Below are 144179 nucleotides of genomic sequence, written 5' to 3' on the forward strand. Positions count from 1 at the left end.
ATGCGTCGTTTCGGGTCTTTCCACGCAAGATTAAAACCCAGAAGACGCGGGAAGATTCATTTGGAGCTTCCCAAAATCAGCCCAAAATGGGCTTCCCGTGTCTTTTCGGTGCCCCATCTTTTGGCAATGAGATCTTTCGCGTACCAAACGGGAATAGACCGATTTTCGGTCTTACCGGCTTGTAAGAAGACAAAAGACCGCACGGAAAGATGCACCAAACGGGACCTTAATTATATATATACATGCATATATATGGACATAGATTTGCATGCATGGATGCATATACACATACATTTATGTCAAACTTTGCCGTGGGGTTAATTAATAAACCCAAGTCTAAACCTAATTTGAGTGCATCAAATTTTAGTGTTGGTTGGGCCTAGGGTAGGCATATTAGGCTTGACTTTGGGCTCTAGCTTTAGGCCCAATGCATAGGGTGGGCCTAGGTTGAGCTTAAACTTGACCCAACTTACCTAATTTGCACAATACAATCCACACATTTAAGTAAAATGAATCAACCAATATATCATAATTAAATAATAAAAATAAAAAATATATAGAATACAAAAATTACATACATAAAAGTTATACAAAATTTATACATATCTAAAATATTGTAATTTTATTGTATTAAACAAAGATAAATGATATAAACAAGAATTACTTTTAAAATTAATTTGGAAATAGAATATAGAATTTAAAATTTCCCAAAAATGAGATTATTATTTTTTCTTTCAAGTCAAATAGTTCAATACACGATTTCATAATTATATAATAAAACACAAAATATAAAGAGAAATACAAATTACAGAAAAGGCAACTTTGTTAAAAAATATGCATACCTTTAATATTATATTTTTATCATTATTAAACAAAAATGAATAAAAAATAATAAGTATTTTTATTAACAATGAAAATATGCAAAATTAATTTAAATCCACCCGAACACCATACTTTGATTACTTATCTTTTTTAGTGGGTTTTGATAAGAATACCGAAATTATTATTGTTATTTGAAATTATCACAATACATATGTATATTTACTAGTTTTTTAAAAAGAAAATGCTTTACTAGTTCACTAGCTTATTTTCCAAAATTCTCTATGATTAAGCACAACTAATATTAATCACTGTTACAATGTGCATTTATGTATTTATGAAAGGATATATAACTATTACTAAATCAAGTGAAACCAAGTTGGTAAGGGGTAATTTAAACACTGCCTTATGAGAAAACATGAGAGTATTTTGATCAAATATTAAGACCTCCCCTCAACTTTACCTATTAACTTGTTATTTGCTCCAAGGGCTACACAATGGGGTAGCCCATCTGGCACCTTGCACTTGTTATCCTTTGTTATTCGACCCTCCACTAAGTATCAGTTTTAGTTAGTTCATTTTACCCTTTTATTATGGTGCTGAAGAGGAAAGCTTTCTACCATAATAATATCATAGTGGGAATGAAAAGTTGAAGATAAATTAAAATGTTAAAACTACATTTGATGCGTATAGATGAGGCTATTTTTATTAGTTTCCAAAATATACCTTAGAACCTATAATCTACAAAATAACCTTGGGAGGTGTTCTTTTTTTGGATTTTGAGAGGGGGAAAAGTTGGTTAATGGGATTTTGGTTCCCATTGACTAAGAATCCCATATTCATTTTTCAGATTTATGTGAGGATTAGGGAAAGTTTATTTTCCTGGGTATCACCTATACCCATCTCCTAGGTGAGTAAATAACTTTCCCACCTAGAGGGAAAGTTGCTAATACTTGAATGGGACAAAAATGCCCCTTTTAATAATGGATTTTTATGGCTAAAATGGTCATTATCTTATTTACCTAGGAAATAAAAGAACATGGGTAAATGTACTTACTTGGATAAGTGTTTCTCAGGAAAAACTTGCCCAGATAATTACATCTAAACAGATAAATAACTTACCAAAAAATAAACGGGACCTTAGAGGAAAAACTGATATTTTATCACTAAAGGCTTCTTCATAAAATATTTATTTCTGTCTTAATTCTATCCCTTCCATTAACAAACCTCTGGTATAAGTTAATATCTGAACCTGAGGGAGGTCTTATATATTACTTTGACCAAGACCCCAAGGGAAGGAAAGTAGAAGCAATTTATCCAAACAGTAAAGAAAAATATTAACATGGTGAGGTGCTTTTCTAACAAATTAAAATATAAATGAAAAGGAAGACACTTCATATATAATATAATATAGAAAAGTCTTGCTTACATTCAAGAAAGCTAGCACAATCAAAACAAATAAAACAAGAGATGTCAAATCCATACGGAGTACCAGAGAGATTGCCATCTGTGTGAGCTTGTAAAACCAAGTTGCATTATTCCACTAGGTGATAAAGAAAGGTAAAGTTTTGGTTTTCGACCACATGAACAATGTGATAAAAGCAGTATTCCACTAGGTCTAATCTATTGGATTCTCTGGATCTTTGAATACATTTTCAAAGTCTGGAATTAAACCAATCCAGAATTCCAGATTCATTGAATAAAATCGTGTTATTTGGGGAATCTGAAAGATTTGAAAGGTGTTGCATGATGTGATTCAACGCACAATGGGAAAATCTATGATAAGGAAAAGATATGATGCGGGAAAGCCTTTGATCAGTCCCAGTCCCTCATGAATTTGATGAAAATTCAGCTGATTAGTTACTACTTTTATGATGCCAGTTGATTGATTATAAGTTTTTTCAATATCATATCTTTCCGGTATTATAGTCCAATTTGAAGAATAAGAATGCAAATGTGATCTCAAACTTCTTGAAGGAAGATCGTATGTGCATAGGCTATACTTGGAATTGGCTAATGGTGATATCTTTAAATGATTTTAGGTTGGCGTGCATTTTAACAAGAGTTTGTGGGTCAATCATCCAGTATCATGAAAGGTGAATCGTCGAATACTCATAAGAAGAAGTGATCTGTTACAAATTGAAGGGATTGACCAAAAAGAATGCAATATTGTAGTAAAAATTGATTTTTGAGTAGAGTACATCATTGCTCAACATGCTATTTCTATTGATACATGGTCTGTTGCACCCTCTTTTATTGTTGATGCTCTACAACAGGATTGTATTTTGAACAATTAATGAAGGTTTTACATGATTGTATTTTAAACAGAAAGGATTAGCCAAAACATGATTCATGTGAATGACTCCACATTTTTGAGGACTTTAGTTTGCTCCTACCATGTTCAGACGAAAGCGTCCAAATCCTAAATATTTAAATGCTAATTCTAAACCTTAAACCCTAAAACTCCTAAACTCTAAAATATGTGTAAAATGCATTTGATCGAATGCATGTTCTCCAACCAAGTAATAACCAATACTTTTTCTAGTTTTTGATAGCCAATTGAATCTATATTGTTGGGACAAGGCTTGGATGAGGATGATGAAACACAGGCTTGACCATCCAAAATAATGCAGATTGCAAAGAGTAAAATCTTAGGCTATGTTTGATTTGAAGGAAAAGGTAGAAAAACCTATACAAGGTCTGTAAAGGTTTCTTTACCTTTTCCTTCTTTTCCCTATTTTTTCCTTCAAACCAAATACAGCCTACGGTTAGCAGTTTCTCAACCTTGTGCTAATTTCTCTCTTATTTTCTATGAAACCAACATAGGCTAAAGATGCCCAATGCGGATGAGGAGGACACCTGGACCAAACTGGAAAATAAAAATGTAGATTCCATTATCAACGGGGGGTCCAAAATATCCACTGATTTGTCACATCCAAACAAACCCTCTGAATGTACCTTTTCAACTTTTATAATTCCCCTTATTTCTCTCTCTCTTTCTCATTGAGAAGCACTGACAAATCAGTGGAGCCTTCGATTGAGAAGCGTGTTAAGTGCTTAGTTTATTTAATTTCATAATGAAACCATAAGCTGTGTGGAGCCTTCGATTGCCACTCATTGATGGAAACAGTATGACTTGTCACAGCACTTAAAAAATCCAAAAATCTACCAACTCTCTATCAGCTCCCAATTATAAGATAGGACATTCCTCCACCTTCCTTACAGTCTTTTCACCTAATTTTCTTTCTTTCTTTTCTGGTCAATTGATCCAAGAGATTAATTTCTTAATCAATCTTTCTGTATGGATAATGACACTCTAAACTTCAGCTTTGAAACTTCATTAAAATAGATTTATTTGTGGAGGAAAGGAATTCAAAGTTGGTGGGTATAAAGTGCACTTCCAACTCATTCTACAGGGAAGAGAAAGACAAGAAGAGTTCTCATGTCAAAACTACTCAGTCTAAGACACCTTAGGATAAGTTTGAGCTGAACTGTTTTGTTCACGATGATGTAATAACACATGGCAGGAGTGGTAGGACTCGGTTGTTATTAAACAATAGTACAAAAGTGCTTTTTTAATGCTAAAAAGGTATATTTTTGTAATTTTTAGATTTTCTTTATTTTAATATATTTTTTCTATTTTTTATATAATTTTTTGATATTTCATTCGTTTGGATGGATTCCAGTCCAGTCCATTTATATTTTAATGAATTAAATTAGATTTAGTTTGTATTAGATTGGATCCAGTCTATTTGTAAGTGGATTCACATTAAAATAAATCGGGTTGGACCTAAATCCAGTTCAATTGACACCTCTAAAGATGATGACCCACTAGGCCACTAAGCAGAGGAAACACTAATTGATATCCCTTGTTGGCATATTTGCGTTTATGGTATCAATCTCCGCTCAATGTTGTTTGATCTGGAAATGGAATATTGTCCGATCAATCCAAATGGATTTGATCTTATATATGCAACAAAATTGTTAGTTTCAAGTGGTTGAATGCATGATGAGGTAGGCTGATTTTGGACAATATATTAGTTATATTAAACAAAAATGTGTGATAAACACTAATTATTTTTATTAACGATGTAAATGAAATAGAAATTTAAAATTGATATAAAAATAAAACCATTTTCTTGTCTACATGGAGAGTAGACTTGTTCATGGGGCGGGCTTTGTATATGTATCAACAAAATACACTCAGGCCCGAGCTCGAGCCTGACCCAACCATTGGGCCTAAGTTTTGAGCCTAAGTCTGGCCCTCATATAAAGCCCGAAGCCCTGACCTGAGCCCAAGCCCAGTTAGAAATTTGAAAACAGATTTTTTTTCTTTTTTATTCAATAAAAAAGTGTTTTATTTATATTAAAAACCTTCAAAACTAAAAAATAATAAACATCTCACCATTACTTGGAAAAAATGAGAAGAAGAACAAAGAAAAAATATTGTATATATATTTTATTAAATAAAATATATTTTATTATTTAATATATAGTATCAAGTCGGCTCGGGCTCGGGCCGGGTTTTTTTGAGAAGGTCTGAGCCCAGCCCGAAAAATGTTGTGCCTAGTGCTTTAGGATCGAACCCAAGCCTGCGGGCCTAAAATTATGACCAAGCCCGATTTAATAACGGATTGGGCTGGGCCAGCCTGTTAGGATACCCGGCCCATGAACAGGTCTAATGGCGAGCCATGAATCCAATGTTTTGGACCAAATATCTCCCCCTACTCTATCCAAACTGAGGTTATCCAAGGAATTGCCATCAAATTTGAGAATGATGCCATCTGTGTCAAGTGAGGGTGGTCTACTAAGAGTGTAGAGGGAGAAAGGAGATAAGTACAAGCATATGACAACTAGATTCTTTTTCATATCTTCCACACTAATTCCCATGAATTTCTCACTAGAAGCCAAAAAATTACCACAGCCCACTATGCTTAGATTACTTATCTTTCTTACATGGGTTTTGGTAAGAACACTAATTTAGTATTACTGCTACTGTTTTTTTTTCTTTTTTTTTTGGTTGTGATATTTTTATTGTTGTCATTTTCCAACAATAAAACCAATGGATTGAAATTGTAAGAAGGTTTGTAGGTTGGGTCATGGATTAAATTAATTATACTATTGAATGTGGGTCAGTTTGATCAATTGATGGATCCTCTCTTGTGATAGATTGCTTCATAAGATACATCAATTTGATTAATGAGAACATTGGCTGTTGTGGGTAGGCTTTATTACAAAAGCACTTTTATCATTTAGTCATGGCACTAAGAGAAATTACTCATCATATATATATTTTTATTATAACACCAAGAGTTCTGGTAGAGCATCCAAAGTGGCAAATCTCTCTCTCTACTGAATGATAAATAGATAGATAGCAATACCCCGTAAGGGGGCAAGGCTTAGTTTGGAAGGAGTACAAACACAAATATGTAAAGTGCAAAACTTTGTATTTTATAGGGATTATAATTAATAAGGACAACTTTTGGGCTTTAATATCAATAAAAATAATAATTTTAATATAATTTCTAAAATAGGTTAACTTTTTAAAAATATATTAGATAAGGGCAAAAGTACTGTTCATCTTCTTCCTCTTCCAAATTGCTTCCACCCCAGCCCAGTCCTGCAAACCTCAATGACCACCATCCTCCAATGCCACCTCCCCTGGCAATACCGCTAGCCACCTCATGTTGTCTGATTGGCATTGCTGGAAGTGGGCAAAGGCGGAGGCGGCAGCGACGACGCTGGTGGATGGTAGTCATTGAGGTTTGCATAGCTGGGGCGGAGGTGAGCGGAGGCAGAGGTAGCGGCAGCGACGCTGGTGGATGGTAGTCATTAAGATTTGCAGGGTTGTAGTAGAGGTGGCAGAGGCGGCGGCGGCAACGGTGACGCTAGTAGGTGGTAGTCATTGAGATTCGCAAGGCTGGAGCGAAGGTGGGTGGAGGTGGTGTTGTTGGAGGTGGGCAGAGGTGGAGGCGTTGCCGGCGGCGGCGTTGATTGACAGTTTGTAGGAGAAATAAGATGAACAATGTTTTTGCCCTAACTTAATATATTTTTTGAAAAGTTAACCTATTTTAAAAATTATATTAAAAATATTGTTTTTATTGATATTAGGGCCCAAAAGTTGTTCTTATCAACTATAATCCATTTTTTGTATTATTTTGTATGTATTTGTATTGTATATACTCTTTCCAAACTGAGTTTAAAGGCTAACTACCCATGGTGATGGGACATAAATTTCTGTGTTTGAAGTGAGCATAAGGGGCATGGGTATCTTAGGTATGCCAATAACTTCCCTTCACACGTAGCTTTCCAAGAACAGACTCAAGGAACAAGATGATGCCATAAGCTGTCTGTCCTTATTTTACTTTTTTTGTTGCTTTGACTCGTTATATTCCCACTATATGTCTGTCGCCTACAGTTCTCCCACGCGACTTATCCTATTTGCTTAACACACATGGAGTGATAATGCAACAGATAAAAAGATCATCTATCTAATCCATCTAATAAGTGATGCTTTGTTAATGAATGATAATTATTTGGTCCTCTCTTTAAGCAGTCATCCATCTAATATGTGATGCTTTGGAAACCATTGATGATTTGGCTCTCTCATTGAGCAGTCATCCATCTAATAAGTTATGCTTTGGAAATGAATGATCATTTGGTCTTGATTTCTTCTGCTAGGGACATTAACCAATCAAATTTGGTTATGATGATCAGGAAGGTTCAAAATATATTCAATGTATATCTTTACAAATTGATTTTCAGGGTCACCAATACATTGTTTACTTGGAGCTTGGTAAATTCAGTGGTTTTAAACAATAAAATGAAGTTTCAACGATCAAGATTATTCATATATAATTTTTTCATGATATAGGAAAGATATGATATCCTGAAAAGTTTTTTACCAGTTAACTGGAATCATATTTGTCATTACCGGATTGATCAAAACTCTTCTGATATCATATTTTTTTCGCATCATAAATTTTCCCCTTTTTCATATCTAGAGCATGGATACTTTGAATCTGATTCTGATCGGTCAAAGTTCTTGGATCATATCTATCCAATATCACCCACTATCACAATTGAGAGTTGGACCAATCAAACCCTCCCCAAATGAATTTTCATTGGGTGGTCTCTACGCTTTAGCATGGCAAATGACAATTAAGACTGGTCGTTAAGGGGGTATTCATCAATACATACCATTTTGTTTTCTAAAACAAAAACAGTTACAATATGGAACTCAATGTTGAGGCATATATATATATATATGGAGAATAGCGAATTTAGAAAGGTGAAAGGCAAGGGCAATGCCTCACATATTTGGAAAAGCATCCTCTACCATAGGATATCAGATTGGTGCCCCACATGCACATCTCAGCATGCATTGGAAACATCTCTATATTCCTTATGGGGAGATGTTTCTAATTAGGGGTGGATTCAAGCCAAGCCGAGCTGAATAGTATAAGGCTTGAGCTCGATTTTGGGAAAAAATATTTTATAAAAATAAAAAAATTATATATAAAAATATTTTTTATTTGATATTTAAAAATTAAGAATTATAATAATTAATAATTATAATATTTTTATTATATATATTATTTTCTATAATTTTATTATATATTAAATATATATATATATTCGAGCCGGCTCGCAAGCCTCATGAGTTGAGCTCTAATAGGCTCGAGCTTAGCTCATTTCGTAATCAAGCTAGTGAATTGGGCTCGAGCTTGGTTGAAACTAAGCCGAGTTGAGCTTTTCACGAGCCAAGCTCGAGTAGCTCGTGAAAAGCTCTACTCGTTGCCACCCCTATTCCTAATACATGGGTGGGAGGTGCCGTGGGGTGCCTTCTTTTTTTTTTCTTGATATCTTTTTGAAGGGCTACACAACCAATTTACACTTGCGCCCCACAACATATCCCAACCATGTATTGGGAACATCTCCCGAATTTACACTTCGGGAGATGTTCCCAATTAGACCTGTTCATGGGCCGGCCCGACCCTCGGACGGGCTTGAGTATGCGTTTTAGCCCGTGGGCTTGACCTCGTGCCTAAAAGCCCGAGCTCGACTATTTTACGGGCCATGCTCAGGATTTGTTAAAAAAGCCTAGCCCAAGCCCGGCTTGGCCCAACTTTTATATAAGAAACCCTAAATTCCTAAACTACTTAACCCTATCCCTAAATTCTTAAAACTTTTCTTTTCATTCTCCTTTCTCACTCTCACTCTCAGAAGCGGCTCTCATTTCTCCCTCTCAACTCTTAGAACCGGCAAACTCAACTGCACCTGCGAACTCAGGCACCGGCAGCCGGTGCCACCAGAACTAGTCATCTCCCTCTTTGGCGGTGATCTCTCTCTCTCTCTCTCTCCAGTCGGCACCGTTTTCATCTTCTTTCTTCTCATTCTCAGTTCTCTCTCTTCTTAGAACTAGGTCTTCTATCTTCTCAGTTCTCTCTCCAACCGACGCCACCAGAACCCAAGCACACCATTTTCATTCTGCAAACTCAGGCACCTGCAGCTGGCGCCACCAAATCTAGATCATCTCTCTCTAGCAATGAGCTCTCTTTCTCTCTCTCTCTCTCTCTGGCTGGTACTATTGTCATCTTCTATCTTCTCACTTTCTTGGTTTCTATTCTCACTCTCAGACTCCCAAGAATTGGCGAACTCAGAAGGCACCGTTCTCTCAATCTCAGAGGGCACCGACGCTCAGACTCTCAGGTCGGGCTTCGGGCTTTTTATGAAGGCCGGGCTCGGGCCCAAGTTTTACACCCATTGGTTGGGCTGGTTTCGGGCTCGGGCATGAAAAATTTATGTTAATGAAGACCCATGAACAAGTCTATTCTCAATGCATGTTGAGATATTTATGTGGGGCGTTTATGGGGCGTAGATGTAATCTCTTACACAACAGGGGTAGCCTATCCCCCAACCCATACCCCCCAACCTAGGTTTAGGCAGAATTCGATTCCAAGTCGCCGCTGTGACTAACAAGAAACCTTATTAACCAACTGATTGGCACCTTGCATGGGTGCCGTCCCTGGGGCGCCAATCTGATCTCCTATTGTAGAGTATTCCCAAGCAAAGGATCTATTGGGTTGTGGGTGATGGGTCTAAAATTCAGGCAACTGTAAACCCGTGGATTCTTCTTTTAAAAGACTCTGCCCAGTTGAATGCAAAGAGAGTTGAAAAAGGGTTGAAAGTTGAAGCCTTGTTGGTTGATAACCTGAAATGGAAAGAGTCATGGATGCATTTGAGAGAGATAGATGAGTGCGATCCAAGTGTATGAGATACATAGAGTGGTAGTCTCTAAATGGTCATTTATGCATAAATTAGAATTTAATTAGGTGGGACCTTAATTTACTAATATTTTAAGAATTATAGGAAGAGGATGCTTGGTGCACTCAAGGCTGGGGCACACCAATCACCACAGGACAATTACTCATCCGTACTCAGGCAATTGCAGAGTGCAAAAAGGCTTTGGTGTTCTAATTATGTTGGTTGAAATAATCTTTCAAGCTTCAAAGTAGTTTGCCACGTGGAAGATTCCCAGTTGTTTGAACTTTGAAGAGAAGCTCACTTATTGTAGGTAATGGACATAAAAGCATCTTTATTCAAAATTTGCCAAAAACCACAAAACAAATTTATAAGTCATTGAGGTCAATGGGCTTGTCCGCGCTATAGTTTGTGACTCATTCCTTTGTCATTTCAGGAAATTGGCCCAAGCCCCATCCGCCATTGAACATATGAAGACAAAAGGAAATTCAAAAAATAGGGTAAATCACTTGGATCTTTCATGGGTTTTGTAAAAAGGCCTTACTTTTTCTCAACTTTGACCTGACCTTAAACCTCCTTTATCTTATAGGCTTCATTTACTTTTTTTGGTAATTTATTTATTTAGATAAATATAATTATTTGGGTAAGCTTTTTTAGAAAATACTTACCCAGGTAAGTATATTTATTCATATTATTTTATTTTTTATGTAAAAAGGAAATGATCATTTTATCTATATAAATCCATTATTAAAAGGGGCATTTTTATCCCATTCAAGTGTTGGAAACTTTATCCCCAGGTGGGAAAGTTATTTAGCTGCCTAGAAGATGGGTAAGTGATACCTAGGAAAATAAAATTTCCCTGGTCCCCACATTAATATGAAAAAAAAAAAACATGGGGTTCTTGGTTAATGGGAACCAAAATGCCATTGACCTATTTTCCTCCCCTCTCAAAATCCAAAAAAGCTTAGGGATAGAGGGATTTATAGATTCCTTTCATTACAAAATGGATGGGAAATCTTCCAATTAAGTTTGTAAATCTTTTCTAATTCCAACTTTACCCTTGAAATGTTATGACAAGTAAATATGTTTTAGTATTTCATTTTTTTACTGCATAAACAAACATGTTTGCAAACATGTTTTGTGGTAAAGAGAGGTATAAGGTTTTTTTCTTAAAGATTTAAGGTATTTTTTTGGTTAAAGATTCAAAGGTATTTCATTCATCAAACATTTGATGATTTTACATAAAGGCAAAATTGGCATTATGATATTTTTAAATCCATGATATTAGTGATTATTGTTGGATTTCTAACACTAAAGTAACAAAAAGGATTTATAAGTCTTTTTATCCCCAAAAGTCAGGGGAGGTTTAAGGGCATGTCAAAGACTCAAAGTTGAGGGCAGTTAAAGGCCTTTCCAAAAACCCGGGGGAGATTTAAGAGATTTACCCAAAAAAATATATTATATGTGTATTAATTAAGTAAAATTAACAAATAGGTACCTGTATTTTGGGAGCGGTGACACTTAATGGCCTCAACTTTTAAGTGTGTCAACTAAATATCCTGAACTATCAAAAATCAATAAGAATTCATCAGATTTTCAAGATTATGATTTGAATTCGAATTCAAATGTCTTATTGAATATCTGATTTCATTTGGATTGTAGTAAAAAAAAACTTGACTACATAATATAAATAATATATTATAATATACAATGATATAAATATCATATAATATATATATTTCATAACTAATAAATAGGATTGGGGTATATTCAAATTCGATCTATTAACTAAATAGATCGAATTCATATTCGAATCAGATCTCACCCAACCTATTTGCAGCCATATCAATACCCAAGTCCAGTCTTTAGCATTTCATCAGTTATCGGTACCATGTGATGTTATGTATCCCTTGAAATATTTTAAAATACCAAAACTACCCATCGAAACTGTTCCATAAGCCGTTCTTTCGTATTCGACCAAACTGATATTATGTCAAATTGTCAACCACTTAACAAATTGATTATCAGAATTGCATAAAAGGAGTTTAAAATGGGGAGTTTGATAATTTTACCACTCACCGTGGCATTCTTTACCAGTACTGGACTTGAGTTTTGAAAGTTTAGGTTATGTTTGGTTCGAAGGAAAAGGTAGTGAAAGGAAGTTTCTCTATCTTTTCCTTCCTTTCCCTATGTTTTCTTACAAACCAAACACCTTAAGGTATTTCCTTGGTGCACCTGAAATTTTGGAAGCACTTAAGTGTCACTAACCCCACAATACAGGTACTTATATGTAATTTTTTCCAAGGCTACGTTTGGAAACGATACAAGTGTGAATGAAAATATGTAGAGTGTAAAACGGTTCATATAAATTGTAAAATTGAGTTAGTAGTTTTGCACTGACAAATTTACCTTCTTACCAAGTAAACTTTTATCTGTAATGGAAGCAAACATGAATTTCAATAAAACATATATATATATATATTTTTTTTTTATCAAAGGCCCACTCGAATGCAAATTTACTTTTTTTTTAATCGAATTACTCATACATCTTATTATCAATATAAATATGCATTGGTCTGTCATTTGTCAATACATAAATGCAATGTTACCAAACACAGACAAAAGTGAATCAGGGTACAAATTTACCCTGAACCAGGATTTACACTCCATTTGCATCATTTCCAAACGCAGAGTAATTTTATGCATGGTCACTAATCACTATTGGATTTGGGTTTGGGCCATTTGCATCTTCAACAGTTCGAGCTGAGGACCCCATCTATAAGAGTGCCACGTGGAGGCTGCTAATGGAACAATAAGTATGACGTTTGATGACGGCCCATGGGCCATGGCCCACATTCTCAACATAAATAATGAAGACATATGAAAGCAAAATTAAAAAAAAAAAACGAAGGCCCCAACTCGTCCAACTCGTCTCCCTCCAAGCCCAAGGCTCCAACACGAACAGAACCCCGTTATTTGAAGTATCCAACAATTTCCATTGCCCGCCATCTTCGACCAACCAACTCAGACTCCATTCCCTCTCTCCAATTGTGATCAAACCACCTTCTCTTTCACGTCTACCTCTCTCTCCTCTGCACTATAAATATTGAGTAAACCTACAATAGCAGCAGCAACCAAACTTATCAATCCTTTCTCCCTCTCTCTCTCTCTCTTTGTCTCTCCCTAGATCTCTGTTGTTGTTGTTATCATCTTAGTTTGATAGAAAGCGGATGGGAGATGACAACATCAACCTTCCTCCTGGCTTTCGATTTCGCCCGACTGATGAAGAACTGGTTCATTTTCTCTATAGGAAGGCAGCACTCTCACCATGTCAACCAGATTTTATTCCAGATCTCGAGCTTTATCCTTATGATCCATGGGAACTCAGTGGTTCGAAATCTAATCTTCTTTTTTTCTCTTTTGTAGTTTGTGAAGAAGTGACTTCCGTAGCTTTATCCACATACGTTTCTTTTACTCATTTTTCTTCCTTTTGCATTTGGACTGTGCAGGCAAGGCACTGGAGGGGGATAACCAGTGGTATTTCTTCAGCCGAAGAACTTCAAATCGGATTTCTGAAAATGGGTATTGGAATCCTTTGGGTGTTGATGAGCCTATCTTCACCGGTGCCAGAAATATAGCGGGTATGAAGAAGCTTCTCGTCTTCTACCTCGGCGAAGCACCGGAGGGAGACAAGACCAATTGGATGATGCAGGAGTACCGTCTCTCAGACTCTGGTTCTAGTAGTAGTCGGTCCTCAAGAAAAAAAGGAAGCTCAAAAAGGGTAAGTTGCTGATCATGCATCCAAAGGTGAATTTTCATTAGTTCTCTGTAAGTGAATTTCATCATTCAATGTACAGAAATTGGAAAATTAGTAAGTGGGTACTGGTTTACTTCATTCAGGATTTGACTGCATGGGTCATTTGCCGAGTCTACCAGAGGAATGATGATGATGATGATGATACTGGTATAGAGCTTTCATGCTTAGATGAAGTTTTCCTGTCATTTGATGATCTTGACGAAATAAGCTTACCAAATTAGACCAAAAGAATTGATCTAAATTGGCAATTGTAAGGCTTCAATTGATTGTGATATCCACAGATATTATATTCTTAGTAAAAACAGTATGTAGGAAAATTTGAAATCAGTTATAGTTATTTTCTTCCTTTTATATGTTGATGATGGGAGGTTTTCACGTGCTTGGCTTATTGGAGAGAAGAAGGATAAACGTGGGAAAGAGTGGAGCCCAAGCAGCACTGTTACAGGGCTTGCTGTGCTTTGAGCAATCGTTCTTGGCTTTTGGCTTTTCTTTTTGGGTTTATGCTTTGATGGTCCTTGGTGGCTGTCTAGTGTCACCAAGCTAAGGAACAATTTTTTTATGGGTGCCTGCTTAGGCTAGCATTTCGTCATGCATGTTGTAAGCTTTCACACTTGAAGTAGGATCACCCATGTCTATAATGGACATATATGATTACCAAAGTGTCCCTGTTCTATTGTTAAAGGTCCTCAATTCTTAGGGTCCGTTTGGTTCGCATGCAGTTGGAATTAGAATCAGAATTGGAATTGAAATCTTTCGGAATTTGAATTAATATGGTCTATTCCCATAGTCTGTATGGTTCAGACAGGAATCGGAATGGGAATTTAAATCAATTGGAATGGGATTTTATGTTCAAGAGAGGGAGAGGGAATAGCCATTCCCTCAAATGAGAGAATGTCATTCCACTAAGAATGAGAATGGGATTCCGACTCCGCCCAACCACACAGTTAAAACTGGGTCAAATTCCAAACTCTTATTCCCAAAAAGCCAAACAGAACGTAAGTGTAACAACAATTTCCTCAGATCATCAAATGGCTAACTTGCTTAGAGGCATTCTTTCCTAGGTCTTGTTGCTCTTGTATTGGAAAATGGCTCACAAATCCTACCAGTCAAATGTTCAATTAAGAAATTAGGCTATGTTTGGTTTGAAGGAAAATGTAGGAAAAAATATCAAAACCTATACAAAGTTTATAAAGGTTTCTTGCCTTTCCTTTCTTTTTCCTATTTTTCCTTCAAACCAATTAAACAGAACCTTAAGGAAAAAACAGTGGAAAGTGAAGTTCTGAGGCCAATATGAGAATCCAACTGTGATGATAACCAAGTGAACAGTAGTGACATCAAACTTCATCTGGGGGGCACAGTTGTCATTTTGGGCATCATCAACACTTCTTCATAAACAATGAATAGAATAATATTATTCATTGCTTAATAAGCTCGTAACCACCAGGCTTTCTAATCATCTCACCCATACAAACTGGAAAACAAGGGCTTCGGGAGGGTCAAATCAAATACATGCATGAAATGGGCTGGGCAGAGCTGAATTCTTTAATCAGACCAATTGTGACAGAAGCCAACCCCAATACTGAAGTGTGGTGAGTTTGAGTACTTTGCTTAAAATGGCGAAATTGCAAGGCTGGTATGATTCCCCCCCCCCCCCCCGAAAAAAAAATAAAATAAATTAAGGCCTCACAACTTGTTCATAAAGCTTGGTGTTTGATATAGAACACGAAGAGAAGCTATCAGATGAGCCCATGCCCAGTTGCCCAAGGTGATTTTTAATATTGACTTGTTTGAGTGAGAAATTAATTTAGGGTCTGTTTGGTTTACAGGAATAAGGGTCTGAAATCGGAATCTTATTCCTATTTCTGTTAGAATGGTATTCACCCATTTGAGGGAATAGCTATTCTTTGCCCCTCCCTTGGGAATGAAATTCCATTCCTGCTGATTTTAATTTCTATTTTCATTCCTGTCTGAACCAAACAGACTATGGAAAATGACCATTTCAATTTGGATCCCAGAGAATTTTGATTCCGATTACAATTACAAACCAAATGCATCCTTAAATTGTTGTGCCAACATGTCGCTTTTGAGAAAAGCCAATTATGTTAGCCCATGGAATCACACCTAGGTCAAGTAAATCCCAAAGGAGTCAACACCCAAATAGATAAGAGGTGAAAAAATCAGTAAGCAATACAGGCCTTTCATGGCAGATAAGTGGTTCTAATAAAAATTACCACTTGCAGCAGAAGTGACAGATGCAAGAACTGAAGCACTGATCATGGCCGGCCCCCGCTGCCCCGCACCCACTCTTGAGTCCTAAACTTGTCAGAGTTCTTCCTACCAGACTTATCCTTTTGGATCGGATCAGCCACTTGACCATAGCTGGTAAATGCATTATACGTGTATGGCATAAATATGATATGGACAATGTTTGTGTAAAGGGAAAACTTATGATCAATCAATCGATATCATAAAAGTGGTAATCAATCATATGGTTTTTCATCAAAATTCATGATATTTTTTTATTGCTTAAGGCCTTTCCGTCCCATGTTTTTCCAGCATCATAGGTTTTTCTTAAAAAAAAGTGTTTTAAGACTTGGTCTAGACCAGATGGTTGGACTGTGAAAATCAGGAATTGGCGACCTTTCCAAAGCTCAGTTATATGACAGTTTGGGCGGGTTGAATGGGCAAACTATCTGGTTAACCAGTAAAACCAAGGATCAAAATTTCGATATGGTTTTGGCGGCCTGTATATTATACATATTGGCGGATATGTATAATATCGGAGCCTTCCCAATACACCCCTACGTACAGGGGGTGTTTCGAGTCGATAAATGATTCAGGGGGTAGACCGGCCTTAAACCAGCCCCTCGAGCCAATTTCAAAAAGAATTAAAAAAAGAACACATAAAAAACGATACCAATACAGGCCAATACACTCTATCGGCATATTGCCCTATATCTATATTTTGAACCTTGAATAAACCAGGACCCATAGGGCATTCTAGTTTTTACTCCGGTCTAAATCTTAAACTTAAAATACTAGCTAGGGTTACACTATTGGGCCTGGCTTCCAGTCTGGACCCATATATCCCAACCCAAACCCGGTCATGTTGCACCCCTATATGGTGAAACATAGGAACATATTAATACATTCCGATTTAAAAAGCTCGAAGTAAAAAATTTGACATATTTTATATGTAAATATACATATGAGGTCAGCTACATGAATCCGTTCACCATTTGAATGTTCATTGTTAAGTTATGAACATTCAAATTATTTTCTGTAATTCAATTCATGTCTTTTTTGGTCTACACCTATCTCTTCTTCTAACTCTAGTTCATTCAATTTATGATGTAAAAATATGTAAATAATAATATATTAAATATATGTATATATATGTACTTTATAAAGATAAATGAAATTGAAATTCTAAATTATTTACATATGCATGTATATAAAAAATATAATACACAAATTATAGGTTAATTTGACAACCATGCTTGAGATAAATCTAGATGGGTTAATGAGGGCCAACCCAATGTTATGGCATGAATCTACAAGTGACTGACAAATGGACCCTAATCCAGAGAAAAGTGAGCGGGCTAGTTGAATGAATTGGGATCTTCTACCATAAAATACATTCCAACACTCTATCAATATGATCTGGCACCGCACATTTCACCTTGAGATTGGGCTACCATAAAAGTGAGACCTCCCATGTATGAGATGTGTGGTGTCAGATCATGTTGATAGGGTATTGTAACAGATTTTGTTGGTAGGTGATGCAGACTCTAGTTGAATACTTTTGTTAGAAAACAGGCTGGCAGCCTAGGTTGGGTTTGTGTCTGTCTCATGAAATGGGCATCCCAACTTGACAGTGATTATAAAGGTGGAATGTTACCTGGAGCAATATGGCCTTAATAAATATTTCTGCAGGAACAGGATTTTCAAGTAGGGTCGTTTAGAGTAGGGGTACAACTTGGGTGGGTTAGGGTTGGGATTCTGTTAAATTTTGAATTGGCCTGACCCAAAGCCCAAGCCCGAAGCAGTGTAAAATGTTTATTCAGGTCAATCCGAGTTGCACCCCTAGTTTAGAGAATCAGAGTAACACGATATGCCCCAAATCAGGCATATAATAATTACCTTGGCTTTTTTCAAAACTTTTGGTCTTAACATTAATGCTGTATTTGGAAAAGATGCAAATAAGTGTGAATGCAAATATGTAGAGTGTAAAACAGTTCATATGAATTGCAAAGTTGGGTTAGTTTTGCACTGACAAATTTATCTTCTTACCAAACAGACATTTAGTTGTAATGGATGCAAATATGAATTTCAATAAAGCATATGCTTTTTTATCAAAAGCTCACTTCAATGCAAGTTTACTTCTTTTTACTAATGTACTTTTACATCTTATTATGAATGTAAATATGCACTGGTTTGTCATTTGCCAATGCATAAATGTAATGTTGCCAAACACAGGCAAAAGTGAAACAGAGTGCAAATTTACCCTGAACCGGGATTTACACTCCATTTGCATCATTTCCAAACGCAGCCTAAACAACATTTAAACCAATGGCCCTAACACATTTTTTCGGAAAAAAAAAAACTAAAGGGAAATACTTTCACAAGGTTCAAAGTGTTGTCTTACAAAAAAAAGTGTTGATACACCCCTTCCACCAATCGGGGTATATTAATACTTTATTTGAACCACCAATCAGGGTATATTAACCTTGATTGCTGTATAGCTTGGGTTGAGACTGTGTAACCAATAATAACTAGCGGAAGAGCCTCTACTTCGCAAGGGCTGGAATGGAATTGTAACATTGTTATTTGCTACATTAAAAAAGACAATAGTTTTTAATAAGAAGCTTGCAATTATAAGTACTCAAGTCTTGAAACTCATATATATATATATATATATATATATATAACTAAAGAAAGTTGGAATAAAAAAATTAAGAATTATTTCAATATTCTAACAAAATTATATAATAACTTTAAAAGATTTATTAAAAACACAAAAAATACTTTAATATTTTTACAAAATATATCATGAAATTATGAACTAACAATTTAAATTATGTTTTTCCGGATAATCAATTTAAATGTTTTCTAATATTTAATAATATCTAATAACTTTAAATAAATAAAATTCAAATAATAAAAAAAATTAAATATAGATTATATAAATATTTAAATAACTAAATATTTATCATAACTAGATTTTAAATAGTTAAAATAAATAAATTATGTAATAAATTTACAAACTTTCTTCAAAGTATAAAAATAATTATAACATAATATTGAAATTAATAATAATTTAATATATTACAAAATTAATAATGTAATTATGTAATAATGGTATAAATTATGATTTTATGGATAATTAAATTCAATAAATAATTAATATTTTAAAATTTAAATATTTTACATATTATTTAAGTATTTAAATAACAAATTATTTAACATAAATAGATTTTAAATAGTTAAAATAAAGAAATTATATAATAAATTTAAAAAAATCTGAAAAGTAGAAAAATAATTATAACATAATATTGAAACTACTAATAATTTAATATTTTTACATAATCTCGTAAATAACTAATTTCACTTATATCAAGTAACAATTCGAGAAAATAATTTTAAACTCTTAATCTGTATTTATTATATAATTATATATACTAAAATTAATATTTATTGTATTTCAATAATTATGTATTGTTTTATGTGATAAATGTATTTTCAATGATTATGTATAAATTTATTTTGTTTTGTTATTTAACAGAAAACTTTCAATAATTATTGGACATTAAACTACTATTATTGAAATTTTTAAATTTAATTTATTGTACTTATTGTATTTTTGTTATAGCTTATTGATTAATATTTAATAGAGATTAAACTATTATTTGAGATTATACTATTTATTGACTAAGTTAATATATTTTTAGTACATATTGTATTTTGTACTTATTGTATTTTTTCATTATCAATATATTTTCAATAATTGTGTATTTTCACTATAAATTTTCAATAATTATTGGATATTAAACTATTGTTATTTATCAGAGAAGAGACTATTGATTTAGCTCAAATTATGTGAAATTATGAGTGTTCATGAGTTGGTTCAGTTCGGTCGTAAGCTATTTGGCCAACCAAATTGACCTGGTCATGTTGGGGAGTTGGTCAACTGAAACTGACTGACCTTTTGTGAAAACTGACCCACTCATGTTGTATCGGTTTGGTCAGTTGGTTCAAAAGTTTTAAAGTTAAAAATTTAATTTAATTTTAAAAATTGCAGTGCAATTATTAAAAATAAATTTAAAAATTAGATTTATTATATAAAACATTTTACACTAAGAAATATGGGAAATTTCCCACTCTTTCATATTAAATATTATATTTAAAATATAAAATATTAATATATATATATATCCATGCTTAGGTCATTCGATTTTTGTTGATTTACAAATGGCCAAAGTGAAACTGATCCAACTTGGTCGAATTGGGAAATTTTTGAACCAAAGCCGACTTAAAATACTAGAAAACCAACCAACTCGGGTCAAGTTGATCAGGTTGGTCAGTTTCATCAGTTTGATGAATAAACCTAACTGAAATTAATTATTGTTATTTTTGTACTATAAAAAAATTTATTAAAAGTAGTATATAAAATATGAATAATTATTAATTATTGAAAAGTTGAAAATATAAAACAATTTTATACACTTATGTGTCTCTATTAGGGCCATTTTTGGGTCGTATGAGTCACACGCTCGACGTGATACTGCTTAATGGACCTCATACACTCAATTTTTTGCTTGTAATTTTTGTTGTCAAAAAGGGCCATCCATTTTTTTATTTTTTTAATTGGGAATCGTCTAGGCAACCGGTTCCGTTTCACCCCAATCCTAGTCCTTGGACAAAAACCGTTGAATCGGTTAACAACCCATTGACCCGAATGATCGAACCATCAACCCGTTGACCCATTCAATGGTTTTTTGCCATTTTTTATTTTTTTAATTTTTGCTGTCAGAATGGGATGCCCATTTGAATCGGACGCTTGAACCATCGACTAAAAAACCGGTGGCCAAAACGGTTCCATTTTCAGGTCCTATGAGTCACACACTCGAATGACATAACACATATGATACTGCTTAATGGATCTTACACACTCAATTTTTTGCTTGTAATTTTTGTTGTCAGAACGGGCCATCCGTTTGAATTGGACGGTCAAACCGTCGACCCAAAAACTGATGGCCAGAATAGTTTTGTTTTTGGGTCGTATGAGTCACACGCTCGAATGACATAACACAAATGATACTGCTTAATGGACCTCACACTAAATTTTTTGCCTGCAATTTTTGTTATCAGAACGGGCCATCCATTTGGACTGGACAATCGAACCGTTAACCTAAAAACTAGTGGCCAGAACCGTTTCGTAATTTTTGTTGTCAGAATAGGCCATTCGTTCGAACCGGACGGTCGAACCTTATGTTTCAATGAAGAATGTCATATATATATATATATATATATATTGTAGGTTGGGTAAGGATCGGGTGGGAGACGGTCTCTTTGAAAGACAGAGAAAGACCAGGGATAAGGCGGAGATCGGATTTTGGGCTAAAGTGCTAGGGTAAGGAGTCTGAGGCAAAGGGTGCTTGAGCGCTGGGTGCTGAATGAATTTCAATACAAAGAGGATCTCTATTTATGGGGGAGATCCTGAGATCCTAAAATGTATGAGATAAAGATGCTTGTTTCCAATTAGGAAAGGGTATATTGTGCTTGTTGTCAATCATTAAGTGCACCACTGGGGTTTCGCCATGAGTCTCGTGGGGATTTTCCTGAGGATCGGCTTTCCTTTTACTCAGGAGTCCTCATTACTCATGTGTGCTACCACCTCTTGCGTTCCTTATTTAATTGACGTGGCACTAGTGACGTCACTGCTTGGTGGGCGGTGTCTTGTTAACCACACATGGCACCATGCCATGTTTGTTCTTTTGGAGTTACAAGCATAGGTGTCGTTTGGGCTTGGTTCCTTAATGCGTCGTAGGTTTATCGCATGTCCGAGCATATGTGGGGTCCTATCGCGGGTTTGGCCATGGTATCCCTTGGCTCAGGTTGTGAATGGGCTCGTCGAGGGTGTGCGATGAACCGCGGGTTTTTACGGTTCCACGATGTATGTTGTGGGTTCATCGCAAGACCTGTGGTGCATCGCGGGTTCATCGCAGTAGGGAAGTTGACTGTAGGTTGTTCACATGCAACCTCGTGGTGTTAATTTAGTGTTTGATGTTCTTTGAGGGTCTGACCAAACACTATATACCTACACTAGCCCCCCTGCTTATCGGTAAGGGGGAGCTTATCAATAAGCATTTTCCTTATCATTTCCGGTTCTTGTAGTGGTTTCATTTGCATGCGTTGGGTCTGGGGATTTTACCCTATTATGTAGTTTTGTGTAGACAATGTATGCCTTGTATCTACGGTGGTAACTTCTTACTTTCTACAATTTAGCCCCCCTGTCTTTTGATGATTTCCTTCCTATCAATGGTCAATGCTATGCTTTCTCTGTGTGTTTCAGCCCCATGACCGTTGATGGGAAGGAAATTGGCAAAAGACACTAAGAGTCACCCCTGTCGACTAATTCCTTTCCGCTGGCGGAGTTTTGGGGGTGGCCACGTGATGGCCATTATGAGCAACTTCTTACTTGTCATTCCATAATAAATGCAGCTTGTTTGCTGATGTGGGACTATTCTAGTATCCGATATATATGCAGTGGCAGTTGCTGATGTGGCATCTCTTTTGAATTAATGTGTCATTTAGTCCCGCCCTTTTAAGGGTGTTTATATAGATTACTGTGGGTTGCTTTTTTGCTAAGTATTATTTTGGGTCCTGTACTGGCATCCATTCACCTTCTGGCGTCGTTTGGTATTCCGCATGCGTGGGGAAGTGTATTTAAGGGAGATGTGTGTATCAGTTGGTTTCTAGTTTGCATTCTTCTTTTCAGTTGCTTTTTGTGCTGGTTTAGTTCCCGTGCCCGACTAGCAACTGTTTCTCCGTTCCTGTTCCACTATTCATCCATGGCTCTGCGTCGACAATGGGCAGAGAAGAAGACTGACGGGAAGATGGGGAAGAAGGTAGAGAAGAGGACTGAATGTCCCTTCCCTGATTTTTTTAGGGAAGTGGATATGGCATAAATGTTGTCTGAGAGGGAGTTGGCCAATGCTGCCAATGGTGGGAGGGGGTTTTGGCATCCAATGCCTGTGTCCCCGGTGAGGGAGGGGCTTTCGATGTCATTTCTACTATAGAGTTGATGTGCTTGTGCGATCTCCGCGAGGTATCTATATCGTATAAGTGTCAAAGTCTCCTAATAATTATACGGCACGGATGCAATACATTTTAGAGAACCCTATGTATTACCATATGTTACAGGATGTGGGGCTCCTAAGGTTCCTGGACTGTTACATGAATCTTGCTGGGAGGGAGGGAGTTAAGTACGTCAGGCACCTTCTAGATCATTGGTGCTGCCGCACTCACACTTTTGTTGGGTCATTCGGTTAGTTCACCATTACTGTCGAGGATGTAGCCGTGTTATTGTCGCTGCCCGTCGGTGAAGCCCTCTTTGTGCAACATTTGCAGCATGTTGAGTCCGTCCCAACAGACCTAAGGGAGCTCTGCGATTAGCTTCTCGGAGAGGTTGCCGCATACAAAGTGCAGGTAGATCGGTCAACTGCTCGAGGGAAGACACCACTGGAGAGTTGGCTTGAGTACTAGTTTGAGTCCCGTGGTGGGAGGGGACATAATGGTTCGTGGTGCGGACAGCTAGTGTCGTTTGGCTACTTATATACTTTATGTGGTCTCTCAACTCCTCTTCTCTGCCCCCGTGATTACGGTCTATGCTCGACTTTAATTCCTATCACCATCCTTGCTGCTCGTAGTCACCAGTTGCCCACCTCTATGTTCTTGGGCTATTTGTATGAGCAGATGGACGACATTGCTTAGCATATAATGGACCCCTCTTGCAAGAGGCACATAAGCTACATATGTGCGTCGTTCTTATGGATGTTCCTTTGTGAATGCTTCCAACTCAACATCACACCCCACCGTCTGTCTCCCCTTCGTGTTGAGGTCGCCACTATGGAGGAGAATGGTTTTGAAGAAAAGAGTTTTGATATTTGTAGGGGGAAGCTCTGGCTCCATGCCACTAGGGAGAAACAATTCAAAATGAGAGATTGATATCAGGCTTTCCTCTCTTGATGGATTTATCTGGAGGCCATATGTACAACATGTTCGGCACGCGATGAATCTCTGCGTGGGTGTGCCGATCCCGGAAGGTGGTGATCAGCAATGTGCGCCATCGAGGCATATAGTCCTACCGCAAGTATAGCATGGTTGATTACTTATTGCGTATTTGGATCGCACGAGGGAGGCTCAGTTCAATGCTTACCGGCCAGATTGGGTCCTTCGTCAATTTGGATACAATGATCTAGGTGCACAGTTTCTCAGGTCAATTGGGGAGGATGTTTTCTGGACTCATCACCATGAGCTTGCATTCCCAAGATGTGTCCGCTTCGTGATTGCAGGTTATGCGAGGGAACAAGGGTGTACTTCTTTGCGGCTCTCCTATCTGTGCGCGCTATTTGGGGGTTTTCAGGAGTTGTTGTGGACAAGCTCCCAAATTCGTCATGTCTACGCCCCACCGGAGGGTCATGCTGCCAATTGAGGAGGCAACGTAGTTGTTCCTCATCCAGATTTCTCGAGGAGGGGGAAATGGAAACGACGAGTTATGGATGATGGAGAGGGTAGCCGTCCTCCTCCTGCGAAGAAGCCAAGGTTTGCTAGGGTGCTTCATTTTCAGCCTGCATCTGTCCCGGGTTCCGTTGCCTCGGTGGCAACTTCATCGCATTCTTAGGTGGGTGGTCATGGTTTTGTAGTGTTGCCTACTATGGAGAAGACTACACTGTTTTGGGTGCCGTCCATGGAGCTGGTGGATCTGACAGATGTGGCGCTCTCTTCCAGAGGTGCTATTGTTCGCTTCTCGAGTGGGCGGATGAAGAGGAAAGCTCCCCCTCATCCAAAACGAGGTCCTATGGATAGTCCTTCAGTATGTGACTCTTTCTGTTTTTGTTGTCTTTCTTTTGGGTCACTTTATCGCAGCTAAACTAAATGAGGTCAGGTTTTGTCGTTCTTGTAGTCGAAGCACGTGGAAGTCGATGAGGCTCATCCAGGATTGGAGGCATCAAAGGCCTTTGTTGCGGCTGAAGAGGTATGTATAGGTTTATTAGTTAAGTATGTGTTAGGATATTGTCGCGTTTTGTTTTACTAACTATTTGGTGGTTACTTGATCGTAGGCTTTATTTGGTGTGGTCCCTGCTGATGTGCCTATTACGCCTATCATTAGGCGGCTAGTGGAGGAACTGAAAGTGGTATAGCCTAGCCCCCTGCCACCAGTGAAATGAGACGGGAGGAGGATGTTCATGTGAGCTCTGAGACTGTGGATCCTGTATAGATCCAGGGTTGTCATGAAGGCAAGAAGTACTCTATTTCTAGCTCGATGGCCAATTTTGTCTCGACACACGAGTGGTTGCCGTCTGCGAACTTTCATCCGTTGGTTGCAGGGCTTGCACTAAATACCATTGCAATTATGATGGAGCGCATAATGAACTTGCTTGTTGAAGAGCTTTCATGGTCGAACTTCGCCTATTGGCTGGAAGCGTGCAAGACTTTTACTATGATGGGTTTTGATATGTCCCATATCGAGCGTCGGGTTGTGATGCTGGCTCATGCATTTTGGAGGGCTGGCTTGTAGGTTTCACAATCTTTTCTATTCCACTCTATGAAGGATGTGCGCCTTCATCGAAAGGTTGTTGAAGCCAGTATCGCCAGGGTTGCAAGCAAGTTAGAGGAGCTCAAGGCTAAACAATCTAGGCAACAAAAGATACTTGTTGAATATGAAGCAGAGCTGGAAGATCTTAGGACCTTTGAAGGGTGCAGCCAGGCTTTGGAGTCCATCGTCGAGATCAGGCGGAATTGGGCTAGCTCATCAATGTACATTATGTAAATGAAAAAAAAATTAAATGTAAACAATTATCCTTGCTACATTTCTTTTTTGTTATATGTGTCTCAATTGTAAACGGTATTTGAACAAATCGTAATTCATGAATGCTAAGTTTATCGCATGTTGGTGTGTGGAATGTGATTTGGCAAATAACGTGCTTTGTGATTGTTTTTCAAACATGCTTCGACGTAGGTGTCGATTGTCATTGGGAAAGATGGTTGCAAACAGTCACTAAAATTGAATAGTATTATTCTGTTAGAGAAGTTAGATTGTCATTGTCGATTGTAACATGGTTCAACTTTTTTGAGTTGAGTGCTCGTTTGGCTCTATCACAATTAAGTACAGGAGTAGTAAACTTTATCACAGACCGTTAGAGAAGTTGAACAGTATTATTCCGTCGTACTAAGATACTATCAGATGTGAGTAAGCTAACTTAAATAATTTTATGTAAATGAGTAAGTGACTAACATGTTCATAGAAGGGAGTTGTCCAATACCTACATATTATCGATTATGAAAGAGTGACATGGGCTGTGAAATTAGCGTTAAGGTTTGTTTTCTGTACAAAATGGAGGTCCGACCATGATGAGGAACATTTTGGCACCCTACACAGTTACAGACACGTGGACGCTATCAGTGACACAGCATCCAACTCAGCAAAATAGCTCGATAAATCAACACATGGCAATCGACATCAGGTGCATGGCCAAGCTAGGGTGAGCTCGGCCCGCCGACAACAACAACTTGCCTTGAAACCGTCCTGTGCGCCATGCCCGCTTGAACACCGTTACCGTGATTACAGGAACAACTCGTCGAACTGTACGCCACAGGATTCAGAGATGTTGCTTGATGGCACCTGAGCCTTAAATAGCTATAAAAAGAACCCAGGATCACTCTAAAAGGTATGCGCACAAAAGCTCTTGAACTCTCTCTTGAATTCTCATAAAAATTCCCTTTACTGACTTAAGCATTGGAGTGTTTCCTGGGTAAAACCTACCCATGCACTCTAACCCTTCTTTCTTTACAGCCCTTCTCAACTCAAACCTACATTCTACAGCTCGGCAGTACAGCCTGGCATTGCTAGATCAGAACCCAGTTCGCGGCCTAGTCACTAACACGAGGGAGTGAGCAGAACGTGCATCATCATACCACTTTGTAGGGAGATGCTATTTCACCGCCCATATAAGGTCGAGGGTTGCCGTGCCTTAAGATGGCCAGGTCCTTTATGTGTGGTGGTTTGAATTTAGTTCTTACTTAGGCAATAGTATTTGTAGATAATAATGCATCTGTAATCATGGATTGGAAAGGGATCATAGCTGATGTTATTAGAACCCTCCTGGGGTTGCCCGGGTATGTGAGTGCAAGCCTAGGGTTTCTAGGTGATGAATGCGCCTGGGGTTGCTAGGGCCTTCCCAGGGTTGTCGGGGAATGAATGTGCCTGGGGTTGCTAGGGCCTTTCTGGGGTTTCCAAGGAATGAAAGCACGCTTGGGGTCGCTAGGACCTTCCCGGGGTTGTTGGGTAATGAATGCGCCTAGGGTTGCCAGGGAATGAGAGTGGGCCTGGGGTTGCCAAGGCCTTCCCGGGGTTGCTGGGGAATAAGTGCAATCCTAGGGTTGCTAGGAGATGAATGCGCCTAGGGTTGCCAGGGCCTTCCTGAGGTTGTTGGGAATGAATGCGCCTAGGGTTGCCAGGGCCTTCCTCGGGTTGCCGAGGAATGAATGCCCCTGTGGTTGCCAAGGCCTTCCTAGGGTTGACAGGGAATGATAGTGTGCCTGGGGTTGCTAAGGCCTTCCTGGGGTTACCGAGAAATGAGTATAATCCTGGGGTTGCTAGGAGATGTGAGCAAATATGGAAAGCATATCTGAAAGTTAGCATGTAGATTATATCAATCAAATCATTGAGCTATAGATTTATTATCAAAGTATATGGATAAATACAGACTTTATCACAGTCAAAGCTATAAAAGAGACTTTATCGCAGAATGCGAGCTGCTGATGCATGTATTAATATTTGATCACAATTATTCAGAAGTAATGTACAATAAAGAAGCAAAAATATTGAAAAACTTTTCATTTACTCATGAAGTGAGTACATGTAGTAACGGAGTTACATAGTACAAAATTACTCAAAATAGGGTTTCAACCAATAGCCATTGATTGTTTCATCATCTTTTTTCGTATCTACAGTCTTCAATATGTAATAGCCTGATGCAAGGGCTTCTTTTATCACATACGGCCCCTCCCATGTTGGGGCAAATTTTCCTGTAGACTTGCCCTGCCTAACATTTATTACCATTTTGAGCACCTTGTCTCCTTCTTTGAAGTTTCTAGATCTCAAAAGTCTATTGAAGTTTGTGGCTAGGGCTTGTTTATACTTGGTTTGCTTTTGCAAGGCTGAGTCTCTGGCTTTATCTATGACTAAAATATTGTTTGCGAGTAAGTGGTCCATGTCTTCTAGTTTGACCTTCTTACCCATCGCAAAGGCTACTCGGAAGGATACAACCCGTATTTCTGCACAGCGGTTCCGTAAAACAGGCTCTGACCTGCACCATCTTCATGAGGTCAGAGCGGTTCCGAAACCAGGATGGTGTCCTCCATGGGGCAAGCTTTTTCATCGTCGTTCCATGATTCGAGTTGATCTCCTCGCACCACTCCCACTCCATAATCCGTTGGGAATCTCATCGATAGGTGATAAGTTGACACCACAACTTCGAGGGCGTATAGGATCGGTAAGCCCAAAAGTGCATTGTAGGGCGAGGAAGTCGTAACCACTACGAAGTTATGGTCGAGTGCTCCTAGTTTGGAGGCAAGCTCGCCATCAATGGCACTCTTATGCGGCCTAGAGATTGCACCACTTCTCCACTAAAGTCGATTAAGGGGACATCAGCCGGTAATAGGTCCTTCTTCACAATCTCCTTTTGCTCAAATGCATCTAGGAAGATGATGTCCACCGAGCTTTCGGAGTCGACCAAAATCTACTTTACCTTAAAGTCATTTATCACTAACTTAACCACGAAGGCATCATTATGCAGATACTGGATCCCGTATGCATCATCTTCATTGAAGTAGATTACTTTTTCCCCGTGATGGCACTTAGGCGAGTTCTTTTCCAAATGCACAAGCTCCCAGACTGAGTTCTTTCTCGTTGAGGTGATGCATCCTACCACAATGGACCCACCTGTGATTAGACCTGTTCATGAGCCAGGTCGGGCTGGGCTTTTACTCTTCATAAACAGGATTTTGTTAGGCTTGAGCCTGAGCCCAGCCCGACCAAGGGGCCTACAACTTGGGCCCGAGCCCAGCCCTAACAAAAAGCCCAACGCCCGAGCTCGAGTCCGAAGCCCGACCTAATAGAAAGATGGTTTTTTTACTTTTATTAAAGATTGAATTGTGCTTTCTTTTACGTTTTAAAGCACCGTTTTAAAATCTTAAATCATAAAATCCATTCAATTGGACATAATCCATTTTAATTCCTACAAAGAATCCATTTTAATTTCATTTTTTTCTTACAATCAAGTGAATCAACAACCTTCTTTAAGGTTGTTTAATATGTTCCCTATTGTTTGGTTGTTTCTATACAACCAAGGCAAATCTGAAATAAAACACATGATAATCCATTTTGACTCTTACAAAGAATCCATTTTAATTCCATTTTTTTTACAATCAAGTGAATCAACAACCTTCTTTAAGGTTGTTTAATATGTTCCCTATTGTTTGCTTGTTTCTATACAACCAAGGCAAACCTAAAAATAAAACACATGAGACAAGGAAAACCTAAAAATAAAAACACATGAGACAAATTCATATAGCTTCATGTTCCTACAAATAGCATAACACACTAAAACTAAATTCATATAACTTCATGTTCCTCCAAAATCATAAAAAAAATATGAATAAGACAAACAAAATCCATAAAACATGTTCTCCATCCATTCTTTAATTCACAAACAAGATGAAATATTCCAACTCTCAAATTCCAAACCATCCTAAAAAAGAAAATAAAAGACCACTTCATTGCCCATATCAAACAAAACATGTTTTACCCATCTCCATTCATTCTTGAATTCACTAACAAGATTGAACATTTTTTAATTTATTACCCATATCACATATGTAATTTGTTATCACGTCAAATGGCAAATAAATAACAGAAAGATATGTTATTATAATACCTCAAACATATCAACAAGTTGAGCATTTTCATTATCATCATCACTACTATTTGATCCTTCATCATCTTTTAACAAACTTGAAGATCCTGAAGAAGCCCCTAATAAGCTTAATCCCCCTGCATACAATTGAAAAACCTATTAGAAAAAATTCAATGAAGTGTTGAATCATATTATTTTAATAAACAATAAATAAAAAAATACCTAATACAAAGCCTTGTGCATTGAGTCAATCTCCAATGCTAAATGCATATTCAAATGCAACTATGGAAATAAGAATAGACAAAATATCTCGAACCATTGATGCCAACTCAAAATACCTGAGTAAATTCTTATTCCAATACTCCAAAACATCAACATTTGCCTTGATATCAAGGTTTTGTTCCTCCAAATAAAGGTCCAGCTGTGTTTTTTCACTTTAAATCTTTCTTTTTGAATTCAAAAATTGCTCATAATCCTCAAATCCATCACCATCATTATTTCTCTAACTCATGTTAAACTGACTAGAAGATCCAATAAAGGAGGTTAAGGAAAAATTTTCTTTATATTCATCAAACAAATCATAAAGAGTTCTAATTATAGCATTAACATGTTCTTCGAGTTCATTATCATAAAGTTTATTAAAACAATACTCCACTAACCTAATCTTACAATGAGGATCCAACACAGCAGCACAACACAAAATCATACTATATTCAGCCCAATATTTATCTAATTTCTCTTTCATATTTCTAACCATGTCAGTCATAAAATTCTGAGATTCCTTACTCATTGCCATTAAATGTTTGTGAATCATCCACACTCCCTTGAAATAAATATTTGAAATAGGGTACTTAGTGGTAGAAAACATGCAAGTAACATCATAAAAAAACCTTTAAAAATTTGTGAAGCTTATCCACCTTTCACCATTCTTCTTCCGAAAGCATAAACATTTTGAAAGTAATATCACTTTGCCCCCAATGTTGTAAGACTTGCTTATAATAGATGATAGGTTCAAGTATCAAATAAGTTGAATTCCATCTCACACACATATCTAACCACAATCTTCTACTTGTGTTTAAGTGAAAACTTTTTTTAGCAAGCTCATAAAACCCATGCATCCGAGTTGCTGATTTCTTTATATTTTTCACACCATCACGAATCTTAGAAACAACATCGTCAATAATGTTCAAACCAACTTGCACAATAAGATTCAAAATATGGCTACAACAACAAAATTTGAAAAAATCACTACCACACACCAAAGATTTATGTATTGAAGATCTCAATTTCAAAGAGTTAGCCATCACATCATTGTAACAAACATTATCTAATTTAATGCTGGAAATTTTCTTATCAATACTCCATTCACTTAAGCATATGGCCACCTCATCTGCTAAAGATAGTCCCTCAAAAGGAGATGTCAAAGCTTTAAAGCAAATAATTCTTTTTTGTAACTTCCAATTTTTGTCAATCCAATGAGTAGTTATACACATGAATTTATCATCAGTGTGCTCAAATCTCCAATTATCAGAAGTTAAACAAATTCGACCAAGTATATTAGACAAATTACTTTTTCACACCCTCTTTCTCTTTCACATAGCTAGACATGATATCTCTTTTAGTAGTATGCCTACTCACATTTTTAAATTCAAGATTTATAGATTGAATAAAGAATCTAAAACCAAGTTCTTCAACAGTAATAAAAGGGTGTTTTCCACATACAAGAAAAACTGATAATGTCCTATGAGACTCCTGTTGATCAAACTTGTAGTTTTTAAAAAAAGTACTCCCATCAGTGTTTAATTGAGTAGTTACTTTGTACTGTCTAATATCCTGAATTATATGTCTAAGGCAATACTGTAAATGATGATTTGAGTGAGTAGTTCCCTTACTTGACTTACCTTGTAAGATCTTCTTGCAGTGCTTACATTGTGCCTTCTCCAAATTAATCTTTTTCATTTCTTCCGACACCTTAGATGTCAATCTTTTCTTACTAGAAGTTTGGTCAAACTCTTGATAGTTATCATCTACAATATCTACTTTTGCAGCCGCACTTTCACTTGCCATTGACATGCTAGTAATTATTAAATATGAAATAATCTGCATAATGTATTCCAATTTTATCAATAAGACAACTATATATTAAATAAAAAACTAAAATAAAAATAGAGTCAATTTTATCTACTAAGAAATAGATGACACCAAGTCAACAGCATATCTATGAGAAAAAGTGAAAAAAAAAGGTAAAATGAAAAAGCAAAAAAAATATATCAATTTTTATGTATTAGATCAATCATGGAACAGTTAACTAACTCAAATGGTATATAAACCAATTTTCTATAAAGAGATATTAGATAAATTAATTATTTTATTTACATTAAAAAAATATATAAATTCTAAATTCAATATAAACCTGGACCCCCTATACTTGGCATTCGGATCCAACTCCAATTTTATAGTTGTATTATTTATATTTACCCTTATCCAGATTTTGGATCCCAACCATTTGCAAAAAATAAATAAAAAGGAAAACCAATTGTAGCATTACCAAAGCCAAATATAGTGTTTTTTTCTTTTAGAATTAGGATAATCAAATCTAGAGATTGAGCAAGTTGTTCTTATGACCAAAGTCAAATAAAAAGGAAACCAAATACAGCATTACCAAAGCCAATAATCAGCAGTTTCAGCACTGTTGAAGGACAAACTAAGCCAATAAATATGTGCAGTGAATCCCTAATGCATCAGGTTGTTTTTATGATTCCCTAACAAATTCCAAATAGTATAATATTACCACAATGCATCAGGATGTCAGAACTTGCCTGGAACCAGTATTTCAATAATTTACAAGATAAACAAAAGGGCAAACAATAGCATACGGGCAGAGCTAGTTTTAATAGTATACGGGCACAACGAGACGAGACACGAGAATCAAGTAGAGAGAATAGTAAAGTAACAAAAAGAGTAGTAGAGGGAGAGCTAGTTTTAATAGGGATTCAAATGAAATTGACGAGAGTATATTCTGCAACAATGGTTGTTCTGGCTTTCTTCCTGGTCCCGTTGCTCCCTGCCATCAATGCTCAGGGTCCTGCTCCTACTCCTACGAACGACGGAATTGCCATAGACCAAGGAATAGCATATGTGTTGATGTTGGCTACTCTGGTGCTCACCTATCTCATGCACTGAGACTGAGCTCAAGAAAGACAAAAAAAGGGATGTAAACAAAATGATCTGGGTTTATTTCTTCTAATGGGTGTATGACACATTGCTAATTTCTTGTTTTTATGGATTCTAGTTCTCAGTTCTTTTTTTCCTTCTTCCCTTTCTTTCCACCCATTTCCCTTTTTTTTCTTGTTTCATTTCTTTGTTTTCACCACCTCCACTGTCAATTTGTAACCTTGTTTGAGAATTAATTGGAATTGATTTCTGGCTTGGTTGACGGATCTAAAAAAACAATAGCATATGGGCAAACAAAATCACATAGGCTAATATCATATATGTAAACAATAATTTCGTAATACAACAAAATGGCAAAGAGAAAGGACTCACCGCTGGTGACTGTGTTTGCCGGTGCTGAGTTTGCATCTGATAAAGCTGAGTTGAGATTTTAACAATGAAAAGGAGAAGTGAGTTTGCATCTGTAAGAGAGAGAGAGAGGACTCACCGCCGCCGTTGGTGCCTGAGTTCGCGTCTGAGATTTTGAGAGAGAAGGAGAAGTGAGAAGAGGAATGAGAGAGAGAAAGAGAGGACTCACCGCCGGTCAACCAGAGTTCACTAGTTGCATCGGTGAGTGTTCAACTACTGAGAAGAGAGAATTGAGGTTTGGCTAGAAAGAGATGAAAGAGAAGAGAGGGGTTAGGATATTTAGGGTTTTTAGTTTAACCTAAAGGTCGGGCCGAGCTAATTTAACAAATCCCGAGCCTGGACTGAAATAAATTCGAGCCAGGCTTTCAGGCTAGAGGTCAAGTCCACGAGATCAAATCTGTGTTCAAGCCCGTCCGAGGCGGGCCGACTCGTCGGGCTACCTAGCCCATGAACAAGTCTACCTGTGATCATGTTGATTACACTACAGATGGGCCACTTTACTGGTGGTGGGTCTCGGGGAGGCCCGTCCCTGTTTTGATCCCTACTTAACTGTGGCTCTTCTCTGGGCTGGTCAACAAGTCGGTAGTGATGTTCCTGTTTGATCAACTACTTCAAGTAACCTCGATAGATCAGCTCCTTGATCTCGTCCTTGAAATTGCGGTAGTTTTCTTGTATCATGGCCGATGTCCCAGTGGGAGTGGCAGTATTTGTTTGGGCTCCTATTGGCAAGGTCTCCTCTCTTCCTAGGTGGCCATCTGACGTACTCGGTCACTTTATCTGCATCAAGATTTCCCCCCTCTTTGTGTTCAATGCTATGTAGTTATGGTTCTAGACAGGCAGGGTGCAAGAACACCTACCTGAAGATCTACTACCTCTGTAAGGGGAACTGCTACTTCTTCGTGGCAACCTGCTATGTCGGCTACAAGGGGACCTATTGCGTCCTGGCGACTTGCTCTTACGCCGCTGGTTACTGCTTCTAGGTTCATCTTCCGATCTCTTTTTCTTACTGCTCAGCTCTAACCAAGGCCCGAACGCTTCTTCGGCCTTCATGAACTTAGCAGCCTGGTTAAGGAACTCGTCCATAGAGGCCAGAGGGTTCAACTCAACTTCCCAGCACAAGTCAGGATTCCAAACATCGTTGACTATCACGGTGAGTTGTACGGCCTAGTCGAGGTTGGGTATCTGAAGCCGCTCTAAGTTGAACCGCTTGATGTAGTCTTGAAGCTTCTCATCGGGTCGCTGGACAACATTCAATAAATAGGTCACCGACTTTAGGCACCGCTTCCTCATCACGAAGTGGGTGGTAAAGAGGTTGGAAAACTGGCTCCAACTCTTAATGGAGTCTGGGGCCAATCCCGAGTACCACATCTAAGCTATGCCCTAGAAGGTGGTCAGGAAGGCTATGTAGAGGCTCGCATCGTTGGCCTCATGTAGCTACATTAGGGCATTGAAACTGTAAAGGTGGTCGATTGGGTCAGCTGTTCTATCGTATGATTCTAGACTAGGGTCTTAATGTCCTTAGGTCATGGGACCATGAGGATTTCTTCGGCCAGTGGTAAGGTGCGGGTCACCGGATGCGCTGACAAGGTGGCGACCTGGCTCGCCTCCTTTTCTTCTTCTTTCTTTTCTGCCTCCTCATTGTCATTCGGGGCGAGGTGACTCCTCCCAACATTGTGGAGTGCACGTCTGTGATGCCTTCTTCGAGACCCCTCAGTAGAGATGGTGGCCTCAAACGTCACAACTCGTGTTGATTATGTGGTGGGAACCTGGTTCTAGTTGTCGTGACAACAAGGTGGGTCCGATATTTGATTTTGGTTTTATTCGTCAAGCTATTGATTCTGGTTGACATTCTACCTGGCGGCCTGTTGTTGTTGACATTGTTGTTGCATTCTTGCTAATGCGGCGAAATGGCCTTTCCGCATTCTCATCTGCAGGTCAATCTCATGGACGAACTGAACCAACTCGTTGAACTAGCGACCATCAATTCCGACGGGAACCATGAAGGGCTCGACCAGTGGAAGAGGCACATTTACGGTGGGTAGAGGATGGTTAGGGTTCTATATGATAGGGATGCCAAGTAAGGTTAGGGGCATAGTGAACTGCCCGATAGTGACACAGAGGACATCAGTGTGCATGGCGTGCTGGTCTTGCCCCCTTGTGACATTGTTGATAGAGATGTTTCTAGAAGATGCCATTGAACTTTTGATTAGAAAGAGAGTGTGAGAATATGGCTTTTGTGTAGCATTCCGACAGATGGCACCAATTGATGGTGTGCGACCTGGTGCTCCCTGTTGGCAAACAACTCCTATGTCGGACTAGGTTGGTTGCGTGGCCGAACTGCAAGAAAGTGATTGTCAAAGTGTCCAAGTAGCTTGACCTAGGGTGGGTGCTCCGATGCTTAAGTCAGCGAACTAGTAATTGTTTGTGAAAAAGAAAGAAAGCTAGAGTGCTTAGAGAGCTAAATTGTGCATACCTTGTGAGTTGTAAACCTCACAAAACACGTTCAGGATCTTCAACCCATTTAATTCGGTGGTGGTTTCACGCCTGGAGGTGGACTCACATAAGCAGGTAACGTTTATCCAATTCCACCCAAAGCGGGCTCTTCCGACGTGGCATCATGATCTCAGGGAATTTGGAGGCAATAACCTGCTTAAGGGGGAGGTCGCTTAGCACGTCAGATTGATGGAAGCAAGTCACCTCTTACGCTGACCTAAGGTCTTGCTTGACCGTTCGCAATTCAACCTACTGGAGTAGTGTCAAGGTCATCAAGGTGGTTGTGAAGTGTCCAAAGTGCTCCTAGGGTCTATTTACATGGTGTCGAGATGTCACTCTACTATAATGTCATGTGTCGTGATATCATTGGATGACCAAATTACCCCTCATCGTTTTCCATCAACACCCCTTTTGATTTTATAGACCCATTTGCTCTCAACCACCTTTCACCCCTAGCCAATTCCACCAACTCCCAACTTTGGTTCTTATGAAGAGCATTAATTTCCTCATTCATGGCTTGCTTCTAACAAGAAGAATTACTATCATCCATAGCTTCATAAAAAACAAGTAGGCTATTCATTCTCTATTAACAACATTTCCATGGTGGTAGGATCTACACAATCTCCAAGGTGTACTGGTAAATGCCTTGCTCTCCTTGGATAGTCTAGTAAAAGAAGCACTTGTTGATGATATCAATGTTTTCTTCCACTCACCATCATACCCATTCACTTCATGTTCAAATTGAGTGTCCCTTTCAGGAATTATACCACTAGGTACAAATTCAAAATACTCCACCTCATCTCTTAGCATTCTTTCCATAACCAACAAATACACATTTTTTAGACTTGTGATCCAACTTATACCTTTAACAACTAGGAATCAAGGCATAAACATCATAACCAAATATTTCTAGATTTGAATAATCACAAGAAACATTGTGTCATTAGGCCTGTAAACTAATTGAATTTGAATCGAATCAGGCTAGATTCGAATTCGATTTGATATCCAACAGATATTAAATTTGATTTCGATTATCAAATCGAATATTCAATTTAATTCGAATTCGACCGATTGACTTTTCGAATATGAATTCAAATCCAATTCAATTCGAATCTGATTAAAAACAGATATCAAATAGACACTGTATACATTTTGAAGTGTGGCTTAAAGCAAGCACCATGACATTCCATCTTCATAGCTTAAGAAGAATCTCATGGAATGTCATGATATTTAGCATGATAGTATAACCTAGATTTTGCTCTTAAAAAAGATTTTTTATCAAAAATAATGATCAAGAAAGATTTTATTAAAATTGAAAAGTAACAGGATCCATGTTATCTAGAGATCCTAATAACAGGGGAAAGAACACAGCATGTGAAGGAATTAGGGATCCTGCTAATTTGATCAGTTTTGATGATGCCAACTGAATTTAACAGCTATGTAATGGACTGAACTATGATCAGCAATGCCATTACCTTCAGATTTTGAAGGTATCATATCTGAAATAGTAGTGAACCCAATGATATCAGACACACTAACTCTGCCCTGCAATGATAATAAAAGACAAAGGAAATCAATTTTGAATCTCCATAGCATGAAAAAGCAGGTTTGGGTCTGAGAGTGACCACTTTGTGCAAAAACATAGAAAGAAATAAAATTTTGAATCCCCTCATTTTCTCCAGCAGCCTTACTTTATCTAACAACTCTTGTATAGTATTAGAAGCATCCTTCAAGAAATAAAATTCACCTCAGAAACAAATACGTAGAAAGAAATTATGACACTGGAAAACAAAATACAAGTTGAGAAGAAAATTTAAGGAGAAACATCTCCCTCGCCTTCAACTTTTTCCTCAAATTCTCCTCTTCACTGTCTCTCCGATTCCTCTCTTCTGAAAATATGTCTATCAAAGCCTCTTGTTCCTTGTTCATCTCCTCAATCCTTTGCTCTGGCTCATTAAGTTGGGCATGGAAAACAAGAAACATGCAAGAATGAACTGGTTCTATCAGTTGCACAGCAAAAAGAGAGCCATAATCATCTCAATTTGTGCATATTCCTATAACATTATATCAAAGTTTAACAGGCACAGGAGAAGCCTTGGTAATGTTGTCCCGCACATAAACAAAGAAAATGGTTGGTGATGACATAGTCAGACGAGCCAAAAGTGGTGTCAATCGGACTGGATTTGGTTTGTGCGCAAGCCAAGCATTCTACTTAGTTTTAGTAGTGATTGATGTGAATATCTCAATCTCAAAGCATTGGAGTATAGAAGCAAATGAGCAGAAGTCCCCATTCTATTTGAAATATTTAATGAGGGTCCCACCACTTGTGCTTTGGGACAACAGATCATCCCACTCAGACATAAGAGTCTAACTAACGAGTCCAGATCTCCTACCCACAAGAATTCTGTGCACGTTTATCGGAATCATACAAGGGGAACATCTCATCTTCTGCATAGTATTATGCAAAGGGAGATGTTCCCAATTCACGGGGGGTAGTGTATTATGGGTAGGCGTGGGCAGAGTTCTCGTGGACAGGTAAACCGGACTGCACTGATCATCCTGATCATAAAGGTACATCAGTGCTGCCACTAAAGCATTTTGTTCTTCTTTCAAACCTCTAAAACATACTCTAAAAACCCTGTTTGCTTCAAAAGTATTGTAGCTGAAAGCCTAGTTCCTGTAAGGCAATCAACAAGTAAATTCCATCTAAGGGATATCAGTACAATACCTCAATAATGGAGGCATGAATATCATCATGGTTCAGTTTCTCTGTAACAAAATTTCACCGCAGCGCCTTCCCTCTTCCACCCTAATTTGTGAAACAAATTCTGCTGTAAAATCGAAACCCTCGAATATTCAAATCCTTATGTATGAGCCTGTGCATTGGTTATAGATGCTGCTCATTCAACTAATTTTCTGATCTCCCAAACTCATTAATGGAGGAGGAGAAGGCCGCTGCATATTATGACGAGCTCACGCGGAATGGCGAAGGCGCTGCTAGATTCAAACAAGGCCTTGGATTCTCCTCACAGTCTTCAAATACCACTAACAATGCCATTAGAGGTTCTGCTCTCCCATCTTTGTCTTCCTTTCTCAGCAATTTTATTAGTGCTTCCAGTCCCGATAAAGCAGCAGAGCTCCAAAGATAAGCACAGCTCAAACGTATCTTCAAATACCACTAACGGTTTCGATTTTGGCTTTCAATCGGTTTTGGCGAGATGGTGATTCAACTATTGGGTTTTGGTTTTAGACCGACTCAAACCAATAATAATACGGACTGTTTTATTTTGGGTTGGCCCAATTCAATAAGTATAACGGATTGTCCAAACCGATTTAATAAGATTTGAATCGATTTGGATCCAATCCAAAACCGTCCAATTGACAGCCCTAGCCAGAAGCATACAAGAAACTAACATGCACAAAGAAAAGACTAAAAGATTATGGTCCTCTCAACGAGAGCAAGATATAGTAAAACTAAGACATGTCTGAATCAAAAAACTAACAACTTTAAATTTAGTGTTCAAGAGAATTGATCAAATTAAAAGTCATTGAGGACAATAAGTCCAGCTATTATGGGGGTATTTCCCAAGATGAACGTTTATGGGTTTTTTTTTTACAAAGGTCAAATCAGCAAAAAACATAAATGCATTCTTGGACATATCTATAATATCTATAAAAGTGCGAATAGAGGCTTCTGGAATTTTTATGGACTGTTTTATCACTATATCTTGAGGTTTTTGAAGGGCATACATGTAACTATAATTTAATAAAATGTTGCACATTAATTGACATAATTAAAGAATGAATATAACTGGCTTTCGATTTTGTTTAAAAAATGGCCAATTAATAAATATAGTTAGCGTTACTTTTTTCTTTATAATTGATATAATTAATTGAGGATGGTCGCTTTAGCATATGAAGCTAGGAAGAAACACTTAATCAGTTTTTACGCCCTCAACACTAATACAGCTTCAAAAAAAACTTATCTTCTCATAGACCGCATATCCCCCTAGCCACCTAGAGAGAGAGAACCTCCGCTTATTAACCCTCCTCCTTGCTCAAGAAAACATGGCGATGCTTCATCTCTGCACTTCTCTAGCACTGGCACAGAGTACCGACCCACCAACCGCTTTGCCTTCACCTTCAAGCCACACTGTCTCGGACCAGTTGGCCACTCCTTGTCTACCGTAGTTCGGTCTTACAAGGTGACAATCGAGCATGACGGTAGTGCCACAACCATCGATGTAGACCCAAATGAAACTATCCTCGCCAAGGCACTAGACTCTGACTTGACCATCCCACATGACTATAAGCTTGGTGTGTGCATGATGTGTCCGGCTTGATTGGTGAGCGGCGAGGTTGATCAAAGCGAAGGCATGATCAGTGACAATGTCATTGTGTACCCGCTGTTCTGCTTCCTACCTTCGATCTGATTGTCACATTCGAACCATCCCTGAAGAAGAATTGTTGTCACTGCAATCCGACACCATTTACCTCTTCAGTTCATGTCAAATCAGAAATTTGACACCATAGGTACATAGAGCCTAAAAATCCAAATTCAATGAATTCCAGATCACTGAAATCCGACACCATTTACCTCTTCATCTTAAGCTTGAAGCCAGATTTGATTTCGATCATCTGATCAGAGTCATTTTCATCATAAACCTCATTTCACCTCAAATCAGAAATCCAAAATCATAGGTACATAGATCCTAAAAATCCAAATCCAATGACACCAAGATCACCCGAACCTGACATTGTTCACCCCTTAATCCTAAGACTCGAAGTAGAACCGATTCCAATCATTCGATCAGAGTCATTTTGATTTTGAACCTCATTTCACATCAAATCATAAATCTAATACCATAGGCACATGGAGCCCAAAAATCCAAATCCAATGACACCAAAATCATCCGAATCCAACATCATTTACTCCTTCATTGTAAGACCCAAAGTTGGAACTAATTTCGATCATTCGGTTGGAGTTATTTTGATACTAAACCTCATTTCACATCAAAGCATAAATCTAAAACTATAGGTAGGGAGAGCCCAAAAATCCAAATCTAACACTAATTGCCCCTTCATCTTAAAATCCGAAGCTGAAACTGATTCCTATCATTCGATCGGGATCATTTTGATCCTGAACATGTCAAATTATAAATCTGACATTATAGTTACATAAAGTCCAAAATCCAAATAATATATATATTATTTGGATAAGTGTGAATAGGTAGGTGTCTTTGACATTTGAAATTTTTATTGGACCACAAATGCCCCTTTGTAAAGTTTGAATTGGAAAACAATGTAAGACAAAATTATTACTTTACATCTTCATTTAATGCTTTTATACTATTATTAAAAGTGTGAATAATGGTGTAGAGTTTTTGTATTAGAATACCCTTATTTTTTAATTTAATTCCTTTGTAATTGTGATGGCACAAAATGTAATTTAAACTAAATTTCTTCTCATTAAGTTGTATTATTAACTCTCATTCATTTATTGAATACTATATTAAGATATTATTTTCACAAAATAAAAAATATATAAAAATTTTGTCAATTAGATTTACATGCAATGCTTTTAACGATATAAATACATGTTTTTTTTTAATTTATCCCAAAATGAAACTATTTTTCCATCATGGTGGTGAGTAAGCAATTCAGCCATCTAAGTCAAGTGGGCTAATCCATGAAAAAAATAAAAACTCAATAGAAAACATTTGGACACATATCTAATATTTTATATTAATCAAATTAAAAGTTAGACATGATAAACAATAATTGTTTTTAACCTTTTATTGATGATATAAATAAAATTCAAAATTGAAAATTAACTAACAAGTGAAATTGTTTTCTTATTTGATGGTAGATCAATTCAACATTTCAGGTCAAATGTATAAACTTGTGAAGTTATAATTAAATAATAAAATTTTCTTTTAAAAAGATAAAACACAAAAGTATACAAAAAATATATACATTATATAGAAAACATCTAGGTATATCTCTATATTAATAAACCATAAGTGGGACAAATAAGAATAATTTTATACACATAAAAATATAAAAAATTAAAAAAAATTATACATATTATATACTATTATCATTATAACATTTGTCACATGCAAAGCACATACTCAAATACTAGTTTTTCTTAAAAAGGTGAAAATATTTTCAATTTGATTAGGGTACAAAACTCTCTGTTTCTGAAACCAACAAAAAGATGTTTTTAAAAATAAAATCATTTTCACTTTATAAGCCTGATATGGGCTACTATTTGGTACATACACCGAAGTTCTACTAAACACTCTCTTACAAATGTCAATTTTAAAGCTTACATTAATTATACCAACTCATATTTAAATGGATTTGGGTCCAAAGCATGAATAATTATGAAAAATTAAAAGAAAGCTAAGCTATTATCCATTTGATTATAATCTCTTACCAACTGTGGTATGCTTTATGCAATATAACATCAAACCACCCAAGGAAAACATGTTTCTAAAACCAGAAATTCAAGACCATGTTTTTCACTTTAGTTTTGGATAAACAAGAAATACACTGCACAAGCAAGAATTTGTTTTCTCACACCAAATGGGAACTCAAAACAACCATCATCCCAAGCCATGTCCAAGATGGCCAAGAGACTGAAATACAAGACCAACCCAATTTGTACAATTGGTTGAAGTGGCAGGGGAAGGAGAAGAAATGCTTACTTGATCTTCTAGTGATTTACATCTATCTCTTTGAAACTGTAAAGCAGCCTCCACTTTCCTTAATCTAAAATATAAAACAACTAAAATGTAAGGATAAAATTTCAACAGCAAGCACTACAAATTTTAATACAGAAATGGGGGGCATCTGCCAGACATATAATCCTCTCTACTTAGCCGATTTAGACCATCTTCGCTATAAATGGAATTGGCACGCTTATCAGCTGCTTGCTAGTAAAACCATTTGTTAGTGTTTCTTTGGATGGGTGTATTCTGTGCACATTTAGGGTGTTCCCGGCGGTGTGAATCAAATTTCCTTGAGAAAAGAGGCAGGGGACGGCAGTAGGCGTGGGTTGCAGCACAAGACAGGTGATGCTGGACGGTTGATGCCTAAGGGTTGCTTGAGCTTGAACAGCGGTGAACGGGCAAAGGAGATAGCGTTGAGCTTGAGCTTTGAGCTTGAGCTATGGCCGGTGACTGGTGCTCAACCGCTATCACTGATGTTGCCATTGGTGATGATGGTTGCTTGGGCGGTGATTCACTATCTCACAGTCACTAAGACTAAGAAAAGGGAGATAGAGGTAAGACGAGATGAGCAATGACAATGATGAGGGGCGATGACCGATGACAGACCGATGGTGGTTGCTCGGGCGGCGTCCGACAACAATGAAGGGAGTGATGAAGGTCAGAGGGTGAAGGGATGAAAGATCCATCATATGGATGGCCCGAACCCTGTAGGTAGGTTGGGCAAAATTTCAAAAATTTTTCTTTCTCCCATGTAGGAATCACATTCCCTATTTTAGAAAACTGCATTTTCAATGATCAATCTTGAACCTAAACCAGACCAGATCTGAAACCAAAAGGTAGGAGAGGGATATACCTGATACGGAGTAACAGTAACTCTCAACGAAGGTGTTCACGCCCAAGGAGATTACCAAAGACTACTTCTACTGAAGATGACACAGCGTAGGGTGGAGCAGAATCAGCAGGATGACTCTTCAGCAAGAACCTGATTCTTCACCAAGAATCAGATGTAGGGTGAGTGACCACGACTTCAGATCACCTTTTCTTCCAAAAGGTGATATCAAGAACCCTTCTTGATCACTCCTATATGTGGAGATCAAACTGGCAATGGCGGCAATAGCAGGAGAAGGCAAGAGCAGAAGATGGCGTCAGTCCAACTGTATGTTGTCTTCTCTCTTGAATCAGTAAGACTGAAGGATGATTTGGGGTTCGCCCTTCTCCTCTATTTATAGCCTTAAAGAGAGCATCTCCTAATCCCATTAGGAGTTTCCTAATCCAAATCTTGTATTTGGATCTGGACTCTCTTTAAGAGATAAGGATAATCCCTTATCTTATCTAAAGATAAAGATCAACCATCATAATCCAATCAGGAGTTTTCTGACCCAAATCTTTATTTGGATCTGGACTCTCTGAGTGGATAGGGACAATCCCTTATCCTATCTGTTGATCTAAATCCCAAAACCGCCCCTCTTTAATTAATTTAATTAAGCCAGTTCGAATTGGGCTTTAGGCCCATTAAGTCCATGTGCTCACTTATCCTCCAAATTTCTGCCCAGTTGGAAATCCTTATATGGCGTGGGACCCAAACATTGATCTACACATCAGCCACATGGGTTCAACCCAACCTTTGTTACAAGGCCTGGCCGAATCCACTGTAGGAGACAATGAACCCCTAAGTCCATCACCATGGGCTTTTAATGGGCCCAACATTTACACTAAATGGTCCTTGGGACAAGCCACCTTATAAAAACCCAGGGATTGCGGGCAGATGGAAGATTAGCCCATCAAATATTATCCTCAATGGTCTTACACTTAACCTCTCAGCCCATAATGATCAAATACTACCCGACAAGAGAGGACCTCTCCCTCAGCTGCAAGGTACAGTGTTGCATTCTCTACTCACATGGATCCCGGGAATTAAAACATTTTGCAAATATTTTGAAACCATAATATATATATATATATATATATGTGTGTGTGTGTGTGTGTGTGTATGTATGTATGTATATCTCTATATAAATATATTTTGCAAAACAAATTTCAACGATTGAAATCGGCTGCCGACAACTTTGGTTTCCATCAGAGAGAATGCATCCCCGATCATTCACTTTGCCCGGCAAAGGGGCTGATCCTGTCACTATGATCACCCACTCAGTGAATTCTCGGACTATCCCAACATACCCAGGTTTTGACCCCCTCTAAGGATCTCACTGATTGGAATATCAAAGACAGCCCAATCCGATACCTAGTGAAGTATCATAATCGAGTCTAGGGGTCAAGTGTAATATTCCAGTTTTACCCATCTATCTCCAAGGTCCAGGGCAATACTAGAATTCTGGTTCAGTTCAGGGTTTCAAGAAAATTCACACCGCATGTACTTCAGGTCTCACCCTAGTAGCTGAGACAAGCCACCCCAACCAACTTGGCAACACATCAGTGTCAGCCTTGGCAGGATAAATCTCCCCAGATCTATCCAACGGCTATGAAGATTCTAAATTAACACGAATCTCATATGTGTCCAGTTTAAGGGTATTACACAGAAACACATCATAATAACATAAATCAAATATGTACTTTATTCATTTACATTAAATGTCATAAGGTATATCATTCTGATTGGAGCTAAGGGCATACACTGTCAAACAGAGAGTTAGGGTTTTACTTTAGGGTTTTGAGAAGATGAGAGGTAACTGGTAAGGAGGTTCGTTCGAATGAAAGAGTTCGGTATTGAGATTTTCGAACTCACTAAGTCATTAGTTATTTTTTATTTTATTTTTTTAATCTTTATATTATAATATATTAATATATATAATCTTTATATTATATAATATATATAATCTTTATATTATATAATATATATAATTGGTTCGAATATTTATTGAATCGGATCAATATATATCCGAATTTGATCCGATTACTTATTCAGTAAAAAAATAATATCCAAATTCGATTGAATATCCGATTCGAATTTGGATTTAAGAATACCATTTATAGGCCTATGTGTCATACCTTTTAAGGTGCTTTTTTCATTTAATGCCACTAAAGGAAGAGGCCGATTAATGAGATAGCATGCAGTAGAAATTGCCTTTGCCTAAAATTCCTTTCCCAAACCAACATTACTCAACATACACAGATACACCTCACACGTTCCACCAAAGTTCGGTACATGCAAAAAATTCCTTCATAACCTTTGTAAATTTAACTTTAATGCACTTGTTGTTTTCTTTTCAGCTTTGACTTTAAATTGTTTAAATGCCAAAAAAGCTTCATCCTTGGATTTCAAGAATCTTATTTAAAGGAGATAAAATAAGATGCACCTCCATAACAAATAGTATATGATGGACCCCATAAACCGGAATGAATGTAATCAACAATACCCTTGTTAGTATGTGTCTTAGCCTTAAAGCTTGCCAAAAACACAATGTTAATAAAATTCCTTTTCACCAATTTTCAAGGTATGCTTCATTAAAGCTTTCATACCTCTTTCACGCATATTACCAAGCCTTCAATGCCATTGTTGTACTTGAAACTCATCATTGGCTTCCACCATGTGTGGATGATCAACCACCGTGCTTCCAAACAACTCATACAAACTTTCAACCCAAATGCCTTTTATCGCAATCAAAGCACCCTTAGAAAATTAAAAAGCCCACCTTGCCTAGTGAATTTGTAACCACTTGTATCCTATTCCGATAAAGAAATCAAGCTCTTCTTCAAGCCCAGCACAGGCCTCACATTTCCAATAATTCTAATATTTCCATCAAACATCCTCAATTGTATATTTCCAATCCCCATTGTCTTGCTTGTAGTGTTATTTTCCATCAAAACGTACCACCTTCACATTGTTTATAAGAGTAAAACCAACAACTATATGAACACATGTGATGAGTAGTACCATTGTCAAGAATCCAATTTTGATAGAAAGTGGGATTACTATTAACTATAAGCACTTCATCTTCAATTATCCCAAATGTTGACTCTTCAACTTAGTTGGCTTCATTCCTTCACCCAGTCCCATTCTTCTCCCTACTACTTCCTTCGCTCAAGTTGCTTCATTTGCACTACCCCTCGAATTCTCTAAAGATGTATTTTTTCAAAGTTTATCAGGTAGTAAAGCACTACATAAATCATTCAAGCAAAGGATGTCGACTTTGGCACAACTCAAGGTTGTAACCAAGTTGTTGTAACTATCCTGAAAAATACACAACAAAGTCACCACCTTATCTTCCTCTTCCATCCTCACACCAATGCTCTCAAGTTGACTAATGATATTATGGAAGATATTAAAGTTTTCGAAAACCTTCATCCCTTCCTTCATTCTCAAACTGTACAACTTCTTCTTCAAGAGTACCTTATTTAGAGAGACTTGGTTTGATACAAACTTTCTAATTTTGTCCACAGTCCCACTGCTGTTTTTTCTCCTTTCACATTGAATACTACATCCACCAAACAAAAGAAAATTGTGGAAGCTACCTTTATGTTCATCTCATCCCAATCGTCATCCAATACTTTCCATCTTCTTATCATTTCCAAACAAAGCTTTATACTACCCTTGTTTAACAAGAATATCATGGATATTAATTTTCCATAACTCAAAATTCTTTATCCAATCAAACGTCTCAACCTCAAACCAGTTACTTGCCATTTTACCACACTTACCTTCTCTCAAACAATTCCACAAACATCTTGTGTGCCAAACCTGGAAGCTCTTATACCATTTGTTGAAGGCTATAAACCCAAAGACCTGAATAAGTTGTTAGCATTCACAAACACTTAAAATAATTCTGGACAATCACACAGGAGAAACAAAAGATTGATGTGGTTCACCCAATGAGAGCTACATCCATGAGAAAAGCCGACAAGCCCATGATTCACTATCATTTCATGCAATACATGTAAGATGTAACAAACAAAGAGGTGTGAAATGATTTGGCCCAATTACACAATACCCTTTTTTGGGTAACCATCATTCATCCACTCTTCCCTATTCTAATGCCACTAAAAACTTGAATATTAATAAATTTAATTAAGTTAACTATAATTAAGTAATTACCTTAATTAACCAAAATTTTTTAAATAGATTTAATGTAATTAAATTATTTGTTAATAAACTAGCTTCTTTAACTATGGTAATAACCTAATAACTTATTAACATAATTAACTAATTTTCTAAACTTAATTTAATTATGTTCTTAGCATAATTAATTTAATAAATTAATTCCACTAAAATAATAAGTAACATAAAATAACTTAATTAAATTAATGAAGGCCACTTTTAGCTTACTTAAGTTAGTTGAAGTTAATTAATTAGTGAATATTACTTTACAAAATTAACTTATTTATTAAATTAAAAACCCCATTAAAACTAAAAAAAATATTAATTTTGATAATACAATTGAATAAAAAATTGCAAAAATAATAAAAATTAATTTTGCTAAGTTAAGTGAAATTAATTTAGTATAACATATACAGACGTCAATGGGTCAGGTTCGGGTCAAAATAGGTTGTATCAGTCCTAAACCAATTATTAATTGGTTCCACATGACAAACCTAGCACCATCCCATTTATTAATCTTGACAATTAGTTCCAACCGAATCAAACTTGGGATCTATAATTATGATAATAACAAGGGCAAATTTCTTAAATTACCCCTAGGGCTAAGCATTATTCAGTTAAAACAGAATTACCAAATCAGAAATTTTGATTTCAGTTTTTTTGGTTTTTGGGTAATTCGATTTGGTTAATTCAGTTTTTAGTAATTTCGGTTTTTGGTTTTGATTTTCAGATTTAAAAATTCAGTTAACCAAAAAAATCGAGTTAACTAAAATTCATTAGATAATATATAATATGCTATATATTAATATATTAATATATTATATAGAATGTATTATAATGAAATTAAATTTTATAATATATATTATAGATATATATATATATTAAATTCATTTTTAACCGAAATAACCAAAAATTTTGATTCGGTTATTTTAGTATTATTGTAATTCAGTTTCAATTCGGTTTTCATTTTTTTATTTTGGTTTTAAGAAATTTGGTTTATTCAGTTTGATTTTTAACCAAATAAACCAAATGCTCACCCCTAACTACCCCTAAGGTTTAGGAAATTGACTAACTCCACCCCTATTGTTTTAGTTTCTCTTAAAGTACTCCTACTATTTCTGACAATTGTCTAAAACCTCCCCTACTATTAACTGTTCATCACACTCGTTCATATATGACATCATGTGACTGTTTTTTCAAAAATTCCAAAATTACCCTTTGGCTTTCTCACTCTCTCTCCTCACCTCCTTCACATACAATGGACTGTTAACAAAGCCATTAACGGGATTGGGAGGTGTTGGAGATTTCAAAATAGAAATAAGGGAAACAAAGATAAGGGGAACATAATAGAGATGAAGCAGGAGCTGCATCAAGCAAATTAGCTTGTAATAGCAAATTCCTGAAGTAGCTCCAGGGGAGGAAAAACCCAACATACAACAACGATGGTAGGGAAGGAAAAATAGGGAGGTGAGTTGCAGGTTGAAGAAGAATATAAGGAAGGGGAGAGAGAGAGAGAGAAGTCTAGTGAAGAAGGTTCGATCCAAATCACCGAAGGTATGGGCATGCAATAGTAACAACGACCATTGTAGCAGCTGCCACCACCATAACCACCACTGTTGTTGCTGGTTCGATTTGCAGCAACAAGTAGAACGCATCATACAACGAGAAAGAGAGGAGAGAGAGAGAGAGAGAGGCCCATTGAGAAAGGTTCAATCCAAATTGCAGAGGGTATGGGCAGTAGCAACAACGACCATTGTAGCCGCCACCACCGCTGTTGTTGGTTCGATTTGCAATAACGAGTAGAACGCAACATACAACGAGAGAGAGAGAGAGAGATCCGATGAGGAAGGTCCGATCCAAATCCCCGAGGGAATGGACAGCAACAATGGCGACCACCATAGCCACCACCAACGTTGTGGAATCCTTTGCCCCCCACCACCGCTTCCTTTGGACTGTGCCTAGTTGATGATGATGTTTCGGTCAGCAAGCATCTATCCATTCATCCCTTTAACAACATCCCTCATGGATTGTTGGATTTTAATCTCATTATAGATTAAATCCAATGGGGTTTGATTGATCAGTTACATGAAAAACACACTTGCACACAAGTCTTGAAAAATAGATTTTTCTCTTACTAAAACCAGTTTTTAACTTGTCTCACATTGGAAAATTACAAGACTTGTTTTAAGTTTTTAAACAGTAGCTTATTTACATTTCTTAGATATAAAGAGGAGAGTATGGAGGCTTTTTACTGCGCAATGCATGCGCACACATGTGCGGCGCAATGAGGCACTTTAGTAGAGGCGCACTTTGCTCGCGAATGGAGGCTTTGACTTTGGTGCAAAGCTGACCGTTGATGTTTTAACAACCACGATTCGATTAGGTGTGATCAAGAGGCACTATTTAAAGTTAACAGTCATTAATTGTTAACTACCTTTTTAACAGTCATAATTTTTGAAATTATGTCTGTTCAATGAGCCTTTTCTAGCACCTCCCTCTACTCCATGAATCTTTAGAAATTATTTAAGGAGCGTGAACTAAGCAATTGCACACACAAGTTTTGAAAATCACTCTTGTTTCTCTCAGCCCGATCTGCTACTATCTCATAGAAGGTTTCTTTGGAGACTCTTCAACTTTGCTGGTTGTAGATTATCGCCCAAGGCTCAGTTGTATCTTGGGAACGGATTTGCCTATAACCTAATAGAAAACTCAATGGAATTGAGTGGGGGAAAATAACGTTCTAAAGATAGTGTCTTCAGGCACGCCTTAGAGCTTCTCTTCCAAGTTTCAATGACCCCAATTCCCAACAATATGGACTACTTTTTACCACCATTGGAGACCTTGTTGGAACCACCGCTACAACCTTCGTCGAAGACAACACTTTTAAACCGCCCCCACATAGACTAGCACCACCACACTTTCGTTCATAACTCTGCAACTTTTAAAGCACAAACGATCACATGGTAAAAACATCTCTGCTCACTCGATCATTCAAAAGAGTCACTTTGCCCATGAGCCATGATTTTCCACCACCTTAGCCCCTTGTTCCCCTTGCTCCGGAAAATCTTTATTTTACGCTTCTCTCTTCTCTGTAGCAGCTCATTCCTTCGAGTTGAGAAGGGATAGACGAATTCGGATTGACGGGCTTCACTGTGAAAAGGCGATTACCAAACTCCTTTGCTACAAGATTGACGATCCCAAACAAAACTTTCCCTATCTATTGTTGTTGTTTCTTTCCCATTCTAGAGAGAGAACATGCACAAGAGAGAACAAGCTAGAGAGAACGCTAAGGTACGTTCCTTCTCGTTACGACTCAAAACCTTCTCTTAATGTATCCCAATCTCGTCGGAATCCAATACTCACTAGATGACAAACGGCAGAGGCCAGTTGTCATTCCCAATTAGAATGATTCAAAAGATGTCTGTTATGTTAACTATAGGGTCAAAATAATAAAATATTATTGGGCACCCTTTATTAACATAAGGGTATAAACAACATCTCATGCATCTCCATTACGATTTAACGATGGCGATAATTGTCAAAAATAGTAGGGGTATACTTTAAGACAATACTAAAATAGTAGGGGTAGAGTTAGTCAATTTCCTAAACCTTAAGGGTAGTTTAAGAAATTTGCCCTAATAACAATTTAAAAACTTTAAATTTTTTATGATATAACCTTGATAAAAATGGTTGTGTTGATAAAACAAGTTTTTAACTTAAATTATCTCATATACAACCTATAAAACTTACCCTTTTTGACATAAAATATATCTAGTAGGCCTGTGTATTTTTTTGGTAAATCTCTTAAACTACCCCCATTGTTTAGCTAACTAACACACGGTACCCTTACTATTTAGCTATTGTCTTGCGGTACCCTTAAGTTTTCTGACAATTGTCCAAGTCCTCCCCTGTCGTTACTCGACCATCGGGTCTCGTTTGCATGTGACACCACGTGTTTGATAACTTTGTCCATAATTCCCAAACTACCCTTTTATGATCAAAAAATACCCTTTTGGTTTTAGTTTGGGCTCATTTGCTTTGTTAGCACTAGATCGATTGGATCGTTACTTGTCACTAGCTCGTTTGGGCTCACCGGCATCCTATTGCTAATCACCAACAATAGACCGTTATTTGTCAATGTTGGCATCGTCGATGTAGTGGACGTTTTCTTAGAGTAGGGCTCGCCACCAACGTCCTCTTACAGAATAGCGACAGTGTCGTTTTAACTTGCAGCATCGGCACTGCCATTGGTGATTTTGTTGTAGGTAATCAGTTAGGTTAATTAGGTAATTTTGTTGTAGTTTTCCCAACATGTTCTACGTTAAATAACATGTATTTGTTGTAGTTTGCCCCCGATAACGATATAACTTTTTCTTATGGAAAGATGAAGCAATGATGTGTCTCTATGGCATTGGGTTATGCGAGTGTTCACATCGAAAAAGCCTAGCAGCCAAGGAAAATGGTTCTGGGTGTGTACAAAGTCTCAGGTAAGAAAAAAATTTGTTATTCCATAAATGTTTTGGTTCAATGGCTTATGAAAATTCAATTATTTTTGTAGGATGTAGGTGGCTGTAAGTTCTTTTCATGGGTAACACCGGTGGATAGTGTAACCATGAAAGCAGATAATGGTTCAAGACCTTCCAGAATAAATGAAAGGTCATCTAGGGACACATTGGACGAAGTAGTAGCAATTATACAATCTAAGAAGGATAGTTTGGATAGGATTTCCAAATTTTGTGATAAATTATTAAAGCGTATCAAGGATTTATGCATAAAAGATGCATGATGTGGCTTTCTAATTTTACAATAATGTTTGAAGGTGTTTGTTTAATATATAGGGATGACACTCATAACTATCTCTCTCTCATATGTTTTATCGAACAGTTGTGAACCTTTTTTCATTTATTGTTAAGTTTAATACTACAATATGTTCATTGTCTAATTATTATTCTAAAACAAATATCACTGCTATCTTGGCCATTAAATAAGATAAGCCATCATACTTCTATGGCATGAATCTTTCTTTTCTGAAGTTAATTTCAGATTGGAAAAACATTTTGTTTAACTTACATCCATAACAAGCTGTAATATATTTAACTCACACCCATAACCTGTAAAAAAACAAGCTGTAACATATTTGAACCTAATAATCCTTTTCTATACAGTAGGTAGATGTGGACCTCTAAGAAAACAAGTTGTCTCTTAAATCCATATTGTCTGTATTCATGGGATGGAATGGAGCTAATTCAAAAAGCCCCTTCATCCAACCAAGCTGTCTCTTGAACAGTGAATAGGATAATAACACAACCCCTTGTGGAGACATAATGAATCAAAGGTTGTCTATTGAATAATGATATAAATTGTTTAAATTCTGATATGTTGAATAGAATAATAACACAACCAAGTATAAGTTTAAATTCTGATATGTTGAATAGAATAATAACACAACCATCACAACTAAGTATAAGTTTAAATTTTGATCTGTTGAATAGAATAATAAAACAACCATCACAATAATATATAAGTTTAAATTTTGTTCTGTTGAATAGAATAATAACCATCACAACTAAGAATAAGTTTAAATTCTGAAAGTTATATGTCTGAAATATATCACAACATGGGTGTGTCAAAATATATCAAAATTCAAAATATACCGAAGTTCAAAAAATAACACAACTGAAAGTTATATGTTTAAAATAACCAATGTCATCATATGGGCCCTCTCATGGTTGGGTATCTCAAATCCTAACTACGTTGTTCCTCTGCCTACACACACCAATTGTAATGAATGTCAATACAAACTTCAACTGAAATACTAAACTATTATGATAACTAAAATGTCCTCACCTGTCTTCTTAATGAAACAATGTTTGGATGTTGCAAGTTCCCCATGTCAGCTCTACCACCTCTACCTCCCCCTCCCCCTTGTTCTACCACTCCTATCAGACATTCCACTTGTACTACCACCTACTGCTCCTGATGATGACCCAACTTGATAAGTTGTTGGAGTGTGATGGGGCATGTATGAGTCAGTAGTAACTTGTCTAGAAATAACCCCTCTCTTGGGTGGCAAGACTTTCCTTCTTGCAATCTGGGTAGGATCATGATCAGCAACAAGCCTTTGTACCTACAATTCAAATACCCTACTTAGTACACAGTACACAAATAAAATACCCTTTATAAGTTCATTTGTGTTGAGGCTTGTGTGATTTTACCACTAGAGTCTCTCTGTTCATATTCGAAGGAGGGGCTCTACAATTCCTTTTGTTGTGCCCTGTTATACCACAAATTGAACACCCGACTATCTTACGTTCTAATAGGGCATAATATAATGGGGTTACTTCATCATCTTCTCTCCTTCTTTTGGTTAGGGGTCAACCTGGCCTCCTCCTCACTATGGGAGGTCTAACTTGGTGGTGTTGCACTTGTTGCCAGTATTTTTGCCCCACGGGAGCATGAATATATACTTTTGCATAAGTTGCCTTGTAGAAAGCCTTATCACATGGGTCATCCACCGTACCTCTTGTAAAAGTAAGTACTGTAAATGCATGAGCACAAGGTAGGCCACTTATATCACAAACCTTACATGTGCATGACATTACATCCATCTTGGGGACATTTTCAACCAAGTCAGCTCCTAGTGCTTGATACTCATATTGTCCTGATTGTAATAGACTTGTTAATACATTACATAATAAGTAAGTACATGTACTATGAACTGCTCAATCCAACAATACAATAAATATATGGGCAATAAACATCACCTAGCTTCCCTTCTTCTCTTGTCAATGATTGTTTGCACCTTTGGCAACAGATCAAACCTAGGTGTAATGGATGCCTTATGTCTATAATAAATCTTCTGCATATATCTTTTCCTTATGTCCGCCAACATCTCAACAATAGGTATTGCTTTGGCCTCCCCAATCCACGCATTAAATGACTCTGTCCAGTTGTTTGTTATGTCATTAGACTTAACAAATGGGTCAAACCCATGCCTGGACCATGTGTCGAGGGAGGGGGAGGGGTTCTACTAAACCATTCAAATGCATCTCTAAATAAACTTTTGATTACTTTCATGTAATGAACAAAGTCAATATGAATATATGATTTCCCAGCATCCCATACGGCATCCTTCAATGCCTTTCCCTTGAAAGGTTTTTTGAAGTTGCTATATAGATGTCGTAGACAGAACCTATGATTTGCACCAGGCATGCAACATGATACTACTTCAACAATGCCTTGCAAACAAACATCACATTTATTAGTGCTAGTTGTAATCAAAACAAAAGAAATTATGCATTAACTACAAACAAATATATACATACCTTCTGTCTATCTGACATAAATGTCCATCTGTGCAGGTCATCAATACCTAGAGCATCTCTTAACTCAGCCAAAAAACCATGTCCAACTGTCCTTTCTTTTAGCTTCCACCATAGAATATGCAATAGGAAAGATGTCATTATTGCCACCAACCCTACAGTTGTGATTATACCCCTATTGCATCAGTCTTGGTGTGGCAACCGTCTAGTCCAATAGTCCTTTTACAACCATCCAAGAACCCATCCCTTAGACCTGCAAGGCATATGAAGACTCTCTTGAAAACCCCATATGTGTCTTCTTTTGAGTCAAGTAAGGCATGTAGCTTCACAACAAACCCAAGGTTGCTTGCAAGCAAGGATGTACAATACTAAGGGAGTAATGCGTATGAATCTACCAATGATCCCCCGATTCTATCAACAGCCTTAAGTTTAGCCCTATGTATTTTCCTCCAAGTGACATCTATCCCAAACATTCTCCTAATTTCAGACCCAAGCACACTGCTTGACATGGTGGGATCAGACCTTCAATCTTTGTTGATAGCCATGTATTTGTTGCCTCCCTATTTGTAGTCACCCTAATACAACCATGTGTTTCATTGAGGGTCTTCACTATGAAGCTGCCTCCATCATGACTAAGGGATGCATGAATCCTCTTGCCACAGTCACTTGCGATATACACCCTAGTAAACCTACACTTCTCATTTTTCTTTCTTTTGATCTTTATACCCTCCACAATATTGCTTCAATACTTGCTTAAACTCTTTCACATTGGTAAACTCCATACCAATCCGAAATCTTGGTTTGGAAAAGTCAAAATCCCTTGTATTGCCCCTTTCCCTTGGACTATCATATTCATTGATAGGCTCATAGTTAGACAAATTAGCACCACCTCCATCATGTACACCCTCATTGCCACCATCCCCACCATCATCATCCAAACCCTCATGATCCCCACCATCCGAGCCTTCTTGATCCCCACCATCAACTTCATAATCCTCACCATCATCATACAAACCCTCAAATCCCCCATCATCAACATCATGATGACCATCCAGCCCCTCATCATTGCCATGGCTATGATCAACTATACCTCCTTCATCATCAACTACATAATAGTTAACCTCATCATCATCATCTTGCAATTGTTCCTTTCCATTGCCACTGCACCCGTCATCTATACTAATACACTTGACTTTGGTATAAATAACATAAAACACTATCTCACGGAGGTTCCCGTGGATGAAAAACATTACCATCACATCATTTTCACAACCAAGAATGTACACCTAAATGCTCATCTAAATCCCATCCCAGTCCACATTATCCATATGTCCAACCTGACCATTTACGTATGATAACTTCCCATCTGTGGTCTTCCAGTGACCACTATAATTGATGATGAACATGTATCTACTCCCATCTATCACCTACATCATAGATAGAGACAAATATAGTTACAACATAAGCTACACCATAAGTTACACTACAACCTACACCATAAGCTACACTATGAGCTAGAACATATAAGCATACACAAGCTAAATTCCCCATCTATAACATTCCAATCATGGGCCCTACATTTATTTACTGGTATTAACAGTTTCATGTTGAAACAGTGTTTCAGACATTTTGTTGAACACCTGGACCCACGTGTGGATCCTATGTGTATGAATTAAAGTAGACACATGGGTTCCAACACACCACATATACCCAGATCTATGAGTGGTCCTCCAAAACCTAGCTATTTACCTCAATTCCAAGTGTCATTTTACCCGGATTTGTCAACAAATCCCTATGAGTGGTCCCCAAAAACCTACCTAAAAAACACATAAAAAGCTTGGACCATAACTCTGTGATGACAGAAAACATAGGCTTTTAATATTCAAATCCCACTGCAAAACAATAAAAAGTTGTAAGAAAAAATTCTAAGAACTAGTTTAGAGAGATGACAAATGTCGTCCTTCCACTGAAAAAACATGACGGAAATGCATGGTTTTTCATACAAACCTGTTGTGCACCACCGTACCACCTGCTAGAGTTGTGGAAAATGACTGGATCTTTTCCGCTAGAACAATGATAAATAGCATTCAAATGAGAATAATCCTTTACTTGACCCCTCATTAAGGAAAGGTAAAACATAATTTGCAAAATGGGTTCAATTTGAGTGAGAGTTAATGAAAGGGTAAAAACGTAAAATCAACTTTTTCGTCCCGATTTAACAACGATGACAATTGTTAAAAAAACTTAAGGGTACCGCAAAACAATAGCTAAACAATATGGGTACCACATGTCAATTAGCTAAATAGTACAGGTACTTTAAGAGATTTACCCTATTATTAATTATATAACTAGTGGGGACTCATGCGATGCATGAGATTTGTTAAGCAAAAGCTAAACTAAGGTTTTAAAAGCCAACCTAGAAACGGAACCGTTCTGGCCACCAGTTTCCAAGTCAACGGTTTGGCCATCCGGTTTGAATGGATGGCCCATTCCAAAGAAAAAAATAGTTAAAATAAAAAATGATCAAAAACTATTGAACAGGAATAGGTCGATAGTTTGACCACCCAAGTCAATAGGTCATTGATAAATTCAATGGTTTTTAGCTATGGACTAGGTTTGGGGTAAAACGGAACTGGTTTCTTGGACAGTTCTCAAGCCAAATGGCCTGACCGTTCAAGTTAACGATGGTTCGAAAACATTGAGCTAAACAATAGAAATATATAAAATATACAATTGTTTTATAATTTTTACTTTTAAATAATTAATAATTATTTATATTTTATATACTACTTCTAATAATTTTTTAACAATACAAAAATAACAATAATTAATTTAAGCTAGGATGTTTATAAAACTGATGAAACCGACCAACTCGGTTTTCTAGTATTTCCAGTCAACTTTGGCTCAATAGTTTCCTAACCCAAATATATATATATATATATTAACATTTTATATTTTAAATATAATTTTTTAATATGACAAAGTGAAAAAATTCCCATATTTCTTAGTCTAAAATATTTTATATCATAAATTTAATTTTTAAATTTATTTATTTAATAATGTTATTGTATTTTTTAATTTAACATTAATTTTTAAGTTTAAATCTTTTGAACCAACCGACCAAACCGAAAATCGACTCAAATCAATATGACCTGAGTTGGTCAGTTTTCACTAATGGTTAGTTGGTTTCGTGTGACTAACTCCTCAACCTGACCAGGTCAATTTGGTTGGCTAAACAACCTACAACTAAACTAAACCAACTAGTGAACACTCTTAATTTCAAATAAATTAGGAGTCTAATATTTAATAAATAACAATAGTTTAATCTCCAATAATTATTGAAAATTTATAGCACAAAATAGACAATTGTGAAAAATATATTGACAATGAAAATACAATAAATAAATAATAAAAATACAATAATTTTAATAATTACAAAAATACAATAAATACTAAAAAATATATTAAAATAATCAACAAATAGTGTAATCTCAAATAATAATTTAATTTCTAATAAATATTAATCATTAAATTATAAAAAAACACAATAATTATAAATAACAGTAATTTAATCTCCAATGCCATTGCAGTTCTGAATAGAAATTTGGGTTCTCCGGGGCATTGTGGGGTGGCCCCTTGTGGGTAGGGGTGTAAACGGTATTCGAAAATCCAATTTTGAATTCGATATTTGACATAATCGAATTGAATTCGGATAATTCAAATATTTAATCGGTCGAATTCTGATATCCTATTCATACCGACTAGTTAATCGGATTTGAATTCGGATATGACCTTATTCAATTCAATAAATATCTAAATTCAATCGATTATTTAATTCTTAAATATAATATATAAAATAATTAAGTTATATTAATAATTTATATATTTATGTACTTTATATCAATAAAATATTTATTTTATATATTTATTAATTATCTAAAATAATTAATTAATTAAATTCAAATCAAATTGAATATTCAAAATTTAATCGGATTCTAATTCAGATATTAATTTTCAATATCGGTTGGATATCGAATCGAATTCGAATATCGGATAATCTAATCAGATAGATTGAAAATCCTATTTGAATTCGACCCGTTTACACCCCTACTTGTCGGGAGGAGACGTGTTCGGTCCTCGCTTGCCATAGTGGGTCCTCGTCAGATTCTCTTTTGGATTCACTCTGCTTCACACTTCTCGTAACACGTTCACCATTTGTGGGGACTTCTTTTTGTAATTTTCTAATTCCCCACCAGCAGAAGTCGGCGTCGGATGCAGATAAGATCAGGCTGACATGTTACAGTTACGTATTAAAGCCATTTTATGGTGATTAGGAGTTTCATAATAGCTCGACTTTTTTTAATAGGATCTCTTCATCGTGTTTTTCCCTGCAACCGATCGTTCTTTTGGTATCTCTGTTTGTGATTCTAAGCTCTGTTTCATGGCAGTCTGGTTCACAAGGTCGGGAAATGTCGCTCGACATCTCAAAAGAAACATGGGTTTCTTGGGAAAACTCAACCACAGCTTTTTGGGTTTCCACCAACGTAATTCCTCACTCGTATCACCAATTGACGAAAGCTATAGAAACGCGGTTGTAGTTCTGAATAATGCCATGGCCCTTTTCTCTGTTCGCTGTTCTGAATCTACTCTAGCGGAAGCACAACGTGATTCACGGTACGACGAACACGAAAATCAGGTACGAATGGATTGAAGCCTTTTTTTTTTTTTGCATTTCTCTTTATAAGCTTGCAATTCTAATTGGTCCCTATAATTCATAGATTTCCTATACTGTTTATAAGCTTGAAAATGTCTGCATGTTGTAGATTTTGAAGATCTTCTATGCACATTATTCACCTCAGAATCATTCTGTAGTTCTTTTACAAACTAGATTCAACTATTTTATTTGGTAGCAGATGTTCTGGAAAAAACTTAATCTGATTACTTAAATAATGTAAAATAGTCCTACACCATATATATGGTTGAATGCCCGATTTGTAAGGAGAAAACAGGTTTTCCTTGATATTAGTTTTCATAGGTTTCAATGACTTTTTGGATTTTTCGCTTGATCATTTAAAGCAATTTCTTGGTCTGCTTCAAGGAACAGAACAAAGATCGGAAATTAAAACCTTTAAAGACTATGGAGCCTATATGAAGCCTGGGAAATGTTCAATTCTTACTACTGATTTCATTGAAGATAGTTTACTGGTGGATATTTCATTGTTAACTTTGACTTCCAAGTTCCAACCATTCTCTACCTGTAAGAATCCTCAGCCTGACAGTCTAAATTAAATTGATGAATGAGAAAGAAAATGATGTTTTACAAATGGAAGGCGGATAATTCATATTAAACATGGACAAAAGAGTATAGACAGGAAAATAAAATATGTATTTCTTCCTACCGAAAACCAATGACCTCTCACTTGGATGCTAATTTTACAGAAATAAGAAAATAATAATTGTGGATCAAAAAAAGGAAGAATATGATAACTATATCAACTTATTCAAGTTTATCCAAGGTATTCATTTAATTAGGGGCATTAGAATCCTTCCTTGTTTTATATGATTCTGCCATATAATTGGTGTTGCAAGTTTGCAACTTAAATTTGGAAGAAAATTGTTTTTATATTATGTGATTTTTATATCTATTAAGAAGATTAACTTAAGAAGCCAGCAGTCAACTGATAATATCGCAGCCCTGATACTAACTTTGGCCCATGAAGGAGGCCTTGCTTCATTTGAATAATCTTTCTGCTATAGAGTTGTTACATGAATTTCGGGAAACATCTTGAACCTTTTTCTTCTGAAAATGTAATCTGTCTTTCCTCATTACTTTTATCTCATCTTTCCAGATCTTGGATTTTCCTGGAGGGCAGGTAACATTTACCTCAGAAATGAGATTCATATCTGAGTCCCCTGAGAAGCGGACAAAATGCTATCAGGTCCTTGATGACAATGGGAGACCAATTCTAGGCACCAGTTTCCAACCGGTATTCCTCCCTCTTTGCTTCTAATAATTCAAGTTTCAGTTTAAAAGAGTACATGTTTTCCCCCAACTGTTTGCTAATACTACACCTTCCTTGACAATAATTTGGGTGCTCAAATTCATCAGCTAAGCAAGGAATTTGCTGTAAGAATGTACAGCAACATGGTCACTCTTCAAACTATGGACACTATTTTCTATGAAGCTCAGAGACAAGGAAGAATTTCCTTCTACGTTACCTCAAACGGGGAAGAGGCCATCAACATTGCATCAGCTGCTGCCCTCACATTTGATGACGTTGTGTTGCCTCAGGTTGTGAAAAGTATGCATTTTTACATTCCTATCGGTACATATCTACCTGATTGATAAAATTCATATAAGTAAATGCATCAATCTTAAGGATACAGATACATACTATGAATAGAAAGCATTCTTAATGAAACACTCAAGACGACAGGAATGGAAAAAGTTAAGAAGCTCTCCTTGCATCTCCAGTACAAGTGGCATGAATTCAAAGTGTTGGAGACCCTACATTAGATTTTACCTACTGAGGAAGTCTCCTATGCCAAGAATTGATCCAATAGGATCATTCTGACCATTTCATTTCTTACATTAAATCTCCTTTGGGAACCCATCTATGATAGGTCTTAAAACCCTTCACCTGTACAGCAGAGGCAGGGAACATGGATTATTCTAGTCATCCAATGATGAAAGTATTCCTCCTCTGCTGTGCGTCGATAATCAAATCAGTTTTATTGCCAATGATGTGAGTGTACAACTCTGTATAACTGCAGTATAGAGAGCCAGGAGTTCTCCTTTGGCGTGGTTTCACCCTGCAAGAATTCGCAAATCAATGCTTTGGGAACAAAGGTGATAATGGGAAAGGTCGTCAGATGCCAATACACTATGGGTCCAAAAAGCTCAATTACTTCACCGTATCATCAACAATTGCGTAAGATATAAGCCCACAAACATCCATCTATACATGCATAATGCATGCATACATACACAAACACACGCATATGCTTTTCCGAGTATTTACCAGCCATCATGAATGCACCAACAGAAATCTTAACTTTTTTTTGTGTTTGCCAGTACACAGCTTCCTCAAGCTGTGGGTGCAGCTTATTCTCTGAAAATGGATAGTAAAGATGCATGTGTCATCACTTACTTTGGGGATGGTGGCACAAGTGAAGTAAATTTATAATTGATATTAAATTAAATTCAGAGACCAAATTTTTTAGCTTTCTTTCTAACTTTTTTATATACTATTTTAGGGAGATTTCCATGCTGCTTTAAATTTTGCAGCAGTCATGGGGGCCCCAGTTATTTTCATCTGTCGCAACAATGGATGGGCCATTAGTACCCCCACATCGGAACAGTTTCGAAGTACATTCCATATGCTATGCATTCTTATGTTTCAGTTCTCCATTTCTTAAAACTCTTTATTAACCAATTAGGCTCATTGTGTTAGGATTTTGGCATTGCAGGTGATGGTATTGTAGTTAGAGGTCAGGCTTATGGAGTACGTAGTATTCGTGTAGATGGGAATGATGCTCTTGCTGTCTATACTGCAGTTCAAACAGCCCGTGAAATGGCCATTAGTGAGCACAGACCCATATTAATTGAGGTATATTTGTTGTTCTTCTAATACCAAAGTTTTCAACCTACAACCAAACTGGCCAGTTACACCAGTCAACCTCACCCTGCCAGATTTCTGGATCCATTTCACCCCCCCCCCCCACCCCACCTCTCACTTCCAAAAAATGTTCTCTTGGTCAACGATCCAGTGACCTGGCTGACTGAACCGCTGAACCATTTGGCCCGGTCAACAGGTCACAGGTTAGCAATTTATTCTCCTTTTCCCTTTCCTTTTCGTATTTTCAGCTATTCTCATCATTAATAACATCCAATCTCACTTTTGTTTTATATGATGAATATATAATACTGGAATTTAGAAACTTGCCCAATTTTCTACAATTTCCTGTAATTTTCTATGTGTATTTTATCTATTTTTTTATCTTTTATTTAATTCATGACATCATGGATTGACCTGTTTCACCCAGATGACTGAATGCTAACTCACCACCCGGATGGAAAACTGGTTCTGTTTCTGGGTTGGTTTTAAAAGCATTGTCTGATACTACCTGTTTATTTGTTTTTATGCAACTTAAATGTGGTCATGTTTTTTCAATTTATGGATTTTTTTGTCTTGGTCTTGAATTACCAGGCACTTACATATCGAGTTGGACACCACTCTACTTCAGATGATTCCACCAAATATCGCCCGGTTGATGAAATTGAACACTGGAGAATGGCAAGAGACCCTGTAACCAGATTCAGAAAGTGGGTTGAATGGAATGGCTGGTGGAGTGACGAAGATGAGTCAGAGCTTAGAAGCAGTGCAAGGAAGCAGGTAGTGTTTTTTGTATCTACATGGCTTCTACTGTCTGGTTTATGTTTGTTCAGGAAAAAAAATCTGACTGGTTACACTTCAATGCAGATATTGCATGCAATTCAGGTAGCAGAAAAGGTGGAGAAACCTCCACTTTCTGATTTATTCACAGATGTCTATGATCATCTCCCATCTAATCTGCTTGAGCAAGAAAGATTACTTAGAGAAACCATCAAGAGACATCCACAGGATTACCCCCCTGAGGTGCCTATGTAGATCAACCTAATAAAGCAAGGATGTGGAGCTGTATGTTTCTGGATAACCTTGGAATCTTCCACCTTGCATCTATTTAACTATCATTACACCTTTGTAATTCAAAGCATCTGGTGCCTACCCATATCTGATCTTGGAGATCACATCTGATGTAGAACAGAATCAAAGAACAATGGTTTAGATGTTAAGACAGTTAATAAGCAATAAAAATAGTTTTTTTTTTCTATTTATGAAAACAGTACTTTGTGTTCCTCTATTATTTTCTATCAAACCATATACAGCCTAAAAGGATCCAACTTTTCACTAGTCAATGTAGATACAATTAGGTGGATAGAGCAACTTTATGTCACAGACTTGCAATTGTTGCCCATATGCAAAAATTTTGTCAATCTGGAGAGATGTTTGGTGCAGGTTATACTCTCAATTATAGAAATCATCTGCATCTCGTCTCTTCTCTATCTTTTGCCTAGAGAATTGAAGCCAATGGTAATTGAAACTACAACTGTTGAAGACTTACCCTCACAAGGAAGGAAAAGCTTGTTCTCTTTTAAGTCATACTCCACAGAAGGTCTCGGAACATAAGTCATCTATTAAGGCTTCCCACTCAGACTTGCTGGTTGCTCTTCAATATTGCAGCCACCTATGGCCAAACATCACACATGCCTCCTATGCAACGCCTGGATATGAAGACCCAAAATCTGATGAGTGTTACCTGGATCTTGTGATAGGTGTCAATATAATCATTTATCCGTCTGTAATCACTCAATAAAGATTTTTTCTGCGCATTAATAGCTTGCTTAACCATGGAAGAAAAGGAAATAGGTACATGATTGAGACAAAAGCAGATTTTCGAGTGATCCACTGATGATCAATCCTTAAGTGTCAAACTTAAAGGCATTGTCTAATGCTACCTACTATTTGACTTGAATGACTCCTTAGTGGTTTGGCTAATTAACTAAGTATATCCCTACTATTTGATTATTGTCTAATGCTACCTTTATTGTTTCTAACAATTACCATTGTCATTAAATATTAACAAAAGGGCTGAAATGTATGCTTTGCCCTTGAATCAAAATTTGCATGCGAAAATAAACTAAGTGGTTTTTGTTATATTGCTTGCTCGTTTTTTGGTTTCTGGGCTTTTATGTTCTACACCTTTGAACATTTTTTCTCTGTTTCTATTATGAGGTTTACACTCTTCTATGAGTTTTTTTTTTTTGTTATCTTTCGAGCTTATTGATCTGAATTGAAATCTGAAGTCCAAACAATACCACCATCTTAAAGCGGTCTACTTCAGAATCTGATAAGGGAGAACGGGCGTAGATGATCGACGTCAGGAAACTCAGTCGTCTTCCTTGTATTTTTCTCAAATGGTCTCCGCATTCTAGACTGTCTCAATCTTCTCCATTGTATTTTTCTCTCAAGCTCTAAAATCTTCACCATTGGTTGTGAGGCTAGAAGTTTAGCTTGAGTTCCTAGTTGTTTTCAAGGAACAAAATTATTCTCTATTCGTGCCAACTCTTTTTGCATTGTATGGAATTTGTCTTTTCATAAGGAGAGAGGTATCAATCTTGTTCTTTCCCTCCTCACCGTGTCCTCTTCTTCTACCATTCTGCCTAAGAATATCCTTTCTCCTAGCAATTGCATCTCCGCCAAGGTAGATGTGATTTGCGACTTTGGAGCATTCTTCATTGAATAATGCAATCATGTCTTTCTTAACAAGAGTCCTTGTTGGATGTTGGTTTTTCTGGAATGAAGGCAAGTCAAGTTTCAACCTTTCCTTTGGCTTGTTTACATATTTTCTACCACTTGGGTTGGGGGTGAGGGCTATGAAGCCACTCTCTGACATCATCAGAACCCACCTTTGCCCACTTGTCCAAGTTGCGACAAGCAACCAACAGTTGCTACAAGGGGGGCAAGCAAGCCTGAGCCTTAATATTTTGTTGATCTTACGAAGTAAGAGGAATAGGAAATTGCCACACCTATCCACCATTGTTGTCAATGTGGTGTGGTTTTGCACAATCTTTACCACTATCAAAATGTGAAACCACTTGATTAGAAGACTAGGATGTAGTCCTCCACAATGTTTTTGCGGCCACCAGAAATTTGGCACTGACCTCAAAATCTGACAACATCCTCATCCCCTACCATGCCCACTACAAATTCTCAATTTAGAAGCCCCGCCAAATTTGAACCCAAAAAACTAATTTCGTCGATCATGAACCATTTGTTGGTATTGTAGTTTGAACCAAATGAAATCCATAAGAAGAAGAAATCAGATGTACGATGGATATCTGCTAGCTCCATCCATACTTTTAACCCAAAAACAATAAATAAGAATGAAAATATGAGAGAGAGAGACTTTTTGAATCATAAAGTTTTACCAAGACAGGGAGAGATCTTAGAGTCGGGACAAAAGTCTCATGGCACCCTACTCTAATGGAAGTGAATACTTCAAGATCAAATTAGAAGTCAAAAACATTGCCAATTTAGTGTTGTTGAAAGGGAGAAGATGGTGAAGATTGGATTTTTAAAAAATTTGTCACATAGTGTCATATGTGTGAATTTTGATGAAATATTAATGGATGTTGATGATAAAGGTAGAGCTGGTCAATTGAAAACAGTAGATATAGCATTAGACAATAGTTAAATAGTTGGAATATACAATCAATTTTCTAAACTGTTTAAGAAATTTACCCTAAATCAGATGGATAATATCCAATTCAAATTCGAATATAAACACCAAAGAATTCCACTAAATGGTATATCCTAGAGTTTGTGTTCGTGTGGACCTCACCAGTCCGTTTAAACTACAAATTCTCTCACTTCTAGTGGGCAAGAACACATTTTCAAACCATTTTATGAAAACATCTATGATTTGTGCTTAAATTGTGGATGGCGTGGACACAAAGCCATCAACTATCTGGAGTTACAGAAACAAAAGAATGAGGACGGATGGACTATAGTGCAGCAAAAGAGGATGGGTAAATCCAGGATTCAAGAAGGTAAAAAGGTGGGTGGAAACGAGAGCTTTAATAGAATCTGGAACAACAAATCTCAAAACTGGATACAGGCTAAAAGCCAAGCCAACGTCAGGAGCAGGTGAGAAATGGTGCCTGTTTTAAATTTATCAATCCCGATCACATGACTATTGAACCAGCTCTGAAGCCAAATTCCAAACAAGTTTGAGTTCATATAGAATACTCTAAAGCGTCCAAGATGATCACCTATGGGGGAAGTCACAACGAATCAAAAAGCCACAAGAACAATGTGGTGGGTGATATGAAGGATGATAGGGAAGATGGATGTGATGTTGATGGAGCAGATGATAAGAATGTTCTAGATGAGGAATGGGAAGGTCAGGACATGCAAATTGAAGATGCTTCTTTCATTGAAGTTGAATGAGAATGGTGACCTAAATGAAGTAGTTATGAAAGAAAATATAGGTTTGGGAAATCATGTTAGTAGCAAATGAAATGATGTGTTGGAATGTTAGAGGGGCTGGCAGACCCCTTCTAAGTCGCCAAGTTTGTTTTTTGTCAAAAATTCACAACCTTGACATTTGTTTCTTAATGGAAACTAGGGTAGGTCCTGATAGAGCTAAACAAATTGTCAAGTCTCTTCCTTTTGATGATTCTGTCATTGTTGAACTTATTGGATTTTCTGGTGGATTGTGGGTCATGTGGAAAAAGAGTCAATGCAACTTGAATGTTATTTTTACTAATGACAAAATGGTTCATGCTTTGGTTACTGATTTAGCTCATAATTAGTCTTGGTTTTATACATTTGTATACGCCCCCCTAACAAACTTGAACAAAGAATTGTATGGAATTGGCTTAATAACACTACTGAGGATATGAATCAGCCTTGGTGTGTTGTTGGTGATTTCAATGCTTATAGATATGGGGATAACAAGTGGGGTGGTAAGGAAGTCGTAGCTAGACAAATTAAGGACTTTTAATGATTGCATTTCTCAATGTGAATTAATTGAGATGAAAATGATTGGTATGCAATTTACATGGAGGAATAAAAATCTAAGAGAATGATTGGATTGGGTTTTTTCTAATGTAATTTGGAATAACTATTTCCCTGAGGCTACCCTTACAAATCTCCCTTTCTTAGCTTCGGACCACTCTCATCTTTTCCTTCAAACTAAGGAGTCCTTGAATTTGGGTCCAAAGCCTTTTCGGTTTGAAGCCATGCGGTTCCTTGACTTTGATTTGGAAAATTTAGTCTAAAGAGCGCGGAATACAGACTTTGTAGGCTCCAAGGCTACTCAATTCATCAAGAAAAGAAATGCTCTAGTTCAGGATTTGAAGAACTGGAATAGACGGAAATTTGGCAATATCTTTCAATTAAAAGAAAACATATTGAAATAAATCAAAGATGTCCATAATTAGATTCTTGAGGATCCTACCAACACTTCTCTGATTAACTTAGAAATGGCCCTTCAAAAGAACTTAAGTAATGTCTTAAATCGGGAAGAGGTGTACTGGTCTCAGAAGTCAAGGATTTATTGGATCAAACTGGGTGATAGAAGTAATACCTTCTTCCACACCTCTGCTACAATCAGGAGAAGTCGAAATAGGATTTATATAATTAAGAATGGTGAAGGGGGCATGATCACTGATCAAATGGATATCTTGGATTTTGTCAGGGGTAAATTTGAGGACAGATTCAAAGTTGAAGGTGTTGAGGGCATTAAGGAATTTATTGATCCCATTAGCCCTTGCTTTTCTAGGGATCAGAATTGTGCTATTGTCCAAGAAGTGACGGATGAAGAGATCAAATCCACCTTTTTCTCCATGAAAGATCTAAAAGCCCCTAGCCCTGATGGGCTTAATGTCCTATTTTTTTTTTAAATTTGCCCATTATTGGTCACTCCTGCAATGTGGTTAAATCATTTTTCCACTCAGGGAAGATGAATAAAATTCTGAATAAAACTTTCATCATGCTAATCCCGAAATCTGAGAACCCTAACTTGGTTAACAATTATAGGCCTATAAGCCTCTACGATGTTATTTACAAAGTTATTGCTATAATTTTGGTGAACAAAATTAAACCATGCTTAATTGATATAATATCCCCCTTTCAAAGTGTCTTTGTTCCAAGGAGGCAGATTACTGATAATGTCTTAACTGCTCATAAAATTTTCCATTAAATAAAGAAAAAGAAAGGCAAGTCTGGAGTTATGGCCTGCAAGATTGATATGGAAAAGGCTTATGATAGATTCGATTGGAATTTTATTGAGAATACTCTCAAGAGGTATGGTTTCCACCCTAAATGGATTGGTTGGGTGATGGAATGTGTTAGGATAGTAACCTATCAAATATTGATTATTGGTGTTCCAACTAGAGAATTCTCTCCTTCTGGGGGTATAAGACAAGGTGACCCTCTGCCCCCTTACTTATTTGTTCTATGTGTTGAGGCTTTAACCAAGAATCTCTAGAGACTTATGTCCACCCAAGGAAGCCTGATTGGCTGTAAAGCTTCAAGATACGACCCTACCATTCCGATTTTGTAATTTACCGATGACTAGCTAATCTTTGCCAAAGCTAATATTTAAGTTTGCTGGGCAATTAAAGATGTTTTGGATAATTTTGCCAAAGCTTCTGGCTAGGCTCCTAAATTTTTCAAATCAAGTATTATTGTGTCTAAAAATATTCATCATAGAATCCAGGATTCTCTCCAAAATTTTGAAGATTCCTTTGGGTACCAAGGGTGAGTTGTACTTATGGGCCCCTATTTTTGTTGCTAAATTTTGCAAGAAAACATTTAAGTTCCTAAATGAGAAAATTGAGAGGAAACGGGAAAAGTCACTCTCCTTAAGTGGTCTACTAGCATGATTCCTCAATACATCATGAGGTCTTTTAAAATCCATAAGAATTCCCTAGACGAATTGGAGAGGAAGCAAATGAAGTTTTTATGGGCTAAGCAGAATGACAAAAAGCCTCTTCACCTTGTCAATTAGGGCAGAGTTTGTACCACCAAGCATTGGGGAGGTTTAGGTATTAAAAATTGGCGGTGGCCTAATCAGACAAATTTGGCCCAACTGGGTTGGAGAATTCTAAATGAAAATGATAATCTTTAGGTTAAGTGGTGAGTAAAAAAAACTTAAGGAATAAGAATTTCTTGGATATGGTTAGCCAGAAAGTATTCTCTTGGGCTTGGAAAGACATTCTTTCCTCTAGGGAGTTAATTAAGAGAGGGACTAAAGTTGTTATAGGTAATGACAATTCTACTAGGTTTTGACTGGATAATTGGGTGAATGGGAAGCCCCTTACCAGTTTAGTTGATGAAAACTTAATCTCAAATAGTGATCTAAAAGTGAGTGAGGTGATTGACAAAGATCGATTCACTTGGGATGCGCCAAAAATTAGAAACCTTGTTCCATCTTCAGTGTGGAATGAGATCAAGCCCATCTTTATCCCTTCGAGTGATGTAAAAGATAAACGAATTTGAAGACCTAATCCGAGTGGGGAATTATTCATTAAATCTGCATATAATGAGGCATGTTTAATGCATGGACATGATGTGAGATCTATGAATGGAACAAATAAAATATAGGGCATGAAAACCCCTCCAAAATATAAGTATTTCCTTTACCTTCTTCTCAATAACAAACTCCCCGCTAAGAAAATGCTAATCACAAGAGGAATGGATATTGATGGATCCTGTGAGATTTGTGGGGATGAAGAAGACATAGACTATATCTTTATAAATTGTTGGGTTGCCAAATAAGTTTGGTTGGGTACTAGAGACTCAGTTAAGGTTCCTAGCGACTTGAATGGTTTTGTCAACGATTGGTGGAACCTCATTTCTAGTAATGAAGGTGGGGGATCAATTAGTTGCCCTTATACAAGGAAAAATTTATGTTACTTCTCTAGCAACTTGGGAAAAATCGTAATGATATGGTTTTTAACAAAAGAAATGTGGCTCTTCCCACGAAATTCTTGGGATGAAATCCAAGTTAGTGAGGAAAAGGATGTGATTGATTAGAGGAGAAGAGATATTATTCCTATTAGTTGGTCAAGTCCTGAATTAGAGGTCATTAAAGTCAACTTTGACGTCTCTTGTATTAATGGGAACTGTTCGATAGCTCGTATAACTAGAGACCATATGGGTCAGATATTGGACTTCAAAGCTTATAAATTAGGTTTTTCTATTGTCAATGTGGCTGAGGCTTAGATTGCATGGGAAGCCCACAATGTTGCTCATAATTTTCTTAACAGGTCCATTATCATTGAGGGTGATTCTAAGCGGATGACCGATTGTCTAAAGAATTTTACCAACCCCTTGTGGAGAGTGAAACCGATTATTGATGGTTGTAGGATGATGTTTAAGAGGCTTCAAGGAATGATGGATTACTATCTTGTCTTTGTCATGTCTTCGGATAGGGGAATATGACGGCAGATTGACTTGCTAATCATGCACATTCTAATGAAGTCTACAATAGTTCCATTCCTAGGGTTTTAATTGATGTCTACTATTGTGATTTTTGGGGACGTGCTACGTATGGCCACTTCTATTCTATCAAATAAATAAAAAAAAAGAATTCGAATATAAACAAGTCGAATTGGATCTACCTATATCCGATTTATTAGATCCGTTTTACTCCTCCCCCGTCACCCGCCCTCGCCCCTCTCCTTCTCATCTCAGCCCACCCCACACACTCTCTCTTTGCTTTCATTGAAGTGCTCCAACATAGCCGCTGCCGTTGCAGGTAAGACGAATCCCTGCCGTAGTAGGGTTGCGCTCTGTTTTTCTTTTTATATTCTACTAAATCCTCCATGTATATACTTCCGCCATGAAGTAAGAGCAGTTGAAGGAGTTTCGGACCAGAGAGTCTACTTTTCTATAAAGGGGTGAGGTTTTGCAATCGACGCAGACTATTGAGATCACCATCTGATCTTCTATCGTATTTTTCTTCCTCCTCACAACCTTAACCATCTCTCTCCCTTCTTCTTCATTCCTTGCTGGACTATTTTGTGGGTATCGTTCTATCCAATCCCTACTTCGGCTCTTGAACTTGTAGGTAACGCAAAATGTCGCCTTTGCAGAGTTTGTACTCTTTTTTTTTCGTGATCCTTGCTAAATCTTCCATGAATGTAGTTTGATGTAGCAGACATATTCCTCTGTTTTTTTTTTGGGGGGGGGGGGTGGATTTTGGTTTTTGTTAACCGAGGTTCGGCTAGGTTTCAGATTCGCTCGTATCACGCTTCTCATTAAATTCATGTGTGGGGTTGACGTGCTCTGTTCCTATTGGTAACGCAGCCTACCTAGTGCAGCTAATCCGGACACACGACACACCCTAGCGTCTCTAACTCTGTTGCAATCTCTCTGTTTCATCAAGTTTTGCCTGAAGCATGGGTAACTGCTATCTCTCTTCAGCTTGGTTTCGTTTATTTTAGGGTTTCTATTTGAGAACATTCTTATCGTTTATGGCTTTATCTGTTTGTCTAATCTGTTTCAGAGAGTAAGTTAGGCGAGAAATCTCGAAAAGAAAGGCGAAAAGAAGCTCGATCAGAGAAGCAGAAGAGTCGGTATTTATCGTGGATTGAACATCAGGTAATTTCAGTTATTTAATTTTGTAACTTTCTGAATTCCGAATCTTTTAACTAGTTACTTGGAGGGACGTATTTAATTGGAAGTTTACTGCATCCACCCAGAAATCTAGCAAATTGAAGAGGGTTTCTGTTGAGACCAAACCGGAAGTTAAGAAGAAAACCAAAGGAGCGTGTAATGAGATTTCAGAAAGGAAAGAAGTTAGACATTCAGATGGGAGGGATATAAGTGAAGAGCAACCTTCATTGCCTGAGAGAATGAATTTATCATGTGATTCTGATCATACAACGCAAACAATGGTGAAGCGGAAGAAGAATTTGAAGAGGAAATCAAAGACAAAGTTTGAAGAGTATATTGAGATGGAGATGAAGAAAGGTGTTGTGTCTGCTGAGGAAGATTTGGAATTGGAAAGGAAACTTGCGAAGAAGCTCAAGGTGAAAGGTGGAAGATTGCGGGGAACAGATGATGGGATCAGTGAGTTATTTGATGGAATTCCATCTGTTCTTGATTCATTAGTGGATGAAGAAATTCTAGATGCTGAAGAAGCTCTTGTAAAGAGCTCTAATCACAATTCTACTAGTAAGAAACATAAGAAGAAGCAGAAACAGTTGCTGGATGCATCAGAACAAGAACCAGAAGATGAGGTTGTTAGTGATATGACCATTGGAGGGCTTGATGAGAGAGAAGCTTCTTTGTTTGATGAATCCAAGTTGAACATGGATTCATCTCATGGTTCTGCCGGTACAAAGGTAGCAAAGGCGAAGGGGAGGAAGACCTTGAAGCAAAAGTCAAAGACAAAGTTTGAAGAGTATATCGAAATGGAAATGAAGAAAGGTGTTGTATCTGCGGAAGAAGATTTAGAACTGGAAAGGAAGCTTGCAAAGAAGCTCAAGGTAAAAAGTGCAAAATTGAGGGGCACCGGTGATGGACTCAATGAATTGTTTGATGGAATTCCATCTGTCCTTGACCACCTGGAGGATAAAAAAGTCCTAGAAGCTGAAGAACATCATGAAAAGTGTCCCAATCACAGTTCTAGTAAGAAACATGATAAGAAGCAGAAGTTTCTTGATGCACTGGAAAATGAACCAGAAGATGTGCTGGGGGGTGATGTGAACATTGGAGGACCTGAGCAGGTGGAAAATGGTGGCACTGAGGTGGCATTGGAAGAACCTTATTCCAAGTCCTCTGCAGTGGATGGAAATGCAAAGTACATACCTCCACATTTGAGACATTCTTCAGGACAAGGGTCAGAAGAGTCCCAATTCCGTCGAAGGATGCATGGTAAAAAGTTGGCCTGATCTGTTAAATTCTATCTTCTCCTCTGTTTTGTTTGTTTGCTTGTTTGTGTCTATGTGTATACTTTCTGATATAAAATTTAACATGCTTTGAAAACAAATTTCATCCAGGACTCCTAAATAGGCTTTCTGAATCAAATGTGGAAAAAATTACAGGGGAAATATCCAGCATCTTCAGAGTATTTTCTTACCCTTATGGTTGATCATTCTTTCCAGTTGTTTCCTACTACAATATTCACTTGAGGCATCTGCATAAGTGACACAATTTTATCATTCTTTTCTCCTCCGCTCCTGCGAGTAGAATGTTTCTTATTGGTCCAATAGTTGCAATCCAAATCCATTAAACACTTTGATCTCTTATAGTAGAAAGGCACTAAAACTTTTTCATTATTGGAGAACAGGGAGCATATAGACCTACTTTGTTCTGGGCAGAGATGTAATTGTTTGTAGTTTGGGTCAATGCATTGTGGAAGCCTAACTCTTGTACCTTAGTATTATATTTGAAATTAATAAAAGTCTTATTTTCTGATAAAAAAAATATAGGAAAACTTGAAAAATAGATAGGAACAGAATGGACTTTAATAAATAAGGGAGTGATATGGTTTAGATGGATCATCCATAAATCAATCTGGAAACCTAAAGTGTGGCAGTGAATGACTGATTGTGTGTCAACCTCGAGAGAGCTGGGTGAGAATTTCTATCTCCAATGAGAAAGTCAATAGCAATCGGTTCAAATCTTTCGAGTTTGATACAAACCCACTTAATCAAGATGATTTTTTAACTTTAACTAAGAGAGGAAGGGGTGGCTGGTTGAGAATATCTCTGAAAGCAGAGGTGACGACCTGGATGAGAGATTTCCTCCAAGAGGTGATTTTCTCGCAAACAGGAATAGTGAAAGAGCATAAACATGTTCACAGAGGGAAGGTGCTTCTCATTCAACAAAGTGAAAACCGTTGGGGAAGATTCATCCGATTAAGCTGTTCGGAACTCGCCAAAAATCTAAGGTCAATCTGCATCCCGATTAGCTCATTTCTTGGCTGAAGCTAGAGGTATCCTATCTAACTTAAATGCACAGCTCGGTTGGATCCCTAGGGATCTAAACTCTGATGTGGATGGCCTAGCAAAAGCTGGTGCTCACAGGGATTTCTTGTTTAGTGATAGCTTTCTTCCTACTTAACATTTGAGTTGTAATTTTTGTGTACATCTTTTGTACCCACTGTTCATTAATAAAGTTACCATCTTTTTCAAAAAAAAAGGGAGTGGCTAGCGTGCACCACCTTTTCATGATTAACTATGAATGCCCGATCACTTTCTTACATGTAGTGCAGAAGTAAATTGCAATGGACTCGGCTAATTGTCCTGATATTTATTTAATGAATATAGAAAAGAGAAAGGAAGAAAAACATTTTTGTTAACATCCTCCACATCACTCATAAAAAAAAAAAAAAAACAGAATGAGTGTTCCTGGGTGCAGAAAGCAGTGGGGAAGATTTGTTCCTGGGTGTCGGTGAATGAGGAGTTTAAAAATCAGAATGTATCTCACCTATTTTGCACTAAATCATGGATGTACTTGTAATCTGTTTTGGGCCCAGGTAGACCTAGTGGTCTGGGCCTTGTTGTAATCTTCATTCTCTCTGAATAAATTACTTTACCTTTTTCCAAAAAAAAAACAGCCTCCACATCTACAGAAAAAAATTAGTAAAAACAGCCAAACATAGTACTAGGGGTGATCATTTCCAGCCTGGCCTGCAATATATTATTTATACATATTGATAAAAAATATAATTTATACATTAAACATATAGTTATATATACATGTTTATATCATATTTGTTCTATGTTATGTACATAGATATTATAAAACGACACACACACACATATATATGTATATTATAACTTATATCGTATATTATATATTTATAATATAAAATATTACATTATATAATATATGCTATATTATATAAAACTTAAATACTGACTTAAGTCCAAAGTCCAGCCTATGATCACCGCTAAAACAAACCATATTTCATAAAATCTTCTCTTTCTCTCTGTCTCTCGTAGACACACAGACCATACTGAAAAAAATAGGTAAACATTGGTACTTCTGAAAATCATGCTGAATTGGTGATAGGCTGATAACACACATCTTCATGGAATCTTTTTGAAATTTTATTTGATTATTCAATAGAGGAGATTTTAAATGTTTCATCATCCAATCAAATGGTGGGTCTTGGATCTCATTTTGCACTAATTACCATCCATGGCACTGAGTATCAATTTACTGCTGTCTGACTGCCCTCATTCATTGTAATTCTGGTTAGTCCCTAAATTAACAGCAAATATTGTGCTGCTTGTGGATTCAGACTTTGTAAGCTGACCCTTTTGCAGTCAATTGTTCGCAGCACCAGTTCTCAGATAATCAGTGAGGAAGTTCTTACATTCTTTTCTGGAGGCCCTCGCCAAACTGAACAGTTAAGAGCTCTATCTTCCCCCCATCCTTTCATCTTCTTTCCCTCTTTCTTTCTTGATACTCTTTTTCGTTTTCATTTACTTTTTTTTTTTTATCAACAACAGAAATTTTTGTTAGAATACAGAATTCTTGAATCAGAGATACAAGGACAATAAAATGGAGAAAATTGCATGTAGCCTAGGAAAGGTCCAAAACCTAGTCTTCCTACAAGACTTTATTTGGTAAATTATATACAAGGCTATTCCTCATTATCAATCATTTACTTGTACATCAAATCCCAAAATGGAACCACCCCTAAGGAATACAATCCCCTAATATGACTCCTCTCTATGAGCTCTCAATCTGGCTAAATTATCAGCTAATTGATTAGCAGATCTCCTTATCCAAATGAATGGGATGTTCGATCTAGAAGCAAGAGCTTGTGCTTCTTTGATGAAATATCTGAGTCATCAAGGTCTCCCAGTTCCTCTGCTTTGTAAGGTATGATGCTTGCTCTAGGATTCATGTTCTTTTCTGGGAAGACACTTGGGTGGGAATTTTGCCTCTTAAGGATTTGTTCCCCTCTTTCTTCTCTATTTCCCTTAATAAAAAAGAACCTGTGTCTTCCTTTCTTTTGTCCCCATATACCCCTTTGTCGACAAATTGGGACCTTGGCTTCCGTAGATGGTTGAGGGATGGGGAATCTTTATCAGCTTTTGAGCTCTTATTGTTACTTGATTCTGTTTGCTTGGACCCACTCAATTCTGATAGGAGGATTTGGACATTGACTCTGAAAGGGTCGTTTACTTTTGCATCTTTCTTTAAATCCCTTTGCTCTAGTTCCTCTCCTTGGGCTTTCCCAGTTAAGGAAGTTTGGTTTAGCTCTATTCCCCCAAAAATAGCTATTTTTTGTTGGGAAGTTTACTACAGTAAAATCAACGCAATGAATAACCTGCAGAAGAAAAGACCTTTCTTGTGTTTATCCCCTAACTGGTGTATTTTGTGCAAAGCGTAGAATGAGGACTGTTATCACTTATTGATTTCTTGTCCTTTTGCTGCAGCCATTTGGAATTGGGTATTTGGATTTGTTTGAGTGCAGGTGGAACTTGCCAGCTAAGGTAAATTTGTTGTTTTCCTCGTCTACCTTTGTGTGGACCACAAGAAGAGGGAGAATTATGTTGAAGTGTATAAGAGCAGCTCTCCTTTGGACTATTTGGGAAGAGAGAAATTCCAGAATTTTTCAGGAGAAGGAAAGAAGCATTCTTGAGGTCAAAGAGTGTATTTTTACAAGGATTGTTTTGTGGCTGAAATCTTTAAAGCTCTTTGAAAATTATTCCTTTGAGGGTTTAATGAGGAATTGGTCTTCAGCTGCCCTCACTTCCTCTAGGAAGCCTAAAGTTCAAGTAACTTGGACTCCACCGATGGAGGGTTTTGTTAAGCTGAACTTTGATGGAAGTAGTCAGGGTAACCTAGGACTATTTTGGATTGGTGGTGTACTGAGAAATGAGAATAGCAACATCATTGCCCTTTTTTCGGGACTGGTGGAAATAGGAGACTCTGTAAGGGCTGAACTCCTAGCTGCGGCACAGGGGATATAGATTGCTTATCAACTTGGAGTGTAGAACTTAATAATTGAAGGAGATTCCAAGGTGGTAGTAGGATGGTTGGCTGACCTGGGTACTGTCACTTGGGACTTTAAGGATATTTTAAAAAAGGTCAAATGGCTATTGAGGGACATGACAGTTAGATTTCAGTGGATGGGTAGATCAGCTAATATCCTTGGCTGATTATCTTGCTAAACAAGGGGCTACTCGGGTCTCCTTGTATTGGGCTTCTCTGTAGTTCTCTTTGTCCTTGTTATGTTTATTAACTAAAGGGTTGATGGTTTCCTCCATCTCCTCTCCTTAGAGGGGAGGTAGCATCTCGTGCCTCTCCCTAAATTGTACTATCTTTGGCTTTGAATTAATATATCTTACAATTCACTGATAAAAAAAGGGTCTTCACGTTTCATCCAGCCGACAACACTGTAGAGTTACCTTCCACTTCTAACCTTTGCAAAGTTGAAGAAACCATTTATCCTCAATCCTTGTAGAAGAGCAAAATTTTCTGCTCTAATGATCATCCCGTGTTAGGTCTTGACTGAAATAGACAAAGAATTTGTTCATCAAATTTCCAAGAACTCTTTCTATTTCTAAATTTTGTCGATTTCCAATTTAGCACTCATGAAAATTCAGTTTGATTGCTTCTTGGGAAGGGGAGCTCCAATTTTGCACCTGGATCTGTCTTCTTGTGGATGATGGGGAAATCTCATGCCATGTCCTCATTACATCATTCGCTGAAAAATTTACAAAAAAGGAAAGAAAAAAATTTTTCTTGAAGGAACCCAATATGTTCTTTCAACAGAATAATGTTTCCATCTGATTTATCTTCTTGTGAAAACTTCTAATTTTCCTTTCTTCGCTAATAGTCCATATCCATAATATATCAACCATTGTACACCTTCTACATAATCTTCTCTCTTTTAGTTGAAGGAGAAAAAATATAAGGAAGAGTGTTTTTTGGTAATAAAATAAAAAATTATTAAAAAAAGAGGAAAGAGATGCAAGAAAAAACATAGCAAAGAGTGTTTTAATAATAGTGTGTTGACTCATTTAATTCTTGTTCATCACACTTAGCATTTCTTTTTTGATAAATAAAAGTTCATTAAGAATTCATTGTCAACAAAAACAAAAAGACTGATACAAACATCCCAAGGGGAGGCGTGAGGTGCAGCCTCACTCTTTAAAAGAAAAAAAACAGCACAAAGATTACACTTGGGCCCAATACAACTGATCCCTAGTTGTTCCTTGCTTGGCTATAAAGTCAGCAAATGCATTAGCCTCCCTTCCCACTCATTGTATAGTCAAATTCATATGTTGTGTTGCCCAATTGAATTTCTTCATTTTTTTCTGAGGAAAAGGTAAAGTAATATATTAGACAAAAAGCAATAACCAAATCTGCACAACAAGGAGCTGTGAAGTGCTCAACCAGAAGCTGTACATCAAAGTACAAGGTTACTCTGTAAGCGTAGAACAAAAAGAGCTCCAGGATTATAAAAGGAGCTATAAGATCTATTCCTGGACAGATTATGAGCCCTACCCATGAATATATCCTACGCCCAAAAACCTTTACATAAATTATCATCTGAAACAAACATATTTTTAAACATTCTTTTGTTTCTTTCTGTCCATATTGTCTAGATCACTAAAGCTTGACCTGCTTTCCAAATTACCTTGCTTTCTTTTGAAAGTCCCTTCAGATGCCAGCTCTGAAGAACTGCTAGCACATTTTCTGGGAAACAGAACTGAGCTTCAAACAGCCGCAAAAGCCTTGTCCAGAGGAGCCGAGCAACTCTGCAATGGATTAGTAAATGCTCTAAGTCCTCAGATGCTTCCCCACACATAATGCACTTGCTAGGCAACAGATTCATCCCTCTTCTGGCCAAAACCTCAGCTGTCAAACATTTACCCGACACTGCCACCCATAATAAAATTGCAGCTTTAGGAGGGGCAACAGATTTCCATACAACAGCTTCTGGGAAATCCACCACCTCCACCTCCGTGAGTTTGCTATAGAAGGATCTTACCGTGAAGGATTCTTCTTTATCCCACTTCCAAATTCTCCTATCTCTGTCTGTGGAGCCAAGAGTTGTACCAGATAGCTGCTGCCTCAACTCCATCCACTGCCCAACCTCCCAATCTTTTAAATTCCTTCTGAACACTGGACACCAACCATGCATTCTTTGTTTTGAGCAATCTCATAAAGATTGGGAAAGCTCTGATAAAGAGGTTGATCTCCACACCAAATATTAGTCGAGAATTTGATTCTTGTGCTGTCTCCCACCTTGTATCTGATTCCTTTTCTGAATTCCCCCAATGCCTTTTGAATTCCTCTCCATACAGCACACCCATAAGACATTATAGTCTCCGCTGGCTCCCAAGATATGATACATCTGCTCCATACTTAGCTAGAATAATCGTTCTCCATAATGCATTAGGCTGTTCATTCCACCTCCACAACCACTTGGCCAGACAGGCTAAGTTAAACTTTCTCAACTTCCTTACCCCCAAACCTCCCACTTTCTTTGGGCTACACACTTTGTTCCACTTTACCAGATGTAGCTTATATTTCTGCTTCCATCCTTCCCACAGAAAATCACACATTTTCTTTTCAATTACCATAGCCATGCTAGTTGGAATGAGGAATGGAGAAAGTAAGTAGGTGGGAAGAGACGAGAGAACACTTTTAATTAGCACCACCTTTCCTCCCTTTGACAAGTATCTACCTTTCCAAGATGCCAACCTCCTCTCCACTCTTTCAACTATAGGCTCCCAAAATTTCTTAGCATTACATTTCTCTCCTAAAGGCATCCCCAAATACCTAGTGGGCAGCTTTCCCAAATTGCAACCCACACTCTCTGCTAGTTGCTTCACATTTGCTCCTTCCCCAACTGGCATAATCTCACTCTTATGAAGATTAATCTTGAAACCTGAAACAACTTCAAACCAAATGAGCATCATATGGATGGCTTCCGTCTGATCCTTAGCTGCATCAGCAAAGAACAGAGTGTCGTCTGCATATTGTAATACTGCCACTCCTTCCTCCTCACCCATCCTAAAACCCCCCACAGAGCCTCCATCAACTGCCCTCTGCACCAACCTGCTCAAAGCCTCCGTTACACAAATGAATAACAGGGGAGAAAGGGGGTCCCCCTGTCTCAAACCTCTTGAGCTGAATATTCTCCCTACAGATTTTCCATTTAGCAGAAAAGAAAAGCTTACTGATGTTATGCACACTTTTGTCTAGTTCATCCATTTTCTGCCGAAGTTGAATTTCTCCAACATGTAGTCCAAAAAGCCCCAATTTACATGATCGTAGGCTTTTTCAAAATCCATTTTAACAGCAGCCCCAGTACTCCACTTCTCACTCTTGAATCTATCAGCTCATTTGCCACTAAAACCCCATCCATAATCTGTCTCCCGTCTACGAAAGCATTCCGACTTTCCGAGATTAAAGTTCCCATGACTCTACTCATCCTCTTAGCCAGTACTTTTGATAAATTCTTGTATACACTTCCTACCAAACTGATCGGTCTAAAGTCTTTCAGCCCGGTTGCTCCTTTCTTTTCTGGGATTAAGGAAATGAAGGTGGAATTTAGACTTCTTTCTAGTGCACCATTCAAATGAAATTCTTCAAAGACCTTCATCAAATCTCCCCCTAAAAAACTCCAGCTTCTCTTAAAGAACATTGTGAAGCCATCTGGCCCTGGAGCTTTATCAGCTTCCATTTCATTAATTGCCTTCAGCACTTCTTCCTCGGTGAAAGCTTCTTCTAGTCTGCTTGCTTCCTCAGAAGACAAAAGACTGAAGTCCAAACCATCCAGAGTGGGCCTCCTCTTCCACATTCCATCTTTCTCCGTACACTTCCTGAAAGTAATTTAGGGTAGCCTCCTGTAATCTATTTTCCTCTTCAATTACATCCCCTTCTACCTCTAATCTCTTTATACAATTCTGTCTTCTTCTACCATTTGCTACTTTATGAAAGAAAGAAGTGTTCTTGTCTCCCTGCTTCAGCCAGAGACACCTGGACCTTTGTCTCCACTTTATCTCTTCTTGGTAACAGATTTTATCAAACTCTTGTTTGGCTGTAAGCCTCTGACACTTATCTTCTCCTGATAGAACCCCTACCTCTTCAGCCCTATCCACCCTTGCTATTGTTTCCAGGCATTCCTTTTTCTTTTCTTCCACCCCTTTAAAAGTCTGTTTACTCCACTTTTTTAACTCTTCTTTCAGCTTGATCAGCTTTCTACTAAACCTGTGGCTTACTGAACCTTCCACCTGATGCTCTTCCCACCACTGTTTCAATTTCTTTCCTATTCCCTCCTCCTCAAACCTGAAAGGAGGGTTTTTAACGGCCACAATTCCTCCACAGTCTAAAAGGATAGGGGAATGGTCAGAAAGTGGTTTCGGCATAGCTTCCCGAGTTAGCCGTGGAAAGGCATCTTCCCAAGTTGATGAAACTACAAATAATCCAGCTTTTCCAGAATGGGATGATCTTAGTTATTTGACTACGTGTATCTTGCTCCTAGAAGTGGCAAATCCACCAATTCCCAACTGCTCATGAACTGAGCAAAGCCTCTCACTCCCCTACCGACTCTCTGTCCACTCCCCTTCTCATGAGAAAACCTGATTGTGTTGAAGTCCCCTCCAATCTCCCAAGGCAAAGCCCAACTCTCTCTTATCTTCCCCAATTCCTGCCAGAAATCTTGCTTTCTCCCATTTTCTGTTGGCCCATATACTCCAGTCATCACCCAGCTAAAGTCTTCCTCCACCATTTGAACCGGACAAAAATTGAAAACTGATCTCTTTCCACTTCCCTTGCCATCAACATCAATGGGTCCCAAACCAACAATAAACCACCAGTTGTGCCCCTTGCTGGGACGAAATCCCATTCACACTTTCTTTCCCCCCAAATACCCTGGACTAACTCACTGTTTGCATACTCCAACTTTGTTTCTTGTAAGCAAAGAACTCTGGGACTCCACTTTTTTAGGAAACCCCGTACTACCAGCCTTCTATACCCTGAGCATAGCCCCCTAACGTTCCAGGAAATAATTTTCAGCTGATCCATAAAAAGATGATTTGTATAGTCTTCTCCCATCCCTCCTCGAGTTAACATCCTTTTTGACTCCCTCTATTACCCTGTGTTGAACTCCCCACCCTGTCATTCAGCCCCCAGGAGGGCCTAAAAAGTTCCCGATCTATTCTCCTTCCTTTTTTCCCCTTCTCCTCTATTACTCTTCTTTCTATCTCCGCCAACAGTTGTATGGTCTCTGCCTCCATACCTTTAAACGTGACTCCCATAAATTCTCCAAAGGAGACCAATTTCGACAATACCCCTGGGGAAATCTCTTTCTGATCCTTCAGCCGAAGATCCATTGGCGTCCTAGTACCCCTGTTTTCCACTCAAAACTGATTCTCCTTTTTGTAGTATTAAGATTATGATAAATTCTGATTTCTTATAAAACTTAATGAATTTATTATGATTTTTAATACTAAATTTATAATAAATTATGATTTAGTATAAAATTTATTAAATTTATTCTGATTTTTTATATTAAATGTAGAATATGGTTTATTATAAAATTTAATAAACATTTTCTGATTTTAATAAATATTTTAAAAAATACTAACCAGTTAATATTTTATTACTTGAAAAATAATTTATGTTTTATATTATAAAGTAATTAATTTTTTCTTTTGTTTTTATATTTTGTTAATTCTTTTTATAAATATTTTATTTGAAATATTAAATAGAAATTATTAATGGAATAATCTATATTAATATACTGTATTATATTAATATAATATACTAATATATTATATTTTTAATGTACATTAGTCGACATAATAGGAAAAACTGTATTTTTTTGGTTATTTGGACCGGTTTGGTTGACATTTCCGAAATATATGAAATGTCGACCGACATAATGTAGTTTTTATATTACCATCCACTTTCATGTCGGTGAGCCTCGACATCAACATATGTCGGGCGGCATTAGCGACGTTTGGCGACATTTGAAACCATGAATGGGAGAGGGGATTTTTTCCTCTCATTCGAACCAGATTTTTCTCTCCCTTTCTTCTCTTCTCTTCTCTTCTTCTTCTTTCTCTCTCTTTCTCTTCCTTGTTCTTGACTGTTACCAGCCTAACAGGATTCAAGGGCAGGCCGAATCCTAATATAGTATCAGAGCCAAACTAAGCAAATCGAATCTGCCCAGAATTCTGTTCTCTGCGCACCCAGTCTAGGGTTTCCTCTTGGTTTCTTCGCCATCAGTTGGAGAAGGGAAAGGGCTGAAAAGGAGTGGTCGCCCTCTTCCTTGGAGGTTTCTATGCCTCCGGTTGTGCTGTTCATGGTTGGTTGCTGTGGTTTCTAAGAAGCCCTCCCCTAATCGATGAAGAGAAGAGGGCTGATTTGTGTGGTGCAGTGGGTGTCTTGTGTGGTCTGATTTTTGGGTGATTAGGTAAGAGATTTCTATACAATTTCTTGTTGTGAAGCAAATGATAAGTCTGTTTCTGATTGTATGGTGGGATTTCAGATTGTAGTGTGCTAGGGTTTATGCTTTTTTTAGTGTGATTCAAAGGGGGAGTGGTCCTCAAACAGTGTGGTGAGTTTTCAGGTAGTCGTGGGGTAGGGTTTGTGGTGTAAGGAGTGCAATTTTCAGCAATAATAAGTGCTGAAACCAGTGTGTTAAGTGTGTAGTGTGGTTTAGTGTGAAGTGTGTTGAATTCAGCAATAACAGAATTCAGCTATGGGAGACAGCAGTGATAGCAAGACTAATGTGATGGTCCCTACTGATTTTTGGGTGATTAGGTAAGAGATTTCTATACAATTTCTTGTTGTGAAGCAAATGATAAGTCTGTTTCTGATTGTATGGTGGGATTTCAGATTGTAGTGTGCTAGGGTTTATGCTTTTTTTAGTGTGATTCAAAGGGGGAGTGGTCCTCAAACAGTGTGGTGAGTTTTCAGGTAGTCGTGGGGTAGGGTTTGTGGTGTAAGGAGTGCAATTTTCAGCAATAATAAGTGCTGAAACCAGTGTGTTAAGTGTGTAGTGTGGTTTAGTGTGAAGTGTGTTGAATTCAGCAATAACAGAATTCAGCTATGGGAGACAGTAGTGATAGCAAGACTAATGTGATGGTCCCTACTGATTACCTGAATGTTCAAATGACCTTCATTAAACTGGATGGAGAAAGTTATGTACATTGGGCTAAATCTGTAGAATTTTTTCTTAAGGCAAAGAAGGTGAATCACATAAGGGAAGAAAAACCCTCCACTGATTCTCATGAGTATGATGACTGGGAACAAGAAGATGCATAGATTATCACATGGTTATGGAACCCAAGATTAGTGTAAATTTCATGTTTCTTAACACTGCCAAAGAAGTGTGGAACCATGCTAAGAAGTTGTATTCGGGTCAAGACAATACAACCAAAGTATATCAGCTGTATCAGGAATACTTTAATCTGCAACAGGGTAATCAGAGTCTTGAGGAGTACTATGCTAGTATGAGAAACATTCGTAATGAGTTGAATGTTTATCGCCCCCTCACTTTTGATGTCAAAATTCAGCAACAACAGAGAGAACAACTGGATGTGACTTGATTTTTGGTGGGGCTGAAATTTGAGTATGAACCGGTGCAGGCTCAGATACTAGGAGGGTTAGCTCTTCCTTCCTTAGAAGAGGTGTTTGCTCGACTTAGGAGGATTTCCATTAAATCTATTGAGAACACTAGTGTTTTCGATAGATCAACCAGCCTTTGCAGTATCGAGGGGCCGTGGTATTAGAGGTGGAGCTCGAGGAGCTCAGTCTGGCCGTGGTGCTAGCAGTGGACCGTTATATGGCAGGAGTGGTGGTGGTGGACCTACATATAACCGTGGTGGTGGTCGTACTAGAGGTAGAGATTTAGGGGGGGCCCGTGGCAGAGGACGTAGTTCTGGTCCAAGGAGGTGTACACACTGTGGTATGGATGGACATACCATTAATTATTGCTATGACTTGCATGATCTACCCTCAACTTGGGCCAATCATGCCATGACTAGTGACAATAGCTTCAGACAGGAGAGTCGTTCAGCAGATCAAATACTTCCTACAACCATAGATGTTCCCGGGAAGGAGATGATGAGTGTTCCCTGTGATGAATATGAGAGGTTTGTCCAGGCCACATCTCAGCATAACACAACCACTCTTGCACACTTAGGTATGGCTTGTCTGGCACCCACACCCAATCCCTGGATTATTGACTCTAGAGCCTCCGATCACATGAATGGAAGTCCAGGTGTGTTTTCTTCTCTCTCTCATTGCTCAACATCACAATCTGTTACCCTTGCTAATGGCTCCACATCCTCTATTTGTGGTGTTGGCAATGTTAACATGACCCCCTTACTTTTATCCTCAGTTTTGTATGTCCCTAAATTTCCGTTTAACCTTATGTCAGTTAGTAAGTTGACCAAGTCTCTTAATTGCTCCATTACTTTTTACCCTTCTTCATGTGTTTTTCAGGATTTCAAGACGGGGATGAAGACTGGTGGATTGTATTATCTTGACGGTGGTGGAAGAACGTCAACAACTCTCCAGTCATCTCTCTCTCCTCTCCAGTGGCACTGTTGATTTGGTTATCATTCGCTGAAAGTTTTGAAGTCTTTGGTTCCTTCGTTGAGTCATCTTTCTGTTTTGGATTGTGAGTCGTGTTAGTTGGGGAAACATCACCGTGTTCCCTTTAGTCCTAGGGTTGATAACCGTATGTCGAGTCCTTTTTCGTTGGTTCATTCAGATGTTTGGGGCCCTTATAAAGTAATGTCATACAGTCGATATAAATATTTTGTCATTTTTGTTGATGATTATTCAAGGATGATGTGACTCTATTTAATGAAAGAAATGAATGAATTGTTTACCATTTTCCAAAAATTTTATGTTGAGATTCGCAACCAATTTGGTGTTCACATTAAAATTTTTCATTCCGATAATGGCTGTGAATATTTCTTTTCATCATTTCAAGAATACTTGGACCAACATGGCATTATCCATCAGACATCATGTATTTACATCCCACAACAAAATGGGGTGGCTGAGAGAAAGAATCGTCATCTTTTGGAAACAACTCGATCTCTCATTCATCACATGAATGTCCCCAAACCCTTTTGGAGTGATGTGGTGCTTACTTCTTGCTTCTTGATTAACCGGATGCTCACATCTATCCTTGATGGTCATTCTCCATTCACCACTTTGTTTCATGCCTGGTCTCCGTTTCCTCTTTCTCCTTGGGTTTTTGGGTGTGTCTGCTTCGTCCATAATCTGGGGCCAGGAAGGGACAAGTTAGATGCACGATTCATTAAGTGCATCTTCCTTGGCTATTCCAAGACACAAAAAAGGGTATAAGTGTTATCGTCCAAACTCTCGACGTTCCTTTGTGAGTGTTGATGTTACATTCTTTGAGTCTATTCCGTTTTTCTTGGGGTCTGGTGATGTTTCTTCCTCATCACCTCCTTCCCTTCCTCTCCCAGTTGCGGATTCTGTTCCTCTTGTTCCAGTTGTGACCAAGTCCTTGCCTTCGGTGCCATCACCTGTTGAACGACCACCTATCCGTCAAGTGTATACACATCGCCCACATGTACCGGCTCCTCCTCTAGCTCCATCATCGTCGACAGATTCGGCAATTGTCCCCACACCAGCCCCACCCTCGGTATTTGACCTTGATCTTCCCATTGCTTTACGAAAAGGTAAACATAGTTGTACCCTTCATTTTATTTCTAATTATGTTTCTCTCACTCACCTTTCTGCTTCTCATCGCTAGTTTATCTCCTTGTTATCCTCTGTTGTTGTCCCTAAGGATGTCCAGGAAGCCCTTGCCTCTCTAGGATGGCGCCGTGCAATGGAAGAAGAACTCTCAGCTCTAATTCATAATCATATATGGGACCTCACCACTCTTCCTCCTGGTAAGCAGATTGTTGGTTGTAAGTGGGTTTATATTGTTAAATACTTATCTGATGGTAGTGTAGAGTGACTGAAAGCTAGACTGGTTGGGTACTCCCAAACCTATGGTATTGACTACACAGAGACCTCCCCGGTTACTAAGATTGGTTCAGTTTGTGTTGTGATCTCTTTTGCTGCTATGTATGATTGGCCCTTCTATCAGCTTGATATCAAGAATGCTTTCTTGCATGGTGATTTGCTCGAGGAGGTCTATATGGAGCAACCACCGGGGTTTGTTACTCAGGGGGAGGATGGTAAGGTGTGCAGACTAAAGAAGGCCATTTATGGGCTTAAATAGTATCTTCGAGCATGGTTTGGTAGGTTTGGTGAGGTGGTAAAGAAGTTTGGTATGAAACAGTGCCAAGTTGATCATTCAGTCTTTAGTCGTGACTCTTAGGCAGGAAATATCCTATTGGTGGTGTATGTAGATGATATTGTTATTACTGGAAATGATAAAATGGGCATTGATAGGTTGAAGTCTTTTCTGCATGAACATTTTTAGACAAAGGACCTTGGTAAATTGAAATATTTCTTGGGGATAGAAGTAGCAAGGTCTAAGCATGGTATTAACTTGTGTCAAAGGAAAATGTTCCCGATCTGCTGGAAGAAACAAGTTTGTTAGGTGCTAAACTAGCTGAAACACCTATGGAAACAAACACTAAGCTGAGTAGTGATATGGGTGAAGTGTTTGAAGACCCTGGCAGATACCGGCAACTTGTAGGTAAACTGAACTACCTAACCATTACTCAGCCAGACATTTCATTTGTAATTAGTGTGGTAAGTCAGTTCATGCAGAAACCTCTGGTTCCACATTGGGATGCGGTTCCAAGGATTGTGAGGTATTTAAAGGGGGTTCGTGGTCGTGGTTTGATATACAAAAGTGGTGGAAAACTTGAAATAGAAGGATATACTGATGCTGATTGGGCCGGTTCTATGTCTGATAGGAGATCTACCACAAGCTATTGCACTTTTCTTGGGGGTAATCTGGTGACATGGAAAAGTAAGAAGCAGACAGTTGTGGCAAGAAGCAGTGCAGAGGCAGAATATAGAGCTATGACACATACTATTTGTGAATTAGTGTGGCTAAGGAACCTTCTACAGGACATGGGATACATTGTTGACACTCCAATGAAGCTCTACTTTGACAATCAGGCTACAATTCATATTTCTTCTAATCTGGTGTTTCATGAAAGAACCAAGCACATAGAGGTTGACTATCACTTTGTGAGAGAGAAGGTGCCGAGTGGAGTGGTAGATACTGCATATGTTAACATAGGGAACCGGTGGGCAGATTTGTTTACTAAAGGGTTGAGTTGGGGAAGAGTGGACTACATGTGTAACAAGCTAGGATTATATGATATATATTCTCCAGCTTGAGTGGGAGTGTTAGTGTCGAGTATGTAGGGGTATTTCTGTTTTTATGCTTATGTTTAGGTTGCTGATATGTAAGATTATGTTAGATCTAGTGTTCCTCACTTAAGTAGGGGCACATGTGTCTTTTCCACAGTATTAGTAATATAAATCAAATCTGGCCGAATGGGAGGGGGGATTTTTTCCTCTCATTCGAACCAGACTTTTCTCTCCCTTTCTTCTCTTCTCTTTTTCTTCTTTCTCTCTCTCTTTCTCTTCCTTCTTCTTGACTGTTATCAGCCTAACAGGATTCAAGGGCAGGCCGAATCCTAATAGCATCCTTTTCTCTTTTTACAGGAATGTTGCTGGTTTTGCAGCTTTTGTTGCTGGCATGGCATGTTTGGTTGGGATTGACTTCAGTGCAAAGCTTTTGGCTTCCCTTGCAAAATCTTTCGAGGTAATCGTTTTTTTTAATTATTCTATGATTGGTTCTTTTGAAGTAAGTGTTGTCCATTTTTTTCCCTTGAGTGGCTAGTCTTCAAAGTATAATTGCAATTTACAAGCTTAAAGAAGGTTTACATCATTAAACTAATAAAACCAATTTTAGTTACTTTTCTTTTACACTTGTCATATTATTTGTTGGTTTAGGTCTCTAATTTTAGTTTGTATATCTGATTCAAAATTTTTTATTTATATTTCTGATGTGGAGAATCTCATTTTGCCTGTAGAATTCGCAGGTCTCAGTTTTTGAAGAATTTAGTCTCATAACTATTTGATTCTGTTTTCAGGATGCATATATGAAAGAAGATAGCATTTCCTTGAGAAACCTAACCCTTCTGCTCTCTTATCTGTGCATATTTGGTGTTTGCTCAAGGTTGGTAGCTTGCATAATACCAGAAGCTTAACCTTTATAGTGGTAACATTTTTAGTGGTGTAGTTTCAGACAAGTTCACCAAGACCATGTCTTTTGTAGTGGTCAAAGTTTTGCTAATTTGTAACCTGAAGTGCTTATTAAAAGGACATAATATTGTAGAAAATGCAATGTCCTAATGTGAACATATAGAATATAATGTTCCATAGCATCTATTACCATTTTTCAGCTTTTTGCATTCCTCTACCCTAGTTGCAATTTTGAATTGAATGGCTGAACTTCAAACATGAACCATGTTCATCTATCTCAACATAGACTCTATGTCTAGAGCTTTTATTAGCATTTATTTTCTCTTAATCTTTTCCTTAATTTTCCTTGACTCATAGGCATCTTATTTCGGCAATATCTCCTGGGATAAGGGAAAAAGTACATAGTTGTATTGAGTATCAGTTAACTTGTATACTGTTTTTGCAAGTTCTTTCTCTAAAGGTTGACATTTTGGTAATGATATCCAGTGATTTGATATATGATTTTCTGATCATGTTGAGCAAGCGTTTGATGGAGATGGATGTTTCCACTATCCTGACAATTCTACAGTGTAAGGCCTCCTTTTGTTTGTCTTTAGCTTATGTGAAACTTATTTATCTTAGTAATTGTTGACTCTCTTGTGCGTAATAAAAATGACAGTTCTCTCCACTTTTAGTATTTAGTGTTGAGCAACACCTGAGGCAAAAATCTCCTATATCGTGTGATAGAATGATAGAAGAATGCATTTACCTGTACAGGCATACTAGCAACAAATTTCCAATATTTGAGAGAGTTCATATCTGAGTTGTAATTTAGGTTACATTGACTATAATTATTCAATAGGTTGTGGAATGAAACTAAGGGGTGATGATCCAGCTTCCATGAAAGATTTTATATCGAGTGTTCAGAATAGAGTGAATGAGTTGAAATTCCCTTCTGGAAGTACAACACCTGGCCAGCCAAAGATAAACAATAAAAGGGTATGCTTTTATTTTATGTTTATTGTGTATCTGATGTGCTTATTTTGCATTTAGTTTAACGTATTCTTATCTGGTAATCCTTGCAGATGGAATTCATGCTTGAGACCATAATTGATATCAAAAACAACAAAAGAAGAGTTAAAGAGGATCCTGTTCCACATACACGGATAAAGAAGTGGCTACAGAAGGTCTTCTTTTCCTTTACATCAGCAAACACTTCTTGGCTTAATTGGGTTGGCTTGCTGGAAACTGATAGTAACTAGAGAAGATGTTGAAATTATTGAAAAGAAGAGTATAAAAAGGAAAGAAAAAGAAGGGGAAAACAGATAGAAAGATGGGATCTGGTGTAATTGACAGAATAGGGTAGAAATGGTAGTTAACTTAAGATTTTCCAAGTGGGATCTGGTTTGGTCCCTTTGGAGGTGTGACATGAATTTTAAAACACTAGTTATACTAGTCATAAGTAAACAAATTAGATGGGAGAGCTACACTTCTTTCCTCCCCTTCCCATAAAACTAAGAGGCCAGGTCATACCACTGGATGCTGCTTAGCAGCTAATTTGCACTATTAACTTATGTGGTGTTTGGAATGGCTACATTGTGTTTCCATTGTGTTTGTACTTGAAGTCCAGCTAGGCGCCATTTAGGCATTTTGGTTTTACCTGCTAGAAATCCTATTTGGTTGGGAAAAATCATGTAGAAGTGTTTGTTATGTGCATAGAGGTGTTGAGGGATGCTTCAAAAGTTGTCCCCCCCGGAAAAGGGGCATTTCCACTTCCACTTAAAGTGTCCTATGTGGTGCCTAGTGGAGCCTAGTAGCATCACAATAATAAATTACTATGCATTGTTTCATGTGCCACAACAGCTCAATCTCCCAAAATCCAATGCAAAAAACCTAGTCATTCAAACTTGAAACAAAGCCATGCCAAACACCCACTTAGTCAGTTCAATGTCTTAATATTGTTTCTTTATCAGTCAAGTCTATTTATATTAACTGCTTCATGCTTCATTTGCACTTTGCAGTTAAGAGTGGAAGATATTTTACTTCGAGGGCTCAAATGGAGCAAGCTGCTTGATCCCCACAAAAAGGGCCAGTGGTGGTTATCAGGGGATGTTGTCTCTGAAACAGATAACATCAAAGAGGTTGCCAGCACCATAGACCGTGAGGTTCTGGAAGCCCAAAAATTGCTGCAGATTGCAGCTGCACAAAGAATGAATACAGATACCAGGAGGGCGATTTTTTGTATAATAATGAGTGGTGAAGATTACATGGATGCTTATGAGAAGCTTCTAGGTTTGGGTTTACCTGGGAAACAGGTTAGCATATTTAAACTTCTCTTATTTATTTTGTTTTTCTTCTATATTTTGTAATATATTATGGCATAAATATGCAGGATAGAGAGATCATGAGAGTCCTTGTTGATTGCTGTTTACAAGAGAAAGTATTCAATAAGTACTACACTGCTTTGGCATCTAAATTGTGTAGCCTTGACAAGAACCACAAGTTCACTTTACAGGTATTCTTCCTTTGTTGGCTATATGGGAATACTCATGGTCATATCATTTATGAAATAAAATTAGGATTATAATTTGCTAGGTATCTAGAGATTATATCTAATCCTTGATTTCCTAGGTCAAATTCATTGGTGCATATGAAGTATGTATAAAGCAAAATATCTGTTCTGGTTTAGCATGGAGTCAAGTTTCTCTGCAAGATCTAATCAAGTATATGGTCAATGCTTCAAAATTAGAATTTTAGTCTGAGGCAAAATACAAAGGATATGGATATTCATCAGAAAAAAAAAAAATAATAATTATAAAGAAAACTGTTCTGGTGTACCATGGAATAAGATTTTTGAAGGTTCCAATCAAATATATTTTGGTATCTTTAGGATTAGGGAGTTAGAATTGCAAACATGCCAACTGACTAGTTAGTAAGGTCTCTTGCTGAGTGTAGTGGATACTTGGCATCGAATTCTGCCTGCACCAGGGTTGGGGGTTATGGGTTTGGGGAATGGGAAAACCCCCCATTGTGTAGCCCCATGAATGAAGTAATAAAAGAATTAGAATGAAGCAAATTAAACAAATAGGAAGCATGGGTAGAAATATTTTCATGTTTTTGGATCTGGGTTCATGGTTTAGGGGGTTTGATGTCACTAATGCAAAATACCTGTTCTGGTATAGCATGGAATAAGGTTTCTGCAGGTTCCAATCAAATGTATATCGGTAGCTTTAGAATTAGAAAGTTAGAATCACAAAAGTGCCAACTAGCTAGTTTGTGAGCTCTCTTTGCTGGTTGTAGCAGAGACTTGGGGTTGAATCCCACCTGTAACAGGGTTGGGAGGGGGTAGTGTATATCAAAGAAGACAGAAATATAGAATGACACCTCTTGAGGAAAGGTCGGAAGTGGAAAATGAAGAGGAAGAAGAAGAGGTGATGTTGGATGAGACCCATGAGGTTGAAAGGAAAATTGATTTGGAATCAGTTATCAATAAGGAGGTGGAGGTGAGTAAAAGGTTGGGTTTATTCTCCTTGGGTGGAGAGGATTTTGCAAGGGAAGCTTTTATGGAAGTGGAAGAAAACTCCAAGGGGCCTTTGAAGGACAACAAGATGGATATATTGAGTTCTGATGTTCCTATTATTGGGGTGGCGGGGGGGGGGGGGGGACGGAGATCTTCAAAGTGAAGCACAGACATCACAAAGTAATGGAGTTTTTCGGGTAGCGAAGCAAGTGTTAGAGAAAAATGCGGACCTAGAGCTTGAAAGGATTAATGAGATTCATGGAGAAAGGAAGAATTGTGAAGATCCTCCTAATGCGGTTAAAAGGTTCAGACATAAAAAGCTTAACAGATCTGTGCCAGTGCCAAAGGTGTTTGCTAGACTAGACTGAAGGGGGACTTTCTTGGGGTTGGAAGTAACAAGAGGATCAAGAATACAAAAAGAGTTGTCAAGAAAAAGAAAGAGACTTCTAACTCTCCCGATGGAGGATAGGGGAGGGTGTGTTTGGTGTCTTTGGGTAGGTGGTTAAATTAGTGAGGTTGTTTCTGTTTTGATCTTTGGGAAGGTGAGTTGGGGGGTCAAGTCTGTGGTTTGGTTGTGATCAATTTTGGTAGTTTGGGTGTGGAGTGGGGTGTTTTGAGTTTCGCTTGGGATTGGGTTTGGTGTGGGGTGTTTGGAACTGGGTTCATGGTTTAGTAGGTTTGATGTCACTTTGGGTTTGGTAGCATTCCAGGTTTATGCATTGAACCTGTTGCCTTGACCAGTTTTGATGCTTGGGCAAGAAGACGACTTTTCATAAAGAACTACAACTAACTACAACTTCCAGTATATGTTCCATGATGACATGGAACATGTTGATAGCTTCATCTAGTCCTGTGAGGCAAGAATAATACTTCTGACTTGCTGCAGAAAAGAAGGCCTAATATGTGCCTCTCTCCTCACATGTTGTGCTATGCAAAGGTTGTGGTGAAACCATCCACCATTTATTGATATCATGTCCTTTTGTGCTTTGTGCTTGGGAGTATTTCTATTCTCTCTTTGGTTGCAGGTGGGTTCCCCCTCAAGATGTGGTATGCTTATTCAATCCCAACATTTTGAGACAGCCAAAAATGAGAGGAAGAGTTATGTGGATGGCAGTAAGGGCAGCAGTGGTGTGGACTTTGTGGGAAGAAAGAAACCAAAGAATTTTCAATTATAACAGTAATACAGTATATCTAAGGAGGAGCTTATAGAAGGTATAAAGGCAAGATCTGCACATTGGGTAAAAGCTTTCGGACTTTTTCGTTGTTTCTCAGTTAATGAGATAGTAAGATCTTGGTTAGAAGTGGCACAAATAGATAGAAGGAGAGACATTGTATGGATTGGAAAGCCTCAACTGAAAACAAATTGAAACTGAATTTTAATGGTAATTCTATGGGAAACTCAGGAAGAAGGGCAGGCATGAAGGGAGTATTCAGAAATCATTTGGGTATGATGGTGGGCTTATTCAGGATCAATTGGCTTTGGTCACTTAGTTAGAGCTAAAACTTGGGCATTGCTACAAGGACTGAGGCTAGCTAAACAGCTTGGTTTCAAAGATTTGGAAGTGGAAGGGGACTCAAAATTGGTCATATCTTGGACAAGGCAATTAATTTTAGCACCTTGGGGTTAAGGAACACTTTCAGGGAGATAGATTACCTATCAAGAGAACTCAACATCAACTTTAGCTGGATTATAAGAACTACAAATGGGATGGCAGATGTTTTAGCAAAATAGGAGGTTAACAGACATACTTTGTTTTGGGCAAAAGTGTAAATCTGTATACCTGGGTTGGTTGGAGTGCTCCAATGTTGTACCAAACTTGATTAATATCTTAATCTAATGGATCTCTTCTGCTGATGAAAAAAATAAAAAGGTACTTTCAGAAAAGTCAAAAGTGCAAAAGAGTAAATTTGGGATCTCCAGATCTCACCAAGATGCTCTCAATGTAACTCCCTTCAGCACATTTCCTGTTAGACTACTCGTAGCTTCCATTGTGCAAATAAAAAATGTGAAGACAAAGGTTCTGGATGCTGAACTGTTAGATTCTGGGAGGATCCGTGGTGGGGAGAGCTGCTTCTTTGCCAGATATTCCCTAAACTCTTTTTTCTTTTTGTTTACCTGAGAGAAAGGTAACTGATTTGATTATGAATAAAAAGGACATGTACATTAGAGGATGTACAAAGTGGACAATAGTTGTTGACTGACAGCTTCATTGGAGGGATCTGACTATGAACAGGAAGGAGGGTAACAACATGATGGGATTTTCCCAAGACTATTACATTTTACAATAGTAGGGTATCCCCAAATTATAAAAAAGGGAAAAATACTAGAGTTACCCCCATCTCTTTCTGCTTTTGCACTCCAATTGGGTTTCATCATGGGGTTTTGGACTCTTAGGGGACTGTATTTGGGAATTGAAGTTTAGGATGGAAAATGAACCATGGAAATGCTTCTTTCTGAATTTTACTTTATAATAGAGCCTTCTTTATTCATATGACAATTTTCCACATATCCTACGATTTTGTTGGTGGATTTTTGAACTGGTAAGAGGGTTAACCTGAGGATGACCTCATAATCAATAAGATCATGGTTTAGCTATTTAAGGTTCTATTATGAATGGTGGTGTTAGTGTTAGTGATCTCCCCTCATTCCCAGTTGGGGTTACCATAACCTAGGTGAGCATAAAAGGGGAGAGAAACAAGTATATTCAATATTACATGCATAATCAAGTTTTCTTAGGTTGACAATTTCTTAATAAACCACCAAGGCCATGGGACATGGCAAAAATTAAGTTTACAATCTAATTATAACCAAAAAGCATCTTGTAAATTGAAATTGGCACAATAAAAGAGAAAACTAGGCAATAACATGAGAAAATCAGGGCATTCAAGTTCATTCTTGTGCTTTCCCCTAGATATTAACTGGATAGGACATACTTTCTCCATTGCTTCCCTTAGGCATAGTTTGGGTACTCAAGACAGTAGGGGTGATCATTCTTGGCCCAACCAGGCCCAACCCTCAAATTTTCGGGCTGGGCTTGGGCTCAACACTTCAGGCCCACCTGGGCTTGCAATTATATCTATATTATATATTATTATCTATTATATATAGAAATATATTTTATTTTATATTAAATGTTTTATATAAAAATTTAATATATATTATACATATTCGTGTGTTGAGTCTGTTGACACACTATTCATGAGTGTTGTCCCAACTCAAATAGGAGAGAATAACTTGTTCTCTAGGTTTTTTATCCATTTATAGAGGAAGACAAGGCCCTCATTCCTACTCCTAAGCAATGTGGGACTTGGAGCAACACTCATTGTTGAGTGTTATAAATACACGTGCACATACACATACACTCAATAGTGAGTGTTGTCCCAAGTCCCACATTGCCTAGGAATTAGAATGAAGGATTTGCCTTCCTCTATAAAAGGACTTGAAATTAGTTCTTGATGATATTTGAGTGGACAAACGGTGACTGGTCAATCTTCTTCCTTTTTGCTTCTCTCTTTAACTCCTTACTCTTCTACACTTTTTGCATAAAATGACTTATCAAAGCCTCACATTTTTTCTGTATTTTCTCAGATTTGGGACTTTAATGAGTTAGAATAGATTAGGGAAAGATTTTAATTCAGAGGACAAAAGGGTGTGGTCAGCAGATCGAAAAGCTCAGTTCACAGTGAAGTCTTTTTATAATAAATTAACAAAAGCCCCAGGGCCGGATGAGTTCACAATGGCTTTTTATCAGGACTATTGGGATATTTTGAAAGATGATCTTTTGCGGGTGTTTGAGGAGTTTTTCAGGAGAGGAATTGCTAATCCGGGTGTGAACTCTACATTTATAGCCTTAATTCCAAAAAAGAAAGATGCTTCCCACCCGAAGGATTTTAGGCCAATTAGCTTGGTTAATAGCTTGTATAAGATCATTGCAAAAGTGTTGTCTTTGAGGCTGAAGAAGGTTTTGCCAGATATCATTGCACACTACCAAGGAGCTTTTGTGAATGGAAGACAAATTACTGATCAGATTTTAATTGCTAATGAGAGTGTGGAGAACTTTAAGAGGGATAAGAAGGGAGTGGTCTGTAAGTTGGACTTGGAAAAGGCTTATGACTTGGTGGATTGGGAATTTTTTAGGAAAGTTTTGACTAAATTTGTGTCCGGAATTGTCATTACTCAGTGCTAGTGAATGGGACAGTGGTAGATTTCTGTCCAGCCAGTAGGGGTATAAGACAACGAGACCCCCTTTCTCCTTTCTTGTTCATTCTAATTGTGGAGGTTTTGGGGAAACTGATTCACAGAGCAGATTCTAGGGGGCTTATTAGAGGATGGAGAGTTGGGAGGGTGGAAACCCCCCTTACTTGCAGTTTGCTGACGACACGATTCTGTTTTGTGAAGGCGGTAATGTGAGCTTTATCAGGAATTTGAAGTCGGTGATACAACTGTTTGAGCAAATATCCAACTTGAAGGTTAACCTTGGGAAAAACTGTGTTGTGGGGGTGAATTTGGAGGAGGGAGAGATCAGGGAGAGTGCTGAAGTGCTGGGGTGTGAAGTCTCAGGGTGGCCTTTGAACTACTTAGGGTTGCCTTTAGGTGATAATCCTATGAGAGAGAGCTTTTGGAACCCGGTGGTGGAAAGGTTTGAAAAAAGACTGGTGTCATGGAAAAAGAACTACCTCTCTCTTGGTGGGAGAATTACTCTTATTAAGGCCACGCTTGCTAATTTACCTATCTTTTTCCTGTCGGTGTTTAAAATCCCAGTGAAGGTTGCTAATAGATTGGAGAAGTTAATGAGAGATTTCCTGTGGGAACCGGGAGAGGAAAAGAGGGATCATAGAGTTAGCTGGGAGATAGTTTGTAGGAGTAAGACATGTGGTGGTTTGGGGCTTGGGAATATTAGGAGAAGGAATATGACTCTGTTGGGAAAGTGGTTGTGGAGATTCCCCTTGGAGAAGGAGAAGCTATGGGCTAGAATAGTGGCAAGTATTCATGGGATGGAGCATAATGGATGGGACGCTGGAATCAGAGCTAGGACCACAAGCAATTCTCCTTGGAAAGCCATTCATGACCTGCTACCAGTTTTCTCCCCTAATATTAGGTATGATTTGAATTCCGGTAACTCCATAAAATTCTGGGAACAAACCTGGGTGGGGAGTGCCCCTCTAAAGGATCAGTTTCCTTATTTGTTTGCTCTTTCTGATCTGAAAAATGAGCCAATTTCGTCTTTTACCACCCCGTCCTCTTCCACTTCTGGGATTGGGTGGAACTTGGGTCTAAGAAGGGATTTGAGGGACTCAGACTTTGACAATATTTTGAGCCTTATTACAATTCTTGATAACGTTGTCTTAGACCCCAATAGGGTGGATTCTAGAATTTGGACACCTCCCAACGACATTTTTTCTTGTGCTTCTTTCTTCAAAGTCTTAAGTCAGTCCACCAGTCCTACCTTCCCTCCTTTTCCTGTTGATGAGATTTGGTGCAGAGCAATACCTCCTAGGGTTGGTAGTTTTGTTGGGAAGCCTATCTGGAAAGAATCAGCATTGGTGATCTACTCCAAAAGAAGAGACCCAATACTTGTTTGTCACCTCAGTGGTGTGTTCTTTGTAAAGCGGATGGGGAGACTGGTTTTCACCTACTGGTGTCTTGCCATTTTGCGAGGTCAATTTGGGAATGGGCTTTGTCTCTATTTGGATGTAGCTGGAATACCCCATCAGACTTGCAAGGCCTTTTTTCCCCTTCTCTTTTCAGGTGGCGGATAAAAAGGGGAAGGACAATGTGGAGAGGACTAAGGGCTGCAGTATGTTGGACACTTTGGGAAGAAAGGAACTCCAGGATATTCTCAGAAGCTCAGAGAGGAGCAACAGATCTGAGGGCTATCATTCATATTAGGGCGGTACAGTGGCTGAAATCTTTGGAGCTTTTCACAGATTACACTGTGGATGACATGTTGAGGAAGTGGGGTGAAATTGCAAATTGCACACAGACTAAGTCAATAATGAGTGTGGCTTGGACCTCTCCACCTAGTGGATTCGTGAAACTAAACTTTGATGGGTGTAGCAGGGGAAATTCGGGACAATTGGGGATTGGGGGTGTTTTTAGGGATGAAAATGGGGTCATTTCTGCTATGTTCTCAGGCCCAATTGGAGTGGGTGACTCCCTTAGAGCTGAGATCTTTGCAGTTATGGAAGGAGTACAGAAAGCTAAGGAGTTGAACATCAGGAAACTCTTAATTGAAGGGGATTCAGAGGTGGTGATAGGGTGGCTGATTAAAGATCACAATGGCTTATGGAAGTACAATAATGAGAGGAGGAAATTCAAGTGGCTGGTGCGGGAGATGGAAGTTAAGATACTTTGGGTTAAAAGATCGGCTAATTCCCTAGCTGACGGTTTAGCTAAACAAGGGGCAGAAAGGGATTCACTTTTTTGGGCTAAGCTGTAACTATAGTGTGTTTTCTTTCTTTTTTTTTCTTTTCTTGAGGTTCTTTGTTGCTCTTGGAAGATAAGCATGTTTGTCTTCCTATTGTAAATCTTCTTTTGATGAGTTAATGAAAGTGTTATTGATCAAAAAAAAAAAAAAAGAGGATGACAGGTAGGGTTGTTCATAAGAAGACCCAAACCGACCAACCCGGACCGATCCAACCTGAGTCGGCCAGGTTATAAAAAATCATAAACCGATGATTTGATTCGGTTTCGGTTTTCATGTGTGAAAACCGAAACCGACCCGAACTGAACCGACTTAGTAGTTAGTTCCTAGTTAGTAGTTACAACCTACTTAATTACACTATATATCTCTCATCTCTATAGTGTAAGTGGACACCAGTTGGCAAATAGTACTCTCAAACTCTGCTCCCTCCACAACTGGATCCATGGATGGGCCACAAAACATTAAGGAAATGCTGGTTTCCTTTGGGAATGTAGAGCCAGAATGAACACTTGAACAGCAACTAAGTCACCACTAAGTAAAGCTGAAACCGACCCAAACTGACTCAAACCGATCAGGTCGGTTTTGCTTAACACAGGGTCGGTTTCGGTTTCAATTTCAGGTAACCCGACCAGGTCGGGTCAGTTGGAAAAACATCAGTAAACCGACCCGACCCGTGAACAGCCCTAATGACAGGATGTCCCTTGGCATGTAATCTGGAGTAAGTTTTTATCCCTTAAAAGGTGGCTTTCTTTGTTTGGTCTGCCTATCTGAACAAGATTCTTACAAAAGACAACCTGATCAGGAGGGGAGTTTCGATTGACTCACCTGTTTGTGTGTTATTATGTAATAGATCAGAAGAGTCAGCTGATCACCTGTTGCTGCATTGCAGTTTTACATACAACATATGGTGAAAATCTTTAGAATTTTCGCCATTAAAAGCTGCTGCCCTGCATCAGTGGAAGCTTTTGTATAAAAGGCTGGTGAACACATGGTCTGAGTAAGAGAGGGAAAACTCTATGGAAAATGGTCTCAGGAGCAGTTTTCTGGTCAATTTGGTAGGAAAGGAACTCAAGTCTCTTTCGAAGTAAAGGCTGTCAAGAAGAGGAAGTGTGGCAAAAACTAGTTTGGGAACTGCTATCCTGGTCATCTGCACATCTATCAAGAAATAGTGTTCCTCTGAATTTTCTCTTTCATTTTGAAAACCTTTTTATAATGATAAATGGGATAGTGGTCTAATGTTTGATTGTATTCCCCAATCCTCTGGGTGTACATGTGCCTTTTTCTCTTTTTCTCTTTTTCTTATTGAATCAATACTTTATCTCTTCTCAAAAAAAAAAAAAAAAAGATTAGGGAAAGATTCAAGTGAGGTAGGAATTTAGGGAGTGAGGGAAGTAAGGTTTAATGGGTAGAAATGACAGGTTTTTGGTTGTTCTAACTATTTTCTATATTCTTTTGCCTATTTGCTCAAATTTTGTATGGATTTATCTTGTTTAATAGGTACATGAGAAAATGTACTACAGAGAGGATAAGACAAGAAACACTTGGATTACAAAGGATAAGAAAACACTTGTTTTATTAGCTCCAATGGTGGTTTTAGATGTTGAAGTTGGAAGGCTGGTTGTCGAGGGGGGATTCTTGGTTATTTTGGGACTGGTATGGTTAATAAAGGAAATAGGAGAGGTAATTGAGTTATGAATTTGAGGCTTGAGATTAAAAATGGGTAAAGGGGTTCTAATAAAATGGGTGATGTGTGGATAATGTTGCTTTTATGGGTTGCCAAATCAAGGTCTAGGCTAATTACTGATCTTCCCACCCTCCAGATCTTTTCAAAAAGGGTAAGATTCTAAGTTAATCCAAGCCACTCATTGGGTGAGTTTCTAGATAGCAGTCAGATGAAACTTGAAGGGTGGTTGAAGCTAGGACTGGTCTTTGATGTTTATTCTTTCTGAAGTCCAATGGTTTCATCAGATGGGCCATTTGATGATTATATGATTAAATATTGGTCCAGGCTATGATTAAATAGTATAAAAATGTTTTTTTGGTCTTCCATGCGGTTTTGCATTCTATTAACATGCCATTTATGTTAATAGGTGATCTAGTTATCTAAATCAATCTGTTTATTTTCAATTTGATGATGTAAGTTCTATAGATGATTTTTGTGCTACTAATTCTGATTACTTTGTTCTATAAATATTTTATGGCCTAAAACAGAATGGAATGGTGAAACAGAATTCATATAGCTGACCCATATGGGTGGGATAAGGCTTGGATGATGATGATGGTTAACCTAGGTCCATCCCTGATACCTGGCCCAAGGCCAAGGGTAGGAATGCAACTCAGGTTGGCCCAGTTTTGCATTTTACATCGCTTCAGGCTTGGGCCTTTGGGTCGGACCCATTCAAATGTTGACAAAAGATCAACCTTCGCCCACCCAAGTTGCACCCCTACCCAAGGGCCCAAGCCTAGACTGCGCCTGAGGTAAAGTCCAAGCTAGAAAACTAAACCCAGCTTAGCTTGAGCTAAAATTTAACACTTGGATTGGGCTCAGGCTTGGGTCCAGGTGGGTTGCTTGGGATCGAGGGGGTTTACTGGGCGAGAAGTTCTAGAAGGGACATGTTTTCATCTCAATTCAGCAACCCTTACTGGAACCTCCTTCCAGGCTCAGGTTCAGCCAAAGTCATCCAAGCGCAGCTCATCTGCCCATGTACATTGTTGGCTTGAGCTACTTGCCCAAGTTGCACCCCTATTGATTTTGCACCTCTGTCTTTGTGTTTTGCACCTTCAAGTATAATCACCACCTATTTTTGATCAGTAGAAAGCCTTTATGCTGACTCATAGACTGACTAAAGGATGCCTTTTTGGACCCAAATGGTTAGAAATTTTTTTTTTGGATGAATAAATAAAAGAAATTTTCTTAAAAAGAAAAAAAAAGTTACAGAGTAGGAGGTGACAAGTTATCATGTCTGGTTATCTAACTTGAAAAGTGTATTCTCTCCCTCATTCTTTAAGACTCTTGATGTTGACATTGATGCCTTTAATGCCCTAGCAATGGAAATGTGGACTTGTGGACTGTCCCCATGCTGCCAAACTTATGGACATCTTTATCTTGTTTAAGGGTGGTTTCTTCTCACTTTCTAATACAGACACATAGATCATCATTGAGTGGATGCTAAATGAATTTGATGGTCCATGGAGTCTGCTATTTTATTAGGGTAACTAGAGCGGTAGAGCCTTACATACAAACGGCAAAGTGATTTTTAAGATGGATTCTGAGATCGTCCAATTTGATGTAGAATGATAATGGACCAATGTGTATACACCAGAATATCAAAATGCAAGATTAGATAGAAATTTAAGATGGAGAGTTAAGGACGAAAGGTAAAATATCATAACTAGTTCTATGATAATGCTGCTGAACAGAGATTTCAGTGGTAAGAAATTATAGGAAAACTAAAGATAAGGAAAGAAGTAGCTAACTAGTTACACTAGGGAGTTACCGACTAGCTTGCTGGTAAGGTACCTGGATGGTATAGCAGGTGCTTGGGATTGAATCTCGCCTTCACTGGGGTTTGGGGGGGGGGGTGTCTTGGGGGTTTGGGGAGAGAGATTGTTAGAGGCACAAGGGGGCAGGAACTACAAGTATATTCTAGAAGGAGAAGAAGGCCACCTCAGCATAAGGAAGCCAGTGCAAAGACATCTGGAATTAACTGAATCAACTTGGAGTTAACTAAATCAAACAAGTTGGCAAGTTACAATTCTGTTGTAAATCAGTTAAGGCCACCTCAGCATAAGGAAGTCGGTGCAAAGACAGCTGGAGTTAACTGAATCAGGCAAGTTGGCAAGTTGTTATAATTTTGTTGTAAATCAGTTACATTGAAGGCAAGATTGAATATAAATACAGAGGTGTACTTACAATAAGGAATAATAAAAAGATTTGATCTCTTTCTCTCTTCACTCTCACTTTCCCCTATTCTGGAGGTTATCCTCCCTCGAAGAGGATCTGAGTTGGGCAGCTACCCAACAGAGATTGTGAAATCTACTCCTAAAATTCCAATTATTTATAGTGTAGGACCTCCCCTCAAAATACTGATTTGGTAGGGGAGGCAGAGGAAGGAGCAGCCTAGGATCTGTGGTGGTCCCTGACTCCTGGTGTTCTGGTAGTGTTTTTTGCTGTTTGCAGGTCTAAGTTTTGGATTGTTGAGGTGGTGGTTTGTTCTTTGGTTACTGCCTTTGGGCAGGGTAGTGCAATGATGGGCCTGGTTTGTGGTCTGTTTTTGATGTACATAACCTGTTCTTTGGCCTGGTTAGTTTTTTGTTAGTGGGCCTTCTTGCTCTTGTATCTTTCTACTCTTGTTTTAATAACTATTTTCTTTACTTCCAAAAAGATACTAATTTTGACTCATAAAATGACTCTTAAGTATCTATTAGTAATCCTCCTATAAATTAAATAACTAAATGCAACTCCAAGATAGGCCTAGAAAATCAAAATACAAGCTCAACTTTTGTTATGAATTGATGCACTAACAGTAAAATGACTAATTACTCTCTTAAAATATTTCAAATTCAAAATATCTTGGTCTCATTGGATAGGTAATGTTTCTGGAAATCACCAAAACAAAATCAAATGAAAGTCAAATGGAAGAATTTTGGCCCCTTATAGGCTGAAAGAAATTTGACAAACTAGCAACTTCAATTTCTCTGACCTCTAAAAACTCCAGTAATGTAAAGTAGAAAATCATTTTTAATTAACTCAACTAAATTGACCTCTTCCATGTTTTCTTCCCATTTTTCATATTTTCATTACATGAAGTCTTGCAAAATTAGGGTGGTGATGATTGGAGAGGTGCTATTTATATTTGCATAGCGGTCTATGCATCCAGAGTTGTCTTAAACTCTTCATTTTTGTACTGATGTTGATGGTAATTATGAGTGAGGTTCCTAAGCATCCCCTCTGGACCCTCTTGATGGCATCTGGAAAAAATGGAAAAAGGTTGCGATTATTATATTTCATAGTTTTTTACGCATCTTAAGTGATTCTATTATGTTTTGAGTCTTGACTCTTGACCAGTAACTTTAGCACTAAAACTGAAAGAATAACTGTTTAGAAAAGGGAAGATAGAAGGAAAAGAATGGAACTATGTGCTTAATACCAGTTTCTTTGGTGTTCATGCTTTTATCCAGATTACATAAAGTATAGTTTGTAGTCGTTCCTGATTTGCCAAATGGCCAAAAAAACATGGTAGTTTCCACCACCCCTCTCCCCTTTAGAGGCTTTCTACAGGATCTTTGAATATTGTTGATAAAATGCTGAAATTCCTATATTTCATTTTCTACAACTAAACCAATGCTGTTAGCATGTATACCATGTCCTCGTTATTGTGCACAAGGCAATGGAGAGTTGTCCTACTGTTTCTCCTACACAGCTTCAACATAAAATTGTTTGTCGACACCTTATGGTTGTCTCAAAATTTTCAGTATTGCCTGTGGGACCACTTCAAAGAACTTGATTCGATGGAGCTTCATAGATCAATGAACTTGGCAAGATTCGTTGCAGAGATGCTTGCCTCCTTTACCCTCTCCCTTGCAGTCCTGAAGACTGTCGAGCTAAGTGACCCCAAGCAGTTGAGTGCCAAAAGGGTTATGCACTTCCGAATGCTTTTTGAGGCTGTTTTGGAGCTCTCAGATGCACTCGTATGGAACATCTTCACTCGCATAGCTGGAATACCTGAACTTGAGTCTCTTAGAAATGGCCTTGGGTTCTTCATCAAGCAGTATGTAGTGAATGATAACAAAGTTTTCTCTGCAAAGTTTAAGGTTGCAAGAAAGGCCCTCGAAAATGTTGCAGGAGTCCTGATGTAAGTTTTTGATACACTTTTTCAGCTATACCAAATTGTATTATTTGCCCACACATGGTGTATGCTGGGGTTGTTTTGGGAGGTAGAGGTTTGCTTCATAAAGTATTGTTACACCTCAAGTGAATCATGAAAGATTAGATTTAATGGCTTCATGTATTATTCTTTCCTATGCAATCAAATCAAGTGCTTGTACTGGTAAAAAAAAGGTTAAAAGAAATGTAGGCAAACCACAAGCACTCAAAGAGAAGTCTCTCTCTCTCTCTCTCTCCCAGCAGTTTATTGATGATATTTTGGATATGAGATTGATAACCCATTACTGGTTTTCTGTTTATTAACTAACGTATGAGGCGATTCAGTCATTCATTGATGATCCTCATGTCAACTCTGAGGATCTGTTTGTCTGGAAACCCCTAAGTTACCTGCTGGATAGGTTGAGCCAAAAGGACAAGAAATGGTGGGAATTCGAGGTTCAACCTCCTCAACAGGTAGCCTGGGATTGACCCATCAATCACCGTTTATGTCATGGTAGGAACTAGGAAGTGGTAGAAATCCCTCGTCCCTACAAGCTACAACCACCTCCTGGTTGGCCGGTTCTACTGTTGACAATTTGCATTTTTCCTCAAAAGATTCCATGGCCCATAAATAAACAGTGATAGTTCATTTGCTATTCATTTATAGTTTGTTTGGTACCATTGCTGCTTGAAGTCTCAAAATTTGGTCTTGAGCCTCTACCTAAGTCCCATGTAAACATCGACTTTGCCAAGCCTGTATCATCTTTGGGCAGATTCAAAGTATAAGGCTTTGTTTGGTTGCAATGCAAATAAATTTGTACTGATGCAAAACTATGGCAGTGCAAATTATTTGAGGGTAAATTTTGACCTATTTTGTTTGATTGCAGTACAAATGAAGTAAATTAAGACATGAAGCAAAATAAAGTAAAATCCAAAGCAAAATTAAACAAGAATTTGCATTTTTTACATTTACACTCCCATGCATTTGTACTAGACTACTGGTGCAAATAAATTTGCACTGCAACCAAACACAGCTTAATTGTTTGTACCATCTTCACGTGGGTTATGCTGTGTCACTCCAAGTTATATGCAAGTCATATGTGTCATATGTGGTACCTAGTGGCGCTGTGATGTATTTGAAATTATAATTAAAAATTATGTCTTGTGTTGCAAACACCCTATTTCCTGATTCTAATACTAAAATACAAACGTTATTACTTCAACCAACCATGATGCCAAACATCTTCTTTGGTAGATGAGACTAATTATTGGCAAGTCTTCCATGTGACAGACTGTCAATACAGTGAGAACCAGCGTCCTATTTCTTTTTTGGTAGTGGACAGCTCTCTGTTCATGGGGCCAAAGTCAGTTTCTGCTCAAAACTCCTTATCACATGGCCAATTTAATCCCTTCTTTGAGGTCATTTTTTTAAATGTTAAATAGAAGCTTTGGATAGTAACAGAATAAGGACCCATATCAAGAAGGCTGTAGCTGACCAAACAACAGTATTCTCCACATTAATCTCTAAAATAGTTTGAGTTTTTGCTTGCTCCACATAAAGTGTAAGATTCTTTAGGGGGAGAAAATAATATGAACTTCAAAAATGGGACAGTTGATCAAACCTTGCCTAAAAAATGGGCAGCAATGAAAGATGACAGTAAGCCACTAAGGATGGGACAGGGGCTTTGGTGTTGATGATTGCATTGACAATGAATGGGCATCCAACTAATTGAATGATGTTTACTTTTTGGGTCCATAAATAGGTTTAGGGATTTTATCATCTTTTTAAATCTGCTACTTCGCTCGAGATCGGCTTCAGTCAGTGTAAGGCCCGTTCGAACATTGTTCGAACAGCCTTTAGAGCCTTGCATCGGGAACATTTCCGTACTTCTATACTTTATTTCATGGAGAGATATTTGCAATGCAAGGCTATGATTGCTGTTCAAACGGACTTTGCACTGACTGAATCCAATTTTACTTTGCTCTTAGTGGAGGAAAACCACTTAAAAAGTATGGGCTAGATCTAATTGGTAGGTCAGAGAATGCGAAATCTCATCAGTCCACTTTTACTTAGTTGGGTAGCTGGTGATTATGCCAATAAAAGGTGGGGTATGTTGTAACAAATGATTTCAGTTTAAATTTCTAAAATAATAGTTAATTCACAAAGGACTTATAGTCTATCTATCTCAAGTTATATGGGGTCGGCTAAAGGTAGCTGTTATCAAAGAGATTTTCCCTAAATTTCTACTAAAGGTAATTAGCTAATGCTTCAAGCATTTAAGCCTCCCACATAAATTTCTACTAAAGGTAGCTGTTCTGCAGAGAGATTTTTCCTAGCTTTCCCTTACTTTTCTTACCTTTTCTTTCAAACCAAACAAATCCTAAGAGAAACAGAAAATTGAAGCCCAATTCTAGGGGAATTGGGCTAAATACAATCTCATAGTATGATATTCCCTGACACAATTGTGAAGTACAATTCCAGGGGTGTCAATAGGCAGGTTAATGAGGTAACCTGCTTTGTCCCTATCAAGACAGGTTTAGCATGAATCTAATCAGGTTAAGGTCAGGTTTGGTGGTGTGGTCATTATGATTCGATTATGGGTTCGGATCAAACCCATATGGCTAGCATTGTTCAGTGATGAAAAGTAAAATCACATTTTCAACCCCACAGGCCACAGTACATAGCCGAGCCCCAAAGAAGAGCCAATCAAAAGATGTGTCTCATGAGAGTTGGAGACATGAGCGCTCCATGTCTCATTTAAATGTCTTGCACTACTTAATCCCTTTGCATGCATCTACCTTTTCCTCTTGTTCTTTAACTTCTATTTTCTAATCTTTATATTTTTTAGCAATTGTGTTGTGACACGGATTTCGCCCCCATAGGAGAGGGGTGCTACGCACAAGACCTAATTAGTGGGTTAATGGGTCAAATGTGGCAGGGTACATGGGTGGACCCATTAGCATTCACTACATGGAGTACCTGCCCTTCGGCGAATTTGAACCCACACCTCCTCAAAGGGGAATTCGGATTATCTGAAGGTGATACAGCTGTGGAACCAAGGAATGCTAAGTTAGAGAATGAGTGATTGTGGCCATATATGACTGGTGTGAGGTGTTATCATTGGTTCCACAACCTGTTATACACGAGACCGGCTTCAGTCAGGGCAAATCCATGCCCACACTGTTCTAACAGCCTTTCTCAACCTTGCATTAGGAATATCTCCCCATGAAATAAAGCATATAAGTATGGAGATATTCTCAATGCAAGACAGTAAAGACTGGCTGAACAGAGTTTGCCCTGATTGAAGCCGAACTCGCTATTATTATACACAACCATTGTGTTCATTTAATCCGATCTCCACATAGGGAGAGGGAGGGATTGCCAAATGACCAACTGAACTACAAAACCATTCAACTGCCCATTTGAAATACCATATAAGAAGGCGATTTGTAGTTTGGAACTAGAAAGCTGAGGAATTCATGGGTGCGTTTCTAACCTACAATACACCATATAGGGGGATGCCTAATGATTATACGTGTTCATGGACTGTGTAGCCCGATGGCCCGGCCCGGCCCGCACCCCGGTTGGGTTTGGTCATGTAATTAGGCCCGTGGGCTTGATCTCAGGCCTAACACACCCTCCCTAAATGTCTTTATGTACCATAAATATGTTACAATATTTTGAACTTTACTTTTACACATATTAGAACAAACTCTGGATCTCCTGCCCACAATAACTCTGCCTATGTCTATCCACAACACACTTACCCCCATACATTAGAACATCTCCCCGTGTATAATAATATATAAGAGTATGAGATGTTCTCCATGTGTGACTGTAATAATATGTGGGTAGACGTGGACAGAATTATTATGGGCAGAAGATCCGGACTCATTAGAACAAGGGCACATATAGCTGCTAATGCTGTTTATGAATAATTCACAGTTTTTGATTTATAGCTGAGCTAGGGAATCCAACTGCCTCTATTTGATTCAATATTTAATTCATTCAACATGACATCGATTCTATAATTCTTTAACCATTTGCTATATGCTCATTATTTCTATTATATAAACACAAGTTGTTTAGTCCATTAGTTTTATTGGCTCATTAATTATAGTAAGAAAATGAAGATTCGATTCATTTGATTTGTCCAGATTTGAATTGTTTTCTAGTGAATTGAGAATCCTTGCAAGTGAATCCAATTCGTAGTTCATATCTTAGTAACGATGATTGAGAGGCACTACTAAATGGGTGTTTAATTTAAAAAGACACCAAATGATCCCCATCATGTATTTTGAAATTCCATTTGGACCTCTTAAAATAATTGAGGGGTTTGGAATCTCTTGTATTGATGATAAAGTTTAATGTTCGTAGAATTATGGAATGTTTTGTATAATAAGTTCGATTCATCCATGACTAATAATCCCATAATTTTAATTGCTTTTAAAATTTTGAAATTACTAATTCTACTCTTTTTTTTAGGAGCAATGCTAATAGTTTAAAAAAAATCCCAAATCAAGGGATTTAACAAGAAAATTGGAAGGCCACATTAGGGTCTGTTTGATATCGGCTGAAGTGACAGACGTTAATTTTCTATGATCTACCCATCCTCAACTTCAGCCATTTAGGAGCTCATGACCTCTTTAAGAACTTATCCATTAAAAAGACAGAGTAACGAACTTTTCAGTTCAGTCACTTAAGCTGTTATTAAATGATCCCTTATCTTCATAGAGCACACAAGAAATGACCATGAAAAGCATTTCAATATTTTTTATGAACATAATCCGGATTTGCTCTTGCTCCTCACAAAGCGCTCCTTACACCAATCTTACAGCACTTTCAGCTGTGCATTGAGAACATCTTATTATCATTCATGGAAGATGTTCTCAAATCCCAATTCACAGCTGTGATGTTCTGGAGGTTGGTGTGAGGAGTAAATTGGATCTATGGGCATTATTTGGCCTATAGAATTTTTCATGTCCTAATATTCTTCTCAAATGGCTAATAATTCTTTATCTGATATTTCCTCTGCACCATAGAAAATATCTATAGAAGCAAACATAAATAAAAGATTCTATGTTCCACAAGCTCCCCTTTAGGCTATGTTTGATTTGATAAGAGAGAGAGAGAGAGTTTTTCCTCAATTTTCTCTCTCTTATCAAAGAAAACACAGCCTTAAGTTTGTCCTTATGTCCTTCCATCATCCATCTACCTGCACTAACTTTCATTTCTTCTTGCCTTCTTGTCTGACTATTTAGACAAAATTAACTTGTATGACCCCAGTAATTCTAACAGTTCTTAATTGGATATCAAAACTGCTATACCATGTGTTGCAGCAGCTCCCAAATCCCTAATGTAAATCCTATCAATGGATTGAACCATTGAACCATATGATACAGATACGGCCCAAGTAAGCTTAATGCAGATCTTAAATGGTAGATCCGTTTGTTGTCTGACTGAACCCTATTAAGGCTGCATTTGGCATTCCTTATTTTAAGGAATTGTCTCATTTTTCTTAATTAAAATGTTCCTATATATACTGAGTTTTTAACAAAAAAATAAGATAAATTCTTAAAATAAGAAATGCCAAATGCAGCCTAAACAGATTTTGTGACGGCAACCAGCTATTGTTGATGGCAGGTCTTGGCCCTTGACCCACATGCATTGTGGATGCAGGTATTACCTCCCTAGGCATGTGAAATGTCAATGGGTGGGGTTAAATGATAAATCCAATAGGATCAAATTTGTTTGGGTGTAGGGTCAGCTTAGGCTGTGTTTGGTTTGAAGGAAAAAGTAGGGAAAGGAAGGGAGAGATAGGGAAATCTTTACAAACCCTGTATAGGTTTTCTTACCTTTCTCTTCCTTTCCCTACCTTTTCCTTCAAACCAAACATAGTCTTAGGGTTTTGATGCTGCAACATGAGCCAGGCTTGGGGTGGTATTGGGTTTTACTGTCTCCTTTTTTTTTTTCTTCTTTTTTTCATGGGTCTACGGTGTAACTCATTCCCATACCCAAAACCCACAATCCTGGTGACAGTGGGGTTTGATCCCAAGTCTCTTCTGCAACCAGGAACCAGTCAAAGAACTTACCAACTCAGCCAAAGCAGTTGATAACCAGCCCATCACCCAAGTTTGGCTTTTCTTTGTTTACTAGGGAGAAAGTGACACCTTGGAACCCATAAACAAAATTTTAATTTAAATTAATGGCTCTTGGGTTTTTATAATATATTATAGAAAATACAATTACAAGACTGTAGATCAGGTCAGATCAATGTCTGATAGACTTCCTTTAGATTGTAGCGGGTTTGAAACTAAATGTTAAGTTAGGTTAGATTAGGGTGAAGGTAAATTTGCACTAGTACAAATGCATGGGAGTGCAAATGTAAAAAATGCACATTTTTGTTTAATTTTGTTTTGGATTTTACTTTGTTCTATTCCATATCTTAATTTACTTCACTTGTACTGCAATTAACCAAAATAAGCTAACATTTGAAACAAAAATAGGTCAGAATTTATACTCAAATCATTTGCACTGTTATGGTTTTGTATTAGTGCACAAATTTATTTGCATTGCAACCAAACGCAACCTAAGGCTGTATTTGGTATGAAGGAAAAAATAGGGAAAGGAAGAGAAAGGTAGGGAAATGTTTACGAATCTTGTATAAGTTTCCCTACCTTTCCCTTTCTTTCTCTACCTTTTCTTTCAAACCAAACATAACCTAAGGGAAAATTATATGGAACTATCCTATACTTTGGGGGTAGTGATACTTAATGCCTCAACTTTCACTTGGGACATAGAGCTACCTTGTACATTCTTATTCTGATACTCAAGTCCAACCATTAGCATTCTATCAATTAAGTAGAAAAAATATTAGCATGTGACAAGCCACAAATGGACATTTTGATAAATTTACCTTCACTATAACATCAATACGACAATAAATGGACTTGAATATTAGAATTAAAAGTATTGATCTCTCTCTCTCTCTCTCTCTCTCTCACACACACACACACGTGGGATGGGAAGGGAGAATATGGAATATTTTGGAATCTTCCTCCCTTCCCATGTTTAGTTTGTGGGATGTCATGAGATGAGATGGGAAAAAGTGGAACTATAGATCTCAATTTTGGGATGTGGAACCCCACCATTTTGGTGGAAAACAAGTGGGAATGTAAGAGGAAACTTGTTTAATAGGGAAAAAATACCTTTTTTATATTCATTTTAAGACTTAATATTAGATCCATGACCCAGAAATAAATTATTAAAAATTTAATAACATATTTATAAAATAATTAATAAATAAATTAAAAATAATAGCCAATTAAAAAGTTCAATAGTTAATTAAAATTTTAGAACAAAATATTAAGATTATTAGTTAAGCCATAAGTATTAATAAAATATTAAATAATAAAAATTAAATATTAATTTGAAATAATTAATATCTAATTAATAATAAATATTAAGTAATAAAAAGTAGTAATAATTAACAAAAAAATAGTTAATAATTAATTAATGAATAAATAAATAATGGTCTTATCAATATTCTAATTAATAATTAAATAAAAATAAATAAATAATATGTAATAAAAATGTTAAATAATTAACAATACAAAATAAAGCTTTCAAGTAAATGAAGGTAAACATTAATACAATTAAATTTAAAATATTAATTCATAAATAATAATTAATTAATAGTAAACTACAAAATAACAAAAATATTATTAATTACCTGATTAATTAATAAATGGATAATATTTTCTCACTATTTTCCCTTTTGCATCCGAAAAATGAAAAATTTCTACTTATTTTCTCTGTCCCTTTCCTATGCCATCCCATTCCATCATTTCGTATCCCACTAAAATCTTCTCACAAAATAAATGCAGCCCAGATCAAATGGCTGTGAGAGCATTTTTTGTCATTGTATTTGGAACGGGAGTCGGGAGATGCCAGGTCGCCGCATCTTTGGCTTGTTGTTGAAAAGAAATGGGACCCACCGTACATGAACGAAAAATTAGTATTTGATTCAACTTTGATTCCCCTATTTTCAGCGGGAGTAAATTAATGAGGGCTACGTTGGTGTCTCATCACTTGTTCGTTCGTTCTCTTTTATAGTATAGAGTCGAGCGAACGAACGCGAGCGAGACAAAAGAGAGAGAGAGAGAGGGAGCTACAGCCCGGACTATGACTATGTTCCTTCCCTACTCTCTCCAAATTTCTCTAATTCCCACGTTTGTTCTACTTCTCTCCTGTGTTTGAGAATTCGGAGGCTGATCTCTCTTTCTAATTTGGGGATCCGTGGAATCAATCGAACCGAGTAAGGTGAGTGCTTGCTTGATCTCTGATTTCGCGTCTGTTCTTTCATTATGTCTTAAATGGGAAGGGAATTTTGGAGGACGGTTGTATCGGTTTACAAGCTTATTATGAAGCTTTCTTGCTTCGATATATAATAGTTTCTTCGTTCTTTCTTTGATCTGAAATTCTGTCAATTTCATGGTTTAACGAGGCATTACTTGCTGCTTCAACGAAAAAATGCTTGTCTTTTATTTGGTTTTAGTACACACACACACACTCTCTTTCTCTCTCTATCCTCGGTTCTCTTCAAAGATTAGGGTTCCGTTTTTATTTAATTCTGGCAGATCCGAGGCAATTAGGGAAACTAATCTGTAAATTTGGTTATCTTCGCTGGATTTAATTTCTTGATTTCTTAGGGCTGTCAAAACTTCTCCATGAGATGCTTTTTATGGATTCAGTCCAAATTTCTGTACTCCCTAAGAAAATTTTCATATTTTTTCTCTCTGTTTCCACATAATTTTACTTCCTCCTCTCAGAGAATCGTTTACGTTGATTCAGTCTTTCAGATCCTGTGTAGAGAAATTACTTACTCGTTCTAAAATCACATTTGTCTTTTAAATATGGGACTTCTGATCAGTGGGCTGTTTGAGTGTGTGCTATGCATCCGATAAATTCACCAGAACAGGGGCCAACAGGACATAAGCGCCTAGACCCTAGAACTCAATCGTTTCGGCCGATATGTCGTCTTCTTCGTTATGCAGTTATGGATGCCGATATATCGCTTCTTTTAGAACTGTCTACCGCAAATCATCTGGTTGGTCGAACCATCGAATCCATCAATCAGATCTGGTGCATTGTTTTCCTGCACTTCTGAGTGTCCCAATGTCCCATATTCCCGTTTTTAATGTGTGAAGTGCAGGGAAAAGTGCAGCAGATGCCCATTCGGTTATGGGTTGTTACTTGTTAAGATATGATAAAGTCAGCGCATCCCAGGATTGGCCCAGCCCATGAGTTAAGTCATAAGTGGGCTAGTAGTGGGCCGATGATGGAAAGAACACCGAAACAAATGAACCTTCTTGAAAAAAAATATTACAGGAAAGGAACCCTCGTTGATTTGCTTTTTTTGCAGAGAATCAAATCTCGCTTGGTCGTATCAAAAGGTTCTATTCCGTCCTTGTTGAGTGCCTCATCAAACATTCAAACCTACTTTTGAACTTTATCTTTGTGTCATCTTTGAATCTGAATTCCATGGAGTTTTTAAGCAGTAAAGTCTATTCTGGTCCTCATGTTTTGCCTTCCATGTTTTTCGCCCACCAAAAAGATATGCTTTACATCTCATGGCAGGAGGAGAGGAGATGGGATTAGTACAATTCCTTTACATCTCATGGGATTTATGGGGGAATAATAGCGAAATGTAGATTTGGTTCTATAAAAAGGGGCCGTAACGGCTGAGGTGGCTGAACTGGATGACTTAATATTTTATCTTTTACTGGAAAAAAAATTAAACAATAAAACATTCTGCTTAGCCACTTCAGCTGTTATTTACGTGTGGCTGATTTGTTTTGTCTAACTTTTTCATGTGATTCTACTACGCTCTGGTTTTGGCCTTTTGTGTGCAGGAAATATCGTCATCATGTAAGCCATTGCTTCAATTAGGAGATTGGGATCAGGGTGAGTCGTGGGCTTAGCTGTTAGCCCTCGAATTCACTCTCTTTTTCCTCCACATTGACTACACTATTTGGTACACACTCTCTCTCTCTCTGTTTCTCTGTCTGTGTGTTCTATAATTTCTCTGTAACATGATTTTTAGGTCTGGATCCCGATGACTTTGTCACCTGTTCTACATTTCAAGAACAGACCCACTATTGAATGGAACCAAGAAATTGGTTGTCTAAAAAATCAGTACGATCAGATTATATTTTTAACTATCCAAGAGTTTTTCTAGGGAAGTCCACTAAAATATTTCAGTTATTATTTTTGTCTCTTTTTAGTGAAACTTTGTCTTCACCGAAATAAAATCCAACTCAAATATTTTAAACTAGGAAAATTTCCATGCATTTTGAGTTAAAACAGTTAGAAGAAAGCATTAAGAGGAACTTTTAACCCAGTTGGTGTATGAGGTAGACCCACTTATAGTGGGCAAGATGCTCCAAACAAGAATGATATCCACTCAATGGATGCAACCCAACTTGATGAAATAGGATTATAATACCCATCTTAATTTGAATGGATATACATAATGATGTACCTCATTTCTCTAATTAATTTGAATAGAATCCACTTCCTTGTGACCAAAAAACGGGTTCTCTACAGACAGACTGCTCCAAATTCAACTTGATAGGGTTGGACCGGGGCAAGTTTACCGTCTAAACCTAACCATTTGACACCCCTAGTTCTACATTTGGCAATCATCACATGAGAACTTTTGGGCTGTGTCAATTATGTTTAACCCTTCCGTTGTTCATCATTCATTTGCCCAAAAAATTGAGGCAATTAAAAATTTTGTTTTTTTTTTTCATTTTTTAGGGTTTATATTGATTTTCAAATTTTACCGAGGACTAGCTTAATAATGCGTTAGTTGGTTAATTTCAGCATTTACGTGCAATCGAATCCCGCAACCAGCAATTTGGGAAAAAGAGGGGTCAATCGGAAATTATGAGTGGTGCAAGGTACCAAATACAAAAAAAAAAAAAACAATGATTTTCAAATTTTTGGGCTACAAGTGATGAACAGTTCAAACGATGAGTATTCCAGTTGAATCATTCCCGAGAAAACGACACAGATTTCTCCCATTTATGGACTAGGATACAAATACAGGTCAATATGCCAGTGACTTTTGGGTCTTTGAAAAAGCCACAATTGGGCTGAGTTTTACTTTTAATTGCTTGGTGGGGCCTGTAGAGAATGGTTGACTGTATCGAGGTGTCATAATCAATATCGAAGCCTACAAATAATATTGAATTATTGACTGAAAAGGCAAGGCTGGGCTCTTGTCCATGGAATCAGTGCGTCACTAAATACTAATTGAAAAAACAATAACAGAATAGTGACTAAATAAAATGTAAATAATCTTAGACTTTACAAAGCTGATAATACAATTTGAATTGGGCAGAATTTATTGGAGGTTTTGATAGCCTTCTAATAAAGAAGATATCCAGTCGGTGCATTTGAGACTTTTACTCTTTCCCTTTTATAGGTAATTGCCATAATGTCTCTCCTATGAAAGAGAAAATAAAAATGGTTATAAAAGATAAACTTCACCAACATTAATCTTGTTTTAACCTTTCGGATTGAGACAGGTATCTCAATGATCATGATTTTAAACCACATGATCACTCAACCCATTCTAAGCCAAACATCCTCTTGCTGACTTAGCCAAAGGCTGAAATTAATCCAACTTAGACCCAATAACCACCCTGTGAATAAGTCAAAAATAGTTTATAGAAAACAAATTAATTTTTACTAGAAAATAAATAATAACATGTAATAAAAACTGTAATTGGTGTGTGTTGTAGTGTGTTTACAGGGATTATATTATTAAGCTACTCCATCAAGTATGACTTTTCACATGGCCAATGGATTCTCCTACACATTGAGGATTCCAAATGGAGGGCCTATGGCCACCCGTTCCAACACTAATAACTAATAATAAAGACCTACTTATGTAGGGTTCTTCATTGCCCATTGTTTGCAACGCTTGTTGCAGCGGAAGAAGTGAGTACTGTTTCTCTTTTGTGCGTAGAGGAAAAGTTTTTGAGGTTTCAATGGATAATGTCTATCGGCCTTACTTTGATCCCGAGTACGAGAACCTCAGCCTTCGGATAAATCCTCCAAGGTACTTAAATCCCTTTCGTTTCTTCTCTTTTCTTCTGAATACGTACCTCGTAGTTCCGCCACCATTGATTCCCACAATTTGTCGAAAAGCCCAGCTCATGCCAAGTAGGATGTCGGGTTGATGGTGATGGAACCTTTTGATGCGTTAGATGATGAGCTGTTTGATCTCTCTTTCTTATGCAGGGTATGTATAGATAATTCTACGTGCAAGGACTCTACACTGGTTAAGGTAAATCCTGAAGAATTGTTTTCTTCTTGATGATGAATCATGGAACATTTACTATAACGGGTCGCACAATTTTCCTATTTCTAGGTTACAGTACTCCAGGGTGAATTCGGGTTCAGGGGCAGGGCCCACCATTTCATTGGTCTTGCTCATGGAACTACACCAGATACTAGAAATAGATGACATTTCAACCATTATGCATCATTTAGCTTTGGAAAAAAAATACTTATAATAGAATTTCTTATGTGTAGTTTCAAGGCTGGATTTTGAGCTAATCAATCCTTATGGTGGACCAATTCAATGGCGGATCTCAATTTTGTGCTATGAGATGTGGGTCATGGCTCTTGGATTCGTATTAACACCAGGCCTTAGACGTTAATGCTCTATCTACCTACTCTTGTCATGATTGGGAGTGCTTTTGCAACAGTTTTTTTTTTTTGCTTTTTTATCTTAGCATTAGCAAGCTGAAAGGTCAAAAAATTGTTTAGTGAAAAGTTGGAAAAGGGATTTTTGCATAAAAAAAGTACATTAAAAACAGAAAAAAAAACCTTCATTTATCTTTTCATGCTTGCAAGGAGCTATTTTGATAAAAAAAAGCTGATGACCAACCAAACACTAAAAAATAACACTTTTTAAGGAGGTTATTTTAAAAAGTATCCTTCTTGAAAAGTCTGTTTAAGCCCCAAAACACTCCAAAACGTGGCCTTAAGTGGATGTCTATAGTGGGGAACAGAGCACAGGAAGCAACTTCTTTGGTTTGGACTTTGGACTCCATAAGACCATAGATTGCCGTGCTAGTCGACTGCCACTGGGCTGTCCTGCATGACATACTAGTCCTTATTTCCATGTCAGATTAAGACAGTTTTGGAGTATTTATTTGAAAATAAGTGCTTATTTTAATAAGCATTCAAGAGCATTTAGTGAAAAAATACTTATTTTAAACAGGGGTAGTATAGATATTTTTTTTAAATGATGTGGTTGACCAAGACAGGCCAAAAAATGAAATAAGCACTTTGGGCTTTTTTCCCAAATGCAAGTTAACGCTTATTGATAAGTCTCGGCCTAAAATAAGTATTTATTATAATAAACGCTTTTTTTAAGCATTCCCAAACTTATCCTATCATACTGTCAAATGTGGATAGCCAAAATTTTCTCTAACGCATTGCATCAGACCAGCAGTCCATATTTCTGGGCCTCACAATGTTTTTGTGTCTTCTATTTATGAGACCTGGACCAGGCGGACTGGGACGGTCTGACATTTCCAGATGCAATTTGACTCTCTCTTCTATGGGCCGGGTTTAGAATTTTGGATCATTGGTTAGCCACATAAAACCACAACTCTATATGATAAACATGGCATTTAAAACTTAGCAAGCTGGTAGTGCACCTAACTTGATCGACGTAGGGCTTAGGCCATAGTGTTTACCCAGCTACAGGCCCATATACAACATAGTTCGGACAACAGGACCTAAACAGAAATTCAGAAGGGATTGGTCCGTCCTTGTCTTGTTCGATCACGATATGTTATATATATATGCATGGGAACCGTTGCAGGTGGACAGCGTGAATAAGCCGGGCATATTACTGGAAGTGGTACAAGTCCTAACAGACCTTGACCTCATCATCACCAAAGCTTACATCTCCTCTGATGGCGGGTGGTTCATGGACGGTATGTATTTTTCCAAAGTTCATCAACTCTCTTTCCCACAGAGAGACAATCAACTAATATATTATGCAACGAACAGTGTTCCATGTCACTGACCAACAGGGGAATAAGGTTACAGATACAAAAACCATTGAACATATAGAGATGGTACGTCTCTCTCTCTTTCTCTCTCTCTCTCTCTAATAAAAGGAAAAGTGAATTCCATGAGACTTGGATTTACGAGTCTACAAACTTTTGGTTATATGACTTCTTAGAGTTGTATAGATGTGAATGCCTTATGAATAATACATTAATAATAAGGCTATAAATAGATAACCAAATAAGACATGAAGTCATAGTGTTCTAGTTGGATTATTAGTATTCATCGGTTAAACTAAGGTTTGACTTTCATTCTCAGTGTGCCTTGTTAAAAACGAATTTCGTAATGGGCTTTATTTGGATTATCATCGGTTCAATCAGTTTTTAGTTTAAACCGTGGTCCAATAAAATTATGCATTACTCATGAAGTCCTAATTCTTTATGAACCAAAATATAAAACCGTAAGTCTTTCTTTAAAGTATCAGTGCTTCACGAACCAAATAGGAACTTGTCAAAGTTTCCACTGGACCTGTTCCGCTAATCTGCCCATTTGGTTTTTAACACATTCAACCGAACATACTATTAAACAAGCAAATTTTGGCAACGATGTCTCCAAAATAACACCCGTCTAAGGGATTTAAAAAATTTAGAAACTTGGAGAGCACATATTTCTCTTGAGATCACCAATAACAGTTAGGGAACGAGTCTGATGTGGCCTTGGGGAGTCAACACGTAGCCAGTCCTAAGAGCTCTTTATCCACCAAGGATCAAAACTTGGTTAATTATTACTTCCATATTTCCAGTGAAGCTTCAAATGCAGCTTCCATCTTTCGTACCTAAAATTTTTGGTTTAAGTACGGTAGAACAAGATACTTAGAGTCACTTTGGCTGTTTGTTTAGGAAAAAACAGTCTGGGAGCCTCTACATATTATACCTTAGCTAATTCAGGTTTTCATTTATCATTTCAACTAAATAATATTGAATGTAAATACTATTTTATCCACACTCACAATGAGATGCATCTCCCAAAATAGCCCCGACTGTCTTTTACAAACAGCCAAAAGTTATTCCGAATGCTTACTCCAAAAACTCAATACCTCTTTTTGCTGTTGGAAGATCATTGTTCAAATTTGTTTTCTCTTATTTATTACCGTCATGGCGTCATCCTTTTTTCTGTACAGGCTCTAGGACCGAAAGGACATAGTGTGACCACAGATGGGGTGAAGACTTGGCCGGGGAAGAGGGTGGGAGTGCATTCTATTGGTGATCACACAGCTATCGAGCTCATTGGCAGGGATCGCCCAGGTCTTCTATCCGAGATCTCAGCTGTTCTTACCGACCTCCATTGTAATGTTGTTTCTGCAGAAGTTTGGACCCATAACATGCGTTTGGCTTGTGTGCTTTATGTCAATGACGACACCACATGTCGTGCCGTGGATGATCCAATCCGATTGTCAGCAATGGAGGAGCAACTCAAGAACCTCTTGGGTGGACGTGACGATGGTGGAAAAGCAGCTCGAACCAATTTTTCCATGGGGTTTACTCATATGGATCGTCGCCTCCATCAAATGATGTTCGCAGATAGGGACTATGAAATTGATGTAGTGACAAAAGACACGGATTATGCTCCATCTTTCCAGCCAATTATCACTGTTGATCGTTGTGAGGACAAAGGGTACTCGGTGGTGAATGTTCGGTGCAAAGACCGGCCAAAGTTGTTATTCGACATAGTGTGTACTCTAACAGACATGCAGTATGTTGTATTCCATGCCTCCATCTCTTCTGATGGTCCCTATGCTCTACAGGTACATATTTGATTATTCCCTGACAAACAGTTTAGCATGGGAATCGTTCTTGACGTAATTTTTTTGTCAGGATTTGGTAAAAAACAATGCTGTATGATGTTAAATTCGCATAAAATGTATTAAGGACGACAGCTGTAGTAACTTAACTGAATGACTTATTGCTTTGTTATGTACTGGATAAAATAGTAATATAATAAAATAATTAGGTTTATGGTAATCTACCCCACACGCCATTCAGCCATTAAGAAGCTCATAATGGTTTATTCACTTAAAAATAATGTAATAAGCCATTCAGTTTAGCAACTTCAGCCGTTATGAAATATACTCTTATTTTCAAGCAATGTCCACGCCCACCAGCTTGGTTATCTAGTTGGTGTCCTTATTAAGCATCTGACCATTGGCTTCTGTTCTGAGGAATAGTTGTCACCCAAGAATGGATACGGGATACTAGGGGGCATCCTGTTGATTGTACCAATTGCTGGACTAGGCTAATGTATTTAAAGATAAACAACATATTATATATCATAAAAGATTCATTGCAGTTACTCAAGAGGGTTTGATTGGACTTACTAATTGAGTTTGTTGGAATTTGTAGGAATATTATATACGTCATATGGATGGTTGCATACTTGACACTGAGGGAGAGAAGGAAAGGGTTGTAAAGTGTCTTGAAGCTGCAGTCCGACGAAGAGTATGTGAGGTGAGTTAAAATCTTTACATCAATCCAGAGCCCTATGCATTCCTTATCTTTCTTTCTAATGATAATATCATAATTAAATGGAGATGACTTGCCAGCTTAAACTTAAAGACCTGAATCCGTGATTGTTTTTAGAAGATAGTGCACACAATTTAATGACGATCCTCTTCATATAATTGGGTGATGACCTGAGGTTGCATTCTTCAACACACGAGAGCAAACATGCACAGTCAATGTCATCTTGAAGTGAATTTTAAGCTATCTAGCCCCCATTGTGACTTGTGACTCTACCATATATCTCATACTTCAGCAGCTGGACTGGTCCTACAATGAGCATTGCTTTGCTTGTGCAATTCTGGCTCTAAATTTGGCTTCTCATATTGTTAGGAACTCCATTCTGGCTTACCTACAAATTACCTGTTAATTTTAGGTGGCCTTTGCAAGTATATATGATTTTATTTTTCAAGACAAAACAACTTCCACGTCAGAAAAAATAAATATTGGCAAATACCCCCTTGGTTCTATGAAAATTCCCCCATCTGAAGAATCGACCTGGCATATGTGGAAATCCAACATACAGACTGAGAGATTATGGATGATGGAGTTGAAGGATGAGTATAATAATCCAGTGTAAACTGGTATCTTTACAAATCATATCTCCTCTGACCTGTTGATTAGGCCAATCGGATAATTACAATCTTTTGCCATGTGTAAGGACCATATTTGATGAATTATGCACCAAACTCCATAGGCTAAAAGATGAAATCTCCCAATACTCATGAACTGCCTTTAATGCCTGAACTTTCAAATGTGCCACTTTAGTGCCTGAACTTCCGGAAATATACATTTAAGTCCAATTCCATAAAACTTCTGTTACAGTGAAGGATGAAAATTACAACAATGCCCATATTTTGATTCTCTTTCTCTCACTGCTCACCTTTTTCTGTATACTTCAATGCAAACAAGAGTTGATAAAGGCTCAATTTAAGTGCATTTTGGCTATGAATTATGAAAATGTCACTGCTGCTTTGCGTCTGAAGTCTGACAGTAGAAGAAGAAGATGAACAGTGAGAAAAAGAGAATCATAACATGGGAATTTTTGTAGTTTTACCTCTCACCATAATGGTAATTTAACAGAATTGGAAGCTCAGGTACTAAAATGGCACATTTGAAAGTTCAGGCATTAAAGTGAGACTACCCCAAAGTACAGGGTACCTATCTGCAATTTACCCTAATTTTTACTACTTACGACTAGTTCTTTAACATTCCTTTCCTAATTAGTAGTATTCTTATTGGAGTAGTTTGGTTTGCTAGCTTACACATGTTATTTATACAAAGTAGCATTTATGCACTACTCATTTTTTAATCTACAAGTTGTAAAATGTTTTCAATTTTCTAAATTTGTCATTGAATATTTTTTCCAATATGAAGGCCAAGTATTCGATTACAGAAGAGTTTTGTCACCTTCACAATTCAATATAAAAATTTATGCATAACCAAAGCATATTGAATGCATAGATACAAGAAAAGCCTTATTTTCAGTCTGTGAGTTGTTGTCAAGAAAGCTTTTGAGTCATAATTCAGTACAACCTGCCTTGTCGCCTCTGCATTTCTTTTTTACCATCTATGTACTCTATTACATGTAAAATGTAGTAGGAAAAGAAATTGGTAATTGAACTTCTAAATTGTACCATGTTTTGCCAACTCTCCCTGCTGGAGAAGCCAGCATGAGTCTGATGAGTTTTGGATTTGTTAACATTTGGGTTGCAAGAGTTTCTCCTTAATTGGTTAATGGAGCTCATCAGCCTTTGCCGTCCAGTCTGAGTCAAGTGCCATTTCCAATGATCCCAGGGAGCCCTCCAGAGCAAAAGATGGGGAAAAAAACTATCTTGATTGGTTGAAATATGTACCAAAAAATCTTTTAATCCATTTATCAAATTCCAGTTCAAATCTGCATTAGATGGAACTTATGGTCAAACTGTCTTGTGAATTCCAAAGCATCTTTTGAAAATCATAATGAAAAGGTTAAGTTGATTCTTGAATATGTAGAGACTTAACCAAAATAATGATTGATCAAAGCATATACTTAACAAAGGATCTGTGTGTTTCTAGTTGTGTCATACCATGCCTCTTCTATTTCTTTTCCTTTCTAGTGCATAGAATAGAGTTATACTTGAGTCAAGGTGCTGACATGCAGTTCAACCTTGGCTTGCCATACAATACGCAGAAAACAAGTTTTTGGTTATATGTGATGCAGGGGCTAAGCTTAGAGCTCTGTGCAAGGGATAGAGTAGGGTTGCTATCTGAAGTAACCAGGATTCTCCGTGAGAATGGATTGTCAGTCAGAAGAGCAGGGGTGACAACAGTTGGGGAACAAGCAATGAATGTATTCTATGTAAGAGATGCTTCTGGAAATGCAGTCGACATGAAGACAATTGAAGCACTTCGTAAAGAAATTGGACACACTATGATGCTCAATGTGAAGAAAGTTCCTGCCAATGCCAAGGAACCTGAGTCTAGTGGATGGGCAAAGACAAGCTTCTTTTTTGGGAGTTTGTTTGAGCGGTTCTTGGCTTAACATGACCGTCATCCAATTAACAAATTGAATGTATGGTACTTTGAAGATGTTAATCACAAAATGTGGAAAGGCAGTGCATTTTCATAGACTACTGCAGCATAAATTGTTCTTAATTTATGGTGTATGGTAAACTAAAAGTAGATTTAATATATGTATACAAACTATTCTTTTGCCTGTAAAATCTGATTTTTAGATGGCCCCGTTACAGTCTAATATGGAAGCATAGATAGCAACTAGGGAAGGCAAAGGAACATGAACAAATATGGTCCTACCATTCTTTTGGTAAAGTCAATTCTGATTTTTAATATTCTATAGCAAGCAGAAGTATTTCTGATTATTAGAACTAATTTGTGACCTGCTGTAGGAGATAATATGTTGCTCTACTTGTGCTGGATGTTCGAATCTTTTGTGCCATGTATCAAGTGAGGTACGTCCACCAAATGCAGAAAAGAGGGTGGGGTCCTTATTTGCAGTTCATCCTCTTTCAACCTGTAAGTGGTACAGGCCTCCCTCATTTGGCTCTTTTGAATAGCCTCCCCATGCTCCCATCCTTCAAAAAATCGTTGGATGGAATTCGAAATAAATGTTAATTACAGAAATGAACCCACTAATAACAATTACTTGGTTATTGGAGGAACATGTAAATGATTGTTCAATAATTCTTTTTTTGATAGATAATAAAACTTTTATTAATAAAGAGATTAAAACGGAGGATACAATAGGAGGGAGGGGTAAAATCTCTTAACCCTCCCTGAAAGTTTACTTCATATTACAAAGCTGCCCAGAAAAGAATAGCTCTTCCCACCCCTTGCTTAGCCAAAGAGTCTGCCAAGGAATTGGCACACCTTTTAGTCCATTGAAACCGAACTTCCATATTTTGAATCAGATGTTTAATTTTCTTTTTCTCATTTAAGTATTTCCACAAACTTAAATCTTCCTTCTGGAGCCACCTAGTTACCAGGCTAGAGTCACCTTCCACCACCAGTTTTCTGATATTCAGCTGCTGTGCTCTTTTAATCCCTTCCAAGACTGCCAGTATTTCAGCCCTCAGAGAATCCCCCCATCTAATAGGCCCCGAATACATGGCAATAATTTGACCTTCTTCATCCTTGAAGGCTCCACCTATACCTGAAGGACTTGGGTTTCCTTTGTTGCTTCCATCAAAGTCCAATTTAGTGCATGGTTTTTAAAAATGAACCAGTGACCAAACCGGTCAAGGGTCTGGTTACCGGTTCGAACGGTCTGACCGTTCGACCAGCCCATTTTGATCAAAAAATAAAAAAATTAAAGAAAAAAATTAAAAATTTAAAAAACGGTCAAAACGGTTCGAACGGTTAACCGGCCGGTTCAGCGGTTTGCTGACCAAAATTAACGGTTTTGGAGGAAAACGGAACCGGTCAGGTGACCGGTTCCTGGTTTTTCCAGTCCGACCGTTCGATCCGGTCCGGTTTTGAAAACAGTGATTTAGTGTAACCCAAGGGTGGAGGAACCCAAACTAGAGAAGGGGTAGTTTTTAAGGGATCTAACCAAGCCACTTCTTTCCAATTCTTAATGATATCTCCTGCTGTGTAATCTTCAAAGAGCTTCAAGGTCTTAACCCAATGAGCCACCCTAATAGAAATTACTTCAATGATAGCTTCCTTATTTCTTTCTTTTTCAAGGAAGATTCTTTAATTTCTTTCCTCCCACATTGTCTAAGACATTGATGTTCTTACACATCTCCACAGAAATTTACCTCTCTTTTTTAACCCTCTCACTAACGTAATGTTAAAACAAGCTCTGCACACTTGGAGGAGAGGACCACCTGCAAACAAAGAGAGAGAGAAAAAAAAAAAAAAACAGCACCAGATTTCTGATACAAAAGGACAGGAAACCATTAAGTGATAGCAGCTCTCACTTGTGCAATCTCTAATAGAGGTTTTACCAGAACCACTGTGATATATTTGTAGAATTGTGCCATTACCAACCAGAGTATTTGGTTCTGTGTATTCCTAATGGATGCCTAGGTCGCATAGATACATCATCTATAGACTAATTTGCACGTGAGGTGTTAATAATAGTGTAAAAATCTCATACTCAAATTTCTTTCAAAATTATTCCTTTCACATATCTAGCATTTGATAGGTTCATGCTATCACTGATTGTTGGAATTGTCTTCGTGATTTTGATTATTGTTTTTAGTATCTCATTTTGGATTATATCAGAATTGACTCTTATGTCCCCGTGTAGTAAATGAAAGGTTCAAAATTTTGATATGTATCGGGGGCTTTCTGATATGCCCCTACAAGGAGTGTTTTGGGGTTTAACCTGATTCAGGGGGTAGATAGGACTTAAACCGACCCCTTTGAACCATGTTTAAAAAAACTTAAAAAAAGGGGAGCGAGCGTCGATACAGTCCGATACGCCCCTACTGGCTCATCGGGTTGTATCGATATTTTGAACTTTGAGTAAATGTATTGCATGAAGATAGGAGGCTGAAAAAGAATTTAAACAATGTCCTTGTCTTGCATTAAGAAACATACCTCCAATGTCCTTGTTGGATAGAGAGTCCAGGCAAATTGTGATTGGCCCCCAATGCCTCATTGTTGTCCTAACCTTGTTGCGGTTGCAATGTAGTCATGATCAAATAGTGCTTTGCCTTCTGTAGGTATTCTCCCACTAATAGTCCTCATTTTTTATGCTACATAGCTCAAAGTGAAGTTGCATAAACCAAACTTTCAAGTCTTAATCTAAATGTCTAAGATGCTTAAGAGTAGTTCAAACGTCATGTGAAGTACAATAACCTATAGCTTGGGTACTACAATATATGTAAGAGATTACAACATCCAGATTAACAATAGCTACTCTTGACAAAGACTAATCAATGTCATTTGGGTTAACATCCTTAGCAAAGGACTTCTATGTTTAGGTAGAGCTTCTAAATGAGATAGTTTGATACATTAAGATTGATTGAGATCACATTAGGAAAGAGGATATGTAGATATCACTTGCCATAGATGAAGTGTTGTTGGTGATGCAAGAGCCAAAGAGTCAAAATTGTAATTTTTAAAAATTTTATGCATTTTTTTTTTATTTTTATCTATAAGGGCATAGCAGTTTCTTTACAAGTTTCTATTGAGATTCTACCCAACTCAGACTTTTCTTCCAGGGAGATTTCCTCCTATAGAAAGTTAGAGGTTTGAGAAAATGAGAAATTGGGATTCTTCTTGTTATTCAAGGTAATTCCTAATAGTCCTTTTATACCTTTTTTGGTTACACTGCAATAGATTTACAACAGTTTTGTACAGTTTGCATCTTGCAACCACTTCTTGCATCCTTAGTTAAGTTCTTAGTTGCCAAATCTTCTTCTGTTGTTAATGGTTGTTGACGTGGCTTCTTTTTTCTTTTCCTGAAATAAGTGTTTACCATCGGCTTGAATTGGTTCCCTAAAGAGTCCTTAACAACTCCCCCCTCCTCAAGATGGCCCTCATCCTCAAGGTCAATGAATGCAAACCGTTGTATCAGCGTAATGTGAGGTTCCCAAGTAGCTTCTTCATTTGGCAATCCCTCCCACCTAACAAAGACCTCCTTAATAAATTTTTGGCCTGATTTTATCTAATGAATATCCACAATTTCCTTTGGATGGGAGGTAGACTAGGCCATCTTTTATAAAATCTAGTAATGGTTACGAGGTTAGTATGTATGACCCTATTGATTTCTTGAGGAAAGATGTATAAAATACATGGTGGGTTCTTGATGAGGCTGATAGTTCTAGTTTATATGCTAGTGGATGAGTTGTAAAACCTTGTAGGGACCATAATACCTAGGAGAGAGTTTAAAGTTGGCCCGTTTTTCCAGGGAGGACTGTTTGTATGGGCATAACTTCAAATAAACAAGATCTCATGCTTGGAATTCCATGGGCCAATGCTTCTTATCATAGTAATGTTTCATGTATTATTGGGCCTGCTCCAGATTCGACTTGAGTTCTGAAAACATCGAGTAGTTAGGTGCTCCTCCACAGTTGCATTGGTTGTTGAGTTGTACTCATAGGGAAGCGTGGAGGTTCACACCCATATAGTGCCTTAAAGGGTGTCATGTTAGCAGAAACATGGTTGGAGGTATTATAGCAATATTCCGCCTATGGTAACCGTGTGCTCCATTGTTTGGGCCTATCACTAACAAAGCACCATAGATATGTCTCAATACCCTTGTTTACTACCTTTGTTTGGCTATTAAATTGGGGGTGATAGCTAGTGGAATGATTTGGCTTCATACTTTGCAACTTGAAGTAGTCTTGCCAAAAATTACTCATGATTTCTCTGTCTTGATCAGAAAGTATGGTGCGTGTTGTGCCATGTAATTGAGTAATCTCCTTTGTGAATGCCACTGAAGTTGATATGTAGGGATGTGATAACGGAATAAAATGTTTGTATTTTGATAGACGATCAATTATTTCCATGAAGACAGTTTTGTCCTTCAAAGATGGAAGTCTTGTAATGAAGTCCATTGAGATTTTGTTTCACACTTGGTTTAGGATTTTTAGGGGTTGTAGTAGTCCACTTGGTGCTTGAGCCTCATACTTTTGTTGTTGGAAGATATGGCAAGCTATGACAAATTCCTTGACAGTCCATTGCATGCCAACCCAATAATAGTGGGTTGACAATCGCTTGTAAGTCTTCAAGATACCCACATGTCCTCCTATTGTTGAGTTATGAAAAAGGGCTAACAGGTCAGCAGTGTAGGTCGAATGTGTTGGGAGAACCATGCAGCCTTTATAAAAAGGACTAAGCCCACAATTGAGAGGCAGACATTGAACTTGGCTACTTGGGTCTTGAGCCCATTTTATATGTATCTAAGATATGTGTTGATATTTTTGGGCTTCCTTATTGATATAGTCTGACAGTGAATAAGTGGGCTTGGAAAGATTTAACTAGCCTAATTCATGAAAGCGAAAGAGGGTATCCACTACTTTACTTGTGGGCCCAAACTTCATCCTCTTCCAGATGCATCACATTCGAGAGTAAATGTCTTAGAGAAATCTAGGAGGGCCAGTGTGGGAGATGTAGATATTGCCTTTTTTAGTTCCTTGAAGGTTTGTTGAGCATAATCATTCCATATGAAAGGCTCTTTGCACAAGAGTTGAATTAATGGTGCAGTCAAGAACCCATACTTGGGGATAAAGCACCTATAGTACCCTATAAGGCCCAAGAAACCACGTAGGCTTTTAACTATTGTTGGTATGGGATACTTATGTATACAATTGATCTTTTCTGGATCAGTCATCACCTTATCGGCTAACACCACATGGCCTAAATATTGAACCTTGGTCTATCCAAATATACACTTTGAAGCTTTTTCTTGCAATTGATTTTGTCTTAGAATATCCAAGGTAGTCGTGAGGTACTACATATATGAGCACCAATCTCTAGTTCTCTACTATAGACTAAAATATTGTAAAAAGCAGTAATATAAATTGGAATAAGTGAGGCCTAAATACCTCACTCATGATTGCTTGAAATGTTGACGGTTCAGTGTTCATCCCGAAGGGCATGACTAAGAATTCATAGTGCCCATCATGCATTCTAAATGTCGTCTTGTGGACATCCTCCAAGTGCACTCGAATTTGGTGATATCCAGAGTGTAAGCTTAGTTTCAAGAATATTGAGGCTACTTCCAGGTCGTCTAATAACTCATTTATTAATGGGATGGGAAAGCAGTCTTTAACTATAATTTGATTTAAAGCTCAGTAATCTACACAGACTCGTCATGTGTTGTCTTCTTTACCAACAAGACAGGGGATGAGTAAGGACTTGAGCTAGCCTGGATGTGCTTCTTGTCTAAGAGTCATGTGGGTATTTGTATGAACGCACATTAGTTGGTGGTGCTCTAGGGGTGATTGGGATTTTATGTTCCATGAACCAAGATGGAGGTAGCCCTTTTGATTCATTGAAAACATCTGAATATATTGAGAGTATCTTTTGCAGCTTTAGTTGTCCCTCCAGGGGAAATATCTCTTTGTTGTTGGCAACATTGGGTTGGTGGGTTCAAGGCCCAGTCGTAACAATGTAGGTTGCTAGTCATTCTAAAAACTTTAAATTATAGAACGAAGGCTTTCCAATTTTGGTGAGACTAGAGGGACAGAGGTGATAAGACATGCCGTCTACACTAAAATCCACAGACATCTTAGACCAGTCACAAACAACTAGACCTAGTTGCTTCAACCATTGTACGTCAGCACCGCTAAACGCTAATGGATGCAAATCAATGGTTAACTTGTGATTGTAAATGATTAGTGATAGTTCTTTGCAAACACTTTCTCAGTGAATTTGGTTGCCATTGGCCATATTGACTACTGGTGATAACCTTTGAACTGTTAGGGTGAGTCTTTTATTTTACATCTGAGTGATGAAGTTGAGTGTTCTTCCATTGTCAATCAGAACTGAAATAGATCGGCCCATTAAAGATCCTACAACTCTCATGGTTTGAGGTGTAGAGAGTTCATCATTCAACCCAGTTAATGCATGGAGTGAATTAATGCATGGGGTGAATTCTCAGGTGTTTCTAGATTCTCTTTAGTAGTCTCTTATGGAAGATCTATCATCTCCTCATTCACTTCTTTAGCTTGTAGTAGAATCTTTTTGATTTTTTCATATGTGACCTGGGCCAAATTTATCTTTACAATTGTAAGAGGGCACACTCCCTTCGGGCTTGAATTTCAGACCACGAGAGTTTTCTTACAAGTACAATCATTGGAATTATTGCTATGGACTTTGTTGGGCCTGGGTTTTCCACTCGTAGTGGGTTCTTTAGTAGTAGTTGTTTGGGAGGGATGGGTTGGTTCAGTACGGCTTGATTCATAATTGGGGAGGGGCATATAAGGTTGAGTTATTCGCTTGAGACAACTAAGTCATTCTTCTTGTAGGTGAATGAGACCAATAACGGTAAGCAATGTGGATGGTTGAAGGGCTTTAACTTTGATTTTAATTTCTTCCTTGAGTCCGCCAATAAAGAAGTTGAAGAGAGAATTTTCTACCTACTCCTAAACTCTTGTGGATAGTCTCTCAAATTCCATCTAGTAATCTTGCACAATCCCTGTTTGTTTGAGCTTTGAGAGATCTTTGTTGTAATTTTCAAACCTTATAGCGTTGACTCTTACATAGAGAGCTTCGGTGAAGTGTATCCAAGAGATTTGGGGGTGAGAGCAGTGTAGCCACTGAAACCACAGAATTTCTTCCCCCTCTAGATGGAAGGAAGCGATGACTACTTGCTTCCTTCACCTGTGTATTTTGGGAAATCTAGTTTTTCCATTGATTTATAAACTGTTGCTCCGTTGCACCTGGTGGTTTCGTGGTCACATCTTACTCCTTGTTCTTCCTTGTCACTAGAGGAAGAGCTCTTTTCTAGTTACAACAAGATCGTTGTCAGGTTTTGTTTGATTTCTTGCAAGTCTCCCATTACCTTGTGTAGTTGAATTTCCACTCTATCAACCCAATCCACCGTTGTTTTTGAACACATACTTAGCATCTCTGATCCTCTATTCTAAGCTTTGATACCAAAATATTGGGATTCTGCCCAACTTAGACTCTTCTTTGATGAAGAGTTTCTCCTATAGAAAGTTAGAGGTTTAAGAAAATGAGAAACTAAGATTCTTCTTGTTCTTCCAGGTAATTCCTTACAATATTTTCATACTTTTTTTGTTATATAGCAATAGATTTACAACATCTTCTTACAACTTGCATCTTGCAACCTTAGTTAAGTTCTTGGTTCCTGAATATTCTTCTGTTGTTAGTGGTTGTTTATGTGGTTTCTTTTTGTTTTTTTTCTTGAAATAGGTGTTTACCACCAAGGTTCAAAATTTCGATATGTATCGTATCGGGGGCTTCCCGATACATCCCTACAAGGGGTGTTTTGGGGTTTAACCCAGTTCATGGGGTAGATAGGCCTTAAACCCCTTTGAACCAGGTTTAAAAAAAACTAAAAAGAATAGGGGAGCAAGCCTCGATACAGTCCAATATGCACCTACTAGCATATCGGGCTATATCGATATTTTGAACCTTGCCTTGATGTTTTTTCCTTATAAGGTTGAAAGTTATAGAATTTAGTTTTCCTAATTATAGTGGTCCTAGGTTCTTTCTCCCTCTCTCTAATTTCATAAGCAACACTTATAACCATCAAAGCTCAAGTTTTTGCTCGACTTGTAGGGTGTTGTGGTCGGATTCCCCTCCTGATGTAGAGGTGTAAACCAGGTCATGCTTCCCTACCCTGGGATACTTTGGGGGCTCGGCTCAGCACGGCCCATGGCCCATGGCCCAAGTCTTGGGCCAGGCTAGGCCACAAATTGGGCCAAGCCTTGTTTTTCAAAATTTTGAAAAAAGTAATGAAAATATAACATAAATTAAAAAATAGATAAAAAATAAAAAAGATCTTAGAATTTTATTTTATATGAATTTTGATGTATACAACTATTTATATATGCAATAATAAAATGAAATAATATAATAAAATTATATATATATTAATACATGATATAATTATTATATATAATATAATATAATATACATATTATATATATATATATGGGTTGTGCTAGGTGCGATGCGCTCGATCGTGTCGTGCTGTGCCAGCCCATGCACATGAAACCTCAAGCCCAACACGACCCATACAATCATATTGTGCTTGGCACAGGAAGCACAACCTGTTTTATAGCTCTATCATGATGTAGTGTGGTCTTTCTTCAAAGCTCACAAGTTCTTCATTCAAGAAGTTTATTAAACATTTCTAAAGGCCATTAATGTATTCAATATTTTTCCTATATATCATCTATCTAGAGTATTGGAAGGGATAAATTAGATACATTTCTAAAGGCCATTAATTTATTCCTAGCATTTGGCTTTCTTTACACAAAATGGCCAATCTTAGGCTTAAACTAGTGGTCCCACACTTATCGGCCCAAGATTTTATTATTACACCCACCAAGCCCGAGATTCAACATTTCTGAAGGATTGAAATTATGTTTTTTAATGTTTATATTTTAATTTATTATTTTGGCATAATATGCTCAAGTGGTTCCTAAACCCTAAAGTGATTCTAGGTACTCGTTGAGTGGCCCTAGGTTCTTTCTCCCTCTCTCTAATTCCATAAGCAGCACTTATAAGTTATAACTAGGGGTGGCCACGAGCTGAGCTCTTCATGAGCTATTCGAGCTCGTTTCGTGAAAAGTTCAACTTGGCTCAATTTCAATCGAGCTTCGATTTGACCTCGAACCCAATTTATAGGCTTGTTTATTAATCAAGCCTAGCTCGAATAGATAATAATAATAATAATAATAATAATAATAATAATAATAATATAACAAAATATTATATATAATATTTTTATTTTTATATATAAGAATAACTAATTATTATAATTCTTAATTTTTAAATATCAAATAAAAATATTTTTTATATATAATTTTTTTATAAACATTTTTCTCAAGTTGAGCTTGAGCCAAACCGAGCCCGAGCTCGAGCCACGTACTGCCTTGGCGAGCTGAGCTATTTGAGCTCGGCTCGGCTCAAATCCACTCCTACTTACAACAATCAAAGCTTACAAGTTTTTGCTCGACTTGTAGGGTATTGTGGTTGGATTTCCCTCCTGATGTAAATATGTAAATCGGGTTATGCTTCCCTCCCCTGGGATACTTTGGGGGTTGGCTTGGAATGGCCCATGGCCCAATCTAAACACGAACTAGGCCAAGCTAGACACAACACGCTTGGTTGTGTCGTGCCATACAATCATACTATGCTCGGCATGACCCGCATTTTGTCGTGCTGGGCTGCGCAAAAATCATCATCTCTATCATGATGTAACGTGATCTTTCTTCAAAGCTCACAAGTTCTTCATTGAAGAAGTTCATTAAACATTTCTAAAGGCCATTAATTTATCCAATATTTTTCCTATCTATCATCTATTTAAAGTATTGAAAGGGATAAATTAGATACATACTAACATTTGGCTTTCTTTACACAAAATGGCTAGTCTTAGGCTTAAAACCAATGGTCCCACATTTATCGGCCCAAGATTTTACTATTACACCAACCAAGCATTCAACATTTCTGAAGATTCAAATTATGCTTCTTCATGTTTATATTTGAAACCCAAAATCTTCCTATTTCAGCATTTTTTTTTGTTATTTAAGTCCAAATCATGTTTAATTGATTCCATAGTTGAAGATCCTAATATTGATCTTCATAAACATTCTATCAAATGTCATCTCATAATTTCACCTATAAAACCTCAGATTCTATCTTCAATTTTTTTTATTTATTTTTCAACATCTGCTGCTTGCACCACTTTGTATGGCACGTAACCAATCACAAGTGAACACGCCAGTGTTCCGTACACTGTCATGTGGGCTCCATATGTATGGAACATTGATGTGTTCAGTTGTGATTGGTTATATAGCTTGTGATACACAGCAGTGCAATCAATTCCTACCTGAGGGCCTGGGCCCGATACTGTGCAAATTCTTCAAGTCGGGTACCTACTTCCTAACCTGATAATCTTTACCTAATCCTAACTAATACCTTCCTAAACCATCTCTAATTTCTATTCTAACTAATACCTTCCTAAACCAACCTTTTTTTTTTCAGTCTAGTTGTGCGTCACTATTCACATATTCACATCGGTATCATAGTTCTACATCATTTGATATCATAGTTGATTGTCCTACATCAATTGGTCTTAATATTGTGCCATAATATCATATAAAATTAGAGTTTAACTTTTGAATGAAGTCTCACCCAATAATCTTGTGATCTCTTGTATAGTTGATGTAGGATGCAACGAAAGCAAAAAGTCCAATCTTCATGTGGTGGGTAGATCAGGGATAAAAGAAGTGAATTATGAGAGAGATACTGATCCAAAGCAGTAAGCCTGTATTGCCATTACGGACATTTAAATAAGTAGGATGCAAATGGATTGGATCGGATTCGAATAAAGGTATATTCGAATTCAATCTGACATTATTCATATTGGGTTCGATCCAATCGAATCTGATAGGACTTGATCTGAATTCGAATTTTATTGAGTCTTTGGATTTGATTTGATCCGACTTATTTTCTTTAAAAATTAATAAATTTTTAAAAGAAAAAAAAATAAAATATACCAATTTAAATAAAGAAAAAAACAAAAATCTGATTTGATCTAAATTCCTTCCTAAACTAATTATTTTCATCATATATATACATATTTTGTATAAAAAAATAAATAATATAACAAATTTATAAAAATATAATATAAATAATATGTTTATAAATAAATAAATAACACATATTATGCATTATATATTTATATTTTTAAATATATAACACATCAGATCAGATCTTATCGGATCAGATAGAGGATGATCTGAATCCGATCTGAAGATTTCACCAAATAGGATTGGCCCGATCCATTTGCACCCCTATAATTAGGGCAGTAATCGGATCAGATCTGACTACATTCGCTTTCACTTCGAACCTTTGGATCCGAATCCCAATTTAGTGGGATGGTAAAATCTCAGGCTGACAAATTTGAAAACAAAGTTTAGGTTTATAAGCGTCCATTTTATGCAACAAAAAAAAATGCTAAACATTATATTTGCATCCAATCCACCCCTCCCAGCATCACCAGTAACTAGACCAATTTGCTTTCTAGTTTTCCAACTTGAATGCAAGGAAGATGTGAATGCTGAATGGAGAAGCCATACATTTCTTGAAAATATTCAACAACTGACTTCATAGATGATTTCTCATCAAGAGGAAACTTGCCAGATTTTACATAATCAAGAACAGAATCACCATGGAGTCAGGTCGCTTGTTCTTGGAGGTCGGCACACATAAATACTTGAATGAAAAGGAAAACTACTCAAGTTCATTTACAACTGAGGCATGCAAGTGTTGGCAAGTTACCCTGCTTGGTAAATGATACTCAGGAAAATAAATTTTCCCTGAGTAGGCATACAAGTGTTGACAACTTAAATCTGAAAAAAGAACATGGGGTTCTTGGTCAATAGAAATCAAAATCCCCTAAACAGAGACACTCATTGGTCTGATTCCAAAATTTAATTACAATGTCATAGTTCTCAAGGGTAAGCCTTATCAGCTTTGAAGGTCAGTTAATGGGATGTACATAATTATCCAATATTATCTCTTCTTACTTGTTAGGACATATCTATCAAAAAGTGGATTCAGACCTTTGCACGGGTGTTTATGCATGAGAACAATAAAATTGCCGATTCTGGGCACACCTGGTGACCTTTTAACTGGTTTCAGGTTGGGTGTAGAATGACTAGAAGCTCACTTGGTTTTATTCTGCTGGTTGCATTGTGGCCTGAGTTAGTCCGTCACACTTTGGTTGGTTTTAGTTAACACAGTCTGCTATGCTTCGCATTTGCCCTCTGATGTGCTCCATGCTCAGTCTCACTGGGATCCCACATTTTCTATCATTCTTCTGTTTGAAGATTACCAAGAGCCACCCTGATTCACTCCTAGTTTCTTTGTTGATTTATACTTGTTAAAACCTATTCCCTTGAAGGATTAAATCGATACTTAAAGGCATAATCTCTCCAGCCCATAACTCTTTCTCATATTTGAGGGTACTTTTATAAGGGAAATGAAGTCATATAAACGAACTCATTACTGCATTCAGTGAAATGAAGAGTATGAGACATTCCTAAGAGCCATGCAAAATCTGGAAGAAGCAAGCTTCATGGTGATTTGGAGCTCCATCAACAACGCAATTCCTCCATGTCCCCAACCATCGGATGGTTTTTAAGATACGTCTATATTGTGTTAGATCTTTTGTATTCCTAACTTCAGGAGGTTGCTGCTTCAACAGAAGTAGAGGCCTGGGAGACCTAGAGACCAAGTTTTGGGTTGGTTTTTTGATTTGTTGGAGTTTGTTTCGCTTTTGGGGTTAGAGATCAGAGATCAGTTATATCCTAGTTGATTTAGTGGAAGTTTTTTCACCTATGGATACAGGCTTTCAAGCTGACAATTTTGTTTTTATCGTTTTTTATCTTCGTTATGTGTGATCAAATGCACAACTATATCTGCAACAAGGCCTTGCCAAGAAGAAAAAGAAGAAGCTATCTGCAATCTGGTGTGCACCTGATGGCAAGTCTCCAATGATCAGGACATCAAGACTATTGTATGAACATTGTACCATGTTTAAAAGAAATCCCAAAACCCAATTCAAATTACACATGGTTTTAATGCCAATGAAAATTCACAAAATTTCAACTTCCAATGGAGCCATTGACATTAAATATAAAATATTTATTCCTTACTTATTTTGATCAAAATTTGGGGATTTCTTCATATTCATCTCTGCTTTAAGTCAGCATTAAAACCCTCAAACCCATGTCTCTTTAGTCAATAGTCAGGGGACATGTCTCCTACATTTAGTCACACCATTAAAACCCTCCCCAAATGCGAAGAATTTGGCTTGGCTCTCCCTGCATGACTTGTCCACATGAACTTCATGGAACGAGGCATGACTGTATGGACTGATGTGTCATGTGGAGATAGCCTGTGTGGACAGCACAAGCTGCCAAATATAGACGGCCAAAGTTTTCCCATACCAGCCATTCTCTCTCTGATGAACCCACCCAGTGGTCCCAGTCAATCAGCCTCCATAGGATGGATTCAGGACTGAGGAATCTTATCAGTTTATCATATCTCTTTTACATATTGTGGGCATAGATGTCATGGCCTTGGAAGAAAAAAGCTGTGTGCAAGGAGCAGTTGTTTAAGTGGGGGATTTCCCCCAGGAAGCTAATCTCCCTAGTAAAGTGGACTGTGCTCTACTTTTTCTCTTATTACCATCTTTGTGGGATCATAGTTCATAATCTGAACTGCGAAAACTATGAAAATAAATCGAAGTTACTGAAAATTTAAACAAGGAAAATAAATAAAATCCCCCCAAAGGCTGATAATGAAAGTCTGAGTTATTATGGCAGTTTGTGAATTTTCCAAGTTCCAACAACTGGTCCCACTCCCTCACATAAAAAGCACCCACTATAGGTTGCCATCATATATACAGGTCTGTTTATCTCTTCTTTCATTAAAATATTTTTTGACATTCCATGGAGCCCTTTTCAGTGTGCAGGATGAGGCAGAGCGCTCACTGGACGGTGTGCTTGGATGGCACATGCACAATGAACAGATGTTAGATTAAGACAGCCACTTATGATGAGGGAATGCCTTCCTGGGCAGGTGTGAAGTGCAGGGAATGAATCACACACAACCTGAACTGCTGGAGGGGTGAGAGCTGTGCACTGGCTGATGTTGAGATTCATAAGCCCTTCATTATTGTATCCACTTTTCACAGACTTCCACAGATTATGCTTGCCCTTCACTAGGCTGTTGGCCAGGGAGTACATTGCTCTGTCTGTAATGTTCTGGCAGTAGTACAGGTCAAGGGATCTCAGATGATGGCACCTGTTGGCCAAAGCAATCACACTCTCATCTGCAACCAAGAAATGATATGGATATAATCATATAATAAGATCAAGAGAATCATGATAGTAGTCAAGATTAGAAGAGAATCTTGTTAACACTGATGACAAGAATCTGTAGTTAGGAAAAGAAACAAGGAAAGAGAATGGAAAGAAAGCCATTTCCAACTAGGGGTGAGCAAAAAAACCGAAAAACCGAACCAAAAAATCGGTTAACCGAACTGGTCGGTTTGGTTTTGATTCAGTGTTTTTAAAAAACCGAAGGTACCAGTTCGGTTTCGGTTAACCAATATAGAGAACCGGTGGTTAACTGAACCGACCGGTATACATATATTTTTATATATTTTATATATATTTATGTATATTATATATTATAAATTAATAAATATGCATTATATATAAATATATATATATAATATTTTATATATTTTTATAATATATATTGTAAAAATTAAAAAACCAAAAAACCGATGAACTGAAAACCAATCAACCGGTTAACCAACTGGCTTTAGTTCGATTCCGGTTACCGGTTTTCCAAAAACCGGTAGTACCGGTTCGGTTCCAAAATATGCCCCACATTTCAGTTAACCGAACCATGAGCCCCCCTATTTCCAGCAAACCATCTTAGTTTGGGTAAACCTGGAAACCAAGTGAGATGGCTCATTCTGGCAACTGAATTATATAATATCAAGTCCTATCAATATTGATGCAAATTAAGGAACACAACAAATAGATATTATAGATCAAACATGGATGCATTGAAGCAGAAGCAAAGATGCTTAAATTGAGAGACACTCTTTGGGGCAGAGCCCTTCAAAAAGCTAAGATGGTGTACTAGAATACGCAGACCATACCAAGACCACATACAGGGTATTCACCTAAATGTATAGATGGTTTTGTCACTGGTATGACATTTTTATTTTGGAATACCTGTTATAAGAATGCAACCACACAGGTCTAGGACCCTTAGATCTGGACACCCATATGCCAAACTTGTAACTCCAACATCCGTGACACCGTCACACCAACCTAGATTCAAAGACTGCAACTGACTGCAATTGTATGCAATAGCCTGCATGAATAGCAGAAAAGTTCTCCTCAGGAAAAGGAAGACCTCTTTAACATATAAAGAGCCAATGGTAAAAAAATCTCTGTTAGTTTCCCATACCTGCAAGGCTTTGTCAGTTGCTGTTCTTACACATCCACATAGATTCAGGTATTTTATGTTCCTGCAAAATCCAGTTAGATATGCAAGGGCAGAATCACTGAAGGCCGAACAACCGCTGATGTTGAGCTTAGTAAGATTAGGACACCCATGGGCCAAGGCATATAATGAGAAGTCACTTAGCTTGAAACTTTTGCTGAGGTCCAAGTCCTGCATGTCATGACAGCAGTTTGCAATTGTCTCAACTGCATTATCCTCAAGTTGTGGCCTATCTTGGCGCAATATTAGAGTTTGCAACTTTGTAAACTTGGGGGCAACTGATAGCACAAGGTTATTCATGTTATTCTTGCACCTGCAAAACATATGACATGCAACATGAAAAACTGCAAACATGAAGACTAGAGTAGCTCACCAAAGTAATACAAAATAGAGTGAAAGAGCAGGGAAAAGATGCCAAATATAACTGATATGTGCTTTGTATGTATATTGAAAAAGGTTTTCCTAATTGGGTCAAGTTGGGAGTATCCCTACATTGCCTGCCATATTTCACTTCTACATGGAGGGATGATGTACCCAATCCACTATCCATGCAATGCTGGTTTATGTTCTGATCACATCTCAAGGGTTTTGGGCTCAACTTTGTTCCATTAATAGGAATAGTGATAGGAACATGACCCCAAAACAATTTGCAATGTGAAAGATCTTTGGTTATACAGCTCCCCTTGCTAAACGATCTATTTTATTGCCTAGAGCTAAGCTAGCTTCCCACAGTTGATGTTGGCATCATTTGGCTGGAATTCTATGCTTCCATTTCACTATGCATACTGCATGATAATTATTCATAGCAGAATGAAGAAAGATAGATACTGGCAGGAGAAAACTATGCCCCATAACTGGGCAAGAACTTCACATATCAGGAAATAGGCACAATATTTTGCATTACATTCACAAGTTAAACAGGAAAGGTATATAAGCACAAGTTAAACAGGAAAGTTACCAGAACCAGCTATATATGAAGAATGACCATCTATTTGGTAATTGCCAATATTGAGGATACAAATTGAAATAAGAAATACATATCATTAGACAAAAAAAGTCAATTAACAAAGCTTATAACCCCATAAGTAGGAAAACAAGCATCCTGGTTCTCCTATTTTATTGGTCTCACTAGTCACGCTGGCCACTTGATGGATATGTTGTTCTGTGCAGTTTGTCTTTACATTCCTCAGGTCACCATTTATGTCATGGTTTCCACATGTTTAAACATGCTTTCAAGTCTCCACATCTTTCAAAAATAAGCATGTGCATAGAGAATAGAACTAGGTAACTGAGCAATTTGTGCAAGCATATTTGAGACATATGATCAAATTATAGATGTTTTTCAAATAAAAGAAATGGAATAATCCTAACTTTTTTTTGTTTCACTTTGTGATATTGAAGTAGGAAAAGCATCTTATCATTAAAGCTTAAATGAAAATCATGTTTACCCTCGAGAGTCAACAATGTTAACCACTCAGGTATCAACATTTGGAGGACCTTCAACGAATGGAAATAATTGGGACCTTAGAACCAATGATCAAAACTTTGACTTTAAGGAATTATAAAGGACCCCCATTCTCTCTTCACATGTTGCAACTTCCCTAAACACTACCATATAAAAATGCATACAATTTATATAATCATTGAGAAAGGCCAATCCATATTGAAGGTCATCTGGATGATGGAATTAGCAATTACCTCCAGAATATCCAGATGCCTGGGGTTAAAGAGACTCAAATCATATGAATAGTTTGAATATAGTGTCAGGAATCCTACAATCAATAAATGTTATCAAGATAGAAGTTGAATTAGTCAATCTTGATATAACTGGATCCCACAGAATACGGGTAGTTTAAAACTAAATTTTGATGGGTACAGGCTAGGCAACATGTGTGCTTTAGGTATTGGTCGGGTAATAAGAGATGAAGAGGACAGTACAAAGATGAGCTTTGAGGGCCTTTGGGTACTAGTAACTCCCTAGGCCCCATTCATTTTTCGGGTATGAGGAGGGTGGGGAAGTTGGTCAAAAAGAACTATGTTCCCTGGGTATCAGTATCGCTTACCCAGGTAAGTGAAACCCATCTCCTAGGTGGGTAAGTAACTTTCCCACCTGGGGGGGGGGGAGTTGCCAATACATGATGCGACAAAATTGCCTCTTTTAATAATGACTTTTTATGGGTAAAACGGTCATTGTTTAATTTACCTGGGAAACAAAAGAACATGGGTTAATGCACTTACCTGGGTAATTACCCAGGTAAATGACCAAATGAAAAAGGGACGGAGCCTTAAGAGCTGAACTGATGGTAGTCATAATAGGTTTAGAGATAGCAGCTATACACTGGAGAAACTTAATTGTTGAGGGGGACTGTCATGTTGTTATCTCCTGGTTGTGTACATAAAAGGTTGTACCATGGAAATTCAGGTTTACAGTAAGGGAAGCTCAGTCTTTGGGAGAAAATCTGAACTGATAATTCAGATGGATCCCAAGTTAACGGACTTGCTCATGGCCTAGCTAAGTCAGGGGTATCGATAGATTGTTTAGTCAGGGGTAATGTAAAGCATTCATCACAAAATATTAAGAAATGAAAGGTCAGATTTCAGCTATGTTGTATTGTCCTTGCTGGCCATTAATTGGTCAGCATGGTATATTTGAGTATGAATGAAATTCATTCTGTTAACCATTAAAATCCATTCCACTTTCTTTTGTGCTTCCTCTTTGGTTTTTTTATACTCCCTTTTCTCCCACTCATTCCTTTCTCGTTAATGAAATTTGAAGAGGACAAGTGCCACTAAAGTGAGGAGGTTCTTCTGTTGGGAAGTCTTCCACTTGAAAATTAACACTTGTGACAATCTTTGGTTGCTTTATACTCCTTTTCTCCCTCTCATTCCTTTTTTGTTAAAGAAATTTGAAGTGGACAAGTGCCACCTAAAGTGAGATTCTTCTGTTGGGAAGTCCACTTGAAAATTAACACTTGTGAGTGGTGACAATCTTCAGAGGAAAAGACCTGGGTGGTGTTTACCTCCTTACCTTAGGCTTGTCTTTTGCATTATGAAAATAAGGAAATTGTTTACAACTTGCTATTCTAATGTCTTTTTGATACTTGAAATTCATTATCGTTCCTTGACCACACGAGAATTGGACCAATGGAAACACTACATAATGTCAACTAAACCAATTTTAGACATGCATGAACCTAACACTGTTACTTCATATAAATCATAATATAACAAACTTAAACAAGCTGCTAAACTATACATGTCATGACATGCTCTGCGTTACTGCATATGTAATCTCTGCCTTAACCGAATAACCCACAACTGGTCAAATGATCTTCATAGATAGGATGACCTTTTTTTATTCAAGTCATGAGATAACTTAAACAAGATGGCCAAGCATGTCCCAGGGGTTTCACAATACGGGTCAAAAGATACTCAATAACAGGGCATTACAGTGATGATTTATTACATCTCCTTTCAAGA

The 144179-nt window shown here is 37.6% G+C and overlaps 6 protein-coding genes across 17 annotated transcripts in view; 5 read left to right on the plus strand and 1 right to left on the minus strand.

The window, feature by feature from the left end:
- Nucleotides 1-12979: 12979 nt before the first annotated feature.
- On the plus strand, nucleotides 12980-14559 carry LOC104599553 (NAC domain-containing protein 104-like). The gene is made up of 3 exons (XM_010262148.3): nucleotides 12980-13473; nucleotides 13593-13864; nucleotides 13984-14559. The coding sequence occupies exons 1-3, from the start codon at nucleotides 13314-13316 to the stop codon at nucleotides 14119-14121; spliced, it is 570 nt and encodes a 189-aa protein (XP_010260450.1). The 5' UTR covers nucleotides 12980-13313; the 3' UTR covers nucleotides 14122-14559.
- Nucleotides 14560-59473: 44914 nt separating this feature from the next.
- On the plus strand, nucleotides 59474-64173 carry LOC104599555 (2-oxoisovalerate dehydrogenase subunit alpha 2, mitochondrial-like). Of its 2 annotated transcripts, XM_010262149.3 has the most exons (10): nucleotides 59474-59591; nucleotides 59738-59985; nucleotides 61139-61276; nucleotides 61399-61581; nucleotides 62064-62221; nucleotides 62365-62464; nucleotides 62547-62658; nucleotides 62760-62899; nucleotides 63500-63685; nucleotides 63773-64173. In XM_010262149.3, the coding sequence occupies exons 2-10, from the start codon at nucleotides 59785-59787 to the stop codon at nucleotides 63938-63940; spliced, it is 1386 nt and encodes a 461-aa protein (XP_010260451.1). In that variant the 5' UTR covers nucleotides 59474-59591; nucleotides 59738-59784; the 3' UTR covers nucleotides 63941-64173. The 2 variants fall into 2 exon arrangements, with proteins under 2 accessions (XP_010260451.1, XP_019053684.1); XM_019198139.2 differs by lacking the exon at nucleotides 59474-59591 and having other exon boundaries at nucleotides 59607-59985.
- A 4206-nt stretch (nucleotides 64174-68379) lies between these two features.
- LOC148803520 (uncharacterized) lies at nucleotides 68380-69386 on the plus strand. The gene is made up of 3 exons (XM_088896533.1): nucleotides 68380-68781; nucleotides 69105-69202; nucleotides 69293-69386. The coding sequence occupies exons 1-3, from the start codon at nucleotides 68380-68382 to the stop codon at nucleotides 69384-69386; spliced, it is 594 nt and encodes a 197-aa protein (XP_088752659.1).
- Nucleotides 69387-71518: 2132 nt separating this feature from the next.
- LOC104599556 (MIF4G domain-containing protein / MA3 domain-containing protein) lies at nucleotides 71519-105995 on the plus strand. 4 transcript variants are annotated; one of them, XM_019198118.2, is made up of 14 exons: nucleotides 71519-71660; nucleotides 72212-72307; nucleotides 72411-72505; nucleotides 72607-73783; nucleotides 73909-73976; nucleotides 76186-76268; nucleotides 89522-89621; nucleotides 89953-90038; nucleotides 90551-90633; nucleotides 90906-91042; nucleotides 91129-91230; nucleotides 92065-92358; nucleotides 92436-92558; nucleotides 105464-105995. In XM_019198118.2, exons 2-14 carry the CDS (start codon nucleotides 72304-72306, stop codon nucleotides 105845-105847), a joined length of 2736 nt encoding a protein of 911 aa, XP_019053663.1. In that variant the 5' UTR covers nucleotides 71519-71660; nucleotides 72212-72303; the 3' UTR covers nucleotides 105848-105995. The 4 variants fall into 4 exon arrangements, with proteins under 4 accessions (XP_019053663.1, XP_019053661.1, XP_019053662.1 ...); XM_019198116.2 differs by having other exon boundaries at nucleotides 71550-71972; XM_019198117.2 differs by having other exon boundaries at nucleotides 71550-71968.
- A 7909-nt stretch (nucleotides 105996-113904) lies between these two features.
- Nucleotides 113905-125215, plus strand: LOC104599557 (ACT domain-containing protein ACR3-like). Of its 6 annotated transcripts, none has more exons than XM_088887561.1 (9): nucleotides 113905-114177; nucleotides 115770-115891; nucleotides 117893-117985; nucleotides 118168-118213; nucleotides 119765-119879; nucleotides 119956-120023; nucleotides 121136-121759; nucleotides 122355-122459; nucleotides 124714-125215. In XM_088887561.1, the coding sequence occupies exons 3-9, from the start codon at nucleotides 117915-117917 to the stop codon at nucleotides 125032-125034; spliced, it is 1350 nt and encodes a 449-aa protein (XP_088743687.1). In that variant the 5' UTR covers nucleotides 113905-114177; nucleotides 115770-115891; nucleotides 117893-117914; the 3' UTR covers nucleotides 125035-125215. The 6 variants fall into 6 exon arrangements, with proteins under 6 accessions (XP_088743687.1, XP_010260456.1, XP_010260453.1 ...); XM_010262154.3 differs by having other exon boundaries at nucleotides 113906-114177; nucleotides 117819-117985; XM_010262151.3 differs by having other exon boundaries at nucleotides 113908-114177; nucleotides 117819-117985; nucleotides 124684-125215.
- Nucleotides 125216-138885: 13670 nt separating this feature from the next.
- The window catches only part of LOC104599558 (F-box protein SKP2A-like), a 7435-nt gene continuing 2141 nt past the window's right edge, over nucleotides 138886-144179 (minus strand). For all 3 annotated transcript variants that reach the window (XM_010262156.3, XM_010262157.3, XM_010262155.3), the window contains exons 3-5: nucleotides 140664-141012; nucleotides 140426-140567; nucleotides 138886-139506 (exon numbers count right to left, since the gene is read on the minus strand). In XM_010262156.3, the coding sequence (XP_010260458.1) occupies nucleotides 139136-139506; nucleotides 140426-140567; nucleotides 140664-141012 (862 nt within the window). In that variant the 3' untranslated portion in view covers nucleotides 138886-139135. The remainder of the gene's footprint in view (nucleotides 139507-140425; nucleotides 140568-140663; nucleotides 141013-144179) is intronic.

This window comes from Nelumbo nucifera, chromosome 1 (assembly GCF_055504915.1).
Source record: "Nelumbo nucifera cultivar China Antique chromosome 1, China Antique-T2T, whole genome shotgun sequence".
Lineage (NCBI taxonomy): Eukaryota > Viridiplantae > Streptophyta > Magnoliopsida > Proteales > Nelumbonaceae > Nelumbo > Nelumbo nucifera.

Bases quoted from the DNA above. Each gene is read 5' to 3' on its own strand.
- LOC104599553 (XM_010262148.3), top strand. From the start codon at position 13,314: ATGGGAGATGACAACATCAACCTTCCTCCTGGCTTTCGATTTCGCCCG. The intron at 13,474-13,592 runs GTTCGAAATCTA...TGGACTGTGCAG, and splicing joins TGATCCATGGGAACTCAGTG to GCAAGGCACTGGAGGGGGAT. The intron at 13,865-13,983 runs GTAAGTTGCTGA...TACTTCATTCAG, and splicing joins AAAAAGGAAGCTCAAAAAGG to GATTTGACTGCATGGGTCAT.
- LOC104599555 (XM_019198139.2), top strand. From the start codon at position 59,731: ATGGCAGTCTGGTTCACAAGGTCGGGAAATGTCGCTCGACATCTCAAA. The intron at 61,277-61,398 runs GTATTCCTCCCT...CAAATTCATCAG, and splicing joins TAGGCACCAGTTTCCAACCG to CTAAGCAAGGAATTTGCTGT. The intron at 61,582-62,063 runs GTTGTGAAAAGT...GTATAACTGCAG, and splicing joins ATGACGTTGTGTTGCCTCAG to TATAGAGAGCCAGGAGTTCT.
- LOC148803520 (XM_088896533.1), top strand. From the start codon at position 68,380: ATGGCCCTTCAAAAGAACTTAAGTAATGTCTTAAATCGGGAAGAGGTG. The intron at 68,782-69,104 runs GTCCTATTTTTT...CATTAAATAAAG, and splicing joins CTAGCCCTGATGGGCTTAAT to AAAAAGAAAGGCAAGTCTGG. The intron at 69,203-69,292 runs GTATGGTTTCCA...TGTTCCAACTAG, and splicing joins ATTGAGAATACTCTCAAGAG to AGAATTCTCTCCTTCTGGGG.
- LOC104599556 (XM_019198118.2), top strand. The intron at 73,784-73,908 runs GTAAAAAGTTGG...AATTTCATCCAG, and splicing joins ATTCCGTCGAAGGATGCATG to GACTCCTAAATAGGCTTTCT. The intron at 92,359-92,435 runs GTTAGCATATTT...ATAAATATGCAG, and splicing joins TGGGTTTACCTGGGAAACAG to GATAGAGAGATCATGAGAGT.
- LOC104599557 (XM_010262151.3), top strand. From the start codon at position 117,915: ATGGATAATGTCTATCGGCCTTACTTTGATCCCGAGTACGAGAACCTC. The intron at 117,986-118,167 runs GTACTTAAATCC...TTTCTTATGCAG, and splicing joins CTTCGGATAAATCCTCCAAG to GGTATGTATAGATAATTCTA. The intron at 118,214-119,764 runs GTAAATCCTGAA...GAACCGTTGCAG, and splicing joins AGGACTCTACACTGGTTAAG to GTGGACAGCGTGAATAAGCC.